This window comes from Trichosurus vulpecula, chromosome X, assembly GCF_011100635.1.
Source record: "Trichosurus vulpecula isolate mTriVul1 chromosome X, mTriVul1.pri, whole genome shotgun sequence".
Classification (NCBI taxonomy): Eukaryota; Metazoa; Chordata; class Mammalia; order Diprotodontia; family Phalangeridae; genus Trichosurus; species Trichosurus vulpecula.
Window position 1 is genome coordinate 60,218,821 of NC_050582.1, and position 144,179 is coordinate 60,362,999.

General features: G+C 38.8%; 1 protein-coding gene and 1 long non-coding RNA gene across 4 annotated transcripts; both read right to left on the reverse strand.

The window, feature by feature from the left end:
- Nucleotides 1-70,957: 70,957 nt before the first annotated feature.
- On the reverse strand, nt 70,958-78,984 carry LOC118832657. Of its 2 annotated transcripts, XR_005009229.1 has the most exons (5): nt 77,706-78,984; nt 77,222-77,301; nt 75,975-76,029; nt 74,789-74,871; nt 70,958-71,351 (listed from the first exon to the last, which is right to left on the reverse strand). It is a non-coding gene; the product is annotated as an uncharacterized LOC118832657 (long non-coding RNA). The 2 variants fall into 2 exon arrangements; XR_005009228.1 differs by lacking the exon at nt 75,975-76,029.
- A 2,510-nt stretch (nt 78,985-81,494) lies between these two features.
- Nucleotides 81,495-115,455, reverse strand: LOC118832655 (E3 ubiquitin-protein ligase DTX3L-like). Of its 2 annotated transcripts, none has more exons than XR_005009227.1 (2): nt 115,320-115,455; nt 81,495-81,615 (listed from the first exon to the last, which is right to left on the reverse strand). XR_005009227.1 is itself a non-coding variant. In XM_036739988.1 (2 exons), exon 2 carries the CDS (start codon nt 92,814-92,816, stop codon nt 90,363-90,365), a length of 2,454 nt encoding a protein of 817 aa, XP_036595883.1. In that variant the 5' UTR covers nt 92,817-92,854; nt 115,320-115,455; the 3' UTR covers nt 88,391-90,362. The 2 variants fall into 2 exon arrangements, 1 of the variants encoding a protein (XP_036595883.1); XM_036739988.1 differs by lacking the exon at nt 81,495-81,615 and adding an exon at nt 88,391-92,854.
- Nucleotides 115,456-144,179: the final 28,724 nt, after the last annotated feature.

Consider the following 144,179-nt stretch of genomic DNA (forward strand, 5'->3'; position numbering starts at 1 on the left):
CTAGGCCAGCTTCCCTAGCATTTCTTTTCATTAATTCCCTAGATATTCTAGACCTCTCATTCTTCCAGATGAATTTTGTCTTATTTTATCCAGCTCTGTAAAATAATTTTTTGGTACATCGATTGGTATGGCACTGAATAAGTAAATTAATTTAGGTAAAATTGTCATTTTTATCATATTAGCTCAGCTTAACTATGAGCAACTGATGTTTTTCCATTTATGTAAGATGTGACTTTATTTGTGTGAAAAGTGTTTCATAATTATATTCATATAGGCCCTGGGTTCGTCTTGGCAGGTAGACTCCCAAATATTTTATAGCATCTACAGTAACTTTAAATGGAATTTCTCTTTCTGTCTTTTGTTGTGGGACTTTGTTAGCAATGTATAGGAATGCCAAGGATTTATGTGGGTTTATTTTATATCCTGCAACTTTGCTAAAGTTGTTTATTATTTCAAGTAGTTTTTTGTTTGATTCTCTAGGATTCTCTGAGTAAATCATCATATCATCTGCAAAAGGTGATAATTTAGTTTCTTCTCTGCCTATTCTAATTCCTTCAATTCCTCTTTCTTTTATTGCTACAGCTAACATTTATAGTACCAAATTGAATAATAGGTGTGATAATAGAAATCCTTCTTTCACCTCTGTTCTTATTGGAAATGCATCTAGCATATCCCCATTACATATAATGCTTGCTCATGGTTTTAGGTAGATGCTATTTATAATTTTAAGGAAGGCTCCATTTATTCCTATGCTTTCTAGTGTTTTGAATAGCAATGGGTGTTGTATTTTGTCAAAGGCTTTTTCTGCATCTATTGAGATGAACATATGGTTTCTGCTGGTTTTGTTGTTGATATGATCAATTATGCTGACAATTTTCTTAATATTTTACCAGCCTTGCATTCCTGGAATAAATCCTACTGGTCACAGTGCATTATTCTCATGATAAGTTGTTGCAATCTTTCTGCTAATATTTTATTCAAAATTTTTGCATCAATATTCATTAGGGAAATCGGTTAGTAATTTTCTTTCTCTGTTTTGACTCTTCCTGGTTTGGCTATTAGCACTATATTTGTGTCATAAAAAGAATTTGGTAGGACTCCTTCTTCACCTATTTTCCCTCATAGTCTATAAAGAATAGGAATTAATTGTTCTTTAAATGTTTGACAGAATTCACATGTAAAACCACCTGGCACTGGAGATTTTTTCCTAGGGAGTTCATTGATGGCTTGCTCAATTTTTTTTTCTGATATGGGTATATTTAGGTATTTTATTTCCTCTTCCGTTAACCTGGGCACTTTATATTTTTGTAAATATTCATCCATTTCCCTAAGATTGTCAAATTGATGGGTATACAATTCGGCAAAATAATTCCTAATTGTTGTTTTAATTTCCTCTTCACTGGAGGTGAATTCACCCTTTTCATTTTTGATACTGGTAACTTGGTTTTCTTCTTTCTTTTTTAAATCAAATTGCCGAACAGTTTATCAATTTTATTGGTTTTTTCATAAAACCAGCTCTTAGTTTTATTTATTAATTTTATAGTTTTCTTGATTTCAATTTTATTAATCTCTCCTTTGATTTTTCAGTATTTATAATTTGATATTTAATAGGGGATTTTGAATTTGTTCCTTTTATAACTTTTTCAGTTTCATGCCCAATTCATTGATCTCCTTTTCATCTATTTTTTCATGTAAGCATTTAGAGATATAACACTTCCCTTGATAATTGCTTTTGCTGCATCCCACAAGTTTTGGCATGTTGTCTCATGACTGTCATTCTCTTGAATGAAGTTATTGATTTTTTCTATGATTTGTTGTTTGACCCACTCATTCTTTACTATTACATTATTATTACAATCTAGACGCGATAAATCTACCCAGGGATAATGGCAAGGAACAAACAGTATGGTTATTTTTACAAACAGGAGACAGTCACAAACTTCCCACCATCCTTGTTTCATTCTACTATCAATCTCAAGGTAGTAAATCTGTCTTAAATGACAATGACGATTAAACAAACAGTTCGGTTATCGGTGACAGGCAGGAATTAGTTGTTAGTTACCTAATCTTGCACATCTATATTGCACCTGGCTTTTCGGCTTTCCATCCATTCTTCCCCAAACAGAGGTTCTCTTATCTTGGGGTCAATGTACAGGGGGTGAGTATCCTGTGTCTTATCCTTATCCTCAGAGAATTTTATGGTTGCTGACTTATTCACCTCAACCCTTCTTTCTTTCAGGCCTCTCGCCATTAGGTAAATACACAGGACCTGTTCTTAACCTCGGGGGCCTACGGTCACTAGCTAAGCTTGTGGAGGGGAAAATATCTAAGTAGAGAAATGGGACTCACTATCCTACTTATTTCTATTTATCTAATTTGTTCCCTTTTATGAGAGGTCTTCACTCATCCCACACAGACCCTCCTCTTTTATTTGCTCAATGAAGACCTCTCACGCCAATCTTGATGTATTTTCTCCTAAAGCCTAATTAGCCTATTGAGGATATAAATTGGGGTTCTACACCCCTGGCTCCCGTCTTGAGCCCAAGTAGCTGGTCTATAAGTTTGAATGATCCTTTCTGGGGTTCACTCATTACCCCTTTAAGTAAGTATGGGAAGGACTGATTGACACATTGATAAATCAAAGGGGCAGTCCCCTTTATCAATACAGATACAGACACCCAAAAGAAAATAATGATGCAATTGTCCCTTTAAGATTCAAAAAGTCTTTTCCTATACAGCTGTCTGGCATCATCAATGAAGTCCTCTGGCCCTTGGTATTTGTTCCACCCGTCTCCTGTCAGCATCTTCTTCTTCTTCTTCTTGTCTTCTTGTAGGAACCAGCTTCTTCCATTCACCTACAAAAGTTACCTCAACACAACTTTGAGTTATCATTTCTATAACCTTTTAGTCATGCCATGTTTCCTTGATGACATTTACAAAATAAACCACAAACCATTCCTTTAACATGACTAATTGTAACAAAACTTTAGACAAGCTTGATGTTAACCAAATAATATTCTCACAAGCACTTGATCTACTCGTTCTTTCTTCCAAGAATTAAAAGACCCCAACTTCTACAAGACCTTATACAAGGCCCTTATAAACTACCCTTAATTTATATGGGACCACACACAGGAACACTAGTCCCAGTCCTATAGTAACCTAAGATGTTCCTTAATCAATTATTTTAATAAATCTGTTACTATACTTAAAAAAACTTTCTGATTATAGAAATTTGCCACCAAGAGATTAGGAACTTATAGTCTAGTTTCCTGTCAACTCCAGGTAGAAGTTATGTCAAACTGCAAGCTGCATTGAGCCAGGCTTAAAGTCTGCCAAGCTTCAGCTAAGGGATCAAGTCAAGAGGGTCCCACCTCAGCATAGGCTGAACAGTTGCCCTCTTAACTTTACCATGAAATCATACCTGCAGTCCACGCCTGTCCTTCACAGGGCTGCTGCTGCATCATAGATCAGTGGCTCAGACAGCCTTCCTTGATATTCACACCTGGAGTTAGACTCAGAAAAACAGTCAGTTAACAGTCCCATTAAGTCTCTGAATGGCAAGTTTCAAAAATCAGTTTCTTAAGGAACATCTTTAAAGTGAACCTTAAGTAGCTTGCATGCATTTTCTCCCTTGTTCATAAAATCTTCCCATTAAGGTCATAAGTTATTGTTCTAACACATTTGCATCAGTTTCCCAGACTCTTCTATTCTCCTCTAACTGTGCCTGATCTGAAAGAATGAGATATTCTTCAAGAACTGAATCATATAAATATGATAGGTTCAAATATTAACTTCATCTTTACATTTTGGATCATGGAATGAATTCAAATTCAAACAACCACATTTAACTTATTCATCAATGCAAAAATATTCTCTTAAAGAGACTTACTCATTGAAATTCTTTCTCCCAAACTGGAAATGTCTCTGATTTAATTCCAGTAATTAATTACACCATTTGTCTTAATATCCAATTGCTTTTACATTTAAGGGCCTTACTCCACATAGATACAGAGTAACTTTAAATCCCAGCCTTAATCTATGGAATAATGATTCAACCTTACATTTGTATCTTTATTTTACAAACTTCTAAATTATTCCCATTAATATTTTCAAAGAATATTATCTTTCATATGACTATACAAGAGCACCAATTTACCCAATCATTTGATTATTACTGGATAATTCTTACTTAATATAACTTAGTACAATCACTCAAATTTGGTTTTCCATTTTTGAAACTTCAGAGAATTTCAGTTTATATATATATCATCTGTTGTTTTCTATCCCTACCTAAACCTTGTACCTGGTATAAGAATCTTTAGAAATGAGCTCATCTATCCTTTTTAAACTATCAGACAAATACCTTAATAAAGGAGAAATAATCTTGCTTTTACCATTATCTTATACAATTTGTGCAAAAATCCAAATTTAAAATCTATTTATCAAAGCATAAACCAATAATATACATCTGTATATAATTCTTAGAGAAATCAATCTGATCCTGTTAATTTTCTCAAATTTTTCTTTCCTATTTAATTAGACATCTATCACATTACATCTTTGTCTAATCATCTCCTCCTTTTGTAGGATGTTATCTCTATATGATATTTATTTGGGGAAATATAGGTCAAAATTGTAAGCTATTCATTCTTGCATCCCATTGTAGTGACTCAGAGATATTCCAGTATCTATCTATTATCTAACAGATATAGCATTGTTTACAAAACTTCTTGACAACATACATTTGCTATGAAAGAAAAGAGGGACAATATCATATATCTTAACAGAAGGAAAGAACTTCCTTAGCTCTGTTTGATTCCAGGCATAAGTCACACCTGACAGACGATCACATAGTCACTAGATGCTGAAAGCAAGGCTTAGGAGTAGTTCTCAACCTGTAGTGCATGTCATTCTACTATTGGCTTTATGGCACCTATCCCTGTAATCAGAGCTTAAAATAATAGTAAATCGAAGTCCCGTAGAATCTTAAATAGCAAATGAATGTCCTTCAGATAGTACTGTCCCAAATTTCATTGAGCTAATAATTATCAAATCAATGTACATATCTTTTCTGTCTTCTAAAATACTTCCTCATATTTTCTCAACATAACAACTATGTAGGGGACAGGAAGGGCTTGGATAACTCCCATTTGTCCCCAAACTTTCTTACATGCCTTTTGTATTTTCAATCAAACCTTTATTTATCTTTTCCAAATCTCTCAAACCCATTATTCAGCTTTCCTTTATGTTTCAACCATAAGACAAAATAGCTCATAAATTAGTACTTCTTACTGACATAACTGTCTATACTAGAATCCCATTCCAGCTTCCTAAACAAAACAAAGAGGTTAATGACCAACCTCACAGGCTGATGGATTTATGTCCCTGCTTACTCATTCTGGAGGAAAGGGACACTTTTAGGAATTAAATCTTATACACACTGGTAAGCTCTAACTTGCTTAAAATCACAAAAATACTTTTCATCCTGATGTTAAAAAGAATACTCACTAAACTTTTCTGAAGAAAATTATTTGGAAAGTTTTAAAATGATAACATCTCTTTTTTTCTTTCCTTAAAGCAAATTAACCCTTAAACATTAGAATTCATTAACTAAGTTGGTGGAAGATGTCCTCATTCTCAAATATTTATACAGAATTCCTAGATATTATAAAGTTCCTTAGTTAAAAAGATGTTGCAATGTGGAGGACACTTAGTTTCTTAAGTTAAGAACATACCCAATTAAATTAGCCTTATCTTTGTTTCAGTTAAACCTCAATTTCAATTCTTAATATAACAACATCCAGATTATAAGAGGAATTGTTTTTTTTTTCTAACAACATAGGTCAAATCAAATCTGGAGTCATAATCACTAGGGGTAACATTTTAATTTCTAAGGCCCAATACTCTTAGCATTGTAAAGATTATAAAATCACATTTCTTAACAGTTTATAATGTATCCTGAATTGACTGAAATTGCAAGAGGAGATTCTTGTTTAAACAGGGCCTGTATAAATACTTGACTTATAGCAAAAACAATTTTAGCTGAACTTCCTTTTAGATAAAGACAAAACTTGGATTTCTTAGGTTATAGCAATTGTCCAGCTTCTTAACCTAATACAATTCTAACAAATTCCAGATTATAGAAACATCAATCTCATTACCAACACATGGAGATTTAAAAGTAATATTACTTGCTCATAACCAGATATAACAGTTTCAAACTATCACATTTTTATCATACCCTTTTTAAAGACCAATTCATATACATGACAAAATTTAGACCTCACAAGGGTTTCTCAAATTTACAGCTTAAGAGAACTATAAAAATACAATTTAGAAATAAGATGACTTCAATTACGTTTTCAGATTATCACATATAGAAATTATTAATCCTATTACTTCTGGTATTTATATATATTAATACGTTAATATATATATAAATACATATATTAATACATCAATACCTTAAATATTAGCTTTAGCCAAATTAAAATGCCCCATGAATTTGAGAGAGGTGTGGCCACGTCCCTTTGTGTGGCGGCAAGAACTTGGGGGCTTGAGAGGAGAGGTTCCTCTGCTTGCCTCCCCCCTTTTCCCAATCAGAGGAGGATAATCTCAAATTCCTTACCATTACTTTCTTCCCTTATCTGATCCAGGATGGGAATCTGCTAAAAGGTTTTAGCTGCTCTAACTTTTATCGCAGCCCTGGCTCGGTCAGAGACAGGACAACTAACTTTCACCTGGGTGAGTTTCACTCCTGTGTTCACTCCTTAAAAACTTTCTTTATCCAATCAGGAGTAACACATTTCCCTTAAATCTGAGGGAAAAGTTTCCCACTCTCTCTTATTTCTCTCCACCCCAAATTTGGCCAGAACTTGGAATGGAGGGAAAAAGAAAGAGCACTTTTCCTACAACTTCCCAAAAGTTTCCAAAACTTTTACTCTCAAAACCTCTATTTACACTGTCCATGCAAATAGATTATATCTTCCTGACACTTCTCTTACTCTCTTTAATGAGTGACTGTTCAGTCTCTCAACCTGTTTCCTTTTCTCCCCAGCCTTCCAGGGACCTTTCTTTTGTTAATTACTTCCTTTCAACTTCCCTTTTCCACCTAAAAATACTTTTCTCTCTCTTTCTCCCCCTCCCGCTCTCTGATGCTGCCGGCTACCACAGTCAGAGAGGAAGGGGAAAGAAAGGGCTGCACTCTTAGAGATAACACACTCTCTTCACACAGAAACACAGACAGATACAGAGAGAAATCCACAGAAAGAATCCAAAAGCTCAGGGGGGATTGCCAGACATCCCCAGATTCCTTTCTTTTCTCTTTTTCTATCCCAGCATCTCTAAGCCTACTCCCAGAGAGCTACCTTCAGGGATATTAGCTGTCTTACACTGTTCCTTTCTCAAGACTTCCCAAAGTCTTATCCGGGGGGACAGGGACCCTACAGACACCAACTGTCTAGGTGTTCCCTCTCTCGTCCACCCCACTCCAGGGGACAGGGACTCTACAGACACCAACTGTCTAGTTTCTCCCTCTCTCATCCCCTCCCGGTCACCCAAGGCCCCATTGCCCTGGGCCGTGTGCACACCACTTACGGACCGATCAGCAACCCAGCTTCCTCAGCTGTCTCTGCAGTCTCTGCAATCTTCGCTAGCGCAATCAGGAGCTCCGTTCTATTTCGTCTCTACTTTCTCCGAGTTCCTCTCTTCGAGATCTTTTGTCCTGCCAGGAAGAGCTCTCCCCCAGCGAAACCCCAGGGCCTCCGGAAAAACGGAGTGGGTACCCTGCCCCAGAGGTCGCGACGGGACAGCTTCCTCCCAGGCGAGGACTAAATCTCGGTGGGACCTCCAACTGTGTGGGATGGATTTTACGAATCCAAAAATTAACAACAGAGGCATCTCAAGGTGAAAGTAGAAAGGAAAATTTATTACGATCCTGCAGGAAAGGGCAACCCGGACATTGAAAGGACTGGGGGTCCTCTCAGTGTCAGAGCGCACTGGACACAGAAAATTGGGGTGTTTATATAGGTCCCTAACCGCAATTCCCCCTCCCAACCTCCTTCCTCTCAGCTTGCAGACGTAAGCTTTGAGGGTACAATCTAGACGCGATAAATCTACCCAGGGATAATGGCAAGGAACAAACAGTATGGTTATTTTTACAAGCAGGAGACAGTCACAAACTTCCCACCATCCTTGTTTCATTCTACTATCAATCTCAAGGTAGTAAATCTGTCTTAAATGACAATGACGATTAAACAAACAGTTCGGTTATCGGTGACAGGCAGGAATTAGTTGTTAGTTACCTAATCTTGCACATCTATATTGCACCTGGCTTTTCGGCTTTCCATCCATTCTTCCCCAAACAGAGGTTCTCTTATCTTGGGGTCAATGTACAGGGGGTGAGTATCCTGTGTCTTATCCTTATCCTCAGAGAATTTTATGGTTGCTGACTTATTCACCTCAACCCTTCTTTCTTTCAGGCCTCTCGCCATTAGGTAAATACACAGGACCTGTTCTTAACCTCGGGGGCCTACGGTCACTAGCTAAGCTTGTGGAGGGGAAAATATCTAAGTAGAGAAATGGGACTCACTATCCTACTTATTTCTATTTATCTAATTTGTTCCCTTTTATGAGAGGTCTTCACTCGTCCCACACAACTGTACTTACAAAATCTTCTGATTATAGAAATTTTGCCACCAAGAGAGTAGGGACTTAGAGTAAGGGGACTATATTTTCCCCAGCTTACTGTCAACTCCAGGCAGAGGCCATGTTAAACTGCAAGCTGCATTGAGTCAGGCCTAGACTGCCAGGTTTCAATTAAGGAATCAAGTCAAGACGGTCCTACCTCAGCACAGGCTGAACAGTTGCCCTCTCAACCCTGCCAAGAAATCATACCTGCAGCTCATGCTTGCTTTCTCACAGGGCTGCTGGCATCTTGGGTCAGCCTTACTTGATACTCACACCTGGAGTTAGACTCAGAAAGACAGTCAGTTAACAATCCCATAAAGTCTGTGAATGGCAAGATTGAATGAATATAATCTCACATTGCTTCAGGAACATCCTTAAAACTATCTCTAAATAGCTTGTATGCATTTTCTCCCTTGTACATAAAATCTTCCCCTTAAGATCATAAATTACTGCTCTAACACATTTGCATCAGTTTCTCTTCAATCTTCCTATTCTTCTCTAATTAAGCCTGATCTGAAAGAATTGAGCCATATAATTTTATCTTTATGTTTTGGATGATGGAATGAATTCAAATCCACATTTAACTTTTTCCCATTAATACAGAAATATTCTACAACTTCTCTTTTGTCACTACCTGCTTATTTCTGATTACAGAGATCTGCCATAAAAAAGCATCATATCATCTCACCCAGAACTTGGATAACTCACAGAAAACTGCAACCAATTAGCTTACAGGTGGAAATTCAGCAGGCCTTCTGAAAATCATACAAAAAGAGTTTACAAAGCATTTTAAAAACAATTTAAAATTTGTCGTGATATACACAGGGATGATCACTAAACTTTCATAAGAAAAATTATTTGGAGAGCTTTAAAATGAGATGTGTCTCCTTCTTAAAGCAAAATAACCTTTAAACATTTGGATTCATTCACAAATTAGACCATAAACCTCCAGATTAACATAAATACAGCTTTAAATGATACAGGCTTGAAAATCACACTTCTATATTTTCAAAGTATTATAACAACTGAATTCTTTGTTATTACGGAATTTCTAGATATCACCTATAGGAATTGTTGATCCTGTGACTTCTGGTATTTCTATATTAATACATTAATATATAAATACATGCATAACATATATTAATACATTAATATCTTAAATACACTTTATTAGGAATATTTGCCTGGCCATGAATGAACTTATAAGAGAAAAGAAAAAAAATTTTTATTTGCACCCAGCTTTCTCCAAGCTTCATTTTAAGCATTCCAATCCCTGATTCTAATTCTTCTGCTTTTACAAAAAAGGGTTTGATTTAACAAAAAGCCTAAGGAATTTGAAAGAGGTGAGCCACTTCCTTTCAAGTAAAAGGAGCAAGCTGAAACAATTTCAGTTGCTGAGCAGAACTGACAAAGGTGAGTTAAAGATGAACTCGGGATTATCCATGATAAAAATCTCAGCCACAGGTAAATTACCTTGGGCCTGGAAGTCCCATAGAGAACAAAAGAGCCTGCTTATGTTAATTTCCCAGGCGGGGAGCTTCCTTGACCAAAAGTAAAATTTTTAACATTTTGAACACAGTCGTACCTTACATAGGCAGAGCTTAATGAATCAAAATCTTTCTGATAGTAAATACCCAGAGATACAATAAAATCTTTCATTAATTACAGGTTACAAGTTTCCTTTAGTTTCAGCTCCCAAGGTGGAGTGGGGGGAGGGGGTGGCCCCCGAGCACATGGACCCCAAGCCACGTGGACAGCCTCTACCCCCACAATCAAACTCCTCCATACCAGTCTCTCTCTCCTTCCCAAACTTTTACCTTAACTTTTTTCTTTTCTTTTTACCCTCTGTATCTCCAATTTCAATCTTTCTTTCCCAAACTACCTTAAACATTTCAAGTAAATAAATTACATATTCACCCAGCTTTTCCCTTCCCCAGCTGGCTTACTTTTCACCTTAAAACTTAAAGATCACAATGAGCAACAGCTTAAAACTTTTGGAAGAGAGAACTTTGAACTTGCCAGTCAAAGGTGAGTAGGACTCTGGAAAAAAGAGAATCCAGTGGTACCTTGTCCCCTCTCCTTGTACTGGAAGACTCAGAGTGTCTCTTTATTAGAGATTCACGCATTTTCCGAATTTGCCTTAGTGCCAAATGGTATAAAAAATTCTGATTTTATCTTAAGCCAAATTAGAACACATTTTCACTTAAATTTTAAGGGAAAAGTTCCCGCTTTCTTTCTTTTCTCTCTTCAGATCCTTCAAACTGGCCACATTTGAAGAAATGAAGTGAAAAAGAAAAAGCATTATTTTCCAGCAATTTTCCAAAACTACATTTTTCTCTCTCTTTCTCTCTCCCCCGAGGATGGAGAGAAAAAGATAAGGAGATTACAGGGTGTCAGATTACACACTCACACAGAAGACACAGAGACACAGAGACACGGACACAGAGGGGATTTTTTGAATCCTATACACAAAGTGCTTGGCCCTCTGATGTAACAGAGGCCAGGTGCCATGCTTCACTGGGGTCGTGGAGACCCTGCTCTTAAGATAATCTGGGGCAAATCCCCGTTGGTCTCTTCCAGTTGTTTAGGAGATATTTTTCCCTTACTAGCTTCTTCCAAACTTTCCTGTAATGTATTTTAAGTTCCCAAATGCACGGATTGAAATTATAATGAGGAGTTGAGGGAGGGGCCAAAGGAGACTTCATTCTTTCCTCTGGATCACAGTCTAAGTTGCCTTTTTCTGGTATCTTGTCCTTTAAGTCTGCCAAGTTTGCAAGTTCCTCCTCTTGCTCTGTTCCAATAACCCCAAAAGTCTGTAAAACTTTTGTTTTGAGGAACTTCAGTGTATATCATGTTTGCTGCAGCTGCTGCTGTGATGTGATGCCCCTAACTTTTCTCAAATAAATCATGCATCCTTGCTTCTTGCTAAGCTTGTGAAGTATTCTACGGAATGTCTCTAAGTCCTTAGAGTCTGTGAAGGATGCACACTGCCCCATGATAAAAAGATAGACCTCCTACCTCATCAGCTTTGCTGAGTTGTGGTTATGAAACTGAGTTGTCCGCGGAGATGAGAAGATAAAGCGTTTCTCACCGAGTGTGTTGAACCTGGCCCAAGGCTGTGCGCGCACGTAGTCTTTTCTCCTGCTCGTCTCCTTCTTGTTCCCCGAAGGAGGCACCTTGGGTGCCGCGGGTGCACACGGGAGTGGCTGAACCGTGTAATTGCCCCACGTTTTGGGTGCCACTTGTTACGGGCTACCGAAGCCTCGCAACTATGCTCGGGGTTCCCCCCAAGCCCCAGGCCTTTGCCTAGCAAAGGACCTGATCTCACGGACAATGAATGGGGCAGGAGCCGAAAGATGGTGAGTGACTCCGATTTTATTTCAGCAAGCAGCACCTTTATATCTTTAGTGACGCAGGTACATTCTTTGGTTACGTGGGTGAAGGACAGGTAAAAATCAATACACCTGGATACTAGGCCCACCCCGACTCCACCTACTCTCCTCCCCTTCTCTTCCCGGGCTAACCCAAAGCTCCCTGAGGTCAGGCAGGTCCGGGCAAAGACCTGGAATTGCCAGGGAGGCAACAAAGGCGAGATCCCTCCTCATGGCTCCACCCATATCTCAAAGCCCTGAGTTTATCTCAGCAGGCCCCTGGGCCTGGAGGTCCGAGGAGGACAGGGCTCAGCTCTAACTCGGCCCGCAACAGCCATACAGGATTATTCCATTGAGTGGTTGTAGGTACTATCTGCTTCAACATATTCCTTTATAGTATTGGCGATTTCATCTTGCCAACCTGGCACAGGATACTGCTTCAAAGTAATTACCTTAGAAGGTTCAGGTAAAATGATTGGGTCCATCTTTACTTTTCCCACCCAAACTGTATTAATTCCTATCTTCCTTACTGCAAATTGATATCTCCCCTCAGGCAAATTCAATATATCTATTCCAATGATATATTCAGGAATGGGTACAATGACCACTGTATATTCTTTCTTAGGCAATTGTCCAATTTTCATCATCAGTTTCACTTGTTTGGCTGATGTTTCAGCTCCTCCTAGTCCTGTGATGGTAACAGGAGTTCCTTGCTTAAATTTGTCAGGGTTTCCATAAATCAAGCTGGCCTCAGCCCCAGTGTCAATCAATGCCCTAGTTATAGTATTTGATCCTTTCTTCCAATATATAGTTAGATTAATATGGGGTCTGTAATCCCGTCTGTGCATTTCTTTAATCTGAGCTTGGGCTAGGCCTATTCCCTAGTCTACTTGAAGGTGCAACTCACTTGGATACAAGGGTCCAAGATCTGTAGGATTTGTAGGGGCAGTTCTTACTTCATTATTCCATTTGCTATTAAGCCCCTTATCTAGGTACATTTTGTATAGCTCATTAGTTGGAATACCATCTATTCTTCTAAAATCTACCCATGCTTTCAATAGAGCAGTAAACATCTCTTTCCTTGTCACTCTATTCATTGGACATTGAATCCATTGGCTATGTACCCTTCTTTCCCAAGGAAACTTATTTCTTCCCCAGTCTCCTAAGTTACTTAACTGGGAAATCTTATCCAGCACCTCTGAAAGAGGGTTCCTTACTTCTGTAATCAGCAGAGTCAGAATCACATGTTTATAATGATCAAATTCCTATGAAAGACACCCGAGGGAGTTTCATAATAAACTTTGGCATTCCCCAACATAATAGCAGTCTTTATCACTTCCTCCTTTAACTTTCTCGTACTGTCCCTAATTGAATACCAGTGTCTATTTGGAGTAGGCCACATGGTATCAGCAGGATATTTCTCTTTACAGCCTGTTGCAGCCAAAGCCAACAAATTTTGCAAATGATAATCCCCAAAATCTTGCTGTACAAAAGATTGCTGACTAATACTTATGAATCTCATACAATCCACAGAACCTACAGACACTCCTGCGGCTCCTTTGTCACTGATTCTCACCATCCAGAATATTAACAATTCTCCCATTCTCTGGGTGAACCTACTCAAGATATCTGTGATTTCCTCGTGTGTAAAGTCCTTTAAAACCAGCCTAAACCAGGTATTACCACCTTCTGTTATCTGCCTCCTCAGCTCTATGGAGCTCACTTCTCTTTTAGAAGTCTGGTGGGACACTATCTTACTGTCTCTATGACAAGTAGCTTGCAACAAAGTATTTTTTCTTCCCAGAGGTTCTAACATTGTAACCTCTTGTCTAGATTATCTGCACCTGTTACCATGGTAACCAGACTGACTGCTAGGCTCAACCTCGGCTGAACTAAGGTGCACACTCAACCTCCTTGGCTCCCTCTGCCTTTTAGCTGAATTTACAACAAGGCTGTTAGCTTCCTCCTGTTCTGCCACCTGAGTTTCTCCATCTTGCTGTGGTATAGGCTATTTTCAGACATTTCAGCAACTGTCTAAGCCTGAGCTCTCTCTTAATAATCTGTCTCTGTGTTCACATTCTATATGATAGGCTATGAGTAAAATCCAGCCTCATCTAGACATTGCTCTTGGCACTTCTATTCCTGGCTCAACAGTAACCTCTCTGAGGCATTGTTCCAAATCTCTGGTCCTCCACCCTGTAGCTTCTGCTTCTAGTCTTCACAGAGACCAGTGCCTTTAGATAATTCCTTTGCTAGGGAGCAATGAGTTACATCCTCCCATCCTGGGACAGCCGTTTCTTCTTCTAAAGCCCTTCTACCTCTAAATAGAGATCATATACCTTGCAATCCTATCCTCGTCACCAAATGAAACAGTAAGGCAATAAACACAACACACAACAACATCAAAAATAATCGTGAATATGCCTATGTAGTTCTGTATTGCAAAGTATGAGAGACTACATAAAGAAGGCAAAAGAAGTATAACATTTATTCAGACACCAGAAAATCATATCCCATAACCAAATGTTCAGCTCCCACAGCCAGTCAGCCCACTTTATCAAAACAGAAAGGAGCTTAAAACACTATATCACAGCCTGGAAACTCACTATCCCAAAACCTCTCTGACCCCCTGCTGGGGTCTTCCCCAAAACAAACTCACAGTACAGCCAAGTCAGCCTTTTCAGTTCTAACAATCATGGGGGTAGCCCCAGCCACCAGTAGCCACAACATCTCTCTCTCTCTCTCTCTCTCTCTCTCTCTCTCTCTCTCTCTCTCTCTCCCTGCATTTCCTGTCAGAGAGCTCCTCCCACCATGTAATTTGGGCTTCCTGTGATGTAAGCAGGTCATATGGCCTACTAATGGGTGGGAAAGATCTTCAAATCAAAATTGCTAATACACTGGCTTAACTGATGATTGGAGAAGCAAAATTTAAGCTGTCCTAAAGTGTATTGAGCTCTGTTTTATAAAAGATCTTAGCAACAACATCGAAGAATCTACAAGGATTTAGAACCAAAAAAAGAAAATCTTGTGGAAAGGAGCCTTCTTCAGAGGTGTGATCCATTCCAGAATGTCTGAGAGAAGATAATTCTAGAGGACCAGATGGCTACAAAAGACATCTGAGATTCAAGATGAAATGTGTTGATTAAATGGACATTAGTACTGGGTTACTGAGCTACTAGGTCACTTGATGTTAGTTAATATTGATGATCATTATTATATTACTTTGTCTTTTGTTAAACTGTCTATGTTTGCTGAATTTTCTCATCATTACTATGTTAAAGACTGTTTTGAATTTACAATAGAAAAGCTTCTGTTAGTGTACCCTACTGGTAATGACTATGTTAGAGATCTTATAGGATTAGCTTATAGATAAATGCTCTATGAGAGACATCAGTCTCCTATTGATCAAAGGGGGAAATTGAAATGGGTTAAGTTTAGAAATCCTGTTCTCTTTCTAATCACTGTGTGCCAGGAAAGCTGGTTCAGCTTCTGAGAAACTCCAAGGCATGTGAATATTATACTTCAGAAGGGGACTAACTGGCCTTGTACCATCTTTAGCCTCATCTTTGCCAATTAAAAAGGTGGTCTTATATAATCCCCAGGTGCCAGTGAGTCTACATCTCTAGGTCCCTATCAATGATTTCAAGATACAGCTGGGACCCATAAATTCACAAAAGCATTCCTTAGAGATAAGTGATTTTTTTTATCCCATATGTGTATAAGCCCACTGTCTTTAATGTAACTAATTGACCAATCCATTAACCCCATGATATTGCCAGTTCGATAATGTATGATTTCTGTTCTCTTCTTTGTCCTATGCTTATAAAAATGAGTTGCATTTTGGCATAAACTGAGGCAAGCCATTAACACTTTTGTTGACATCTCTACATGTTAGCATTAATACATGTTATCTTGCTTAGAAAGAACAAGCCTTTATCTACCTTTTAAATTTTGCTCATAACATAGTTATCCCAGCAATTTTTATCAAATAGGGATTTCATTCCAAAGTAAGTTATGCTTTCAGGTTTATCACACATGGGATAAGAAAATAAATTGTTTCTGGTTCTCCCTCATCTGGTCTATTCCATTGATCTACTAATCTATTTTTAAACTAATGCTGCTTTATAATAGAATTTGAGTTCCAAACATGTAATTCCCCCTTCCTTCTTAACTGTTTTCATTATTTCTGGATTTTTTTTATCTTTTCTCATTCCAGATTTATTTTTTAAAGTGTTCTGTAAAGTAGCCCATTGATCATGTCATTGCTACAGATTTCAATTTGATAATTAACTCTGGGAGTACCTTTTTTATTATGTTGGCTTTGCCTAGCCATGAGCACCAAATAACCTTTCAGTTACTAAAGTCATTTTTTATTTCTTTAAGGGCAATTTTGTAATGGAATCTATACACTATGTTGCGGTATTGACAGACTGATAGCCATATTTTTATATACGTTTTAAAAATTCTGCATGGGGTGAGGACTATCAGCTTTAAATCATATCTTCTTTATGTTTTCCAGGTCCCATTTATGTAGTCTCTTTCTCCACAAGAATGTCAGCTCATTGAAGACAATAACTATCTTGCTTGCTTGCAGTTCCTAGATCTTAGCAAGGAATTTTTAAAATCCTCTCCCTCTCCCTCTCCCTCTCCCTCTCCCTTTCCCTCTCTTCTTCTCTCCCCATGGACTCTTTGATCAGTAAAACTAACCTCTTTGATGTCCATGGACTAGAAACTCCATCTCCCAACTTCAAGCATTTTCACTTGCTGTCCCTTATGCCTGGAACTCTCTCCTTCCTCATCTCCACCTCCTAGCTTTCCTGGCTTCTTTCAAGTCCCAGTTAAAATCCTTTCTCTATAAGGAACCATTTCTTATCCACCTAAATGTTAGGGCTTTTTACTCTTAATTAGCAGCAAGTTTACTTTGTTAATCCTGAAAGTTTGGTTGAAGGAGGCAAACAAGCTAGGTGCTAGAAAAATCCATGTTGTTTATTATTTTCCCTTAAAGCATAGCTAAGCTAGCTTACTTGTACATACAAGGAGTCAGAGTATAAGCTCTGGCTGTTTGAACAAAGAAATGAGAAAACTTATATACACCACTTTTATGATCCCTATGTATGTTTAACCATGATACAAGAAGATGATTTTCCTTAATGGAATAGGTTAGTAAAGACAAGAGTATTGACAAAGGTCAGTTAAAGTATATACCTGTAGAATATTAAGCAAGGTAGTCTCTCTCTGGATTAGGGTCTCATCCTTTAATGGTTAACAGGCGAAAGAATGTTCTTAGGTCAACCAGAGCTGGCCTTCTTGACAGAGGAAAGATATTCTCTAACCAAACTTTAAAGAACAAAGAAGCCCAGCTCCAACTGATCATTAATTCAGGCCCTGGCCCTTGATTGAAAGTACAAAAATGATATAACATGGTATACAATGTTCCATAACTTGTAAATATCTTGCTTGTGCATAGTTTTTGTATGTTGTCTCTGAAATTAGACTGTAAGGTACTTGGAATCCGGGACTGTCTTTTGCCTTTGTACATCAAGCACTTAACCAGTGCCTGGCACATAGTTGGTGCTTTGATGAATGCTTGTCAAGTATTGACTGTTTCTCTGCCCCCATATTTAATCAATTGCCCAGTCTTCTCTTCACTCTAGATTTCTTCTACTTAATATTTTAACTCTTCATCCTGAAGTTTCACTCCAGTCCTGGAATGCCTACCTGGGAAGTACCCTTACCCTCTGCAGTCTCTCCCTCTGATTGAATGGGTCTTCCCAGAACCTACATTGAAGAAGGGGCTCAGGGCAGCCATGGATCATTCCTCTCCAAATTTCCTCTCCTATGACAACCCAGCCCTGCCTCCCTCCAACCTTTATATCTTTTCAACTTCCTTTTATGTGCTGTCTTCTCCCATTAGAAGGTAAGCAGCTGGAGGACAGGGACCATCTTTCTTTCTACTTGTATTTATATTCCCCATGCTCAGCACAGTGTTTGGCACATAGGAAGTGCTTGTTGACTGACTGACTTACTGACTCATACAATTGCAATAGACTCCCAGCTGGTCTCGCTGCCTCATGTGTCTCCCCTCTGCAATCCCTCCTCCACTCACCTTTACAAACCATCCTAGATTCCATGTCTGCTCAGGTCAATCCCACGTCTAATGAACCCCAGTCCCCTCTGTTCCCCAGTGCCTTTGGGATCAAACACTCCTCTCTTTGCTTTGAATGTCATTCATAACTTGGCCAAAATCTACCTTTCTAACCTTATCACGTATGATTCCCTTTCATGCATGCTGTGGTCCAAACAAGTTTGTCTTCTTGTTCTTTACCCATGACTCTTTATTTCCCACTTCCATGCCTTTGCAAAGGGTGTTTCCTATGCCTGGAATGAATCACCTCCTCAGCTCTGCAGTTAAGAACCCCTCCTTTCCTTCAGCTCAGATAATATACCAGCTCTTCCTATATCTAGATCCCTCCCTGCTTATTAGAAACCATCCCCTATTACCTATATTTTATTGATGTTTTGTATATACAAATACAGATAGATAGATCATGCAACGTAGTATAATATTGTATGTGTGCATGAGTGTATGCACACATGCATGCATATGTGTGTGCATGCGTGTGTGTGTAACATTAGAATGCAAGTTCAAATTCTATCAGAGTTTTAATTTTTGTCCTTGTATTGTTGTACCAGAAGCGAGCGAGACACACCACAGAGTATAAGTTTTAAGTGGAGAATTTATTAGCCGGCGGCCATCGGGGTACGGCACCACAAATCAATGGCAAATGTGTTGGGGTGATGGCTTGGTTTATATAGGATATGGGGGTACAGAGTAGGGGGGAAGAGGAACAAAGGTCCTGGCTGATCAAAAGATTCAGTCAAGTTATCGTACTAGTGGGATAATCTCATTTACATTCCTTGGTGGAGTCACAGAGTCCCAGGGATATCTCCCAGGAAGGGTCTATCAAGTTATCTCTCAGTGGGATGGTCCTATCTATTGACATTCCAGGAAGGAGCCAAGGAGTCTCAGGGATATCTGCTAGACAGGATCTGCCAGGTTATCTCTCAGTGGGATGGTCCTATCTATTGACATTTCAGGAAGGAGCCATGGAGTCCCAGGAGGTTTGCTAAATACCAAAGATATCTGAATCCATTCTTTCTGGGGGGGCTTGTCAGTAGCTAGGGGTTACTCAGGGGTTCCTAATTTTCCTTGTATTACAGTATCCCCAGCACCTTGGACAAATTCTGGAACATAGTAGATGTTTAAAAAATGCCTATCAAATAGTAAAGTGTCTTCAATGATAATAGCACAGTTATTCACTGTCATCTGGTGTCCAAGATGGGCATTGCAGGTCATTAATAATTTCAAGACAAATTAGTCCTCTTGTGGTCAACCCAACTATTGCAGTTTTAGTCTGTCATCACACATGCAAATCCTTCTATTTCATTCTGGCCCTTTCCAAAACCTATCTGTATTAGATCTTGGCACATGACAACTTACTTTCTTTTAAGGGAGAGACAACGTCCTGAAAAGAAGTCTTCCATTTAACAAGTGAAGAACATTATTCTGATTTATTGGAACCACATAATTGGCCTTATGAAGAACTAACCTCACTCCAGGTAGACGGTGAACAAAATTTGTAATGAAACCCTTCAGCATAAATAGCAATTTAGACTAAATCAACATGATTAAAATAATTTCTTATGCTCTTAATCCTGTGAGAAACGCAGTTTTGGGGATCACTGGACTTCCTAGTCAGGGCCAAAGTCCTGAGGAAGAACCCCATGATAATCCCTAAGGAAGGCTGTGCAGACCACAGGACTCCCAGAGGAAGACCAAGTGGTAGCCCCCCTTAATCTGTGGGGATCACAAGGCTCCTAGGGGTCAGACCCTAAGGAAAACTCAAGTGATGGCCCCTTAGAATGGTGGTAAGATCGCGAGGTTCCTGATTCAGGGCCGGAAATCCCAAGTGATGTCCACTTAAGGAGGCTGTGCAGACCACAGGGTTCCCCAGGGAAATTCAGAGTGGTAGCCCTCTTAACACCACAGTAGGATCACACGACTTCCCAAGGCAGGGTCAGAAAGTTAGCCTGACACGTGCTTCCACAGCTCATTGCTTTCCTGGTAGCATGACCTTGGGAAGATCCATGTGATTTGCCCATTCTCACCCAAAGAACTCAGGACAACAGTGGGCAGAGGAAGGCATTTATTACATTCCTTGAGAGAGTGGATGTAGCGCTCACTGGGAACACTCACACTGATACAGCTGCAGGAGTGGCGGTAACCATCACCTCCACTCCTGCTAGAGTTATGGTTAGTTTGCATTCTTTACTTTTTACATAGTTTTCCTAGGTTATACAGTTTATATAGGTAGGATAATAAGGATACAGAAGCAAAAGTGAAGTTAATTAGATTTTCCTTGTCTGAGTTTAGGATTAATCTACATTCTTTATTTCCCCTACCTTCCCTCTTTAACATATGCAAATTATGCAAATCAGTAGGCCTGGACCTTTGACCAAGACCAGACCCTTGATAAGCTTGAACTGGTTCAACCTGTTTGGCCTCTCTAGTTCCCCTGACTGCCTACTCATACTCTCCTCAAATGGCTCGTTTAAGCATGCCTACAAGCCTCTGACCTTTCACCTGACTGACCTGAGGCCTGGTTTCTGCTAAAGCTGGGGTGGGGGAGGGGGGAAAGTACACCTTCAGTTCTGTGGAAACAAAACTCCTCCTCTCATTTCTTACAATCCTAACACAGGGGATATGATACAGGTTTTGACTTAACAGTGGTGGAAATATCATCAAAGGGGCCTCACCCTACAGTGTACATGGTCACCAGGTATGGATAATTTTTTTTATTCTGTAAAAGAATTGGTGACAGCAAGTAATTTGATATAGGCTATGCATGTGCAGTCATGCAAAACACATTTCAATATTAGTGATGTTGTGAAAGAAAACATAATTGTTATGAAGATCAAATGAGGTGATGAAGATGCATCCACACCCTCCCCCTCCCCCACTATCCCATTTCTTTCCTCCATTTTTTGGCTAATCTACCCGGGAAGGCTGCTTTAAATAGGTGCCTCTATTTCTTTTCTTTTCACTGTCTTCTTAAATCTCTATAGTCAGGCTTCTGCCCTCATCATTCAATGGAAAATACTTTCTCCAAGGTTACTAATGATCCATTAATGGCCAAATCTAATGGCTTTTTCTAAGTCCTCATCCTCTTCAGCTCTCTGCAGCCTTTGGCACTTTCAGTAGACCCATTCTGTTGACACTGCTCTCCCCTGGGTCTCCTCCTACCCAGTCCACTCCTTCTCAAAATCTTTTGCAGAATCTTCATCCATGTCAGGTCCAGTAACCAGGAGTGTCCCAGAGGGCTTTGTCCTGGGCCTTCTTCTCTTCTCCCTCTATATTATTCCATTTACCGATCTTCTCTGCTCCCATGAATTCAATGATCACCTCTATACTGGTGATTCTTGAATGGACTTATGCAGGCCTAATCTCTCTGCTGACCTCCAGTGTCATATTTCCAACTGCCTATTGGATATCTCAAACTGGATGTCCTGTAGACAGCTAGGTGACAGTGCATCTAGAGTCAGAAAGACTTGAGTTCAAATCTAGCCTCAGATACTTACTAGCAGGGTGCCTCAGGGTAAGTTACTTAACCTCTGCCTCAGTTTCTTCAGCTTTACAATGGGAATAATAATAGAACCTATCTCACATAACTGTTATGAAGATCAAATGAGGTGATATTTGTAAGATACTTAGCACAATGCTTGGTATATAGTAGGTACTTAATAAATGCCCTTTCTGCTCCCCCCCTGACATTTTAAACTTAACATGCTCAAAACTGAACTCATTATCTTTCCCTCTAAACCTTCCCTTCTTCCTACCTACCCCATTACACTAGATAGTACCACCATCCTTCCAGCGTTCCAGCCTGGGAACCAAGGTGTCATGCGTTTCTCTTATGCCACTTCCCCCACCCCAGATCCACGCTCTTGCCAAGGCCTGTCGAATATACCTTAGAGACATCTCTCATATATGCCCTCTTCTCTCCTCTGACAGTGCCACCAAGCTGATGCAAGCCCTTATCATTTGTAGCCTGCACTATTGCAATAGCTTGCTGGTTGGTTTCCCTGCCTCAAGTGTCTGCCATCTCCAGTCCATCCTCCACTTAGCTGCCAAGGTAATCTTCCTATAGTGCAGATCTGACCAACTCCTCCTTCTTCCCCCAAATGCTCAATAAACTCCAGTAGCTCCCTATCGCTACCAGGATCAAATAGAAAATTCTTTGTTTGGCTTTCAGAGACCTTAATAAGCTACCCCCTCCAACCTCCTCTCCAATCTTCTTATACCTTACAGCCTCTGCCTGCCCTACTTCCCCCACCTCTTCTGGAGCTCTTTGATCCACTGAAGTGTGTTCCCAAAGGAAGACGCTCTATCTTTCACCTCTGACCATTTTCACTGACTTTCCCCATGCCTGAAATTCTCTCCCTCATCCCTGACTCCTGGCTTTCTTAGCTTCCTTTAAGATCCACATGAAATCCTAGCTTCTACAGACTTTCTCATTTCCCCTTAATTCTAGTGCCTTACCACATTAGATAATGTTTTTTCTCCTTCATAGATCTTGTTTGAACATAGTTATTTGCATATTGTCTCCCCCATTAGATTGTGATCTCTTGGAGGGCAGGAATTGTCTTTTACCTTTCATTGTATTCCCAGAACCTAACACAATGCTTAGGATGTAGTAAGTACTTCATAAATGCTTATTGACTGCCTGGAGGTGGAGGAGGAAGATTTGCATCCCAGCTCCATCACTTACTATAATGACTACAAGAGGAGCCTCACTTACTTTTTGTTTGTTTATAATCCAAGCTTAATTTTTTTCAATAACCTTTAAATTAACTGCTAACTTAGTCCATTACTGTGCTAATATTTAACAACCAACTCTCTGAAAACGTGCATAGGTGCACATATATACATACATATACATATATATATATATATATATATACATACACAGTTTCATAATTCACAAATAATAACAAAATATACAGTACTCTTTATTTGAGATTCCAGATAGCCAAATTATTTTCACAAAATTATTTCCTTGATTTTCACAGAACTCTTCTATCTAAGGATCTATAGTTGGAATTCCTGCATGAAGTGGTAATGGAATCACATCTCAGTCCCCTAATTCAAGTCTCAATAAATTTATTGTCATTAAATCTGACAGAAATTATACTCTTTAAACAGAAACCTCTTTAATACTTGAGCTCAACAAAATGACTCTCTTTTTAGCCTTTTGCAGAGATTGTAAAGGATTGCAATATTATGTAATTTTACATTGTTATCTACAAATTCCAGAAAATTCTTTCAATCAATTTTATGTTTGAACATTTCACTTGAATGAATAAAATACTTCCTATTGTGCCAGAAGCTATGCTGAGCATGGGGAATATAAATAAAGTAGAAAGAAAAACAGTCTCTTCTAATGTGAGAAGACAGCACATGAAAGGATGTTGAAAAATCATAGAGGTGGGGGAGAGAGGCAGGAATAGGTTGTCGTAGGAGAGGAAATTTGAAGAGGAATGACCCATGGCTGATCCGAGTCTCTCCTTCAATGTAAGTTCTGAGAGGACCCATCAAACAGTGGGGGATGTCGACCTGAAAGTTTGGTTAAAGAAGGCAAACAGACTAGGTGATACGTAAATTCATGATGTTTATTCCCTTAAAGCTAGTGGAGCTAGTTTACTTGTACATACAAGGACCCAGAGCTTGAATTCTGACAGAACAAAAGAATGAGAAGGTTTAAATACATTTTTAGTCCCAACTCAGCATGCCTGCATTACTTCAATTTTATGATCCCCATGTAAGTTTAAGCATGACACAAGAAAAGGATTTTCCTTAATTGAATAGGTTGTAAATACAATAAGATAAGAGAGCTGACAAAGTGTCAATTGAAATTACAACCTAGCATCTGTGTGTTTAATTTACCATTAACATGCTATAACATAGTATATGCCCATAAAATATTAAGACAAGAAAAAGTCACATTATCCAAGATAGTTTCTCGTGTTAAAGATCTCATCTTTAATGGCCACAGACAGGAGGAAAGAATGCTCTTAAGGAGGCCTGATCTGGCCTTGTTGACATAGGAAGAGGTATTTTTTGAGTTTGCTCGGAGGACAAAGAAGCTGTTAGGTACAGGCTCTTCTTCTGGTTGATTAGTTCAGGCTCTGGCCCTTATTGAAGTTACTAATTTGATATGAAATGATTACCAGGGAGAATACTTTTAAGGTAGGAATTCACGATGAAAAGCTGAATGAAGCGTTGTAAACAAATTCCAGAGTGAAGAGAAGACTGAGCAACTTACTGAATTACATATGGGGGTCTGAGAGAGAGAGAGGAACATTAGATAGACAGTCCACAGTCATTCAGCATTCATTAAGCACCAACTATGTGCCAAGCACAAATTAAGTGATTGGAGTACAGAGAAAGGTAAAAGACAATCCCACTTCTCAAATATCTCACAGTCTAATTTCAGAGACAACATACAAAAAACTGTGCACAAAAAATATATTAGCAAGAAAATTTGATAAATAAGAGAGTAAAAGGCAGTAACAATGGAGGTGGATCAGGAATGGTTCCTTGCAGGAGATAGGATTTTAATTGGGACTTGAAAGAAACCAGAAATGCTAGGAGGTGGAGATGATAGAGAGAGTTCCAGGCAGAAGGGACAGCAAGTGATAATGCCTGGAATTGGGAGATGGAGTGTCTAGTCCATGGATATCAAAGAGGATAGTTTTACTGGTCAAAGAGTCCATAGGGAGAGGAGAGGAGAGGAAGGGAGAGGGAGAGAGAGAGAGAGAGAGAGAGACAGAAAGACAGAGAGATTACTTGTAAATTCATTTTTTTAATCTATGGCACTTCATTTTTTGTTGTTGTTGTTGATTTATTTAATTTATTTAATATTTTTAGTTTTCAGCATTGATTTTCAAAAGAGTTTGAATTACAAATTTTCTCCCCATTTCTACCCTCCCCCCCACTCCAAGATGGCGTATATTCAGGTTGCCCCATTCCCCAGTTAGCCCTCCCTTCTGTCACCCCACTCCCCTCCCATCCCCTTTTCCCTTACTTTCTTGTAGGGCAAGATAAATGTCTATGCCCCATTGCCTGTAAATCTTGTTTCCTAGTTGTACACAAAAACTTTTTTTTGAACATCTGTTTTTAAAAATTTGAGTTCTAAATTCTCTTCCCTCTTCCCCCCCATCCACCCTCCCTAAGAAGGCAAGCAATTCAACATAGGCCACATGCGTATCATTATGTAAAACCCTTCTACAATACTCATGTTGTGAAAGATTAGCTATATTTTGCTCCTTCCTGTCCTATCCCCCTTTATTCAATTTTCTCCCTTGACACTGTCCCTTTTCAAAAGTGTTTGCTTTTGATTACATCCTCCCCCTATCTGCTCTCCCTTCTATCTTCTCCCCTTTTTATCTCTTTCCTCTTTCTTTCCTGTGGGGTACAATACCCAATTGAGTGTGTATGGTATTCCCTCCTCAGGTCAAATCTGATGAGAGCAAGATTCACTCATTCCCCCTCACCCACCCCCTCTTCCCTTCCCACAGAACTGCTTTTTCTTTCCACTTTTATGTGAGTTAATATATCCCATTCTATCTCTCTCTTTCTCCCTCTCTCAATATATTCATCTCTCATCCTTTAATTTAATTTTATTTTCTTAGGTATCATCCCTTCATATTTAACTCACCCAGTGCCCTCTCTCTCTGTCTCTGTGTCTCTCTCTGTCTCTGTCTCTCAGTCTCTCTCTGTCTCTTTCTCTCTCTCTCTCTCTCTCTCTCTCTCTCTCTCTATATATATATATATAATATATATTACATATATATATTATATATATATGTAGATGTATATTCCCTTCAGCTACACTAATACTGAGGTCTTATGAATTATACACATCATCTTTCCATGTAGGAATGTAAACAAAACAGTTCAACTTTAGTAAGTCCCCTATGATTTCTCTTTCTTGCTTACCTCTTCATGCTTCTCTTGATTCTTGTGTTTGAAAGTCAAATTTTCTATTCAGCTCTGATCTTTTCATTGAGAAAGCTTGAAAGTCCTCTATTTTATTGAAAATCCATATTTTGCCTTAGAGCATGATACTCAGTTTTGCTGGGTAGGTGATTCTTGGTTTTAATCCTAGCTCCATTGACTTCTGGAATATCATATTCCAAGCCATTTGATCCCTTAATGTAGAAGCTGCTAGATCTTGGATTATTCTGATTATGTTTCCACAATACTCAAATTGTTTCTTTCTGGCTGCTTGCAATATTTTCTCCTTGACCTCGGAGCTCTGGAATTTGTTGACAATATTTCTAGGAGTTTTCTTTTTGGGATCTTTTCAGGAGGTGATTGGTGGATTCTTTCAATTTCTATTTTACCCTCTGGTTCTAGAATATCAGGGCAGTTTTCCTTCATAATTTCTTGAAAGATGATGTCTAGGCTCTTTATTTGATTATGGCTTTCAGGTAGTCCAATAATTTTTAAATAATCTCTCCTGGATCTATTTTCTAGGTCAGTGGTTTTTCCAATGAGATATTTCACATTGTCTTCCATTTTATAATATCTTGATTTCTCATAAAGTCACTAGTTTCCACTTTCTCCAATCTAATTTTTAAGGTGGTATTTTCTTCAGTGGTCTTTTGGACCTCCTTTTCCATTTGGCTAATTATGCCGTTCAAGGCATTCTTCTCCTCACTGGCTTTTTGGAGCTCTTTTGCCATTTGGATTAGTCTATTCTTTAAGGTGTTATTTTCTTCAGTTTTTTTTTTTGGGTCTCCTTTAGGAAGTCATTGACTTGTTTTTCATGGTTTTCTTGCATCACTCTCATTTCTCTTCCCAATTTTTCCTCTACTTCTCTAACTTGCTTTTCCAAATCCTTTTTGAGCTCTTCAATGGCTTGAGACCAATTCATATTTTTTCTTGGAGGTTTTTGATGTAGGCTCTTTGACTTTGTTGACTTCTTCTTGCTGTATGTTTTGATCTTCTTTGTCACCAAAAAAGGAATCTAGAGTTTGAGTTGGAGTTGGAGTTTGAGTCTGAATTGGTTTTCGTTGCCTGTTCATGTTCCCAGCCAACTACTTGACCCTTGAGCTTTTTGTCAGGGTATGTATGACTGCTTGTACAGTAGAGAGTACTTTGTCCCAAGCTTTAGGGTCCAAGTGCTGCTGTTTCCTGAGGTACTTCTACTGCACAGTCACCGCAGGCTCTATCACAGGAGCACTCCACCTCCCCCAAGAACTGCCAACCAGGACTGCAGTCCAGATCCAAGTAGTGCACAGCAAGAGAACCTGCCTCTGTGCCCACAAAGCGTTCCTTGCACTCCAGCTCTGATCTGCTGATAGATTCCTCCCACTGTGTGAGCCAGTGACTCGGCAAGCAGCTGATGCTGGAGCTCTGGAAGCAGCCTCAGGAGCTTCGTGCTGCTGCCACCACCATCACCACTGCACCACCTCTGCCACCCCCAGGGATGGGGCCAGACTACTCTCATCTCCATCCCACAGTTTCCCACTAACCCGCTCTTTGGGTTTTATGGGTTGAGAAGTCTGGTAACTGCCACAGCTCAATGATTCATGGCCCTAAGGCCTGTTCTGGCTGGCTGACTCCCCAGTCTGGTCTCTCCTGGCATGGCCCATGCTGGGCTGCGCTCTCCTCCTAGCACTGTGTGGTAGATGCTTCCCAGGGACCATCCAAGCTCTCCTGGGCTGGAGACCTGTTTCCCTCTGCTATTTTGTGGGTTCCACAACTCTAGAATTTGTTCAGAGCCATTTTTTACAGGTGTTTGGAGGGATTTGGGGGAGAGCTTAAGCAACTCCCCGCTTTCCAGCTGCCATCTTGGCTCCGCCCCCCTATACTTTCTTTTAAAAAATAAATTTGATATTTTTCTCTTGAAGCCCAGTGTGGTTCCAAAGATCTCAAATTTTATAACCTGTCCTCTTTGGAAATCAGATAACTGTAGACTGGTAAGATTGTATGCCCTGTTTTTTAAATATTTCTTATTATTCGTTTCCCTGGTTGATGGTGCTTCTGCAGTCTCGGTTACAAATGTCTGAAGGTGCATCCAAAGTAATGGATTGTCAAGACTGAAAACTAATGATCAAAATGTCACAGAGGTTATACAACCACTGTTCACTCTAAAAATACAAAAGAGCTTACCCAAGTTATCAAAGCCACAGGTAACTCTGAAATTTATCAAAGCTCACACAGGTCATCACAACCAAGCTTAGTGCTAAGAAATAAAATAAAACCAAAATAAAACAATACAGCCAACAGCAGTCACAAGCAAAAAGCTTTCTTTATTCTCTTGGAGGAGGGAAACTAGTCATGTGCTGGGGCCTCCTATAAAAAGAGAACCACATTAGTGTTGCCAAATCTCAACACATATAGCAGTGGTTACTCAATGAATTGTAGCCCTAACAATGAGGGATAACAGAAACAATGAGGCGAATTTGATTCATGGCAGGGGCTCATGACCAGAACATGGGTCCTTCAGGTGCTTGTAAGCTTAGGGACCACCTAAGGTTGGTGTGGAAACAATTCTGGGATTTTGCTGCCACAGAGTTCATTTAGAGAGTGAGCACAAAGGATTATACTTATGCCAAGCTCAGGGGTACAGTTTGCTTTCTGGGCCTTAGTTCTGGAAAACTGGTTGTAAGAATCCTTCTACCTCTGAAATTCTGGGGTTTAACAATACTCCTAGGTCTTCCCTTACTCACCTATGTCTCTTATCCCTTCTCAGTGACCTCCCACATCTAACATTCTCTTCGCTATGGCATCTCCCAGCCCTGTCATTTCACTTAAACATTACATGTTTAAATGTCCCACCTAATTCTAACAGCCTAGGCTTTGGTTTCTCTGAGTCATTTTCTTTGAATTTGCTTTACATTTGTGTTAACAATCTGATGGAATCCTAATAAAGCTGTCCCCAGCCCCAACATTCTAACTTCCTTATGGCCCCACTGAATAACAGGCATGTCCTCATTTAACCACACAATCTGCCTTTAACCACACCTCAGGCCCTCAGACTCAATATAGCCACTGCCCCTAGTTAGCCACTGCCCCTAGATCAAATTCACATATTTGAACAGGTGTGTTCTTATACTCAACCACAATCACATCATCTATTTAGCCCAAGACAGGATGAAAATATCTAACTATCCATCTTGACCAGAGAGGACCACAATAGGTAGCCAATTAGAAAGCAGTACAAGAATATTATAAAGGACCACGGAAAAATAAACTAAAAATTAATTGGAAACTAAATAATCTAATACTAAAGAATGAGTGGGCAAAAGAACAAATCACAAAAACAATTAATAACTTCATTCAAGAAAATGACAATGATGAGACAAAATTATTATTATCCCAAAACTTATGGGATGCAGCAAAAACAGTTTATAGGGGAAGTTTTATATTTCTCAATGCTTATATGAATAAAATAGAGAAGGAGATCAATGAATTGGGCACTCAACTGAAAAAGCTAGAAAAAGAATAAATTGAAAATGGAGCCTTCCTTAAAATTATAAATAGTATCTACCTAAAACCATGAGCAAGCATCATATGTAATGGTGATAAGCTGGATGCATTCCCAATAAGATCGGGGTGAAATGAGGATGTCCATTATCACCATTATTATTCAATTTGGTACTAGAAATGTTAGCTATACCAAGAAGAGAAGAAAAAGAAATTGAAGGAATTAGAATAGGCAAAGAAGAAACTAAATTATCACTTTTTGCAGACTATATGATTATTTACTTAGAGAATCCTAGAGAATCAAGTAAAAAACTACTTGAAATAATAAACAACTTTAGCAAAGTTGTAGGATATAAAATAAACCTACATAAATCCTTGGTATTCCCATACATGACTAACAAATCTGAACAGCAAGAGATAGAAAGAGAAATTGCATTTAAAGTTACTGTAGACACTATAAAATATTTGGGAGTCTACTTGCCAAGACAAACCCAGGGCCTATACGAACACAATTATGAAACACTTTTCACGCGAATAAAGTCAGATCTAAATAAATGGAAAAACATCAGTTGCTCGTGGTTAGGCCAAGTTAATATAATAAAAATGACAATTTGACCTAAATAAATTTATTTATTCAGTGCCATATCAATCAAACTACCAAAAATTATTTTCCAGAGCTGGATAAAATAATAACAAAATTCATCTGGAAGAACAAGATGTCCTGTATATCAAGGGTATGAATGAAAAGAAATGCCAGGGAAGGTGGCCTAGCCATACCAGATAGTAAACTGTACTATAAAGCAGCAGTCATCAAAACTACTTGGTACTAAGAAACAGAGCCGTGGATCAGTGGGATAGGTTAGGTACACAGTAGGCAATGACTATAGCAATCTACTCTTTGAGAAACCCAAAGAGGCCAGCTTCTGGGCTAAGAATTCACTATTTCACAAAAACTGTTGGGAAAGTTGGAAAATGGTAGGGCAGAAACTGGGCATAGACCAATATCTTACACCGTATACCAAAATAAAGTCAAAATGGGTTCGTGATTTAGAGATAAAAGCTGATATTATAAGCAATTTGGGAGAGCAAGGGATAGTTTACCTATCAGATTTATGGGAAAGGAAAGAATTTATGATACAACAAGAGATAGAGAGCATTACAAAATGCAAAACGGATAATTTTGATTATGTTAAATTGAAAGGTTTTTGTATAAAAAGGCCAATGCAACAAAGGTTGGGAGGGAAGCAGAAAATTGGGAGAAAATCTTTACAACCAGAGCCTCTGATAAAAGTCTCATCTCTAAAATATACAGGGAACTGAGCCAAGTTTATAGGAATACAATTCATTTCCCAATTGAGAATAGGTCAAAGGTTATGAACAGGCAGTTTTCAGAGGAAGAAATTAAGGATGTCTATAGGCATATGAAAAAAAAATGCTCTAAATCACTGTTGATTAGAGAAATGCAAATCAAAACAACTCTTAGGTACCACATCTCTCCTGTCAGATTGGCTAACATGATAGAATAGGAAAATGATTAATATTTTTTTTATTTATTTTTAGTTTACCACACACGGTTCTACATAATTTTGAGTTCCAGATTTTATCCCCTCCCTCCCCAAGATGGCATGGAATCTCATTTAACTACCATGTATAACTTCGCATTGAATTAATTTATACACTAGTCAAGTTTTGGAGAAGAATTATGACCAATGGAATGAATCATGAGAAAGAAGAAACAGAACCAAAAGAAAAACAAACCCAAAAACAAAAACAAAAGAGAAGCAAAAAAGGCAAGCATGTAGTACACCTCAATCTGTATTCAAACTTCACAGTTCTTTCTCTGGATGAAGATAGCATTCTCCATCGTGAGTCCCCTGGAGTTGTCCTTGCACCTTATATTGCTGAGAAGAGCAAAGTATGTCAGGGTTGGTCCTCACATAATCCATATATCTGTGGTTGCGTACAATGTTCTCCTGGCTCTGCTCTGCTCACTCAGCATTATATCGTGTAGGTTTTTCCAGGTTGTTACGAAGTCCGTATCATCCCCATTTCTTATGGCACAATAGTATTCCATCACCTTCATATACCACAGCTTGTTCAGCCATTCCCCAATTGATGGGCATCCCTTTGATTTCCAATTCTTGGCTACCACAAAAAGAGCTGCTATAAATATCCTTGTACATATGGGTCCTTTTCCCGCTTGTGTGATTTCTTTGGGATACAACCCTAGAAGTGGTATTGCTGGGTCAAAGGGTATGAATATTTTTATAGCCCTTGGGGATAGTTCCAAATTGCTCTCCAAAATGGCTGGATCATCTCACAACTCCACCAGCAATATAACAATGTTCCAATTTCCCCACATCCTTTCCAGCATTTATCATTTTCCTGTTTTGTTATTTTAGCCAATCTGACAGGAGAGATGTGGTATCTGAGACTTGTTTTGATTTGCATTTCTCTAATCAGTAGTGATCCAGAGCATTTTTTCATATGCCTATAGATACCTTTAATTTCTTCCTCTGAGAACTGCCTGTTCATATCCTTTGACCATTTCTCAATTGGGGAATGGCTTGTATTCCTATATATTTGGCTCAGTTCCCTGTATATTTTAGAAATGAGGCTTTTATCAGAGATACTAGTTGCAAAGATTTTCTCCCAATTTTCTGCTTCCCTCCTAATTTTTATTGCATTGGCTTTTTTTGTACAAAAACATTTCAATTTAACATAATCAAAATTATCCATTTTGCATTTTGTAATGCTCTCTATCTCTTGTTGGGTCATGAATTCTTTAGTTTTCCATAAATCTGATAAGTAAACTATTCCTTGCTTTCCCAAATTACTTATAGTGTCAGCTTTTACTCCTAAATCGTGAACCCATTTTGACTTTATTTTGGTATATGGTGTAAGATATTGGTCTATGTCCAGTTTCTGCCCTACCATTTTCCAATTTTCCCAACAGTTTTTGTGAAATAGTAAATTATTAGCCCAGAAGCTGGCCTCTTTGGGTTTATCAAAGAGTAGATTGCTAAACTTGTTGATTTCTCCTACTTGTGTACCTATCCTATTCCACTGATCCACACCCCTGTTTCTTAACCAGTACCAGGCAGTTTTTATGACTGCTGCTCTGTAGTACAATTTAATATCTAGTATGGCTAGGCCACCTTCTCTAGCATTTCTTTTCATTAATACCCTAGATATTCTAGACCTCTTGTTTTTCCAGATGAATTTTGTTACTCTTTTGTCCAGCTCAGTAAGATAATTTTTTGGTAGTTCGATTGGTATGGCACTGAAGAGATAGATTAATTTAGGTAAAATTGTCATTTTTATTATATTAGCTCAGCCTAACCATGAGCAACTGATATTTTTCCATTTATTTAGCTCTGATTTTATTCGCGTGAAAAGTGTGTCATAGTTATGTTCATATAGGCCCTGGGTTTGTCTTGGCAAATAGACTCCCAAATATTTTATAGTGCCTACAGTAACTTTGAATGGAATTTCTCTTTCTATCTCTTGCTGTTGGGCTTTGTCAGTAGTGTATAGGAATGCTGAGGATTTATGTGGGTTTATTTTATATCCTGCAACTTTGCTAAAGTTGTTTATTATTTCAAGTAGTTTTTTACTTGATTCTCTAGGATTCTCTAAATAAATCATCATATCATCTGCAAAAAGTGATAATTTAGTTTCTTCTTAGGAAAATGATTAATTTGGAGAGCATGTGGAAAAATTGGAACACTGTTACTTTGTTGGTGGAGCTGTGAACTGATCCAGTCATTGCGGAGAGCAATTTGGACCTATGCTCAAAGGGCTATAAACATGTGCATACCCTTTGACCCAGCAATATAACTTTTAGGGCTGTATCCCAAAGAAATCACATAAGTGGGAAAAGGATCCATATGTACAAAAGTATTTATAGCATCTCTATTTGTGGTAGCGAAGAATTGGAAATCAAAGAGATGCCCATAAATTGTGGAATGGCTAAACAAGTTGCAGTATAGGAATGTAATGGAATACTATTGCATCATAAGAAATGGGGAAGATATGGACTTCATAATAACCTGGAAAGATGTACATGCTATGATGCTGAATGAGGGGAGCAGAACCAGGAAAACATTGTACACAGCCACAGATATATTTGTTCTGTGATGACTAACTTTGATAGAGTTGGTTCTTCTCAGCAATACAAGATTCAAAGACAACTCTAAAGGACTCATGATGGAAAGAGCTATGTACATCCAGAGAAAGAACTATGGAGTCTAAATGCAGATTAAGGACAACTGTTTGCTCTCTTTTTTTCTCTTTTTTTTTTGGTTTTGTTTCTTCTTTCTCATGATTCATTCCATTGGTCATAATTCTTCTTTACAACTCGACTATTGTGTAAATAAGTTTAATGCAAAGTAATATGTAGAAGATATATTGGATTCCATGCCATTTTGGGGGGGAGCGGGGAGGGAGGGAGAGGAATAAAATCTGGAACTCAAAATCATGCAAAACTGGGTGTTGTAAACTAAAAATAAAAAATCTTGATTTAAAAAAAAAGCAACATGCCAGGCACTCTCATCTTTTTCTCTGGGCCTCAGGGTTAAGTACCTGAATATGAATTTAGAACATCACAACAGTTTTGGTTTCAATACTATGGCAATAAAAGTTGCTTTTAATATCTTAAGCATGCTTTCTGTTAATTCTTCTCAAATTATCGTGTCTGCTTATGCTTTAAATTGTTGAGTACAGAAAACATAAATGATAAAGCAAAAACTACTTCTCATCTAGTTTATTTTGTGAGTGTGGGTTGGATGGCCCCCCTCAGTTCACAAGACTGTCAGCTGGGTGACACAGGGCCTAGGTCCTTGGAAAGGGACTGAATTCAAATCCAGACTCAGATACTTATTAGGTTAGTGATCCTGGGCTCTCATTCACAGAACATCCTTTTGCCTCACTTTTATACTGAATAAAAAGGGGATGTTATCACCTAGTTCACAAGGAGGTTTTAAGGTTCAAATGAGACAGTATTTCAGGATTTTGACAGTCTTAAGAAGCCTTATAAATCTGAGCTTATATTCCGAGGGTCCTTCCATCTCTGACAATCTGGGGCCATCGGGATACTCCTAGCTCTCCCCTTCCCTATAGTAAGGGCTCTCCTATAGCTGATATTCCTGCTTCCCAATGCCTTTCCAGATCCACCATTCTCTATTGCAGCTCCCACTAATGCGGTTTGTGGTTGAGGGGTGTTCGAGACCCTAAAGTACCAACATGCTGGGTCTTGGTGAATGAATATGACTCAAGCCTTCTCAGCTGAGGAAAAACAAAGTTTATTAAAGATTCACCATATTGGGTAGACTCTTAGGGAGCCTGAGCATTTGTGACACTAATGACAGCAGGCCAGATTAATCTGAGCTGAGCTAGATTGAATCTGAGTGCCTTCATGGAGGCAAGATGAGACTTATATGCAGAAAAATTGTGGGACAGATTGAGGGGTGGTCTTGAGTAGTCTAGGATGACTAGAGGAGGGGTTTAGAGGGGACTGGAGTGACTGGGGTGAGGTCAGACTCCAGGGTAGGAAATAGCTGAAGGATCCCTGGATTTGACAGACAATAAGAGAACTAGGGTAGATATTTTGATCAGGATCAAGTGTGGGAAACAGCCAGAAGACAATTCAGAGGTAACCAGACAATGGAAGGCTAGGCTATTTGGGCATAAAAAGCCAGGTCAAGTGGGAAGATTCAGGGTGAGGTTCCAGGGGGTTCCCACAGTCTAAACCTCATCACCACTGATGGGGTACTTGGGTGCTTGTGCTTGGACCCTAATTCTAACATTTCTCCTTAGCCTCTGCTTGGGTGCCTGTGCCTGAACCCAGTTCCAAAATCATATCCAGTTCTAAAATCACATCTCTCCCTAGCTTCGAAACATTGGCCCTAGCAGTTCCTCTCCAGTTCAAGGGCAGCATGCCTTAGCAAAACACTTATCTCTCCTCCTGATACTGTGGCCAGCTGCACCTATGGAATTTATTTGTCTGACTCCTTATGTATGTGCTAATTGGCTGAGCACTGGGACATAACAATATTTACTACTTATTGACTTTACTGATATGTATCTTAGACATAGTCAAATGTATACTTCTATGGGGAGCCAGCTATATTCTGTTTAGGCCTCTTAGACCTCTGCAAGGCAGGGTCAATCGAGAATGGGTCTATTCACAGCAAGGCCAGTTTTAGGATAAGAAGACATGGCAAAGAAAACCCACCTTTGTAGCTGATTATCTACGTGGGAGATGACAGAAATGTTTCTGTCTGGTTATCTATATGGGAGAGAACATAAATGTTTCAATTTGGTTAGCCTTGAGGAAAAATAGTATCTCGCTCCCAGGAACAAGGAGATAAAAAACTTAACCGATGCTTTATTGTACTCTTCTTTGAAGTCTGAATGACTCAGCAATTAACCTGTATAAAATACTGTCAGTAACTCCATTAAAATTAGTCTAGCACCTAGTGCCATGTCTTTGTATTTTTGTGTCAATTACTTCATCATATATTCACACCACTGCTGGCACATACTCCCTTACATCTTGTCTAACAAGACATTTGATGGAAGCCATCTGGATATTTCCAGCCAGGCCTGACTTAGTGATGTTTCACAGTCAAAACCACACATCCAGGTTGTCACCCTGCCTTGGGCTATTTCCCAATGAACTCTGGGTAAGATACCTGTGCAATAGATACAAAAAGTGCATGTTCCTTTAAGAACTGACCATTCCTTAACCACTCCCTAATCACACTCCAAAACACCTAATTGACATGTTTCACCACCCAAATCTCATATATAAACTTTCCTGTGCCCCTGTAATGTTGCAGCTTCCCTAAGAACTCTTGCCCACTGTAAAGTGTAATAAATCTTAGCCACCTTGATTGAAAGAATGCTTGAGATCATGAATTCATTCCAGATGGCCCCAACCTTCTCCACTACTCAGGTCCTTGAGGAGTAATCCCACTCAATGACCCTGTCTGGGAACTCCAATCTTGGGGTTCCTGGACCTTGTATCCTTCAACCCTCAACACCATCACCTACAATCTGTCTTTGGAGAGCTCTGAAAGTCTGGTCATTGGAACATCAATATAGAGTTGATTTCAGTATTTGTGAAATAAAAGCTGTTTATCAAATCATGAGTCTATTTTGTAATTTATTTTTTAAATGACCATGCCTGTCATGAGCTTTAATATACTGAATACAGAAAAAAATACATTTAAAAATGCTTCTCCATGATTTTCTGTTTGCCTCTGTGTGATTGTATATGTGTGTGTGTGTTGAAATAAAGTCTGCTTATCACACCTTAATTATATTTAGCTGTTGTTTTACAAATGATAATATCCTTGCCTATATCTACATTGGGGTAATTAACAGAAAAAATAATTTTGTGAAAATATCAGAATTCCCTGAGTGTGTTTTTTTTTAATTTTTGAGAACACTTGTTCCCTCCCCCTTCTCCCCAGAACTGAGGACAGAGACAGTAGTGACTCAGGACTTCAAGCGCTGGGCCAAGGGGCAGAAAGGACTGTATTTACATCCACCCTCAGATACAGACTAGGTTTGGGACCCAGGGCCATCCCTGGAGCTTTATGACCCTCACTACCCTCTCCTCTAAAATGAGAAATGACATTGGCAGCCAGCTTTCTGCTTTCTGAGGAGGATAACATGAGCTAGTATTGGAAAGAGCATTTCCATCCTCTTCTGGGATGGTAGAGGTCACTCTGACTTCCCCTGTTGTACAGGCTCTTCTACCTCTGATGTCCCTCCATTAGGTGCTCTCCCAGTGGTAAGCAAGGTGGGGAGTGGGGGGGGGGGGTGAGAAGCAGTTTTGTTTCCACAGAGTTGAAAGCATTCCTCTTCCTCCCACTCCTCCCCTCCCCATCTTTAGCAAAATGTAAGTCAGGTGACTGGTTAGAACTAATTCTAATCAAAGCTCTGGGGCGAAAGGTTAGAGGCTTATACCCATTTGAGGACAGCATGACATAGGCAGTCAGAAGGTTGTATCTGACTAATGAAGAGCCTGGTGGGAGATTTGAAGTGGGAGTCAGTAAAAGGCCTGGAGTCCATCTGAGTCTTTTGTACTCTCCTATACTCTGTTCAGGGGATGTGCCCATTTATTCAGACCGAATAAATGTAAAACATAATTAAAGCACCCCCACTTGGGTGGCATCCTTTCTTGTGAGAAAACAATAAAATTCCTTTTTGCCTTCTCTCAAGAATGTCCTCTGTCTATTTTTTTTTATTTTTTTTTTTTGCCTCTGTCTCTTTTTAATGTGAGTAGTGGTCTCAGACCCACACATGGCTCTGACAGTTTCTTCCCTATGGCAACTCCTAACTGGGACATTCTCTGTGTGTTCTCAGCTCTCTAAAAGGCCTGACATTCCATGAGGCCTCACCCTCTTGTGACAGGCTAGGCTTTGGTGTCTTTTGAGTAGATGTATTTTAATGATAATTACTTGCTTATGTGTCTTAGCAATGCAGTGGTTTACAAAGACAAGGAGGCCCTTTCAAATTCTCTCCAATTAACCCTTTCATGGTATGAATAAAATACTGTGGCTGGGGTTGCTGCTGGGAGTGCTGGGGCACCTGGGGCTGCTTAGTCTGCAGAAGAGGTTTCAGGGTCTGGGTATGTGGGGGAGGTGGAGGCTGAGGTTGCTGTTGGGATTATTGGGGTACTTTGAGCTACTGCTGTGGTTAGGGCTGCTTCTGAGGCTGCTGATCGCTCTGCTGGGCTTGGTTTTCAGACCACTTGGGGCAGGTTCAGGCTCCAGGGCTAAGGGGAGGTGTAGCAGAGTTGACCACAGCATGGTTGGGGCTGAGCTGTTCTTGCTCCTTCCCGGGTAACATATCTCAGACTTGACTTGTTTATATCACACCACCACCTGGAAATGTGCATCTTGGGTCTATGGAAGGTCAGCATAGGCTCCCCTTCTTGGACTGGGGACAGGTCTGTGACCAGCTTAAGTAGGTGCTTGGCACAGGTCAGAAAGAAGCACCTGAGGCACCTCCTTCTCTGGTCTTTGGCTGCAGCACTCAGCAGCCCCGGGCTGGCTGGACCCCAAGAGAGTCACTGCCTAGATATCTGGCTCCCGTCTTCTCTTGTTTCTGGCTGGAGTACTGTAGAAGCAGTGGGGAAAATTAGTGACCAGTCTGTTTGTGATGGATTTTATGAATCCAAGAATTAAAAACAGAGGCATCTCAAGGTGAAAGTAGAAAGGAAAATTTATTACGATCCAGAGGAAAAGGGCAACTCGGACATCAGGAGCACCGGGGTTCTCTCAGTGTCAGAGCGTGCTGGACACAGAAAATTGGGGTGTTTATACAGGTCCCTAACCGCAATTCCCCCTCCCAACCTCCTTCCTCTCAGCTTTGCAAGCTTTGTAAGCTTTGAGGGTACAATCTGGACGCAATAAATCTATCCTAGGGACAATGGCAAAGAACAAACAGTATTGCTATTTTTGACAAGCAGGTGACTGACATAACCTTCCCACCATTCTTATCTCATTCTCCAATCAATCTGAAGTGATAAATCTATCTTGATGACAATAACAATGAACAAATGGTTTGGTTATCTGTGACAGGCAGAAGCCAGTTGTTGGTTACTTCATCTTCACATCTGTGGCAAACTAGCCTTTCCCCTCACCCTTACATCTGTGACGGATATCCCCAGCACCCTTACACCTTGTCTCCCATCATTCATACCTAACTGGTCTTGCACGTCTACATTGCACCTGGCTTTCTGGCTTTTCATCCATTTTTCTGCCGAGCTGAGGGTCCGTTATCCTGTGGTCAATACACAGGGGGTGAACATCCCGTGTCCTAGCCTTACTTTCAGAGGATTTTATGGTTGCTGACTTATTCACCTCAACCCTTCTTTCTTCAGGCCTCTCGCCATTAGGTAAATACACAGGATGTGAGTATCCTGTGTTCTGTTCTTAACCTCGGGGGCCTTACGGTCACTAGCTTAGCTTATGGAGGGGAAAACATCTAAGTAGAGAAATGGCTTTACAGAAAGGAAAATATCCAAGTAGAGAAATGGGACTCACTATCCTATTTATTTCTATTTATTTAATTTGTCCTCTTTTATGAGAGGTCTTCACTCGTTCCACACAAGTGGTCTAGACTCAGGATGACAGGGCAGGTTAGCTCCTGACTCCCAGCAAGAAACTGCCTCCTTGACTCTCCCCAGCTGCATGGCTGGGTTTGCAGGGGCACCTGGTAGAGATATATCTCTTAATTAAACTAAGGAACTCCCCTAACAGCCCAGGGCCTGTGACCAACCAGGGGGAAAGTGCAAGAAAGATTTGACCCCCAAATCAAGGCTAATTTATTAATAGAGTGTAATGGAAAGACCTGGATGTTGATTCTAATATCAGAACTGCCCTGTTTTGTCCCTTACCTAAGCCTCAGTTACCCTACTGTCTGCAAAATGGAAGGGTTGGTTAGTAACACTGTGAAAAATACTGGAGGTGATGTGGAAAAACAGGTACACTCATGCATTGTTGGTAGAGCCATCTAGACATTCTGGAGAACATTTAGGACTGTAAGAAATGGGAGGAGGAGTTTTGTTTCCACAGAACTGAAGGTGTATGTGTGGGACGAGTGAAGACCTCTCATAAAAGGGAACAAATTAAATAAAATAAAATAAGTAGAATAGACTTAGATATTTTCCTTTCCACAAGCTTAGCTAGTGACCGTAAGGCCCCCCCCCCCGAGGTTAAGAACAGGTCCTGTGTATTTACCTAATGGCGAGAGGCCTGGAAGAAAGAAGGGTTGAGGTGAATAAGTCAGCAACCATAAAATTCTCTGAGGATAAGCATAAGACACAGGATACTCACCCCTGTACGTTGACCCCAAGATAAGAGAACCTCTGTTTGGGGAAGAATGGATGGAAAGCCGAAAAGCCAGGTGCAATATAGATGTGCAAGATTAGGTAACTAACAACTAATTCCTGCCTGTCACCGATAACCGAACTGTTTGTTTAATCGTCATTGTCGTTTAAGACAGATTTACTACCTTGAGATTGATAGTAGAATGAAGCAAGGATGGTGGGAAGTTTATGACTGTCTCCTGCTTGTAAAAATAACCATACTGTTTGTTCCTTGCCATTATCCCTGGGTAGATTTATCGCGTCTAGATTGTACCCTCAAAGCTTACGTCTGCAAGCTGAGAGGAAGGAGGTTGGGAGGGGGAATTGCGGTTAGGGATCTATATAAACACCCCAATTTTCTGTGTCCAGTGCGCTCTGACACTGAGAGACCTTCGGTGTCCGAGTGGCCCTTTCCCGGGATCGTAATAAATTTTCCTTTCTACTTTCACCTTGAGACGCCTCTGTTGTTAATTTTTGGATTCGTAAAATCCATCCCACACATGTACTTCCCCCCCTCCCCCACCCCAGCTTTAGCAGAAACCAGGCCTCAGGTCAGTCAGGTGAAAGGTCAGAGGTTTGTATGCATGCTTAAACGAGCCATTTGAGGAGAGCATGACTACGCCGTCAGCTGTATCAGTGTGAGTGTTCCTAGTGAGCACTACACCAGCTCTCTCGAGGAGTGTAATAAATGCCTTCCTCTGCCCACTCTGGTCCTGAGTTCTTTGGGTGAGAATGGGTAAATTACAAGGATCTTCCCAAGGTCATGGGAAAAGAAAAGCAACGAGTTGTGGAGTTACATCTTGGGCTAACATCCTGACCCAGCCTTGGGGAGTCCTGTGATCCCCACTGCAGTGTTAAGAGGGATTTCCCTGGGGAACCCTGTAGTCTGCACAGCCTTCTTAAGGGGACATCACTTGGGACTTCCGGCCCTGTCTCGGAAGCCTTGTGATCTAGCTGCTGTTCTAAGGGGCCATCACTTGGGTCCTCCTTAGGGTCTGACCTTTAGGAGGCCTGTGATCCCCAAAGATTAGGGGGGCTACCACTTGGTCTTCCTCTGGGAGTCCTGTGGTCTGCACAGCCTTCCTTAGGGATTATCACAGGGTTCTTCCTCAGGACTTCCTCAGTGATCCCCAAAACTGTTTCTCACAATTTGGGGAAGTCCAGTGATCCCTAAAACCGCGTTTCTCATAGGACCTATTGGCAAAGGGCTATAAAACTGCATACACTTTGACCCAGCAATAACACTACTAGGTCTGAATCCCAAAGAGATCAAAGAAAAAGGAAAAGGATCTATGTACAAAATTATTTATAGCAGCTTTTTTTGTGGTGGCAAAGCACTGGAAATTGAGGGGATGCCAGTCAATTGGGGAATGGATGAACAAGTTATTGTATATAACTGTGATGGAAAACTATTGTACTATAAGAAATGATGAACAGTCTGCTTTTATAGAGACCTGTGAAGACTTTTATGAACTGATTCAAAGTAAACATTGTACACAGTAACAGCAAGATTGTAACTGCGGCCAGCTGTGAAAGACTTAGCTACTCTGATGGATGCAATGATCCACAACAATTCCAAAGAACTCTTGATGAAGAATTCTATCTACATTCAGAGAGAAAACTGATGAACCGTGAGTGCAGATCAAAGCACATTTTTCTAATTTATTTTTGAAACATGCTTCATATGAAAATCTAATTTGCATCACTTCACATGTATAATTGGTATAATATCGCTTTCCTTCTCAGTGATTGAGGGAGAAATCCGAGGGAAGGAGAAAATTTGGTACTGAAAGTAAAAAAAAATCAATGAATTTCTTTTTAGTCCTAGCTTCTCTAATTTGGTTATGATGTGATCTTTTATACCTATGTCGTGTATCCACTTGGAGTTTATCATGGTATTTAGCATTACGTTTTTGAAAGACTAGTGTCCAGTTTTCTTAGAAGGTTTTGTCAAATACTGAGTCCTTTTCCCAGTAACTAGGTATATGTAGCGTTAGGTATATGTAATGTTAATCATGGCATGATTTTTTGCTGTTCTTCTCTTAAGTGCCTTTAGTAAATCTGGCCTTTGTTTGAACGGGGCAGGTAAAGTGGGATTTTTTTTTGTCTTGGAATGTTTTTCAGCACTAAGACAATCGAGAATCGTTGAATTGTATATGATGTGGTGCTGGTGGTTGGAGCTTTCCAACACTGGTTTCAGACACTCTGGATGGTGACTCTTGAGCCCTCAGGGCCCTGAACACTGTATATGTACTGGAAGGTTAGTGTTTCACTTTTGGGGATACACTCATTGAAAGAATGTGGGTGACAAGACTTTGGTTAAGGTGTTGAACCCACCCCCTAGCTTTGTAACCCAGATGTTGGTGCTTCTCTGGTAACTACGAATTGTGATTTGATCAGACAAGGTCTGTGATGTTTGTAATTTCTGTTTGTATTTGCCCTGAAGTTCAGGGGGATGATTTTTCCCCCTGAAGTAAGTGAATGATATATGTATCTTTGATTAAACTGAGAATGTTATTCCCTTAAAGTTGCTTTCCTTAGAAAAGCAGATCAAAGAATTTGCATTGGCAGCCCTTCCTGTGTGCTATTGTTGTTGGTCTTACACAGCTAGCAACATTGTTGTTACAGTATATCAATCCCTTTGCTACTCTGATTGCTTTCTGCTGTGTAATATATAGTTGATGTTTCACCGACCAACCTCTGAATTGTTTTTTTTTGGGGGGGGGCAGAGAAAGGTGTTTTATTACGCTCCTTGAGAGAGCAGGCGTAGTGCTCACGGGGAACACTCACACTGATACAGCTGCAGGAGCAGGGGTAACCATTCCCTCCACTCCTGCTAGAGTCATGGTTAGTTTACAATCTTTTGTTTTTTACATAGTTTTCCTAGGTTATACAGTTTATATAAATAGGATAATAAGGATACAGAAGCAAAAGTGAAGTTAATTAGATTTTCCTTGTCTTAGTTTAGGATTAAACTATATTCTTTTACTTCCCCTACTTTTCCTCTTTAACATATGCAAATTATGCAAATCAGTAGGCCTAGATTCTTGACCAAGACCAGACCCTAGATAAGCTTGAACTGTTTCAAGTGGGTTTGGTCTCTTTAATTCCCTAGACTGCCTTCTCAAAAAGTATGCACATGCGTACAAGCCTTTGACCTCACCTGACCGACCTTGAGGCCTGGTCTCTGCTAAAGCTGGGGTGGGGGAGGGTGGGGAAGCATACCTTTAGTTCTGTGGAAACAAAACTCCTCCCATTTAGTACAATTTCCCCCTCTTCTTTTATTCAAATTTTTGTTTCCACATTTTTAATATTCCCTCACTCTCTTTCTCTTCTGAATCTTTCTCCTTAATCACCCCCTTAAATATGGGAAGGATTGATCAATGCATTGACAAATCAAAGGGGGCAGTCCCCTTTGTAAATACAGATACAGAGACCCAAAAGAAAATGATAATGCAATTGTCCCTTTAAGATTCAAAAGTCTCTTCCCATAAGCTGTCTGGCAGGGGAACAACATCAGTGAAGTCCTCTGGTCCTTGGTATTTGTTCCAGCCATCTCCAGCATCTTCTTCTTGACTTCTTGTAGGAATCAGCTTTCTTTCCATTCTCCTACAAAAGTTACCTTGGCACAATTTTCTAATCCTTATACCCTGATCATTTTTACAAATTCAAAATTGGAACTTTGGCCAATTGCCATGTTTAAGAAATTTACGTCAGAGCCCAGTTCCTCATACTTTACATTAACTCTTTACATACTTTACTTAACATACTTTACGTTAACATTCTCACCAGGAGGATGACATTTCACTAAGGAATTAACAGCAGACTCCAGCACATACATAAATACATTAGATAACCAATTCTTAACACAGTACATATAACATCATAAACTTTTAGTCATGCCATGTTTCTTTGATGGCATTTACAAAATAAACCACAAGCCATTCTTCTTTTAACATTACTAATTGTAAGAAAGCTTTAGACAAGCATGATATTAACCAAATAACAAAATATTCTCACAAGCCCTTGACCTAATTGTCTCCATACCATTTCCAAGAAAAAAAACCTAACTTAACACTAGTCCCAGTCCTAGAGTAATCTAAGATGTTCCATAATCAATTATTTTAATAGATTTACGAAACCTTCTGATTATAGAAATTTGCCACCGAGAGAGTAGGGACTTAGAGTAAGGGGACCATATTTTCCCCAGCTTCCTGTCAACTCCAGGCAGAGGCTGTGTCAAACTGCAAGCTGCATTGAGCCAGGCCTAGTCTGCCAGGTTTCAGTTGAGGCATCAGGTCAAGACGGTCCCACCTCAGCGCATGCTGAACAGTTGCCCCCTCAACTTTGCCAAGAAATCATACCTGCGGCTCATGCCTGCCCTCCCACAGGGCTGCTGCCATCTTGGGTCAGCCTTCCTTGATACTCACACCTGGAGTTAGACTCAGAAAAACAGTCGGTTAACAGTCCCATTAAGGCAAGTTCCAATGATCAGTGACTATAAAGTCACATTGCTTCAGGAACATCCTTAAAGCTAGCTCTAAATAGCTTGCCTGCATTTCCTCCCTTGTTCATAAAATCTTCCCATTAAGATCATAAGTTACTTCTCTAACACATTTGCATCAGTTTCTCCTCTATTTCTCTATTCTTCTCTAATTATACCTGATCTGAAAGAATTGAACCATATAATTTTTATCTTTATGTTTTAGATGATGGAATGAATTCAAATCCACATTTAACTTTTCCCATCAATACGTAACTATTCTACAACTTCTCTCCTAAAGAGACTTACTTTGAAATTCCTTTCCCTAAACTAAAGATGTCTCTGATTTGGTTCCACTGATTAATTACACTATTTGTATCAATACCTAATTGCTCTTATATTACTTTAAAACATCTAAGGACCCTATCCCACAAAGATACAATATAACTTTATATCCCAGCCTTAGTCTATGGGATAATGATTCAATAATATTATCTCATAAAACTTGTTCCACCCCCCCCTTTTTGGATTTTTGCTCCCACACTTCTTATTCACTCCTATTCTCAATTTGTTTGAACATTAATTCACATTCTTCATCATCTTTCCCATCATCTGTTTTTACAATCAACATTTTTACCCTCCCTCCTTCATTAAAATATACCACCCCCATACCCTGAATGGCAGTTTCGGTAACCAATTGTATAATACAGGGTATACATAAGAGGTAACAAGAATAGGCCACATAATGCTAGCAGGAAGACTCCAATAATTTGTTTCCACCAGGAACCCTTGAACCAATCAAACCAAGAAGGATTGGATGGACTGGTCCATGTCTGAACTGGGACATGTGCTAGTTTCCTGATACTATTAGTAATTTCTTTTACATCCTGTCCATTATCATCTATTTTTATGCAACAACTAGAGAGGTTGAGTTTCCCACAAACACCTCCCTCTTCTGCTAGCAAATAATAAGACAGCCTCTCTGGTTTGGGTGGCCTGATCAGCCAGTAGGTCCAATGCCTTGGCTGTCTGGTTGGTGATAATCTCTACCACAGATTTTGAACAATTCTTTGTGGGGGCCACCCATCTCCCCACCCATTGGCATCCCCGGTGACTGTTAGGGAAGTATCTATCCCCAACTTGAACCTCTCACTTGGGGGCATTAGATCGTCATATAGCTGTATTCCCAATTTGTTCCCTTCTTGTCCTGCTAAAAAGAAAAATTTTGGTCTAACCAACCCCACATGGCACACCCTTGTCCAATTTAAAGGGAGATGGGTATAGGCCGTATGGCCACAAATCCAATAATGTCCTTTTAGGGCTGGTTGCTCTGTCTTGTGTATTTTGGAAGCATTCCAAAGAAAGGGATAATATTGCTTATCTTGGAACCCCAAGGGCCCTCCTTGGTTAAGATCGGGTTCCATTCCTTCGATATTGGCACCTCCACAGCTGCTCTGTCCTTCTCCACTCACACTTTTCTACCTGGGGGCTACTTATTTTGTTACTTTTACTCCAAAAAGTATCAAAATGTCCAAAATAAGAACCATTATCCCATCCCCACTGTCTATAAGGATCCAGGAGTATTCCACTAGTTTTTCTTTCTGCTTGACACCTTGCTATAGCTACCAAGTGCCAGAAATTCCGACCTATATTACCCTTACTCATAAGCCTTATACCACAAGAGGTCATTAGGTCTGGTATGGAAGAGACCGATTATTAAGGATCCAAGCCGGACTCAGAGGTACAGGTACCCAGGGCCAATTTTCAAATTGTTGTGGACCCCCACAGATCCAACAATTGGTTACATTAAAAGTTCTGGCAATGACTTCTATCAGTTGAGTAAACTTATTCTCCTCCTTCCATGGAGGGAAGATAGGGGCTCCGATAGTCAGAGCCATCCAAGTAACCAGGAGAACAGGAGTCTATCTGGATCTCATTTTCTTGCCTAATTTTTACCTTAAGTTACCTAACTTTACTAATTTTTAGCTCTCTTTTACCTTTTCCAGAAGAAATAAGCCTGTGCTTTCCCTTATGCCTCCCCCCTTACTCTGATGGAAGGGAAAAAAATGCCACTGTTCCTGTTATCCCCACTATTCCTAATTTTCAACTAGTGGAATAATCCCTCCATCCTTCATTGCAGCTGGTATATACTGAATGATTAACAAGATAATGGAAACAATAATACAAAGGTTATTAGTCTGTTCTCTCCTGGTGTCCCTCTCCCTTCTGGTGTAGAATAATCTTCAAGGGGTAGGAATTGTCCTTAATAGTCCATTCTTGGGATTCCCCCACAGGTCCTTTTACCTTGGTGTAATGAGTCCACCCTTTCTCAGCAGTTCGTATAGCAATCTCTGTAGTGAGAAGTACCTGGAACGGTCCCTCCCAGCTGGGCTGAAGCTTAGTTTCTTTCCAGGATTTAATCAGCACCCAATCTCAATAGGTTTGAACTGCAACCAATTAGCTTACAGGTAGAAATTCAGCAGGCCTTCTAAAAATTATACAAAAAGATTTTACAGAACATTTTTCAAAAGTATTTTACAGCTCTAAATGAGATGTGTCTCCTTCTTAAAGCAAAATAACCTTTAAACATTGGGATTAATTCAAATTCCCAAAGTGCCATCACCAATTAGTCCATAAACCTCCAGATTAACATACATAAATATATCTTTAGATGATACAGGCTTGAAATTCATACCCCTGTATTTTTTAAAGTATTATAACAATTCAATTCTTTATTATTACAGAATTTCCAGATATCACAAAATTCTTTAGTCAAAAAGGTGTTGTAATGGGGATAACACTTAGTTTCTATACATTACATACCCTTTGTCCATAGGAATCCCTCTACCCTGAAAACTTTACACAAGAATGAATATCCAAAAATCCTTGGTTCACTTAACAACATCAATTTCTTAACTAAGTACAATTCTTAATCTAACCTCTAGGTTACAAGAGAAATTATTTTAATCACTAATGGTAACATTTTTCATTTCTAAGGCCCAATACTCTTAGCATTGTAAGAAAATTTATAAAACCACATTTCTAACTGCTCACAATGTATCCTGAATTGACAGGAGGACCCAACAAGGCCTTTGTATAAATACTTGATTTATAGCAAAAACAATTTCAATTGAACTTCCAGACAAAACTTGGAAGTTATAATTTCTTAGGTTAATAGCAATTGTCCAACTTCTTAACCTAATGCAGCTCTAACATAATGTAATAATGCCCTAAACATTATTATGTATGTAAAATTTGAACTACCCATTTCAGTCTAGGTAAATACATTTCTAAACCAAATATGACAGTGTAAAATTACCAAATTTTCATCACATCCTTTAAAAGCACCCAATTCACATATATTAAACTCAGATTAAAATCACAATGGTCTCCTCAAACTTCATAATCTAAGAGAATTTTAGAAATACAGAAACAATAAATTTCAGATGACATCAATTGCATTTCCAGGTCACTACCTATAGGAATTGTTGGTCCTATTACTTCTGATATATATAAAAATTGAGCGAAAACCTGTTGACCCTTCCAATAGATAGGGGTCCAGTCTAACATCAGTACCTGGAAATCCTCATCCTTAACTCCCATAACCTTTAGGATTTTTCTCCCAATTTTTACCCCAATGGAGAGTGTACAAAAGAAAAACCTCTCTGTCCCTGTGTCTACCAAGAATATTATGTCTTCTTTATGATCCCCAACCTTTAGGTTTACTAGGGGTTCTCAGCTGGGTCTAGAGACAGAACCCCAGACCACAATAGTCTTCTTCCTCAAAAGTGAGGAGGGGAGCTCCCTGTTCTTCCTTTCTTAAGTCAGGACACTCTCTCTTAAAATGTCCTTTATTACAATAGTAACAGACTGTCCTACCTGCCCATTTACCCACATCTCTCCTATATCCTGAAGCCCTGTGCCCTTTGAGATTCTCCCTTAAGGATTGTTTATGATCCCCACTTCCTTCTTGTTTCCTCATAATTTCCCTCATAGTATTGGCCATGACCTGAGCTTTCTGTTTCTGTCTTTCATCCTCCCGCCTTACATATAGTTTCTGAGCCTCTCTCAATAATTTGCCTATTGATCTCTCACTCCATCTCTCTCAATTTGTGCAATTTCTTATTTATATCTGGCCATACCCTAGTGACAAAGTTTACTTTTAGCATCCCTTGGGCCACAGTGATGAGGGCACAGTCTCTGGGAACCCCCTTCAATCTGGAATACAGTCTCTAGGAGCCCCCTTGAACTGTCCTTGAATCTTCCAACTAGATCTGGCCTTTCCCTAAGGCCACAAGCCTTACATTATCATTAGGCCCAAATCTCTACCTAGCCTTGCTCTTTATTGTCCAGCTACTTCCCACCCTTGATACTATCATTATCCATGCCTTCAGCTACTTCCAACCCTTAATTCCATTCTCTTGGTTGCTGGAGTCTGACCTCATCTCATCCTCTTTAAACTCCTCCTCAAGACCCTTCCTAAAACCCTCCACGCCAGACCACCCCTCAATGCCTCCTACAATCTTTGTGTATATAATCTCCATTTTGCCTCCATGAAAGTGCTCAGATTCAATCTACCTCAGCCCAGACTAAATCTGGCCCGCCTGACAGGCGTCACAAAGGGGTGGGACCTCCCAAAACAACCCGTCACTTCACGGTGAACCTCCAACAAATCCTGTCCCCTCCCTTGGCCGAGAAGGCCCAAGCCGAATTCCTTCGGCAGGACCCAGCGTGTGGGCACCTTGGGGTGTGAGCACCCCCAGAAATCAATGGTTCACTAACAACCTTCATTTTGATTTAACCTCTTTAACAGGATCCTGAATATCTCCTAATTCTTTCTAGGAACTGAGAAGGAGATTCATTTTTTTCTTTTCTGATTTCAAAAGCCTTATATTCTGTGATATTGGCACAGCTTCCCTTATCCCTTCTATTACCAATTGTCTAAGATCCTGCATATTCCTATGATGTTCTTTAATATTGTTATCCCAGCTTGGATCTTCATTTGGGAATTTTCTATCCACAGCTACCACTCCTGGTCCTGGAGGGTGTCCCCTTTTTCATCCCTCCATGGCTGCCTTTCTAATCATACCCTTTTCTTCTCCCATAAACAGGAGGTTGAGTATGGACATTAATTCTGCCTAGTATTAGGAATATTTGCCTGGTCAAACTTATAAAAAAAAGGAAACTTTATTTCATATCATTATTTGCTTTAAGAACCATCCAGTTTTGCTCAAGTCTAATTTTAAATGAGTTAGTGTTTACATTTTGCTTTTGAGCCTCCATTTTCAATTGGTTGATTTCACCTCTCAGGGTGTCATTTTCTCTCTTTAGATTCTGTATCTCCGTAGCCATTTCGCCAATCTTATTCTTTAGGGACTTTTCCATTTTTTCCATGTTTTCTTTTACCTCCCTAATTTCGTTTTTAAAATCCTCCTTTAGCTCTTCCAGCAGTGCTTTTTGGGCTGGAGACCAGTTCATATTAGCTTTTGAGGTATCTGATGTATCTACTGTGTCAATGCCGTCCTCCTCCATATCGATATTTTGATCCTGCCTGTCTCCATAAAAAGAATCTATTGTCCTCGGTTTTTTTGTATTCTTCTTCATGTTTGTTGTTTTCCCTTTTCCTGGCGTTAAAATAAATTTCTATCTTTGGGTTCTCTGTCCCAGCTTTCTTATTCTGGGGGTTGTGAGTCTAGAATTAAAACCTTCAGTTTCCTGAGGTGTGGGGGAGGGGTCTGGCTCCCTGGCGTCTCACTCCCTGTGGGTGCTCTCCAGCACTTGCTTTTCAGCAATGGTCTCAGCTGTTTGTTGTTTGAGCTGATGTCTGGCACTTCCCCTGGGGGAGCAAGGTTACATCTGGGCTCCTGGCGTTGACCCCTGCTTCTAGTATTTGTCCTGTGAGGCCCCACTACTCTCTCCTCTGTTTCAGTTCTCTTTTTTTTTTTTCCCGAGGAATTCTCTGGGTGAGGGGGGGAGGGATTAGAGCCTTTTACCTGGCCATTGAGTCTTCCGGAAGTTCAAGAAGCCGAGTTCCTGGGTTTTGCAAGTGTCAGGAGTGGGTGTTTTCACGGCTGGTGGGGTTGCGCTGCCTCTCGTTGCTCCCACAGACTGCCGTCCTGTGTTGGGAGTCCTGGGGATCTCTGCCGGTTTCGGGCGCCCAGCTTTCTCCCAGCCCGTCTCCCACGTGGATTTCTCGGCCAGCCGCTTCCGCCTTGGTCTGGAGCTGCTCCGCACCGAGCACTCTCCGAGCCTGCAGGTTCGTTCCTCCGGCCTTTCAGACTCTCCCGGCTCGGAAATTTGCCCCACGCCGACTGCTCGCGGTTTCTGACTCTCTCAAATCTGCTCAAATTAACTTTTTTATAGGAATCTGACAGACCTTGTGAGAGAGCTCCGGTAAGATGCTGCCTTCATGCGGCCATCTTGGCTCCACCCCCCAACCATCCAGTTTTGAATTTGGCACCCTGCTTTCTCCAAGCTTCGTCTTATGCATACTGGCAATTAACAAAATGCCTAAGGATTCTAAGGATTTTTGAGGGGGAAGGGGGCGGGCATTTCTCTTAAAAAAATAAAAACACAACCTTTTGGAGTGGTCCTTAAGAGCACGTGGCTTTGCAACTCCCCCACTCATTCTTTATACCAAGCTAAAATATTTCCCAGTTTCCCCTTCAGCCTGCTGCCTCTGATAAAGGGAAAAATCCCTTTCAGTTTTCTAAGGGCTCCTCCCTAGGTGGGGCCTGGCAGCCCCTTGAGAGCAAAGGAGCCTACCTTTCTAAGCACTAACTAATCCTAATTGACACACCCAGTCTTCTAAGATGGAGTGGGGGGGGGGAGGGGGTGGCCTAGAGCACATGGCAGCTAAGAGGAGCACGTGGACTGAATACCAGGTGGTCTCAAGCCGCCATTCTACACCCCCTAAATTCCTTTTCTGTCTCCCTTTCTTTCCCAATCTTTACTGAAACTTTTTACTCTCCGTATTTCCAATTTCAATCTTTCTTTTCCTAATCTTGACCCAAATTTCAAATAAATAAATTACATACCCACCTGTTACAGGCCGTGTTAGAGTTGAGCCCTGTCCTCCTCGGACCTCCAGGCCCAGGGGCCTGCTGAGATAGACTCAGGGCTTTGGGATGTGGGTGGAGCCAGGAGGAGGGGTCTTGCCTTTGTTGCCTCCCTAGCCATTCCAGGTCGGACCTGCCTGACCACGTGGAACTTCCGGCTCTCTGGCAGAGCATGTGGAACTTCTGGTTCTTTACCTGGACTGCCTGCCCGCAGGGAGCTTCGGGTAGTGCGGGAAGAGAAGGGGAGGAGAGTAGGCGGAGTTGGGGCGGTCCTAGGACCCAGGGGTATTAGCTTTACCTGTCTTTCACCCACGTAACCAAACTGTACCTACGTCACTAAAGGTGTAAATGTGCTGCTTGCTGAAATAATAAACGGAGTCATTTCACCATCTTGTTCACCACCATTGTCCGCGAGATCAGGTCCTTTGCTTAGGCAGAGGCCTGGGGCTTGAGGGGAACCCCGAGCATAGTTACGAGGCTTCGGAAGCTCGTAACACCCACCTAGCTTTCCTTTTTCCCAGTGGCATTCTTTTTACCTTAAAACTTAAAAATGACCAACAATTTTTAATCACATTCTAAGAGGACCTTAGTGGTCATCCAATTTTTCATACAGACCCCTTTTATTTCCACAGTTTTTAAAACACTTTGCTTGATGTTAGACTGACTCAGTAGAAAATACAGATTTTTTTTTCTTTGAATCTAACCAACCCTTAATTCAGAGCCCCCAGTCCTCCCGACTGGCAGCTTCAGCTCTGATTCCTTATCTAACTATTTTAATACCAAAGGAGCCCATTTCAATCCCCTAGAGTTAAACATTTTTACCTGAACATAGAACAAAAAAAAAGCACAGACAAAACATTAGTTAGACATTTCACATGAACAATTTTGAATTTGAATTCAGACTCCCTTCCAATATTAAACCAAATCACTTTTCCTTGGGTCGACCCACGAGTGCTTTTCTTCCAAGCACTAGGAGAAATCCATTCTCCCCATCTAGGTGCACTTTCCCTGGGTTGACTTATTGTCTTCCCAGCTAGCCAACGTTCTTCCTAACGGGAGGAGGAATGTTAGGAGGATCCTTTCCATCCTCCCCAGGTACCTTTTCTTAGAGCTCTTATTTCCCGTTCTAGGCAAACCTTACTTCTCAACCTAGAACCCCCAGACTTGACAAGGCAGTACTACCCGTTTGTTCCTACCTTGCTCAGGTGACCTGACTTGCGCAGTCTCCAGCCGTTCCCTTTGCGTTCATCTGCACACTCTTCTTGTTCAAACAAGGTCTCGGGTCCTTCAGAGCCTCCAGGGGGTTTTCAGCTTGGACAGTGGGACCACTCGGAGCGCTCTTTCCTCTGCCCTATCTTACCCTTCCTGGGGTCTTCGGAATCCCACAACGAGCCCCCAAATTGTGAGAAACGTGGTTTTGGGGATCACTGGACTTCCTAGGCAGGGCCAAAGTCCTGAGGAAGAACCCTATGATAATCCTTAGGGAAGGCTGTACAGACCACAGGACTCCCAGAGGAAGACCAAGTGGCAGCCATCCCTTAATCTGTGGGGATCACAGGACACCCCAAGACAAGATCCAGGAGTAATCCCAGCAAGCTTCCTCTGCCTGTTGCTTCCCTTCACTTGACCTTAGGAAAATCCATGTGATTTGCCCATTCTCACCCAAAGAACTCAAGACCAGAGTGGGCAGAGGAAGGCATTTTATTACGCTCCTTGAGAGAGCGGGTGTAGTACTCACGGGGAACACTCACCAACCTCTCAATTGTTTAACCAGTACCAAGTCATTTTAATGATTACTACTTTGCACAACAGTACAAATAGACTTACCTTCCTTGCCACATTCTTTTCATTAACCTTTTTGACGTTCATATGAAATTGGCTATTATTTTCTCACTCTGGTGAGAATGAGAAACTTTGGTACTTAGAAACTTTGCACTTTATTATAGCACTGAATAAGTCAATTTAATTCATTATTTTTTATTACTTTTATTATTTATTATTGCCCCTTTCATTATATTGACTAGGTAAAGAGGCCATTCTCTGCCTCATTTCTTATTACGCCATAATCACTGAATGGGTGTTGCCTCAGTCAAACTGAGACCTGTTAAAGACCTTAGCTTGAAAAGGCCAAGGTCCTCCATTGCATCCTGGACCATCTCCAGTTGTCCTGATTTATATCTTGCCACTGGACCAAGATGGCTCTGGAGGAGAAAGTGAGATTGGTGACTTTGCACAGCCCCCCTTCTTCCACTTAAATCCAATTCATTTGTATATCATGGCATCACCTACCTGATGTCGTGGTCCTCTTCCAGATTGGAGGACAAACAACAACAACAACAACAATTGGATCTACCTACCTATTAGCAAATAATGTTTCTCCCATTATTCAAGACTCTATTTCTGCAAAGATGGCTTTATACTTGGATTCATAGAGTTCTGGTTGCATCTTGGAAGCTACATTCCCAAATATTTTATATCTCTTGGAATAATTTTCAATGCAGTTTCTCTTTCTAGCTATTCCTACTGGGTTTTGTTGGTATCATATAAAGATGCTGATGACTCAGGTTAATTTATTTTATATCACAACTCTGCAAAATTTTTAATTGCTTCAATTAATTCTTTGTTTGACTCTAGGGTTTTCTAAGTAAATCATTATGTCATCTACAAAAAAGTTATTCTTTTCTCTTTGCCTATACTTGTTTTCTTTATTTGTCTTTATTGTTTTATTGCAACAGCTAGCCTTTCTAGCACTATATTAAGTAATAATGATGATAATCAGCATGCTTATTTTACACATTTTTTGGAAAGATTTCTCCACTATGTATAATTTTTGCCCTTGGATTTAGATAGATATTGTTGACTATGTGAAAGAAAGGTCAATTGATTTCTGTGCTTTCCAGAGTAATAAAAATGAATGTTGAAGTTTGTCAAAAGCTTTTTTTGTGAACTATTGACAGTCACATGGCTTTAATTATTTATATGATTAAAATTATTTATAATACTCATAGTCTTCCCTATATTGAACTAACCCTACATTCCTAGCATAAACACAATGTTATCATGATAATCATTTGTTGTTATAACTTGCTAACATTTTGTTTAAAAGTTTTTGGCCAGTGTTCATTAGGAATAGTGTTCTATTATTTACTTTCTCTAGATTATCTCCCCCTGACATAGTAATATTTTTATGATACATATATATATATATGTATATGTATATACATACATACATACATATACATATACATATATATATATATATATATATATATATATATATATCATAGGAAGATCTGAAGGATGCCTGTTTTTAATATTATGGAAAATAGCATATATAATATCAAAATGTCTGGAATATCCTTATACCTTCTTGTAATGATAATATAAATTCGAAGATCTTTCCCACCCATTAATAGGCCCATATGACCTGCTTATGTCACAGGCAGCCTAAATCACATATGATGGGAGGAGCTTGCTGAAAGACTGGAACCGGAAGGATAGAGTAGAAAATGTTCAGAGAGAGTTAGAACTGTGGGAGGAGAAGGACACAGGCAAGGAATGAGCTAGGATTTGTGAGTGTTTGTTGGAAGACCCCAGGCGGGGGGAGGCTAATGGGAGGGTGAGGCTCCATGCTCAAGTTACTTGCTATTATGATGAAGTGGGCTTACTGGTTTTGGGATTTGGTTGCTGTTTGGATGGATTGGACTTATTGGTTTTGGGATTTGGTTCTCTGGTGTCTGAATAAATGTTTTACTTCTTCTACCTTCTATATGGAGAGTCTCATATTTTGCAATACAGAACTACACAGGCATATTCACAATTATCGTTGATGTGGTGATTATTGCCTTGCTGATACATTTCTGTATCTTTCTTTCCCTGGCTTTCTTCAGGCCTCAGATCAATTCTCGTCTTCTAGAGTCCTTGCTCATTCCACCTAACTGAGCCTTCTCCTTTCTTCTATTCTTTATGTGTCATGTATATACCTATTTAATTACATGTTGTCTCCACTATTAGATTTTAAGCTCCTTGAAAGCAATGACTGTTTTTGTACTTTTGCTTTGCTTTGACAGATATAAAGAAAAAGAGACAGACAGACAAACAGACAGACAGACACACAGACACACATACACACACACAAAGAGAATTATTCAAAGGGGTGTCAGTAGAGATAATTGAAACAATTGCTATTTACAATACATTTATTCCTCAGTTATTTAGTTGAGAAGGGAGACCATCATTAAAGTATAACTCTTCTTCCTAGGTTACCTGTTTGTGAAAATGGTGGGAGCAGTTTTGTTTCCACAGAGTTGAAAGTATCCCTCTCTCCTCCCTCCTCCCAGCTTTAGCAGAATGTAAGTCAGGTGACTGATTAGAACTAGTTCTAATCAGAGCTGTGATCTAGCAGAGACCAAGCTTCTGGTTGGGTGAAAGGTAAGAGTCTTGTATGAATGCTTAAATAAGCCATTTGAGGAGGGCATGATGTAGGCAGTCGGGAGTTGTATCTGGCCAGTGAAGAGCCTGGCAGGAGATTCGAAGTGGGAGTCAATAAAAAGACTGGCGTCCATCTGAGTCCTTGTACTCTCCCTTACTCTGTTCAGGGGACTTACCCATTTATTTAGACCAAATAAATGTAAAATATAATTAGAACCTTCCTGGCTTCCCAACTATTATTGTTTATTCCTAGACAACGTGAGTATATTTACAACAATAATTTGGGGTCTCTTCACCGGGATAAATACAGCTTCAGAGGAAAGAAATTTTCCCCTGGAGAATGGGAAGGCACCCCTGCTGGTTTCCAGTGGGGCCTAGTATCGCCTGGTGCAAATTTCCTTCTTCAGACTGCTAACTTCTCAGGAGTATTTTTCTGGAATCCTTGGGAAACCAGGAATGTGAGTAAAGGGAAAAAGTGAAGGAAAATGGCCATAGACAGCATAAGTCAGGTACTTGAGCAAGATAGGAAAGATTCAGGAACTAAAAGTACTGCTTTGTCATGTCTGGGTTCATTCTAGGTTGGGAAATAAGATTTCCTTAGAATGGGGAAAAGAGTTCTCAGAATATTTGACTGAGGTAGGAGAGAATGGATTTCTCCTAGCATTTTTCCCACATAGCCCATGAAGAAAAGGATTTGGAAGTTTGTGGGTGGTAAAAATTCTCTCTCAGGGAGAGGGAGATTGATTTGTTTAATTTAATGCTTGGGATGGTTCTGAATTCGAATTCTAAATTGTTCTTGTGCAATGTCTTATCTGTGTTTAAGAAAAGTTTTATGTTTTATCTTCCAGTAGAAGTTTTTAATTCTAGGAACAGAGAGATTAAAAGGAATTAATTAGCAAAAGAAAGCGATCTCTGGAAGGCTGTAGAGAAAGAAAACTGAAGTTGGGGGACTGAGATAAGCTCCTTTAGTATACAAATTGTTAGTCATTTAACTTAACTTCAGGTTTTAAGATTGGGAAAGAGCTCCTGTTTTTTTTAGGTTTTTAGTGGGAGATTAAGATTCTTTTTGGTTCCAACACTTGACAGGTTGGAATACCAGACTAGAAATTGAATTGTGAAAACCAGCAGCTTTTAGAACTGATAAGGAATCTGAGCCAAAGCAGCCCAGAGGAAGAGAGGGCTGATAGGGAGAACAAAGCTGAGGGCTATGAATTAAGATTTAATTAGGTCCTAAAGGTTAAAAATCTGTATGTTTGCATTAACTCAATGTATCTGACATCAAGCAAAGTGTTTTAAAATTGGAAAATAAAGGGGATCTTCTGTATGATAATTGGATGATCACTTTAGGGGTTCAGTGGTCTGTTTAGGTCTGTTTTAAGATAAAAGCAGCTGGAGAAGAAGCTTGGTGAGTATATTTTTTTCATTTATTTGAAATGTTTGAGGTAGTTTGGGTCAAGATTAGGAAAGAAAGAGATTGCAATTGGAGTGAGACTATGGAGGGTAAAATGTTGGAGTAAAGACTGGGAAAGAAAGAAAAGCTGGAGGTAAGGGATTTGGGTGGGGGTGAAATAACACCTAAGTTCACATGGCTCTGGGTCCATGTGCTCTTAGCCACCTCTCCCCCACCCCTTATTAGAAGACTGGGTGTGTCAATCTGGAACTTGAACCTAAAACATATAGCCTGATTGGAAAATAAGGCTGATTAGTTAGTATTCAAAGGTTTTATAGTAAAGATATTGATTTGTATAATTACAAAATAAGCTTTGCCTGTGTAAAGTATGATTGAATTTTGTTTCCACAGAGATTATATAAAATTATGATTTGAAACCATATACTAGTGGCTAAGGATAGGAAATTAAGCTAGCCCCCTGAAAATTGGCATATCTAAAAGGGCTAGCTCCTTTGTTCTTAGAAGGGCCTCTAGTATCTCAAAGGGCTGCCAGGCCCAAAGTAATTCACCTAAGAATGAGATCTTTATTGATACTCCTGGACTGCTAGTCCATTCTCTTTAGCAACCGAAGAGCCTGGCAGGTGATTTGAAGTGGGAGTCAATAAAAAGACTGGTGTTCATCTGAGTCCTTGTATTCTCCCTTAGTCTGTTCAGGGGAAGTACCCATTTATTCAGACTGAATAAATGTAAAATATAATTAAAACCTTCCTGGCTTCCCAACGAGTATTGTTTATTCCTAGACAACATGAGTATATTTATGATATGTTCTTACAGTATTGCCATGGAGATAGGAAGCTCCAGCAGACATTAACTCAGAATGTTTTCTTTCATATAGGTAATTGTTTCTACGATTTGTTGTTTAACCCACTCATTATTTAGGATTTCACTGTTAAGACTTCATTTGGGTCTCTGTCTTGTTTGTGGTCCCTGACCTAATGACTACTTTTATTGCATTATGCTAATTCTGTAAAGGATATATTTACTGTTTCTGCCTTTTTCCATTTCTTTCCAATATTTCTTTGCCCAAGTGTAACCAGAATGGCCTTTGTTTTCTTTGAATGACTCAGCTTACCTCATTGAGCCTCTGGACACTGTGGCTTGCTCTTCCGGGGCAGGAGGCCCGGGGAGCATGCCGGGAAGCAGACAACTTCCTGTGTGATGAGTCATGGGGCTGGCTGAGGGGAGGTGTTAATGTCTATGCTAGGGGGAGGGGCCAACTCAGGAACCAATCGGCCCTGGTCATTCGGGCGGAGCTTGATGATGTCAAAAACCCTATAAGAGGGGAGAGGACAGCTTGAAGATTCTTCTTTTCCTTTTCCGGTTGGAGCCAGCGACAGTTACATCGTCAGTTACAGCGACCGTTACATCGTCAGTTACAGTTGCAGCTTCAGTTACAGACACAGACACAGCTGAGGCAGGAGCTGCCAGTAGCAGAGCTGACCTACGGGAGGAAGCTGAACAAAGACTTCAGGCCAGTGGGTAATCTTATTACCATCGAGGGGGAAGCATGATTTTGCTTTACGCAATCATGCTTCTCTGTAGCCTCCTGGTTACTCTTGCAAGGCGTACTTATTGGGCCTGGAAGATTTTGATCAACATATCAAAATGGGGCTTTTGGTTCATGGGTTGGTTACTGTGGAGCCTAAATAAATGTTTTGATTCTTCTGCCTTCTACTTTGAGAGTTTCTTATATCCGGCGGTTCCGAACCTTTCAGACATGTTTATGATCCTCTTTGAGATTATAAACTCTGCCCTCCTGATACATTTGGCGTCACGAACAGGATCGCTAGGTATAAGATCTCTATTTAGAAGCAGAACAATTTCAGAGGAAGAGATGAATATCCCAGGATGGGAGGATCCATTTTATTCCTCCCTAGCAAAAGAATTGGCTAAAAAAGCTGGACCCTGTGAAAACTGGGAACCAAGGCTACGGAGAGGAGATCCTAGGGATTTGGAAAAGTGTTTACGAGAAGTTGGGATTCAGTCAGGGGCATCACTATCTAGGCAAAGCTGGATAGTGTTATCAGCCTACCGGCTAGTATACGAAAGATTGAGATTAAGTGAAAGACATGGGGGCACTCCTACCCCACAGGAAGAAGAGGAATCTCAGATAGCAGGAGACCAAACTGACTCAAATGAGAACTTTTCTATTAATGTGGCTAAGAGCAACAGGAGACCAAAAAAGCCCAGAGTGCATTTCAACCCAGCCCAAAAAGAGCCTGACTGCCTGCTTCGTCCTAGCCATGGTGGCAGAGGAAGTGAGTGGGGAGAGAATGAGACAATGTTAGGGGCTGAGGCACAAAACACTACTGGGGTTCAGGATGTGCCTCACACAGAGAATAGGAGATGGTTAAATGATCAGACAAGGGCTCGACCCATACAAAGGAGGAAGACAGAAACCCGAGGTGAAGATTCAGTTACAAGGGAAATTCAGGAAGATTTCTCACCGCAAGAGGTCACAGATATTTTGAGTAGATTCAGCCAAAGAATAGGAGAACCATTGATATCTTGGATGGTAAGACTCAGTGATCAAGGGGCCGGTGGAATATCAGTAGATGGGACAGACTGCATGAGATTCATAGGTATCAGCCATGATCCTCTAGTTCAACAAGCTTTTAGGGAACATCATCAGCAAGGAGATGGTGATAGCAGGACTACTCTGTTGGCATTAGCCGCTGTGGGATGCAATAAGAGATATGCTACTGATTCTATGTGGCCCACTGAGCACAGACCCTGGTATTCACTTAGAGATTGTATCATGAGACTAAAGGAGGAGGTAATGAAGACTGCCATTATGACAGGAACTGCAGACAAATATTACAATGATTCAATGGAACTGCCTCATAGGAATTTAATAATTAAGACAGCTCCCCCTGCTTCTAAACAACTAATTTTGAATTTATTACTTGGAGAAGTAGGGAGCCGTCTTACAACAGTGATAAATAAGATTTTACAGTTACATGACTTAGGTGACTGGGGAGGGGATAGATCTCCTCGAGAGAGAAGGGTGAATAACCAGCAAACTTGGCGCCAAAGGAGAGTAACAAGGAAAGAAATGTTTACTGCTTTATTGAGAGCAGGAGTAGGTTTTGAAATGATAGATGGAATTCCAACCAATGAATTATATAGAATGTACAGAGATAGAGGACTTGATAACACGAGAAATAGGGAAATAAGAACTGCTCCTGCAAATACTACAGATGTTGAACCTTCAAACCCAAGTGAATCACATGAAGGGGAATACTAGGGAACAGGCCGAGCCCCAGTCCAAATTAAGGAAATACACAGGCTGGATTGTAGACCTCACATTAACTTGACCATATATTGGAAAAATGGGTCAAGTACGGTAACTGAGGCATTAATAGATACTGGGGCCGAGGCCACCCTTATTTATGGAAATCCAGACAAGTTCAGCCATGGAACTCCTATTACCATTACAGGACTAGGAGGGACTGAAATATCAGCCAGACAAGTTAAATTGATGATGAAAATTGGACAGTTGCCCAAGAAAGAATATAGTGTGGTTATTGTGCCTATTCCCGAATACATCATTGGAATAGACATATTGAAGGGTATGACCTTAAATTTACCCGAAGGGAAATACCAATTTGCTGTGAGGAAAATGGGCATTAATGCAGTCTTAGTGGGGAAAATCAAGATGGATCCAATCACTTTGCCCGAACCTTCTGAAGTAATTACTTTGAGGCAATATCGTGTGCCAGGTGGGCAAGATGAAATTGCCAACACTATAAGAGAATGTGTTGAGGCAGGAGTGTTAGTCCCTACAACTACTCAATGGAACAACCCTGTCTGGCCAGTCCGAAAATCAGATGGAACATGGAGGATGACAGTAGATTATAGACAGCTGAACAAAGTGACTCCTCCCTTGTATGCTGCTGTCCCAGACACGGTTACTTTAATAGAGAGAATACAAAAACATGAAGGGACTTGGTATGCAGTTATTGATTTGGCCAATGCCTTCTTTACGATCCCAATAGACCCCAAGCAATGGAACCAGTTTGCTTTTACTTGGCAAGGCCGACAGTATACATTTACACGCCTGCCGCAAGGATATATTCATAGCCCAACTATTTGCCACAGGATTGTAGCTGAACATTTGGATGAATTAAAGTTACCTGGTGTACAGCTTACACATTACATAGATGACATCATGATACAGGGAAAGAATATAAAGGAGGTGGAGGAGAGTTTAGTATTATTAATTGACCATATGAAAAGCAAAGGATGGGAAATCAACCCCGCAAAGGTTCAAGGGCCAGCTCAAACTGTAAAATTCTTGGGGATACAGTGGAATAGAGGACTGCGAGAAATTCTCCCACAAGCTCGACAAAAAATCCAGGATTTTCCCACCCCTACCAATAAGAAAGAGGCCCAAAAGTTCATAGGGCTGTTTGGTTATTGGAGACACCACATCCCACATTTGGGACAGATTTTAAAACCCTTGTATAAAGTCACCAGAAAGAAATATGAATTTGACTGGGGACTTGAACAAAGTAGAGCTTTTGAGGAAGCAAAGGCTGCTATTCAATTAGCTCTAGACTTATGGCCTATGCAAAATGGGCCAGTGGAGTTACAAGTGACTGTACAAGATGACTATGCAAATTGGAGTCTGTGGCAAAAACAACAAAGCCGAAGTGTACCTTTAGGCTTTTGGTCAAGGAAACTGCCCTCATCTGGAGTGCAATATACACCTTTTGAGAAGCAGCTGTTAGCTGCATATTGGGCTTTAGTAGAAACTGAGCAACTAACTCTGGGTCATGAAGTGATATTAAGGCCTGGAATTCCAATTATGACTTGGGTAATGAGTACCCCAGCTTCTCACAGAATTGGACATGCACAAGAGGCAAGCATAATCAAATGGAAGTGGTATATTCAGAATAGGTCCAGAGCAGGCAAAAATGGAGTTTCTGCTCTACATGAATCTGTGGCGAACATTGATACTGAGAGCAATGAAAAGCCCCTTGAATCTAAGCAACAGATGGTACCATCCTTAGTGAAATGGAATAATGGATATGACGGACTAAATGAAGAACAGAAGAAACATGCTTGGTTTACTGATGGGACAGCAAAATATTTAGGACAGAAGAGACATTGGAAAGCAGTAGCCTATAACCCCTGTACAAGGAGAACTCTGGAAAGTTCTGGGATAGGTGGAAGTAGCCAATATGCTGAACTGATGGCAGTGCATCAGGCCATCAGAGCAGAGAAAGGAGGACAATGTCATATATTTACTGACTCGTGGGCGGTAGCTAATGGATTAGCTACGTGGATGCCTATATGGAGGAATCAGAATTGGGAGATTCATGGCAAACAAGTTTGGGGTAAAGAGTTATGGGAAAATATATGGGACATGTCTTTGGTTACAGATCTGTCAGTTTTTCATGTTGATGCTCATGCAACCCTGACCACACCAGAACGTGAGTACAATGCACATGCGGATCGACTAGCAAAGATTGCTACTGAATGTATTGTCCCTACTCCGACTCCAACTGATGACCCAGCCTTAGCAAGATGGGTCCACCAGACTGCTGGCCATTTAGGGGTCCAGGCCACCCATCGATGGGCACAGGATCGAGGTATCAGTATTTCTCATGCGTTGTTAAAACAAATAACAGAGGAGTGTTGTATATGCCAATTAGAAAAAGAACGAACTCTTCCTAGGATAGTTACTGGAGAAATAGCAAGGGGAAAAGTTCCAGCCCAAATTTGGCAGATAGATTATATTGGCCCACTACCCCAGGATAAAGGATGTAAATATGTATGTACGTGTGTTGACACCTATTCCGGTGTACTAGTGGCTTGTCCTTATAAAGACGCAACTCAGAAAAACACCTGTAAAACTCTAGATATTGTAAGTTTATATTATGGAACCCCAATGCAGATTCAAAGTGACAATGGGTCACATTTCAAGGGCAAAGAAGTGAAAAGATATTGTGTGTTGAATAATATAGAATGGATATATCATATTCCATATTACCCACAAGCATCTGGGCTAATTGAAAGAATGAATGGATTGTTGAAAGAACAGCTGAGAAAATTAAGCTCAAATAATTCATATCGACATTGGAAGGATAATTTGTCTATTGCCTTACGTAATTTGAATAATAGGCCCTTAGGGGGGAGTACACCTCTAGCCAGAATGATGACCCCAAATCTGCAGATCAGAGAACAGCAAACATGTGAGATCCAAAACATTGAATTTTGGACTGTGAGGGAAGATGTCCCACTACCAAGTCTAGGAACACCTGGTTCAGCAGGATATGATTTACATTGTATAGAGAATTTTAGGTTAAATAGGAAAGAGATAAGAAAAACCCCTACTGGAGTATGTATGAGAATCCCCAAGAATCATCTTGGATGGATATTACCTAAACCAGGATTAGCGGCTCAAGGAATACATGTATTGGCTGGAGTGATAGATTCTAATTATCAAAAAGAAATTGTTGTGACACTCCAGAATATGGGTAAAAAACCTGTACAATTTTGTAGAAATGATAGGATGGTTCAAGTCATTATTATCCCCTGTGAAAAAATACCCTTTGTGAAAACTGACCCTCCTCCCAAAATAACTACTAGAGGGGCAAAAGGGTCTTGCTCCATTGATAGAATAAAGTCAGGAGCTAAGGTATGGGTAAAACGGAAGCCAGATGATATTCCAAAGGCTGAAGAAGTTATAGCCCATGGGAAGGACAACACTGTAACAGTTGTCTATTCAGGGGAAAATAATTACCAAATCGTACCCCTGAACCATATATTTTACCGTGAATAGGTTATAATAATAGATTCACAGACTATTCTTTTTGTCCTTTGTTTTGGCTAACCTTGTTGCTAGTTTTGTTTCCTTCAGGCTTAAGCACCCTGCACTTTCCGGTGACTGCCTAAGCATGTAGCATTCTTGGAATTCCTGCCAGCTTGTTAAAGAAATGACCTCTGGAATGGGACTTTTTGGGGGCAGGGCCATCTCTACATCCAATTTCAGCATGAAGAAGCTATGGAAAATGAGACCTTCACCCCTCACCCCAAGATTTTGAGCCCCAATCGTTCAAGGGGGGTGGAAATGATGATAGTGTTCTGTTTACTTATTTTGTGTTATCCTTGCTGTGTTGTTTTATTGTTATGATATTATTGATCCTATGTAGTGGATACAAGGATTTAGGGGTGGACATTTGAATTATTAATAATTATTTTGGGGATGATTGATTGAAGAGATTATTTTGCTGGGATCTAGGGGTGGATCGCATTTGAATCGTTAACCAATGTTTGGGAATGTCACTGAATGATATGTTTTGCTTTATAATGAATGATATGTTTTAGTTTCCTTTGTAATTGGATCACAATGTATGTTCTAGGATACATGGCTGATTAGATTATGTATCCTATAACAAGGGGTGGAGTGTAACCAGAATGGCCTTTGTTTTCTTTGAATGACTCAGCTTACCTCATTGAGCCTCTGGACACTGTGGCTTGCTCTTCCGGGGCAGGAGGCCCGGGGAGCATGCCGGGAAGCAGACAACTTCCTGTGTGATGAGTCATGGGGCTGGCTGAGGGGAGGTGTTAATGTCTATGCTAGGGGGAGGGGCCAACTCAGGAACCAATCGGCCCTGGTCATTCGGGCGGAGCTTGATGATGTCAAAAACCCTATAAGAGGGGAGAGGACAGCTTGAAGATTCTTCTTTTCCTTTTCCGGTTGGAGCCAGCGACAGTTACATCGTCAGTTACAGCGACCGTTACATCGTCAGTTACAGTTGCAGCTTCAGTTACAGACACAGACACAGCTGAGGCAGGAGCTGCCAGTAGCAGAGCTGACCTACGGGAGGAAGCTGAACAAAGACTTCAGGCCAGTGGGTAATCTTATTACCATCGAGGGGGAAGCATGATTTTGCTTTACGCAATCATGCTTCTCTGTAGCCTCCTGGTTACTCTTGCAAGGCGTACTTATTGGGCCTGGAAGATTTTGATCAACATATCAAAATGGGGCTTTTGGTTCATGGGTTGGTTACTGTGGAGCCTAAATAAATGTTTTGATTCTTCTGCCTTCTACTTTGAGAGTTTCTTATATCCGGCGGTTCCGAACCTTTCAGACATGTTTATGATCCTCTTTGAGATTATAAACTCGGCACTCCTGATACACCAAGTACATGGTTAGTTTTTCTAAAAGGACCACGAGATGCTGAGATATATGTGTAATCTTTGTTGTCCCATTCAGAAAACATCATGTCTTTTAGCTCTAAATTGTCCAGCAATTTGTTCAGTTCTGTATTTCCTACTTTGTTTACTTTCTAGTAGACTCATCCATAAATGAGAAGGATATTGAAGTGTCCTGTAACTATTGTGTTACCATCTCTGTGATCTTGTAGCTCAGTTAATGTTTGCTCTGTGAATTTGTATGCTGAGGTATCTGAAGCACACAATTTTATTCCTGATAATAGTTTGTCTATGGTGCCTTTAAGCATAATATAGTATTCTTATTATTTACTCAAGCTCTCATTGATTGGCCAACAATAGGTCCCAGGCCAAGCCCTACTTGGTCATTGTTTGGGCCCTGATTGACTCAGAATGAATGTAAATAGCAATTTGTTTCTAATTTGACCAGAAACCCTGAGGGTGTTCCCCTCCCATATCCATTTTTTAACCAGGTAAAGAGGCCATTCTCTGCCTCATTTCTTATTAACTCTTAATCACTGAATGGGCTTTGCCTTGATTAAACTGAGACATGTTAAAGATCTTAGCTTGAAAAGGCCAAGGTTCCCCACTGCATCCTGGGCCATCTCCAGTTGTCTTGATCTATATCAGGCCACTGGACCCAGGTGGCTCTTGAGGAGAAAGTGAGGCTGGTGACTTTGCATAGCCCTCCCTCACTTAAATCCAATTCACTTGCGTGTCCTGGCATCACCTCACTGATGTCATGGTCCTCTTTGAGAAGGACAAAGAACAGTATTTTTATTTATCCTTTTTAATTTTTGAATCTGTTTTAGTTTTGTCAGATAATATGATTGCAACTTTTGCTTTTTTGGGTTCACTTGATGTATAGTAAATTTTTTTCCATCCCATCAATTTCATTTTGTGTATATCTTTGTTTCTTAAATGTGTTTCTTTTAAGTCACTGACTGTAGGGTCTTGTTTTCTTATCCACTCTGTCCTTTTTTTCTTTTATTGGATAGTTTAATCTATTCACATGTAAAACTATGAAAGTTAGGTGCATATTTTTTCCCATTTGCCTCTGATTTTTTTTTAAGTTGAGATTTTATCCCTCTTCTGCTGTAAAAAAAAAAAAAAACAAAAAAAAACAAAAAAAATCCTATGTGTCTTCAGTTACTTTAGCTTAATCTTTTTTTTAAAGTGGCTCTTTTCTTACTGGTAATCTGCGCATCTTTCATTTGGTACCCATTTCTCTTTGTATTTTTAATTATAAATTCAATTTTCTTTCCTGCTTTTATATAATTAATTCTTTCCCCTTTCTCCCCTCTTAGTCAAATCAATTTCCCCTTCCTCTTTTCTCCTTCAATTAATCCTGTTCATTAGGTTATTTTTTTCAATTTTTTGCACCCTTTTCCAGGGAGAATTTCTCTCACTCTCTTATGCATTCTTTCTCTGTATTCTAATCCTCCATTCTCTGGTTCATGAACCCTATACTTATCTAGTCTCTTTCTATTCTCTCTATTCCTCAAGGAATGAAAATTTCTGAGGCATCTAATCTAGGCTCTCCCATCCTAGGCAGTTTCTGCACCTGCCTTGTAGAGCTTGCTCTGAGGATTCTCCTTTTCTAATTGCCTCACTCTCAAAACAATAACAATTCCTACAGGTAACAGAGAAGACAGTGTCCTATTCAAATAAAAATTATTTTTTTGGGCTTTTACCCTAATTAATGAGGCAAAACTCAGGAAAAAGAGAATTAAACAGAGTTTCTTAAAATTGCATCTAGGTAGTAACATGTTGACTAGCTGATCACTAAGACATCAGCCAAGGATTCAAGATAACTTTCATATCAAGATAAAGACATTTCAGATAAGTCCACATCAGTAAAAGGGTATGGGACATTGCATCTCAGCTCCTACCCAATTGCTAGTACACGCAGGCAAACAGGTAGTAGGTGACCTCTTATATTAGAGACAGCAGAAAATAATACAAAAGATACAACTGTTTGGGTGATGCCTCCCCTAATAGTGATTGATAACTAGGACTGGGAACAATGAGTCACTGAGTCAGAATAACTTTCTATAATTCCCCAATTTGGTGCTAACCATATATATGGTACAGCACCACAACTAGTTTCATACCACCTCTTTATCCTCAACTGCTGTCCTGCTCTCTGCTGTTCATGCCACATCAATCTGAGCTAGCATCTGTGTCTGTAAGATAGGGGACTTAAACTTACAACAGGGAACAAATGTACTGTGGTCATGAGGATCACAAATCACAGTCCCATGTTTCTATCAATGTTATAAAGTCAAATAAACTTAGGTAAAGAGTCATAATCTCACGTATCCCCTAAGGAGACCAACCTTGTTAAATAAGCCCTGTATGTCAACTAAGGCAGGTTTCACATCAGGCCACTTAGAGGGCTCAACACATACTATTTTTAGAGGGGAGATTTACATATCAGGAAGGTCACCAAGAAAACTCAGTAAACATAAATACCATTAGATCAAAGACCAAATTAATGCAATAATTATCATCAATATTAGTTAACACTAATTATCCATGTAACCCACTCCCAATGTTCAGTTAATCAACACATTTCATCTTGGGTCCCAGATGTCCCATGTAGTAGTCTGGTCTCTGGCAACATCTTCCCTCGGACATTCAGGAATAGGCTTCATTCTCAGGGCAGCTCTGAAGTGGCCTTTTTCCAGTGGATTTGCTTCTCTGGTTCCAAGTCACTTGCAGAGATTCCTAGAGAATTCTACTTAAATCTGCTAGTAACCAGGCTAGATACAATTTAGTATATGTGCTTTTTCCAAAAACTAATTCATGTGGGTAAAACCCACTCAAGTCTCATGATTTTGGTCCTATTAACAATGTAACTATGAGAATATCAAATTAGGAACACATAATTCATCTGAAAGTTCAGAAACTTTCAGTTAGTACATATCACTTGCTGTTTCTATTTTTCTTCTTTACAATTATCAATGCAATTTTATATGTAAAGTCCTGAATCCAATTTTTAGAACTTATTATTATAATATGTTCAAGGCCTGTCTGTACATATAATTGTCTGATTTTGTTGCTTTCTCAAAATTTTCCATGCCTGGTAATTCCTCTATAGCAGAAGATACTTTAAAGATCTTATCCTATATGTGAATACTTAGCTACCAGCACTCATTATAAGTAGATGCTTTAACTCCCTAGAGTCAACAGTTACACAAATGAATTTTCTAAAATGATACTTATTTAGTATCATAATGACAAACTTCCACTGTTCACCGACCCTGATAAGAGAGATTTGCTATGAGAGGAAGAAGGAGGGACATAAATATAACAGTACCAAAATTGGTCCTCCAAGCCTAAGACTAAAGGCACTTAATGACTCAAGAAAAGCATATCAGGATAAAGCACCCTTAGCTCTATTTGATTTCAGGTAAGTCATAGTTAAGTTTAAGAACAGCCAAAGTTTCACCTCATTCACATAGCTAGTCAGGCTTAGGATTAACCAGGTGGGAAATATAACTATTCAAATAAAAATGGCACCATGGGGAAACTGAGTCAAGAGAATCCTTTCTTAGGCCGTGCCAAGGTCATTCTCCTAACCTTTCCCTGGCCCGGATGTCCACCTGTAGCAATTCCTAGACCAAACTCCCTTTGGGCAGCACACGGCATCCCCCTTGACTGGGAAATGATTGGCCTCATGATAGTGCAGATGATCATCTCTCAAATCCAAACTTTGGATAATATCAGATTATTGTCCCATGAGATTTTACCTCAAATAACAAGTTTCATTAATCACAACTTAGGTCAAGTTACAGCTGTCACGGTGTTGGAATAATAAAGGCCTTCAAAAATTTACTACATCCTTTTCTTCTTTTTTCTTTTTCCGTTTAAACTCATCCTAGCATAAAAATCAATTATTAGAAATCAAGAAAATATTATATTCTGGAATTCCAGAGATGGTGAATATATGATAGTTTATTCAAAAACCCAGAAAAATACCAGCCAATTGTTGTCAATGTGTACTATTTCAGATCTAATTCCATAATCTTCACAGGTGATAGGCAAGTAAATTTAGATGTAACTCACTCTTTATCACAAGCAGACTTGGAAATTTCTCCCCAGGTTTTGCTCAGAGTAGAAGATGGGATCCCAGTTTCTCATAAATAAGTTCATTGTTTAGGAATTTCACAGCACAAGCAACCTCTTTCACATGGCTGATAAGATTTTATAACCTTGCCCAAGCAGATGATCTCAAGAAACCTCAGAAATTTACAAATAAGGAGATTTTACAAGGTCTTTTCTTTGTACCTTTTCCTATACAGTAAATAATTATCAATTTTTCCCCTTCAAAATATGCCCAATTAAATACTTGATAGGTTTTTACATTGTGACAATAACCACAAAAGACTTAATTTCGCAGTAACTGGAGCAAAATAAATTCTCAGCATGTCTCATACAAAGGTTTCCCAGCATCTACAATACAAGCAAATTTGGAAACATAATAACAACATAAACATAAACAGTATTATGGATTTTTAAAATATAAGAGAATTTAGAGGTACATTGAACTGGATGCCAAATAACATCAATTTATTTGAACGCATCTCTGAATTCTTTTACACAGAAATCCCATCTTATCTCTTTTAGCATTTTATAGTGTTCATATCTAAAACCTGGTTTAAAGTTATCAAGTATGGAGTAATTACATCTAATTAAAGAAATAATAACATTAACAATAGTTAACTTTTATATATTGTTGGCCATGTGCTAGTCACTGTGTTAAACACTTTAAAATCATGTGATCCTTACAAAAACCCTGGGAGGTGGGTGCTATTATTTAATTTTCCCCTTTACAGATCAGGAAACTAAGGTAAACAGAGGTAAAGTCACACAGGCAATAAATTTCTGAGAACAGATTTTTTGACTCAGGTTTTCTTGATCCATAAGGATTTTCTTCTTCTGCCTTAATGCCAAATAACAAATACATTTTTGCATCAAGTTCTGATTTACCACAATTATCCTGATAGCAGAACACATTTCACTATAAATGAGACCACATGATAATTTAGTTTCAGTACCAAATCAAATCTGGGTTCATAATCACTAATAGTAATGTATACATTTCAATTCATCCAAGGGCCATTTGCTGCTAGCCCTTCAAATTATAGCGCCAGCTAATTTCAGTTGGTCTACTGCTAAAGATTTAAAGCTATAGTCTTTTATCTTCGCCTCTCTTTTAGGATCCACAAAACTTTTCTGAAACATAGAAATTGCAAACATAAACTGTGTTATTCAGTAATGAAACTATCAATGCATATTATTCACATAAGGACTAAAATATACCCTCCTAATGTTTGCTATCCCCAAGTAATTCCATGCTGCAAATACATTTCTCTATTTTCTATATCATCTTGAATAACCAAATAAAGTTTCTCATATCCTTCTTATCTGAATGAGATTAAACTCTTCCTTACTCCTCTTTCCAAATTCCCACAATCCTTTACTTTCAAGCTTTCTATTCATACTATCAATGCAAAAGAGACTACAACTTTCCTTAACTTCCTAGCCATTTCCTTTTATCCCTAACTTGGTTAAACTTTATCTCCTCCTTTCTTTCAGGTTGAAATTAAAGGTCTTCACAACTGCACCTGTCTTGTTTCTTGCATATTCTGACTACAAATTTCCCTTGCCAATCATATCCCAGACTATCTATAGAAATAATCTTCACTTTGCTGAATTTTTTGTTTTTCTCTTTCTCTTGTCTGCCCCTCCAACTTGGCCATAGTCAGAAAGGGAGAGAGAGATTGTCCTTTTATATGTTCATGTTTGAAACCCTTGAAGGCTTTATTTCAGCTTTCCCAAAAGGTATTCCTAGTACCTAGTCACCTCTTCTATTTCCTGTTTCAAAGTCTCTCTCAACAGCACTGAAAATTTCTGGTTTGCCTACCCTATACATCTTTAAATTAAATTTAGAATGCACATCCAACTGAGTTCAATACCTAAGGTCCCATCCTTTATCCTGTCAATTTTTTTTCTTTTTTCCCCATAATTTCCCTAGTCCCTACCTATTTATCCTCATTGCTCAGTTGTGAACATATCTGGCAGAATATTTCTCAAGCTATTACAACTTGTCTACCCTGGGGTCCCCTGAAGGCTCACTCCTCCCACTCCTTTTATGAACCCTGGTATACCCATGCAAATGCAGGCAAGACCATTCATTAACCTGCCTCTTCCTGGTGAGTCTTTGGTCTTTTCTTCTGCCTTCCCTTCTTTGTGCACAAATGAAAAAAAAATCAAAATTTGAATTTGGGAATCTGTTTCTCCATTTTCTGTCCTCAGTTTTGGGGAGCTAAATTCTCTGCCACTTCACAGCTTAACTAACTGCTGGGGTGGGCCAACTATGAGGCAGTAGCTGATTGTTGGTTCCAGGGTTGGAACGGGCCCACCCAAAGTGATAGCCAGAGGCAAAAACCCTCAAAAGCTTCCAGTGGTTCTTCATTTGTTAAAAGGAAAATTCTTTGGGCTTTTCCCTAGATAGTCAAAGGACTTTACTAAAAGTAAATCAAGGCAGCACCACACTGACAGGATGATCACTAGAGATGGAGCCAGCTTTGATTGAGAACTTTCCTAATGATAAAGACAATTCAAATATGTCCACATCAGCAAAAAGGGATAGATGGGGCATTGCATCTTAGCTCCTCCCAAATTGCTATTAGGTGCTAGCTAACAGGTGGTAGGCGACCCAGTATTTGAGGGATAGCAGGAAATACAAAAGCTGCAGACTGAGCAATGCTTCCCTCAACAAAGCCTCCCTTAACAGAGCCTCCCCAACAGTGACTGAGAAGCAGGATTATAGACATGTGAAAAAAATCACTATTGGTTAGTGAAATGCAAATAAAAACAACTCTGAAGTACAACCTCATACCAATTGGATTGGCTAATATGACATCAAAAGAAAATGACAACTGTTGGAAGGGATATGGGAAAATAGGGACATTAAAGCACTGTTGGTAGAGTTGTAAACTGATCCAACCATCCTGGAGAACAATTTGGAGCTATGCCTAAAGGGTTATAAAACTGCACACCATTTGACACAGCAATACCACTACTACTATCCCAAAGATATTAAAAAAGGCGGGGAGGAACTATTTGTACGAAAATGTTTATAGCAGCTTTGTGGTGGCAAAGAATTGGAAACTGATGGGATGCGCATCAGCTGGGGAAGGCTGAACAAGTTGTGGTATATGATTATAATGGAATCCTATTGTGCAATAAGAAATCTAAGATAGGATGCTTTCAGAAAAACCTGGAAAGACTTACATGAACTGATGCAAAGTGAAATAATCAAAACCAGGAGAACATTGTACACAGTAACAGTAATACCATATGATGATCAACTGCAAATGTCTTAGCTACTGTCAAGGACACAATGATTCAAGACAATTCTAAAGGGCTAATGATGAAAAAATACTATCCACTCCAGAGAAAGAAGCGATGCAATAGGAATGCGGATCAAAGCAAATTATTTTTCAATTAATTTTTTTCGTGGGTTTTTGTCTGTGTTTTCTTTCAGAACATGACTAATATGGAAATCTGTTTTGTATGACTGTACATGTATAACCTATGTCAAATTGCCTGCCACCTAAAGGGAGGTAGAGGAAAGAGTGAGAAAGAGAATTAGGAACTCATTTTTTTTTTAAAAAATGAATGTTAAAAGTTATTTTTGCTTTCAATTGGGAAAAATGAAATATTATTTTTTGAAAAAGGAAAAATGAAGAGCAGAATGGTTCCAAAAAAACCTGAAAAACTTCTATGGACTAATGCAAAGTAAATTGAGTAGAACCAGGAGAATATTATACACAGTAATAGCAATACTCTATAATGACACTGTGAATGACTTAGTTATTCTGATCAATAAAATTATCCAAGAAAATTCAAGAGACTTATGATGAAATATATTATCCACCTCTAGAGGAGGAACTGACAGAGTCTGAAATGCAGATAGAAGCATTATATTTTAACTTTATTTTTCTTGCTTTATTTTTACAACATAACCCATAGAAATATGTTTTGCATGATTTCACATGTATGATTGGTACCATATTTCTTTTGATCACAATGGATAGGGAAAGAGTGGGAGAGAAGTCAGAACTTAAACTTTAAAAAATGTCTAAATTAAATAATAATTTTAAAAAAAATTAAAAAAACAAGAATTAAATGAACTACAGGAGGAAAAAATAATGATGGACAGCAAAATGTCTTAGAGATTTGGACATGGAAACAGGAAAGCCCAACCAGGAATTCCATCTAAGCCACTTATGAGATGTGTCATCCTGGCAAAATCCCATTTCATGTCTCAGCATCACTTAATTCTTCTGCCAGTTGCACTACAAAAAGCATCAAAATCAGAAGTCTTCTGCTAGGCTGAAGAGATAACATAATACACTGTACTCCATAAATGATATCTGTTGTAGTTGTTTCTGTTTTTATAGCTGAAGGTATTATTGTGGTTTTTGTTGGTATTGTTCTTGTGATTAAACTTGAACAGAAAGGAATAGTCCTGGCATGAATAGGAACGCAAGAATGGAATCTGTCTATTACATCATGGCAGAACTCTTAGATAAAGCCAAACACCACCCCTAATGGTGACCTTCATCCATTTCTCCCAAGAAAGAGGAATCGAAGAGACTTACCTTTCAAAAGGAAGAGGGATATTTACATGAGGAAATTTGTAAACAAGAGGGCGACTCCTCAAATCTTCCGGGATATTACAATCCTAGGAAGAAGAAGCACAGAAGGATGTGATGCCACCGGGGGTTAGAGGAAAAGATATGACAAGACGGACTGGGACTAAGAGGAAAAGAGTTGGAAAGACTGACTGCACATCTCCCAGCTGTCTGGCATCCCAACAATTTGTGATTTATTGTGCGGCAGATTTTGTTCAATGGAGCAAGGAGAATATAAATTAGAAGGAAGAATAGAATGTGACCAATGTGGAGGAATGGCTCTGTCCAGTGGGTTTCCCAAGCAGAGGGTTTAATGCTCATATCACTCACATTCGTTCAATTAGGCCCTATTCTCATCACTTGTCTGTTAAGGGGCTGTCAAGCAAGGGGTCCCTGAAAAATCCTGCAGTTCTAGCTATATGGACACTGGATTTTTGTTGTCGTTGTTGTTTATTCTCTGTTCTCAAAGAGGACTATGACATCAGGGTGATGCCATGACATGCATGTGAATTGGATTTAAGTGAGGGAAGGCTGCGCAAAGTCCTCCAGAGTCATCTGGTTTCCATGCCAAGATATAGATCAAGATGATTTGGAGATAGCCCTGGATGCAGTGGGTGACCTTGGCCTTTTTCAGCTAAGGTTTTTCCCAGGTCTCAGTTTGTCTGAGGCAATGCCTATTCAGTGATTCAGGTAAGAAATGAGGCAAAAAATGGCCTCTTTTACCTAGTAAAAAAATTAGCCTGTTAGTAGAAGACCCTCAGGGTTTCTTGCCAAAGAAGAAACAACTGCTATTTACATTCACTCTGAGGCAATCAGGACCAGGGGTTGGCTTGGGACCTATTCTTGGCCAATCAATGAGAGCCAGAGTGATTTGGGTTTAAGGCATGGTTCTAAGAAAGAAATCTACCCTGTAAAACCCAATATATCTTGGGAGATTTCAGCGATCAAAGTTTATATTCTTTTGGGCAAAGTACCCACAGGTAAAGGTATGATACTGGATTTTTAGGGAAGTGAAGGATAGCACGAATAAATATATATGTGGTGGGGGAGGAAAATGAATAGCTATCCAGCAAGGGCCCAAAGCACTAAGAGGCCCTATCCTGACCTACACAGTAAGGAAGCCTGGACTTCTCATCTCAACTCATCCACTTACCACTCATGTCAAGAGGGCCAAGTCATGTAACCTCACTCCTTCTCACCTCTCTGACCTAAAAAATCAGAACAAGAAAACCACCAATCTCATAATTTTCTTTGAGGCTCAAAAGTCAAACAAAATGCTTATTGTATGGAAGGGAGTGCTTCTTTTTTTTATTACGGATGTGTATCTGACAAAATTTTACATTGGATTAATATAAGGAAAAATGAGAAGTTATCATGATTTTCTAGTGTTCAACCACCCATGTTATAAAAGTATCAATTTTATATGACTCAGTTTCCATACCAATGAAAGAAATGTTAAAGTACTACAAACTTTTGGCAAACAAAGTAACACAAACATCATAATGTTATACGGAACTTAAAGCTGCAATTTAAAATTGGAATATAGTGTTGTACTGTTCCTCACAATTTTAATGGAACTTTACCTGATCTTTATTGATCTCAGATATTTGGGAAGATCCAAAAAATGCTCATATCTTATATTTGTGAATATATCTTTCATTGACCAGATATTATACTTACTTATCTGTCTATATGTTGCGCCTCTTAGTGGAAAGCCAACTACTTGAGAGTAAAGATATTTTAATTTTGTCATTGCATCCCTGAGACCTATTATGGTTCTCTGCACATGCTGCAATACTTCGATGGCTGAATGATTTCACTGATGTGGTCCAGTGGTCTGATTGCAACACATCCATGCCCTCTTCCTCTGTGTTTGTTGTCCAGGTCTACCCTTAAATCTTCTACAGTGGGGTCTATTCTGTCTTCTGAAGCCCTTTCACTAGACCTCCTCACATTATATTGGTAGAGAAACTGTCCATCTGTTAACCCTTGCTCTTTCTGCATTGTTCGCCACCTTCTTTTCTAGTCATATATCTCCTAGATTATATGGTTTGGGAAGTCATCAGTCATCTTGACTTATGTCTTGCCAATGGACTCCGATGACAGTGGAGGAGAGAGTGAGGGTAATGATTTTGTCCAGCTCTGCCTCACTTAAGTCCAATTCACCTGAAAGTCAAGACATCACTGTCTTGATATTATTGATCCTCTCAGAGAACAAAGGACAAACAACAACAAACAACAATGGATGTGTGTGAGCACTTCCAAGGAAGGATGTGTCAGGAGTGCAGGGGAACTATTTCAAAGGCCCATCAGGAGGAAAGCTCTTGGGCTTTCTCTGACTTATGACCCCAGACCTAACCTATTCAAATTTCAGAAACAAATGCAAATCTGAAAACTCACCTTTGAAAAGAAACGGTGAGCTTGTCAAAATTAAATTTGTCCAAAAGGGGAAGATTGTACAGCTCTTCTTCAGAATAATCCTAGAACCAATGGGCAGAGAAATAAGATTAACCTTACGGCATTGAGAGGCCAAAAGAAGGAGAAATTGACTTTCTTGGAGGCCTCAGAATCTGATCTGAAGATCTACGAGAACTATTTCCCTTAGAAATGTGCAGTTGTTTTGCCACCCTTGAATTAATAGGACGAAGGAAAATGGAATGGCATCAGGGAAATACAAAAAGGAGGGGAAAATATAAAAGCCCATGTTTATCACTTTGGTATCAAGAGATCAAAAGCTAGAGTCTTGGGGAGATGAACACTCAAGAAAGCCAAAGATGATCACATGGTAAAAGAAAATGAAGTATGGGAACAAAAATAGTCGTAGATAGCCAAACATCTTAGAGCCTTGGATTTGGAGCCGGGAAGACCCAAATAGCAATCCTACCTCAGCTACATATGATGTTTATCCTCCTGGTCTGAGTAACTTCCAATGTCTTAGCATCATTTAATCCTGTCAATTGGACTACAAAGAGAATCGGAATCAGAGGTCTGCTGCTGGGTCAAAGGAGATGACATACACATACTGTACTCCTTCAATGATATTTGCCGTGTTCCTTTCTGATTTGGTAGTTGAAATTATTATTACAGGTGTTTTTTGTTGCCGTTTTTATTATGATTAATCTTGAAACAGAAAGGAAACAACCTGGCACATATGGAGGGAGCAGAAGAATTGAATCTGTCCATCAGATTGTGGCAAGTTCAAATGCCCACCCCCCAAAGTGCAACCATCACCCATTTTTTTTCTCAAAAGAAAGGAACTGAGGAGACTGACATTTGGAAGGGAAGAGGGATGGTTACATGAAGACACTGGCGAAAAAGAGGACCACTTCTCAAATCTTCCAGGGTATCTCTGTCCTAGGAAGGAGAAGTGCTGAAATGAGGTGAAGTCCCAGGGGCTTAGAAGAAAAGAGATGGCAACATCGAATGCATGGGCAGTGTTCTGGCATCCCAACTACTTGCAATTTTTTTGTCCTACTGAGTCCATACGATGGAGGCAGAAGAACAGGAATGACAAGAAAGAATGAAATATAGCTGAAATAGAGGCACACTCAAGGCAGTGTCCAGTGGCCAGCATCTGGGGACGGCCAAGCAGGGGAACTGAAGCCTACATCAGACACGTTCAATTGATTAGGCCTTTGAAAACCCTGAGGGCATTACTTCCTTTATTTGTCTGATAAGGAGCTTTGGAGCAAATGGCCCCTGAAAAGGCCTACAGTTCTGACTATGTGGACCTGAATTTTTAGGGAAGTGAAGGATGGCAATAATGGATACATATGTGGCAGGGGAGGAAAAATGAATGGCTGACCAGCAGGGGCCCAGATCACTAAGAGGCTCCATTCTGACCTGTGTGGTCAGGATGCCTGGACTTCACACCTCAACTCATCCACTCACCAGACATGTCAAGAGGGCCAAGTCACATGACCTCATTCATCCTCAGCTCTCTGACACATACAATCAGAGCAAAGAAACCGTCAATCTCACAAATTGCTCTGAGGCTCAAAAAGCACACAAAATGTAGAGCTTGCTACATATAAGAGAGTTCTTTTTCTTATTACTGATGTGTGTGTGGCAATTAAAAAGGTTCATGAGACACTGCGTATATTTGGGTAATTTCGGGTAATTTAATCATTTTATTAATGTATGAGGTAAATAAAATGTGAAGACTTCACAAGGAAGATATGTATAAATATATATCTATATCTATTCATATCTATACTTAGAAATGTTTAAAAATCAAGAAATAGGGGAGTGGAAAAATTCTGCTGAGGCTGTGAGAGTCTGATTGTTCAGCCTCTGGGAAAGTTTACCCTGAAACTTTTTGTTCTTTCTTCTGGTTCTGGTCCAAAGACTTGCTCAGTAAGGATAGGGTCACTGTGACCTGCTTTCCTTTACTGTAAAAGCACTGTAGAAGAATGGAGAGGGTCTCCCCCTCCCCTTATCCTATTCTCCTTCAGATTTATAGATGTCACCTCAGTCGTAATCATTAACTAAGGGAATGGGAATTGGAGTTTCTGTGCCTTGATTTCCTTGTTCTTTGTCTAGATTTTTGTGCTCAGATTGTAAGCCCACCTCCCAGCCAATGGTGAGAAAGGTCAGAGGTGAGCAGGAATTCTCTTACTTTAGGTATAATTATTGGTGCTTTGCCCCTTGTACTCTGCCTCCCTTCCTGGTTCTATTCTGTTCTGGCAGAGGACCCCCCATTCTCGTGAGAATTGAATAAAATTCAATTTCTGTTCCTACCTTGAGATGGCTCCTTATTAGTATTGTGTGAGGTAAATAAAATGTGAAGACTTCACAGGGAAGATATGTATAAATCTATATCTATATCTATCTCTCTATCTATCTATATCTATAGATCTATATCTATCTATCTATATATATCTATATATCTATATCTATATCTAAATCTATCTATCTATCTCTCTCTCTATATATACATGTACTAAGAGATGTTTAAAAATCAAGAAATAGGGAAGCGGAAAAATTCTGAGGCCATGAGAGTCTGATGGCTCAGCTTCTGGGAAAGTTTACCCTGAAACTTTTTGTTCTTTCTTCTGGTTCTGGTCCAAAGACTTGCTCAGTAAGGATAGGGTCACTGTGACCTGCTTTCCTTTACTGTAAAAGCACTGTAGAAGAATGGAGAGGGTCTCCCCCTCCCCTTATCCTATTCTCCTTCTTTAGATTTATAGATGTCACCTCAGTCATAATCATTAACTAAGGGAATGGGAATTGGAGTTTCTGTGCCTTGATTTCCTGGTTCTTTGTCTAGCTTTCATGCTCAGATTGTAAGCCCGCCTCCCAACCAATGGCGAGAAGGGTCAGAGGTGGGCAGGAATTCCCTTGTGTTAGGTATAATTATTGGTGTTTTGCCTCTTGTAAAGCACCTCCTTTGCTGGTTCTGCTCTGTGCTAGCAGAGGATGCCCAATTCTCGAGAACTGAATAAAATTTATTTCTGCTCCCACCCTGAGATGACTCCTTATTAACTTTTAATTGGTGAGGGTCTTTCATCCCACACAGTATTATTTGGTGAAGGTCAAATATCCCACACATTAATAAACCTAACACATTTATTAATAAAAGGATGGTCATTTGGCTGTCTCTCTTAGACTAAAGACAATCATGGTGACAGCATAAAGTTTATATACCCTTCAAAGAGAGCAGGTGTTCCCCAGCATAAGAACCAACCCTGACTGGTTAATTAATGAGAGAAAGAATATTATTACAAGGAGTGACATTAAAGTTACCCTTAGAGAGAGAGACTATCTCTATAGCCAGAACTCCCCCTCCCCTAGCCTTGGGCAATTTAAACAAAAGGGTCTGTCTCTACCCAATTTAGACAAAAGGGTCTATCACCCAAGCTTGATTGAATGGAATTCACCTTAAACTGGAAATTGCTTATACAGTTGGCTGGGGAGATAGAGAAGTTTAGTTGAACCTTCAGAGACTCAGGTCTTGAAATGAGGATAGAGAAAAGGGGGAACTCTAGATCTCTCCAAATCATTAGTTATTAATAGCCATTTTTCTCATGTACAAGAGCACTTCAAAGGAAAGATGTGTCAAGAGTGCAAGGGAATTATTTCAGAGGTCCATTGGGAGGTAAACTCCCTGGCTTTCCCTGAACTAACCTATTCAAATTTCTCAAACAAATGCAAATCTGGAAACTGACCTTTGAAAAGAAACTGTGACCTTGTCAAAATGAAATTTATCCACAAAGGGAAGGTTTTGATGGGGTGTAGACTGTGGGAATCCCCTTGAACCCCACCCAGAATCTTCCCACTTGATCTGGCTTTTCATGCCCAAATAGCCTAGCCTAGCCTTCCATTGTCTGGCTACCTGTGGATTGCCTTCTGGCTGTTTCCCACCCTTGATCCTTATCAAAATATCTATACCCTAGCTCTTTTATTGTCTGTCATCTCCAGGTAGCCTTCAGCTATTTCCCACCCTGGAGTCTGACCTCTTCCCCAGTCTGCTCCAAACCCCTCCTCTAGTCATCCCAGACCACTGGAGACCACCCCTCAATCCCTCCCATAATCTTTCTGTATATAAGTCTCATCTTGCCTCCACAAAGGCACTCAGATTCAATCTAGTTTAGTGTGAGAACAGGCGTCACAAAGGGTGGGATTTCTTAAGACAACCCATTACGGCAAACCCTTAATAAACTTTGTCTTTTTCCTTGGCTGAGAAGGCTTGGGTCGAATTCTTTCAGCAGGACCCAGTGTGTTGGTATTTTGGGGTCTTGAGCACCCCTCAAACCCAATCCTCTTCAGTTCCTCAGCTCTTCCTGGGCATAATCCTAGAAACAATCAACAGAGAAAGAAGGTTAACTTTAAGGCAATGAGAGGCTGGAAGAAGGAGAAACAGACATTGTGAGGAGGCCCAGAATCTGAACCCATTCTACAAGAACTTTTCCCACTGGTAGTGTGCATTTATGCCCATATACATCATTTTGGTGTCAACCAATCAAGACCTGGGTTCTTGGGGAAGATGAACACCCGAGAAAGCCATGAATAGTGACATGGTGAAAGGAAATGAAGTACAGGAACAAAAATGATGGCAGTAACTTCCCATGATTCCTCTGTCAATTGGACTGCAAACAGCATCGGAATCAGAGGTCTGCTGCTGGGTCAAAGGAGATAATATAGACACACTGTACTCCTTAAATGATATTTGTTGTGCTTGTTTCTGATTTGGTAATTGAAAGTATTATTATGATTGTTCTTGTTGTTATTCTTATTGGGATTAATCCTGAACAGAATGGAAAAGACCTGGCATATCTGGAATGGGAATGATAAAAAAGAATAAAATGTGATCAAAGTAGAGTCACAGTTATGGCAGTGTCCAATGGCCAGCACCTGGAGCCAGCCAAGGAGGGGACCTAATGCGTACATCAGACACATTCTTTCAATTAGGCCTTGGAAAACCCTGTTGGCCTCGTTTTTCTCAGTTGTCTGACAAGGGGCTTCAAAACTGAAGATCTTTAGAAAGGCCTGTTCTTCTAGCTATGTGGACCACGAATTTTTAGGGAAGCCAAGCATGGCAAGAATGAATACGTATGTGGCAGGGGAGGAAAAATGATGCTTGACAAGCAGTGTTCTAAAATGCTTGGGGGTCACAATCAGACCTGCAGGGTCAGAAAACCTGGACTTTACCTCCCAAATCATCCACTTACCAGACCTGTCAAGGTAACCAACTTACTTATCCTGTATTATCCTCTGGTCTCTTCCCTGCAACATTGGGATAAGAAAATTACTAATCTGACAGTTTGCTCAGAGTCCCAAAAGTGACCCAAAATATACAGCTTCCTTTATACAAGGGAATTATTCTTTTTACTGGTACAGTTGCATAGGAGGACTTGGAAAGAAAGATGTCTCAGGAATGCAGTGGAACCATTTCATTGGCCCATCAGAAGGCACTGGCCCAAGGTTGTCCTCACTCATGCCCCCACCTCCAATCTCTATATACTTCTTAAGCAAATTAAATTCTGGAAATTCACCTTTCTGAAATAACTGAGCTTTTCAAAATGAAATTTTTCCACAAAAGGGAGATTGTACAGCTCTTCATGGGCATATTACTAGGACCCACAAATGGAGAAATCATGTTAACTTTAAAGGACTCATAGACAAAAAGATGGAGAACCTGAAGGAAACTCACTTTTCAAAGGTAACAGTGCTGGTTGTAATAAGAAATTTGTGCACAGGAGTTAGATAGCTAAGCTCTTCCTAGGAGTACTCCTAAGGATGAAGAAGTACAGGCATAAAATTAACCTTAAGGGATTCATAGGTGAAAAGATAAGAGAAATTGATTTCCTGGTTGACTCTTGACTCCAATTCAGACCTAGTACATCCTTTCCCATTTGCAACATCTATTTTTCCTCCTTACATTCAACACATGCAGGAATGAGGGAAATGAAAAGACACAAAGAACAAGAAAGACAAGTTGGAGGAAAGTTAAATATATTGGTCATAGTGCTCTTTGAGGGAAGGTGGCAAAGGACCAGGTTTCCATCTATCCCAAAGGACTTCCCCCTCCATGGGAGTCTACCATTTCCTACTACCCACTCTTCACAAGCTTCTTCAGTTGAGAAAAGGAGCCTTAATGTTCTTCTATTCCCATGCCTTGTGCCTTTCATCCCATGCTTAGCACAGCATGTCCCTGGAGGGAAGGTGGCAAGAGGCCAGGTCAGGAGTCTTCCATCTGCCCCAAACCAACAACTTCCATCTGTACAAGCACAATGCAACTTCTACCTCCTACTGCCAGCCCAATCTCTTAACTAAGATCTGGAGAATCTCTGAGACAAACAGGAGCAACCTACCTTTTCACGTCAGGCCTTCTATCTCCTGCTGTGCCTGTCTCTTGAGGGAAGAGAAAAGTTGGTGGTGAATGGGACTTCTGACTCTGTCTATTATTGCACAGGTGTGACTTTCACCTCTTGCTGTACCCTTTTTCTGTCTAATCTCCACCCTTCCAGAGGGATGAGGACTAGGGAAGCAGGGTTTCCCATCTGACCATCTGAATGTATGCTTCTCATCTCATACTGCACTTCCTTCAGCCTTATCTCCAGTCTCCATTGGGAAGAGGAGTGGTACCCTCCATGCAATGATGAATATTCCCATACCTCCTCATACCCTTCTCATTGCAGTGATTCTGAACCCCTGAAGACCATTATCCAAATCACATTCCACATCTCCTACCAGTCAATTATTTATTCCCATTCCTCTAAATACTCTTACCACCTAACCCTTACACTGTGCCTTGTAGAATACTCATTCAATAGGCAATACATTTCCCTTCATCCTAAATTATTTTATATCCCACTCCTTCCATATATAAGTATTACTGAAACCTGGCTACCCCTAGGTGACACCCTCCCTGTTCACCCTTTCCAGCACTTGCTGCACCTTCTCTCATTCTCAGTTCACTGGTCGAGGTGGAGTTAAAATATTCCTTGCTCTCCATTGTCACTTCCAGATTCTCCCCCTACCACCATGACTTAGCAACCCCACTTCCCTTGAGGTTCATCCTATTCATATCTGCCACCCAATCAAAATCCTCGTAGCTGTGACTCCCGGGTCACTCCTCTTCCATCCTCAATCAGGTTGGTACATGACTCACAATCATTCTTTCCTCTTCAACTCCTGTCCTTATGCTAAGGGACTTCAACACAAATGTTGACTCTCCCTCTATCATCCTAACCACTCAGTTCCTCAGCCTACTCACTTCACACTCCACCACACCTCAGACACAAACAAGCATGGTCATATCCTTGATCTTGCCATCAGTCACAAATGTACCACTTCCAAGTTTAACAATTCCAAAATTCCCTTATCCAACCACAACCTATTGGTTTTTCACCACTTCCTCTGACTTTGCTTACAGAATCCTACTCTTTGTCCACACCATTATCTCCAGTCCCTTGACCCCTTTTCTGGGCCATCACCCCTAAACTAGCTACTCTTTCCCCCCATCTTGACCCTTTGTTGAGCCAATCCTACTCTACGCTGTCTGCCACACATAAATCTCTATATCTCTTCCATTGCCAAATATATCCTATCCAAGTCTCAGCCTTGGAATACTCACAAAAGGATTACCTTACCTCCTTCACATATACTGCTGAATAAAGGTAGAGAAAATCCTGCAACTATCATGACTCAGTCCAGAAATTACACAATCTCAAGTGGGCCTTCTCTGCTGCTGGGCAATCCTGTCATGGCTCCTATCAACTTATTATCCCACTCTCCCTGACAGGTCTTCCCAACCTTTTCATCTCTCCTCAAACCTCTCACGGCACCCCTGTCTACCACCCTCTCAGCTGAGACCCCTCTTTCTCATCTGTGATCCCTCAGATTCCTTCCTCCTTCACTCTTCTCACAGGATTACATGGCTTTACTCCTTAACAAGAATAACTAACCCTTTACCTGTTCTAGCAATGCCGTTCCATCCCATGTCCTCCAACAGAATTCCCTGCCATCCCGGCTCTATCATTTATTTTCAATCTCTCCCCATTTACTGCCTACAAGTAGGCCCATGTCTCCCCCATCCTCAAAAACTTTCACTTGACTCTTTCATCTCCACTAACTATTGTCTTTATCTCTTCTGGATTTTGTAGCTAAACTCCTCAAAAAGACCTTCTACTATGAGTGCCTCTGTTTTCTCTCCTCTGACTCTCTTCTTAACCCCTTATATTCTGGCTTACAAACTTATCATTCCATTGAAACTGCCCTCTCCAATACTACCAATGATCTCTTAATTGCAAAATTTGATGGCTTTTTCTCAATTCTTATTCTCCTCCACTTCTCTTCAGCCTTTGACATTGGTGATCTCCCTCTGCTCTTTGATACTTCTCTTCTCACTAGATTTTTCAGCCACCATTCTCTCCTGATTCCCATCCTACCACTTTGACCATTTCTTAGTATCCTTTCCTGGATCCTTCTCCAGATCATAACCTCTAACTATAGGGGTCCCTCAGGGCTTTCTCCTACACCCTCTACTCTTTGCCCTTTTTACTATGATCACATCAGCTCCCATGGATTTATCATCTCTATGCTAATGATTCTAAAATTTACCTTTCTGCCCAAAACTCTGCTGACCTCCAATCTTACATCTGTCTTTCAGACATCTTGAACTGGATGTCCTCTAGATATTTTAAATTTAATATGTTCAAAACAGAACTCATTATTTTCCCTGTGAAACCATGGCCCCTCCCTCCTACCCTCCCTATATACTGTAGAAGGCAACACAAACCTTCCAGTTCCTCAGGCCCCCAACGTAGGAGACATGGTCGACCCCTCAGTATCTCTTGCTCCTTGTAGCCAATCTGTTGCCAAGGAGCATCGACTTCACCTCTGTAATGCTTCTTGATTATGCCCCCTTCTCTTTGATGCTGCCAGCACTCTGGTGCAGGTCCTCATTACCCCATGCCTGGATTAGTGCAGTAGCTTGCTGGTGAGTCTGCCTATTTCAGATCTCTCTCCACAACAATTCATCCTCCATTCATCCACTAAAGTGATTTTTTGAAAGAGTAGGTCATATCATGTCACTCCCCAAGCCACAACTACCCCCACAGGCTCCGTATTGCCTTCAGAAGCAAATACAAAATGTTCCATTTCTCATTCAAAGCCCTTCATATCCTAGCAACCTTCTACCTTTCCAGTCTTCTTGTACTTTACTCCCCACCATATACTATTTGATCCAGTCCCACTGGTCTCCTTAATGTTCCACAAATGCGATAAGGCATCTGTCATCATTTTCTCTGGCTACCCCCCATGACAGGACATCCTGAACTTTACCTACTGACTTTCCTGACTGGCTTTTGATCTCATCTAAAATCCCATCTTTTACAGGAAAACTTTCCCCATCCCTCTTAATTTTAGTGCCTTCAGTCTTAGTTACTATTTCTTCAGTATAGTTTATTTTTGTTTTCCACGTTGTCTCCCCCATTAGACTGTAAGCTCCTTGAGAGCAAGGATTGGTTTCCCTTTTTGTATCTCCAGTGCTTAGCACAGTGCTTGGCACACAGTAGGTGCATAATTTTGATTGACTGATAGCAGACTGCCTATGTGTATATACTTTGGATGATACTGTTTTCCTCTTTTTAAACATTTTATTTTCTTTCAATGACTGACTCCACATAAGTTTATCAAAACCTAAACATTTGGCTGACTGGGCCAGATTCGCAGGCCTTGAAGGAGTGGTGAGTGAACTCCCTGTGGGTATTCATGGCCACTTTTTATCAGGTGAGGGACCCTGACTTTCTAATAAATATCCATTCCAGGACTCCACCAACCACTGCATTGGGAAGTAAAGAGCTTTGAAGAAATTGGAGACTTGTTATTGTAAATTAGAAAAGGGTGGTGCAAGTTCTGAAAAGATCCTGTCTGGATCTCCACTGGCTAAAATGGTGGAGAAATCTGGGAAGCTCTGTGTGTTGCAGGCAGGTCTCTACCTTAAGAGGTTAATATCTTTATGTTATGAATGGAATGTTCCTGTTTATGAAAAGCCAGATTTTCAGTGGCTGCAAGAAGGTTCATTTGAAGTATGTAAGTTAACATACTCAGTGGGATTTTGAGAAACACTGTAGGCAAAGCAAATGAATTACTGGTATCTTTGAAGTGGGAATTTGGTCTCTAACAAACTTGGGAAGGATTTGAAAGAAAGAAAGAAAGAAAGAAAGAAAGAAAGAAAGAAAGAAAGAAAGAAAGAAAGAAAGAAAATAATGGAAGAAAATGGAAGAAGAGGTAAGACAGTTAAAAGTTCTCTCACTCTCTCCAAACCCACTGTTTAGAATAGAATAGAAGCTTTAATTGAATATCATCCTTTTTTGCTATCATTTGCTTGGCCTGTTGATCTGGTGGGAAGAGACCATCTGTGTAAATTATGATATATATTCTGTATATTCCGTACCCCAGAGGGGTTGTTTTTGGAACTTCAGTAGGAACATACTGATTTAGGTACTATGTGGCTTCAGGCTCAGGAAGAGGATGAGGGAAAGCAGCAGTTTCACCCCAGGCTGGAAAAGCACTCTTAAATGATGGAAACTTAGACTGTATCGTGGGCCTAGTTTAGGAATGATTCTGGACTGATAAAAGGAATTGAACCCCTTACAATCAGTTATTCCAAGCATAGGCCGTGGCCATGCATTAAGCAACACCCTTTCTCTAAAATTCAAATTGAAGGACTCCAGTCACTAACTGAAGACTTAGAGAAATAAGAACTTACCAAAAAGAGGCAGTGCCTATGTGGTACCTGATTTTACTGGTAAGAAAAGAAGGAAAATTAGATAAAGTTAAGCTGTATATTGGTTTTATCCAAATTTAAGCATTCCTATGATTCACCTACTATCTTTTCTAGACAACTGAAGGAAATTTAAAGTTGTTTATTCCACCAAAGGGTCAACCTTAATTCATTATGCCTTTCCAGCCTTCAGCCTGTACTTGGGTCCTCAGTAACTTTGGCTTCTGTTTTCTTCACACTTGAGACTCAAGCATCCTCCTGGCTCACAAGAGGGAAATGCTGATTTGTACCTCATAAAAAGGTAAGAGTATAGATGAATTTGTTTACATACTAAATCATCAGTCTCTCTCAGTTTGGAATGACTTTAATAAACATTTAAGAAACATAAACAAAAAGAAAAATAAGGAACTGAACAAATTGCTGGGATACTAAACCAGAAAGACTTCCAGTATCTTCTAAATGGGACTAGAAAATAGTATACACATTTCACAGTAGCACGTGGAACTTTTACAAAAATTGACCATGTAAATTTAGAGCACATTACAAACAAATGTAAAAACACAGAAATAGTTAATAAATTCTTTACAGACAATAATATTTTTTTCTGATCATGACACAGTATTGACTTTATTAGAAGCATCTGATACAGCCATTCAATTATTTTTCCCCTAACATAAGCATAGAGCCAGAATGAAATGATTTAATTATTTGAAGGATCAACTAAAGATCATTTGAGCTACAATACTTAATCTTCTGCCCTGGGGCAATAGGGTGTTGCATTATCACCCATAAGCTATTTGTAACTGGGAGAGGTACCTCTCTGTATCAGAGGTTCTCTTTCATTTTCCAAACAATGCTACAGGATCCAGTATGTAAGCTCCTAATAAATATTTCTGCTTAGTTTTTGTAGGAAATACCAATAGTGGACTCATCCAGAGAAGAATGGGCATTTCATCTGTTGCCCTAGAACTACACTTTTGAGGGGGGCACCTAGAATAATAGCAAATTGAGCAGACAATTTTTTTGGAAGTTAAAAGTCAGAAAATATTTGGGTATGAATGTGGTCTCACTTAGGCTAGACAAACAGAGGAAATGCCACTAGGTGCACCCCAAAAGGTGAGCTAAGAAGGCAGAGAAATAGGGCAGAACACAAGCTAATGCCAGTTGCCTGTTAATCTGGAAACTCATTCTTAGCCAGGTTAATGAGCCTGCCCAAAGTTAGACAGTTAGTCAACAAGTATTAAGTGCCTTCTATATTCTAGGCACTATGCTAAGTGCTGGGGATACAAAAGAAGGCAAAATACAGTCTCTGTTCTCAAGTAGCTCACAGTCTAATGGAGAAGACAATATTCAAACAACTATGTACAAACAAGCCACACACAAGATAAATTGGAGATAACCCACAGAGTAAAGTCACTAGTATTAAGGGGATTTGGGGGAAGCTTCATGTAGAAGGTGAGATTTTAGGTAGAATTGAAAGAAGTCAGGGAAGCTGGTCAGTGGAAGTGTGGAGGAAAAGAATTCCAGGTACGGTGAAAATGCACAATCTGGAGAGATGGAGTTTCTTGTGCAAGGAACATCAAGGAGGCCAATAACACTGAATCACAGAGTACACAGTCAAGAAGCAAAGGGAGGGGCAAGGTTATAAAGAGCTTTGAATGCTAAACAAGCTTTTCTACTTGTTCCTGAAAGTGAATGGACTTCAATGGATTTTACTGAAGACAAATATCTTTCCTCATTACTCAATTCATATTAAATTTGCCAGAGCCCCTGGGATGGATAGTTTCTTTCTGAAATGAAGGACTTATGTAAGTATTTAGAGACTAATTTTCTTCAAGATGTCTTTCAATCTTTTTAATGTTCCTGGTAACCAGTCCATTTCGAATGGAGCAAGCTCTGGTGAATTCCAAGGCCACCAACAGCTTATGACAAATAATGTGAATGGAGCTGAGGGTCCGTCATCACCTTGTGAAAGTGGTACAATGGAAGCATCCTTAACTCGAGCATCCCTGGTAACAGCAAAATGGAAACAGGCAGGAAAACTTTTGGATCTCACTAGAGCAACTTATACATTACTACCAGTCTCTCAGTTTGTCTAATCAAAACTAAAATCTCCAATAAATTAAGACAGGTTAGCATGTAGCAGTTTATCCCACTCACCCCTAAACAAACTGATTTCTTCTCAAGGCCTTTTATTTTTCTCTAAATGGTGCCTACCAACACAAATATTTTAGACTGTTTTGATTCCTTTCCACACCTACAGCTTTTGCAAGCCCAGCTTTCAAGGAATCCTTGAAGCTTTCAGCACTCTTACTCAATTCCTTTTGCCTTCAGCTCCAGCTTGACTCGCTGTAGATAGTTGGGATCAGGGTAACCAAAGTTTTCTGGCCCGCCGAATTGGAGAGTTTTGTGGTGAATATCATTCCAAGTGATCACATCCTTGACTCCTGATGTTCGAGACTGTCCTACTGTGAAAATCAGCCTTTGTTCAAAAGCTCTTCGGAGGAGATTCAAAACCTGCCGTCCTTCTTCATTATTTGGCAAGTATGCCACCCGTCTTGTTCCTTCATAGCGCTTTCCTGGGTTGGGATGATCTTCTGTCTGTATGCCTCCCCGCATGTCATAATGAATCACAATAGTGCCATAGGAATTATAACCCGGAAGTGAAGATGTTCTGTAAGAGGTTGTCATTGTTCCATCTGGCTGATTCCCTTTCACGATACCATAGGAAGCCTGGCACACAGGGCACACTGGCTTATGTTTCATGGCCTCTTTGATACAAGGGCCACAGAATGCATGCTTGCACTTTGGGAGGACTTCTTTGTGTTGAATGCTTTCCATACAGATAACACACTCCTCCTTCTCCTCCTCCTCCTCCTCCTCCTCCTCCTCTTCCTCCTCCTCCTCTTCCTCCTCCCCTTCCTCCTCTTCCTCCTCTTCATCCTCCTCCTCCTCCCCCTCTCCTTCCTCTGCCTCCTCTTCTTCTTCTTCCTCCTCCTCCTCCTCCTCTTCATCTTCCTCTTTTCCTAAGTCTCCATAGTTAGACAATCCCTTGGATACAGGTAAAGCTGTCTTGAAATCATCACCAAGTTTGTCCAAGGGGGATCTGGAGTCTCTATTCCAATTCCCTCCAAAGGAGAGAGGTGGCCCTTGTCTCTTCTGGGCAGGAACGTCAATACTAAGATATCTCTTAACATATTGCCTTGCTTCTGCAACGTACTTGGGCAAACCAGTCAGTGTCAGTTCTTGTACATTGCACTCCAAGTTTACATTGGGGTGCTTTCTTTCAAAATCTTGAAAGAATGTCTTTTCTGGCCAACTATTTCTATTTTGTTCTAATGGTTTCAGGATAACTACTTCTTTGACAATCTGAGGTAAGAGCATCTGAAGGACATCAACGAAATCTTCATAAGCTTGTGCAGAGAGGTCTAAGCCTTTGTCTTTTGGTTTAAATGCAATAAGGGTTTTCTGAGTTTGGGGTATATTCATCAATTCCACTGCAGTGCCATATTTTTTCTCTATTTCTCTGATTTCTTGGTACAGAAGATGCAAGTGAGCTGTATCAACCTCAATTTCATTTCTCATCATGTTTTGGGGAGCCGTCATTTCCACAGGTTGTTTGCGAGAGAAGTTTGCTTCAATGAAACGTTGAGCTCCTAAGATATCCTGTGGACTTCCCCAGAGGATTAAGACTTTTCCTTCAGCTTTAATATGGAGGTTTTGAAACATGTCAGTCAGTGTTTTTTGGACATCAAGTGCCAGCTTATTATCTGTGAAATGAACATCATGACGGGTCACATTCTGGATTTCCCTCTGAAATGCTCTGATAAAAGCTTCTTGGGCCGCTTTCCTGTCCTCTGGCTTACTTGTCTCGAAGTCTAGACACACATTGCCCGTAGGATATGCCAAATTACTTGTGATACGTACTTGATGCTTACTTTCTATTCTGTCCAGAGTTTCAGCAAAGAAATATTTGAAATATTCATACAAATGTGAAGGAACAGAGATGAGGTCCGACTCTTCTTCTGTCATGTGTTTGGGGTTTGCTTGAAAAATAGGATTGTCACAGTAATTTGGCATAATTTGCTTGATTTCTCTTGCTGAGGCTGAGTGGGAAAAATCTTCTTTCTGGTCATTTCCCAGGGTGGTGTCACTTAAGAATCGATAAGTTTTTTCAATGTCTTCGTAGTCACCAATCATTTTCTCAGGCCCATCCTTGCCTCCCTCTATTTTGAGATTTGGGCAGAGGCTGATAATTTTCTCCCTTTGCTCTTTGGAAAGCTTGAAGTTCAGCTGGGCTTCCACATAGAGAAATATCTTTTGAATGAAGGAATTAGAGGAGCTAGCAGCACCTCCTTCATCTGGGTTCTTCTCACCTGGAGATTCCTTTGGGAGTGCCTGAGCCTGAGAGGAAAGCTGGCTTATCTCCAAAGTGTTGTTCTCTCCTGGGTCTTCATTTCCTTCTATGTAGACATTCACATGTAATGTATCACTGACTGCTACAATGTGATCTCCCCTTGCTATCACACCTTCCTTGGCTTGTCTTTTATAAAACTCTACCCAGAAAGTGTCTTCACGGGGACCAGGTTTGACCTTGCATTTCCCTCCTCCGGATCTCCATGGGTTCTGGAAATACTTTTGTAGCTTCCTCTCTATTCTAGGGTAGTTCTCAGACACTCGGATTAGTACCCGGTACAGTGGGCTGTGGAGAGTACTGCCAGTCGCCATTAGGGAAGGGTAGGGACTCGTGAGTTGCACATCCATGGCTGTGATGTTTTTTCACTGGGCTCTGGAGAGGAAAACTGGGAAACAGAGAGAGGAGATGAAAGGGTGCTGTCAGCTCCCTATCCCCACTTCTCTGCCCAGACCATAAGTTAATAAAAATAAGAATTGATTCAGACAACACAAATACAAGACAGAGAGCCAAATGACAACTTTAAAATGAAATTCTAAATAATGACAAATTGAAAGAATATATTTTTAAAAATACAAGTAAATATTTGAAAGAATGACGATGATGAGGATGATGATGAAACAATACACAAAAATACCAGGATGCAGATAAAGCAGTCTTAAGGAGGGGAAAAACATGTATCCGTACAAACGTATAATAACAACATAGAAAATAAGAGGAATAAGCAATTGAATAGTCATTGAAAAAATTAGAAAGCCAACAAAGAAGTTTAAAATAAGCACAAAGTTGTTAAAAATAGATGAGAAACAGATAAAAATAAGACAGAAATACTCCAAAGAAATGATATCTAAAACTAAACGCTGGTTCTTTGAATAAACTAATGAAACTGATAAAACTTTACCTAATCTTATTAAAAAGAAGGGAGAAAATCAAATCAATAAAATAGCAAGTGAATAAAGTGAAATATAAATAATACCAGAAAAAATAATCAGTATATTGCATACAACATGAACCAAAAACAACATCACAAGTCCACAAGACATGCCTTCTGACTGGATTTATTAAAGAGGAAGGCACATGCATATGGAAAGTCCTTATACTAAGAAACCTAGAAGTACAGGGAAATCCTTGATATTTAAGTTATAGGGAAAGGGGAAGTAACAGGGAAGGAGAAAAGGACTAATCCCTTCCCAAAGAGAAGAAAAGTACAAATCATTAATAAGTAAAATGTCAAAAGCAGTATTCTTTTCCCTTGGAAACTGCTAGACTATGAAGATACGATGGTCTACGTATTTATAATGGTCCCTGCTGCAGAAAGTTTCTCAGTCTGGTGCAGACTGCCTGGTGTCTGTCTTGATTCCCAAGGACACACCAGGAGTCCAGCTTGGGGTGCAAGCAATAAATTGTGTCAGCTAAGTGTGAGATTCATCCTTGAAATGTTCAAGGCCTCTTACACACTCCAGGTCCAGTGTTTCTGCAAAATATGGCAACTCAAAAAGACAAGTTCAGGGGACCCCTTAACATTCCCCCTCCTGCCAGCATAGGTCAAAGGTAACCCTGGATATGCCAAAGACCACAGAGAGTACACCTGGTAAAACATTCCTATGGATACTTCTCAGAAAGGGTCTTTGAAGCAAGAGAAAAAACATTTCACAAGGAGAATGGTCAACATACAGAAAGCTAACAAGAGACCTTGGGAACTTCTATGTCTTGCAGCCAATACAGGATAGTTCCAATTAGAAAGTGAGATTAGAACCATAAACAAAACACAGTTCAAGCCATAGTAAGAATGTGCAAAATCAAGGATTAATCCAGAGGGGAAAAATCATACAACATCAAGAAAACTGAGGAAACAGTATACAGATACAGAAAATAAAATCCAAAGGGGTAAAATAATGGATATCAATATTAAAAAAGCATTAAGTCATCCTGCAATTTAGTAACCATCACTAATATCCATTCAACACATTTCATCTCGGATCTCAGACATCCCACACAGTTATCCTATCCTTGGCACATCTCTTTTTCAGGCAATCTGGAAAATATCATATCTTCAGAGGAACCACTTCAGTGAATTTCCTTTCTGGTTACAAGTTAATTATAAAGACTCCTTAGACATTTTTGCTAATTTTTTTGACAAAACATGCCTCAATACAAGATTTCCATACTAGTCACAAAGTTTACTTCTCTAATACCTAGTACATGTGGTAGAAACCAGTGAACTCTCATGATTCTGATATAATCGATAAAAGAGCTATAAGGGGAACATCAAATTAGGAGCCCATGGTTTACCTGAAACTTCAGAGAATTTAGGTTATAAATAGCCCATGCTGTTTCTATCTTTATCTAAACTCTGTATGTGACATAAACATGGTTAACAATAAGCTAAAGGGTTACTATTAAATTGAAAAAAGTAAAACATGACATAAAATATTTTAAATACTGCAGAAGGCAGAACTCTTAAAACCTTCCAATTTACATATACACTCATTTGATCATGTTGTTTTCTCAACATTTTACTCAATTTTTTTTATTTTTCAATTTTAATTTTAACTGTTACTCATTATAGAACTCCAAATTTAAATACTACTTAATTTAATTCCAAATCAATTCAATTCAATTATTCAATTCCTTCTCTCCCTTCCTCCCCCCACTTAGGAGGAACAGAGACAGATAAGGATTTACTCTCCAGGTAAAAACATATATTAAAGAATGCTTTTTGTAAGAAGATGACCTATGATACAAAAATGAATTTATATAAAAGTTACCAAGTTAACTTCAATTGTACCAAAAGCCTTGAGATGGGATGTAGAGATACACTTAAATAATCAGTTTCAAAACAGTGTATATCAAATAAGTTGTTGATAATAAAACATGTTTGTACCACAGGAAACAACAAGTGTTATTTCCACATTAAATAAGAATTTTAAATAAAATTGATGTTTCCATTAGTGTAACACAAATTATTTTATAAGTTACTCTCCTCTAAGAGAACTGATTGCACTAAAATTCATTTCTTCAAACCAAACTTAAGGTGTTTCTGATTTTGTTTTAATTATTAATAAAATAACAGCATGGTGCCATAAACTGTTGCATTTATACCCAATTATTATTACAACATTTGGAAACATTTAAGGACTTGATTTTATACAGAAATATATATCCAGTAACAGGCAGATGACTAGGCCAAATACTAAGTTGTTCAGGATATATAATTCTAGGCTGAATAGCTCAGATCTTGCACACATGCATTTTATTATAGTAGCAAATATGTGTTCCCACCTTAGTCTATGGCATAATGATTTAACATTGTGCTTGTATCTTTGTTTCATGAGCTTCTTTTACCTTTGTGTAATTATTGCAATAGCATTCAGAAAGAAGGAGCTACTCCATGGACTTAATCTTATACATGGCAAAGTAAGTATTAGCAGGCAGATGACAAGCCCAAGTACTAAGTTACTTAGTTCTTTGGGATATAGAATGACTACATATTCAGACTGAAAATAGTAAGATCTTAGATACTTGCATTGTGCTCATACCTTCTACTGACCACTTGCTCTGATTATAGAAATTTTCTATAAAAAGAAAAAAAACAGGGACATGATCCTAACAGCATTGCAAGTGGTCCTTAATGATTTGACACTTACATGACAGGATAAAGCACCCTTAGCTCTGTTAGGCATTAGGTAAGAGTAAGAGTTGATAACCAATCATACAGTAACAATTCCACCTAATAGCCAGACTCAGGAATAGCCAGGTAGGAAACATTCCTGTTCAAAAGGATGTAACACAATGGGGAAACCGAGTCATAAGGATCCTACCTTAGGCTACGCCATGCTTGTCCTTTTGACTTTTTCCCAGATACAGTTCTCCACTTATAAAAGTTCAGGATCACATTCCCTCTGAATAGGTTGGGGCATTTCTCTCAATTGCTGGATTAGTGACTTAATGACCCATCAGACAATTACACATGAATTCAAAACTCAAAACAATATCACTTACCATCTCAAGAGCTTTTTTCTCAAATGACAAGTCTCACTAATCACAGATTTGGGCTAGATACAGTTATATTCACTCTCATGGAGTTGCCATAAGCAATAAAAGTTTACCAGGACTCACACATTCATGACAAGTTTCACTTAAAATTCTTCACTTGTTTTTCTTTTTTCTTTTCTTCTTGAGCTTACACACATGCTAGTGTAAGGATCAATCACTAGAAATCATTTCTATATTATACACAGACTTGTAAATTCTCAGTAAGCCAATATCATTCTTTATGAACTCCATAACCCATAATAAGCTCTTTTCCCAGAGTTGATGACCTTGCCCACACAGATGGTTTACAGGAGCATGGCAAGTTTACAATATAAGAGTAGTCTACAAGGTCTTTTCTTTGCACCATTTCTCACACAGTAATCAATTACCAAATTTCCCTTTTATGATAACTAGGTAAATACTTGATAGGTTTTAACATTACGACAATAATCCCAAATAACAATTTTACAACTTTGAGAAGTGATAGCCAAATAGTTTTAGCTGTCACTTCCTCTTAATTACAGGCAAAGATGGAAATTTCCTGTTTCCTAACTTGCAGTTACAAAACATTATAAAACAGGGGTAAGCAGGGCTAATAAAATAACATAACAGTTTTCAAACAATTTTTCTACTTTCTTTTAGTTGTTCAGTACATACTCTAACGACATCCAAGTTATGAAAAATTGTTCTTCTAATAACACAATTGATACAACAGGTTACCAATTTTATAATATAAGAAAATTTAGAAACATAACAATGCCATAAGCAATAATATGTATTTAGACTTGAAACAAATCCACTAACAATCAGGTGACCTCAATTCAGTTGCATGCATTTACAAATTACCTTACATAGAAAATCATTTTATCAATATTGGCACTATATGCTGATCACATCTAAAACCTGTATAAAGTCACCATTTATGAAACACTTACATCTAATTAAATAAATAATAGTAATAGTTAGCATTCACATAATACTTGCCTATGCCGGGCATTGTTAAATGCTTTATAATCCTGTGATTCTCACAACAATTCTAGGAAGTAGGTGCTGTTATTATCCCTGTACAGAATAGTAAACTGAAGTAAACAGGCATCAAGTAACTTTCTTCAAGTCACCCAGTTAACAAAATTTTGAATCCATGCATTTTTCCCATTTGTCTTAATGTCAAATATAATAAATTCTAATGCATCATAAACATATTAGAAGACACACATTTCACTTAAGACTAGAATAAATTAAATTATACCTGTATCTACTTTCCAAATGATAATGAATCTCAATTCATAATTTTAATTATGTATTATTGTATTTTCCACAAGGGCTAGTTATTCCAGGCATTTCATTTTATGAGTCCACTATTTTTACCCAATCCACTGCCAAAGACCATAAAAGTGGCAGTGTGATATTAAGTTTTCATCTACCAATGATCACATTTAAGAGCACATTTCAATTTAGGACCAATCTGGGTTCTACAATCTCAAAAAGAACACACTGCTTATAAATTTACTCCTAGCTCTCCATAACTGTTTCTCTATACACTTCCAAATAAAATGGCAACTGTTTATTACTACAGTTCCCAGTAAGATAAGCACCTGAAATTTCACGCAACCTTCCCTCTTAAAGCCAAAACTTTTTCAACCCTTTTCTGTCAACATACTAAATCTTGTTAACATGCTTAAACATTCTGAAGCTTGCATGAAGGCACTCAGAGCAACTGTCCAGGGACAGGATGTATCCCCAAACTTTCTTATCTATCTTCCACATTTTCCCTCCAGCCCTTATTTCTCTTTCCAAATCTTCTAAAGCAATTACTCAGTCTACACAACCAACTTTCCTTTACTCAAATCCTACATTTCAACCATATTCCAAACTATACTCATTCCACTGAATATTTCCTTTTATAATTTTAGCATGTGACTTATTAAATCCTTACTTTCCCAGCTGTATAGCTGTAGAAGGTGGTGGAAAGAACTTGGCCACAGTTCATAAATGTGAAGGGAGAAAACACAATCTTGCTAGAAACCTAGATTAGCTAACAAGACCCAAAGAGAGAGCTTTACCAGCAAAGTTTTTCCTTCTAAGCTCTGTGAACACAATTTCTAATTCTGAGAGACACACAAACGTAGATGCAGAAAATACAAACAGAAAGGCACAAAATGTTACTTCTTGTCTGCCTTGCTATTTATCTCCAGAGGGGCCATGCTATTTATCACATATTATATTATTATATTTATCATATGTAGTCTAAGAAATTATTACCTTTTTAAAATTGTACCTGTCTTACTTCTTGCATATTCTGATTTGACACTTCCTTTATCAACCATATCCCAAATAATTTTTGCTTTGCTGAGTTTTTCCTCCTCTGCCTCTCTCCTGTCCCCCTGGTAAGTGCAGTCAGAAAAGGAGGGAGGGAGAAAGAAAGAATAACTTTCTCTGTTCTTTGATACAGAGGGCAATTGCCATTCTGAGGTCTCCCTTAACAGCACTGAAAGTTTTCATCTTTGCCTAGGCTATAAATCTAGGAATTAAGTTTAAAATGTGCATTTGTCTAGAATTCTGAGTATTTTAAGCTTTTTGATAACTACCTTCAGGTTTTCAGGGCCATATAGCTGTATCATTTGGCCCATGGCAGTCCCTTTGAGGGAAGGGATAAAGCCATCTTTGGACACTCTATTACCCATGGGGAACACACACACACAGACAAAAACAACAAAAAAGCCAAACATTTTATATTCCTAATTCATACTCATATATTCTATTCATTATTTTTCAGTAAGTTAATCAAAAATACCAGGGCTCACGAGAGCCCTCTTTGACTGTACCTTGGTCGGGCCACCTATCCCTCCTCAGCCACTCAGGCTAGCAATACCTGGAAACAGAGAAAGAGCCCTCTTCAGCCAAATCTTCTAGCTAGCAACAACCAAAATGTAGAGTGCAATAGTCTAACCCTGTCCTAGCAAAAATTACCATTATCATCAGCCAGCCAAATTATTAAGATTGGACATTTAAATCTGCTTCAGCTGGAATACTCTTCAAAAAGCAAAAGGCCTTACCCTTCACACCTTAACCATGGACAACCTGATTTCTCTTGTGATAGAGAACTCAACCGAAAGAGACAGGAGTCTAAGATATGAGTGCAGAAGTGAAATTCTCCAAACCAGAGATATGATATAGGTAGGGCACAAAAGGGCCCCATGCTGGTACCTAGCCTTGCGTCTGAAGCCTCTGGTCAGTCTGAGTAACTTGGTCTTGTGTCCCAGTACCGCATCATTTACTGTTAACCCAAAACAATACCACAAGACCATAAAACATGCTGTGCAACTGGGTTTATTACAAGAGAAAAGGCACATGCATGTGGAATCCAAGAAAATTCTGAAGAACCTATGATAAGAAATGCTATTTAACTGCAGAGAAAGAACTGAGGAATCTGAACGCAGACTGAAGCATATTGTTTTTTTTTACTATATTTTTTTGTGTTTTTTTGGTCTGTGCTTTCTTTCATAACATGACTAATGTGGAAATATGTTTTACATGACTGCACACACACACACACATATATATATATATAACCTTTATCAAATTACTTGCCTACTCAATGATGTGTCAGGTGAAGGAAGGTAGCAAACAACTTGGAATTCAAAATTGTAAAAATATAAAGGTTAAAGTTGTTTTTACATGCAGTTGAGAAAAGAGAAAATATTAAAAGAAAAAAGAAAACCTATATCACCCCTTACATGATAACTAACAGCTTCTTAAAGGGGAAAAATGCCATCAGATGATTTAAATCCATTTAAAGATCAGTCAATTAATTCATTCTACAAATACCAATAGTCTGTTTTGGTTTTTATCTGCTAAGACTATATTTAAATCTTTCAGCTTATGATAATTCAATTAACCAGCTATGTTATTCTCTGCTTTAAACCAGATAGTACCAGATATTTTTTGTGTCTGAGTCATTCCTGCCTCAGTTGGGAGTTCTTCCTTATCCCATACTTTGAGGTGCTTCTCCCCAAAGGAGTTTCCTTTGGTGCATTATTTTGATGCTCTCTCTCTCTCCCCATATATATGTTATATATATTAAATAAATATGACCAATGAAATATATAAACATATTAATATATATTATAAATATAAGCACACACACACACACACATATAAAACCAAGGAAAATCTGTGAGACACACACACAAAGATAAAGAATGTGAGGTCTTCCCACTAGCTTTTAGTTTGAGGCTTCAGGAACAACTTCTGTATTTTACTTCTCCTTATTGGGTATTTACTTCTCCTTCTGGTTGGAGAAGTTAAAAAGATTTTTTACTGGCCCTATTTGCAATCTGGGGTAGGGGTGGGGGTATATTTGTAGAGACAGTCTTCAAAAATGCCCTGGCTAAAGTTTTAATCATTTCAGGAAACCCTCCTGAGGGACCACACAGCTTAGCTAAACAACCTTGACACAGTTCTGTTGCTAAGTTCAGGGTTCAGAAATCCCACTCTGACTATTTGAAATATCAAAAAACTGGATGCCAGTTTTTTAGCACTAGAACTGGGGGTCAGTTAATGGCCAAGGAGAAACCCATGGGTTATGTCAGTGCTTTTGATACAAAATGAAACCTCCTTGGAGGACACGGAATTCCCCATTGAGCCTTGCTTTCTACAATTGAGTTCACAGTGCCATACTTACCCAGTGTAGGTGTGGCTGCCAAAACGTTCAGTATTTTGTCTGGGGACCCAGTTTATAAGTTAATAGAGGAAACTATTAGGGATAAAACCTGGAGACCATCTCTGTCTCTTTGTCTCTGTCTCTGTCTCCCCCTAAACGAGTTCAAGAAGCATTCTCACTAAGTGCCACTGACGAGAACAAAAATGAGCATGCTGCTATTACCACATCCCTCAGGCTGATCAGACCAGGAGGGGAAAAAGCAGCTTGCTTTACATTCACACATACACATACAAATAACAATCCCTTTTATTACAATAGTGGTGACACATAGTGACACATGATGCTACACCCTGGCTAGAAAGATAGGACTTTTGTCAATCCTTCAGTTTTGGGAGAATGACAAAAATGGGGGGGGGTGGCATGCTCTGGTTACTCCTGATTTAGGGGGTGGGATTTGCATAAAAACCAAATTATAAAATTCCTTCAAGGGGATGATAGATTATCTTCTCAATCCTATTTGGGAAGATGTTCCTTGAAGAGAACAGAATTCCCTTCAAAGGATTGTCCACAGGGAATATACTCAGGTTTTCATTGCCAATTATTTCCAAATGTACACACAAAGTGGTGACTTTTAATACAATATTATTCCTAGGGGTGAGTGAGTGTGGTAAGGAGCTATGATGACAGAAGAAGCCAGGAAGCTGCCTGAGCAAACTGAATTTCCCTCATAAACAAAGTTAAATCAAGCTTCTAAAAGAATTCTGGAGTGACAGAATTCAAAAAAAGACAGAGTGAAACAATTTTCCAGCCCAAGAGAACTTAGAAGGACTTCAGGAAAGGTCTGTCTCACTTGGGTAAAAGAGTAGCAGAGTCCAGTGTAGATGGAATCTGAGCAGGCCAGCAGAAGGCTTTTAGCCACAGCACAGAAGGCAAATTGCCAGCCCTGGAAACCAGGCAACAACAGGCATGACTAGACCAGGCCACCCCAGCACAGTGGGCAAGCTTTCAGCACCCCAGGCCCTGGAGCAGAAAGCCAGTGAGCAGGGAAGCTTGGGACAGTGTCCTCTGTGCCCCAGGAGGAGAGCTCAACTTTTAAAAATGAGCAAAAAAACCCCCAGAAAAAAAGTCCTAAGCATAGAAAACTACTATGGTGACCAGGAAGAACCAAACAGAAACTCAGAAGAGGACAACAATGTCTAAATGCCTTCATACGAAACCTCAAAGGGGAGTATGAATTGATCTCAAGCCCAAAAAGCCTTCTTGAAAGAGCTCAAAGACGATTTTAAAAATAAAAAAGAGACGTTGGAGAAAAATTGGGAAAGGAAATGAGAGGTATTCAAGACAGACAGTCAATGGGTAGAAAAGAAAGGACAAAAATTGACTGGAGAAAACAATTCCTTAAAAAATACAATTGTCCAAATGGAAAACAAAGTCTCCTGAGGAAAACAACTCCTTTAAATGTAGAATTGGCTGAATGGAAAGGGAGGTACAAAAGCTAACTGACGAAAAATATTCCTTAAAAATTAGAATTGCTTAAGTGGAAGCTAATGACTCTATGAGACATTAGGAATCAGTTAAATAAAGTAAACACAGTTGTACACAGTAACATCAACATTATGTGATGATCAACTATGATAGACTTAGCTCTTCTCCAGCAATACAATGATCCAAGACAATTTCAAAAGACTCATGAGGGAAAATGCTATTCACATCCAGAGAAAGAACTATGGATTCTGAATGCAGATCACAGCATACTATTTTCTCTTTTTTTGTTATTTTGTTTTTTTTTTCATTCTAGTAGTTTTCCCTTTTGTTCTGATTCTTTTTTCACAACATGACTAATGTGGAAATATGATTAATACGATTGTACATGTATAACCTATATCAGATTACTTGCTGTCTTAGGAAGGAGGGGGGCAGGGAAGGAGAAAAATTTGGAACTTGAAATCTTATAAAACTGAATGTTGAGAATTATCTTTACCTGTAATTGGAAAAAATAAAATACTATTAAGTGGGGAAAAAAAGAGAACCCAAAACAACAATAACAAAAAATACAATATTATTCCCATCAGAGTTCTTACCTCCTTACCTGGAGAACATCTTTGGTTTTCAGGGGAAGAGTCGGTTCATAGACACAAATCTGTAGCAGAAAACTCTCCCTTTGTGGAAAATTATGCAAAGGCCCAAAGAAGGGAAGGGTTCTGCTAAGGAGCCTGGGCACCTGGCCTTCACTCCAAAACCCCGGATGAGCCCCCAAAACCATGGTGAAGTGAGTGAAATTGCAAGAAGAGCCTGCTTAGACAGTTTTCTCCAGTGCAAGATAACATTTTATTAACAGTAACACATAAACTGTTACCCATGCTGGCCATCTCAGCCAAAAGGCCAGGGATTAGACACAGAGGTTCCCAGACTTATTTAGCCTACCACCTCCTTTTCAAAAAAAAATTACTCAATACCCCCCTGGATTGCCCCCTAATTTTATTCAAGGCCTCCTAATTGCACCTGAGGCTACTACCAGCCCCTGGATCTTTCAGTTTCAGCATCCTCCAGTGGGTGGTATTGCCCACTTTGGGAACCTCTGGACTAGAGCATGATTAAGTCAATTAGTTAAGCTAGCAACAACCAATAAATTGGATCAATGGCCTCTCTCACTGACCAAAGACCGCAAGTGAAGGCCCACAGGGTCTTTTAAACCTCGGTGTGTTTTCCTTCTGATTGACCTGACAGTACATCATTGGGACCTTCCCTGGCAAAGGTAAGACAATTCAGAATGGTAAACATTTTAATATGGAAGTGGGTTAAGAGTCACCTCAGCTCCTACCTATTACTTCTTCTTTGGGAGACTGGAATAATGCTGAGCTGATTGGATTAGTCTGCAGCTGGGGAAAATGGATTGGCCTTCTGGTATGGCTGATTATGTCCCTCTCTGGCAATTAAATGATAATTGCTTGATGGGCATCAGCTGTCTACAGTGATCTTGGCTAGAAAATCAGAAGCATGCAAATACTGGTTCTCCATACCCAAATTATTTCCCCACCCTCACTCTCCCCCAGTGGCCCAGCTCAATCTGGTTCCTGTTTATTTGTAAATAAAAGCAAGTATCTCAAGTTAGCAAACAAGTGCTCAACCACACCTACAGTTCAGACCAAGAAAGCGTGTCTTTTCAGCTAGAGGGTTTGACAAAGTGGGGATTAGGATGGATTACAGAGTAATATTGGTTAACATGGTCTTAATTTGTTTCAATTTCATTCTTTTCCTCTCTTTGTGTAGAACAGTATTTCCCAAACTCCCATTTACCAGGCTATAGGAATAGGCCTTCCATGAAAATTGGTTAATGATGGCCATGTTTTCCCCTCCATCTTGTAAAATATTAAAGATGAAATTATGTATGAGCCATAAATACTTATTTTGTGTACCTGTCTTTTCTTTTTTTTACTTCTTTTTAAAAAATTTTAAAACATTTTCATTTAAAGTTTTGAGTTCCAAATTCTATCACTCCCTCACCTACCCCCTTCCTTAGACAGAAAGCAAGCAGATATAGGTTATACATGTGCAATTATGTAAAACATTTCCATATTAGTCATTTTGTACAAGAAGATTCGAATAAAAGGAAAAAAAATTAAAGAAAGTGAAAAATAGCATGTTTCAGTCTGTATTCAGTTAATATCAATTCTTCCTGTGGAGGTGGATAGTATGCCTCATCATTAGTCCTTTGGGATTGTCTTGGATCACCGTATTGCTGAGAACAGCAAAGTTATTTACAATTCTTCATTGAACAACATTGCTGTTACTGTGTACAACACTCTCCTGGTTCTGTTCACTCCACTATGCATCAGTTCATGTAATTCTTTCTAAGTTTTTCTGAAATCACCCTGCTTGACATTTCTTACAGAACAATACTACTCCATTACAATCATACACCACAGCTTTTTAGCCATTCCCCAATTGATGGGCATCCCTTTGATTTCCAATTCTTAGCCACCATAAAAAGAGCTGCTATAAGTATTTTTGTACAAATAGGTCACTTTCTCTTTTTTATTGTTGTCTCTGAGATATAGACCTAGTAGTGGTATTGCTAGATCAAAGGGTATGCCTACTTTTATAGCCCTTCAGGCATAGTTCCAAATTGCTCTCCAGAATGGGTGGATCAGTAACTCCACCAACAAAACAGTGCATTAGTGTTCCAGTTTTCCCACATCCCCCCCAACATCTAACATTTTCCTTTTCTGTCATATTAACACTCTAATATGTGTGAGGTGATACCTCAGAGTTGTTTTAACTTGTATTTCTCTGATCAACAGTGATTTAGAGCATTTTTCATATGACTATAAGAGATATATATATATTATATAATACATATGTAAATATGTATGTATGTATATAAGATAGCCTTGATTTCTTTGTCTGAAAACTGCCTGTTCATATCCTTTGACCATTTATCAATTGGAGAATGACTTGTATTTTTATAAATTTGACTCAGTTTTTTATGTATTTGAGAAATGAGGCCTTTATCAGGGATACTTGTTGCAAAATTTTTCCTCACTTTTCTTTCTTCCTTATAATTTTCATTGCATTGGTTTCATTTGTGGAAAAACTTTCTGATTTTATATAATCAAAATTATCTATTTTATATTTTGCAATGGTGTCTGTATCTTCTTTGGTCTTAAATTTTTCCCTTATCTATAAATCTGACAGATAAACTATTCCATGCTCTCTTAATTTGCTTATGGTATCACCCTTTATGGCAATATTGGATATTAAATAATGTAGCATAATATTAATTTTCCTCATCCTGGAGTAAGCAGTATCTTCCTTGAGTCTAAACCAAACAGAGCAACTAGTAGGAAATGGAGAGGTGGAAATTCTGAGCCCTTTAAGAATGGAGGTTTTGAAAGTTCTGTTTTTGTGTGTTTATTTGTTTTGCTTCAATTCTGATTAACAGCTGAGAAAGAAAGAGGCAATGTAGGGAACTTAAAATTTGTCAAGTACCTAAGCAGATGAAATCTCCAGGGCCTGAGATTTCTGGTCCTGATTTTCTTCTGGAAGAAGCATGATATGACTGAAATGGAAACTAATGGCTAATTTGATAGTCTAAGCCCCTGCCCTACTTTTTCATATTTTTAATAATATTTTCCCCCCAATTACATGTAAAAAGAATTTTAACATTCTTTTTTTAAACTGAGTTCCAAATTCTCTCCCTTTCTGTCTCATGAGTTTGTCCTGGGGGCACTAGGGATGTCCTGGATTCTTTGGAATCCAAACAACTGGCAGGAAAGGAAGAGCTAGAAGTTCTGAGATTTCTATAAAGCAAGGCTTTAGAACAAATTTTTAAAAGCTAAAAACAAGATTTTTTTAAGCTTTAAAAATTAATAAAAGAGTTGAAGAGAAATTATTTTGTGTTTACAGTAGAAGTGGGGGGGTAATCATAACTTAAGAATGATAGATTTGATAAGAAAACAAAACTCCCAAATCTATGCCTAATAAGAAACAACATTTAAAAATCAAAGTCATACACAGAATAAAATGGGGTCATGGGAAACACTTGTATTATGCATCAAATAAATCCAGAAATACAAAAGTGTCAACCACGATGTTGGCCAATACAAAAACAAGCATTAAAAAAAATAAAAAGGTATGAACAAGGAAAGTATATTTTGCTGAAAGGAACCATAAACAACAAACCAAAATGAATGATACAGTTATATGCTTAATTGCCTTAACATCCAAATTCATAAGGGAAAGATTAACTGAGGTACTAGAAAACAAAGACAGTGACCCAATAGAGACAGGATACTTGAATGTCCCTCTCCTGATTTTCTATAAACAAAAGAAAAATAAGGAACTGAACAAATTGCTGGGGAAACCAGAGCAAAAAGACTTATAGCATCTTCTAATTGGGACTGTGAAAGAATTGAAACATTTTTAAGGACGATATTTAATTTCCATGAAAATTGACCAAATGTTAAGGTACAGAGATACTGCAAATAAATGTAAAAATGAAGAAATAGCTAATATATCCTTTACAGACTCTGCACAATAAAAACAGTTGCTGGTTTAGGAAGCAGAAACAAAAGCACAGAGTGAAATGGAAACTTAATCATGAAATCCTAAACAATGAGTTGGTTGATTAAAAAAAATCAGAGACAAAAAAAAATCTGTAAAAAATGATAATGATTAAAACAACATGAAAATTTCTACTATGCATCTAAAGCAGTCCTTGTAGGAGGAAAAAAAACCATATCCCTATAAATATAAATTCCCAAAATAGAAAAAGAGAGGATTAATGAACTGAATACGCATTTAAAAAATTAAAAAGCCAACAAATAAGCAAAATTAAAAAGGAGGAAATATTAAAAACTAGAGGAGAAATAGACAAATTAGAAACAAAAAAAACTTTAGAAATGATAATGGCTCTTTGAAAAAGCTAAGAAAATTAAACGAATTTAATATTTATAGCAGCTCTTTTTGTGGTGGCAAAGAATTGGAAATCAAGGGAATGTCCATCAATTGGGGAATGGCTAAACAAGTTGTGGTATATGAATGTAATGGAATATTATTGTGTTGTAAGAAATGAGGAGCAGATGGACTTCATTACAACCTGGAAAGACTTATATGAACTGATGCTGAGTGAGGGGTGCAGAACCACAAGATCATTATACATGATTATAGACTCACAGTATCTGTAAGGACTAACTTTGATAGACTTGGCTCTTCTCAGCAATACAAGGTTCAAAGACAGCTTCAAAAGACTCATGATGGAAAAAGCTATCTACATTGAGAGAAAGAATTACAGAGTCTGAATGCAGATTGAGGCAAACTATTTGCTTCCTCTCTGTTTTCCTTCTTTTTTGGTTTTGTTTCTTCTTTCTCATGATTCATTCCATTGAAGGTATATGTAGAACCTATATCAGATTACATGCTGTCTTGCAGGGTGAGGGGGGAGGAGAAGTAAGGGGAGAAAATTTGGAACTCAAAAACATGAGGACCTGAGTGTTGTAAACTAAAAATAAAAAAGTAATTTAAAAAGAAAATTAAACAAATTTAATAAAAATTAATAAACCTTTATCAGTTAACTTTTTGGCATCAAATCAAATCAACAAATTAGGAAAGAATTAGAAAAATTCACAACAAAATCATAAGAAATTAAAAGATTAATCAAAACCTATTATACACTTTTATGCTAATAGAACAGAAGAAAAAAGGAATAGAGGAATACTTTAAAATATTTAATACTCATTTATCAGAAGATCAAATAAAGATCTTAAATAACCAAATCTCTGAAAAGTAAATAAAGCTAGCTCTAAAGGAAATACCAAAGGTGGGGAGGGGGAACAATTCCTGGTCCTTAGTGATTCCCAGGAGAGTTCTAGGAAACTTTCAAAGAACAATTAGTGCCCAAACTATACATATTCTCACAAATTGAGAAAGAAACCACGCTACATCAGAATCCTTTTATGAGAAAAATAGGCCCAAATATGTAAACTAGAAAAGAACAAAACACAGGCCATCTACAGACAAATGCTGTTAATGAATATTGATTCAAAAAATTTTAAATAAAAACTTGTCAAAAACTATGGCAACGTAACCAAGAAATTATTCATTATGACTAAGTTGGATTTATATCAGCAAAGCAAGGATGATTCAACTTTAGAAAAAAATCAATGTAATCATATTAAAAACAAAAACATACAAAACTACACAATTATCTCAAGAGTTTTGGGAAAAGTCTTTGACAAAGTGCAATGCCCACTGATATTAAAAACCATAGAAAGTATGGGCTTAGAGAGTTTTTTTTTTTTTTTTTGCTTTTTGGCAGGGCAGTTGGGGTTAAGTGACTTGCCCAAGGTCACACAGCTAGTACATGTGTCAAGTGTCTGAGGCCGGATTTGAACTCAGGTCCTCCTGACTCCAGGGCCGGTGCTCTACTGACTGCGCCACCTAGCTGCCCCAGAGAGTTTTTTTAAATGTCCTAAAAATACCTATCTAAAAGTAAAAGCAGGTATCATATACAACAGAGATACCCTAGAACATTTTCTGTAATGACAGGAGCAAAGCAAGGATGCTCACTTTCCCCATTATTATTTCAGAGTGAAATAACTTCAGTAAGGTTTTAGAATATAAAATTAACCCACATAAATCACCTTTATTTCTATATTTTGCACCCCCCAAAACAGTGAGTAGGAAGAGCTAGAAAGAAAAGTTACATTTAAAATAACAACTCAATATAAAATACTTGGGAGTCTATCTGAAAGATAAACCTATGAACTATATGGACACAATTACAAAACACTTTTCACATAAATAAAGATAGATCTAAACAACTGGAGAAGTACTAATTGCTCATGCATAGGCCAAGCCAATACAATAAAAATGGCAATTGTACCTAAATTTATTTAGTTATTCAGTCCCATATGAATCAAACTACCAAAGAAGTATTTTACCTAGAAAAAATATTAACAAAATTCATTTGGAAGAATAAGAGGTCAAGAATACCAAGGAAAACAATGAAAAAAAATGTGAAGGAAGGCTGCCAAGCAGTATCAAATTTCAAACTATGTTACAAAGTAGTTATCATCAAAACAATCTGGTAATAGCTAGGAAATAGAGTGGTGGATCAGCTGAATAGATTAAGTACACAAAACATAGTAGTAAATGACCATAGTGATCTAGTGTTTCAGCTATCCAAAGATATAAGCTTTGGGGGCAAAAACTCGGTATCTGAAAAAATTTGTTGGGAAAACTGGAAAGCAGTTTGGTAGAAACTAGGCAGAGACCAACATCTCACACCATATACCAAGATAACATCAAAATCGGTAAATGATTTAGACAAATTAGGGGAGCATGGAAAAATTTACCTGTCATATCTATGGATAAGGAAACTGAGCCAAACTGATAAAAATACAAACCATTTCCCAACTAATATGAACAAGTAGTATTCAGAAGAAGAAATCAAAACTACCAATAGGTATAGGAAAAAAATGCTCTAAATCACTTCCAGAGAGATAACTGATCAATTGTGAGTGGAGATTGAAGTATGTTTTTCATTTTATTTAGTTTTCTTGCTTCTTATTTTGTGACATGTATAATATGGAAATATGTTATGTATCATGGATATCATATTGCTTGTCTTCTCAATGAGTAGGGGAGAGGATGGAAAGAGGGAGTGTATTTGGAACTTAAATTAAAAAAAGAAAGTTAAATTTTTTTTAATTCAGAAAAAAGTGATTTCTCCCAAACATTTAAGCAATAATTAATTCCAATACTACATAAACTTAGAAAAAAAAGCAAAGATGAGGTCCTACAAAATCTCTTCTGTGACACAAATATGGTCCTGGTAGCTAAATATCAGGAGTCAAAAAGAGAAAGAAAGTTATAGATCAATTTTGATGATGATTATTGATAAGAAAACTTTCAATAAAATATTAGCATGGAGGCTACAGTAATATATGTTATGATCAGGCTGCATTTATGCCAGGAATGTAGGACTAATTCAATATAAGAAAAACTATAAACATAATTGACCAGATTAATAACAAAACTCACAAAATCCTATGACTATTTCAATAGATACAGAAAAATGGTTTTGATAAAATACAATGCCAATTTCTGTTAAAAAAAGCATATGAATAAATGGAGATTTCCTTAAAATGATAAGAAGTATATCTGAAACTTAGAGCAAGCCATATTTTTAATGGGGAATAGGCAGAAGCCTTTCCAATAAGATAAGGGATCAAAAAAGAATGTCCATTATCACTATTGCTATTTGATATTTTACTACAAACTCAAGGCATAGAAATAAGACAATAAAAACATTTTGAAGAAATAGTAAGCATTGGCAAAGAAAAAAAACCAAATAATCAGTTTATGTGGATATGATAGAAAAGTAACTTGATCTCTCTGGGCCCAAGTTTTCTCCTCTGTAAGATGAGAGGTTTAGGTCTGATGGCCCCTTTTTAAAAATGTATTTATTTTTAGTTTTCAACATTTGTTTCCACAAGATTTTGAGTTACAAATTTTCTCCCCATCTCTATACTCCCCCCCCCACTCCAAGATGGCATGTATTCTGATTGCCCCTTTTCCCAGTCTGCCCTCCCTTCTATCAATGCCCTCCATCCCCTTCCCCCTTACTTGCTTGTAGGGCAAGATAAATTTCTATACCCCATTGCCTCTATATCTTATTTCCCAGTTGCATGTAAAAACAATTTTTAACATTTGTTTTTAAAACATTGAGTTCCAAATTCTCTCCCTTCTTCCCTTCCCACCCACCCTCATTGAGAAGGTAAGCAATTCAATATAGCTTATACATGTGTTGTTATGCAAAATACTTCCATAGTAGTCATATTGTGAAAGGCTAACTATATTTCCCTCCATCCTATCCTGCCCCCCATTTATTTCATTTTCTCCTTTGACCCTGTCTCTTTTCAAAAGTGTTTGCTTCTGACTACCCCCTCCCCCAATCTGCCCTCCCTTCTATCATCCCCTCCCTTATGTCCTTCCCCCTTTCTTTCCTGGAGGGTAAGATACCCAACTGAGCGTGTATGCTACTCCCTCCTCAAGCCAAACCTGATGAGAGTTAAGGTTCACTCATTCCTTTTCACCTCCCCCTTCTTCCCTAACATCATAACAGCTTTTTCTTGCCTCTTTTATGTGAGATAATCTACCCCATTCTATCTCTCCCTTTCTCCTCCCAATATATTCCTCTCTCACCCCTTAATTTTATTTTTTAGATATCATCCCTTCATATTCAACTCCCCCCCCCCACACACACACTTATATATTCCCTTCAACTACCCTAAAACTGAGAAAGGTCTCAAGAGTTACAAATCTCATCTTCCCATGTAGGAATGTAAACAGTTCAACTTTAATAAGGGGCTACATCATTCTTTTTTTTTTTTTTTTGCTTTTTGGCAGGGCAATTGGGGTTAAGTGACTTGCCCAAGGTCACACAGCTAGCACAAGTGTCAAGTGTCTGAGGCAGGATTTGAACTCAGGTCCTCCTGACTCCAGGGCCAGTGCTCTACTCACTGCGCCACCTAGCTGCCCCTACATCATTCTTAAAACCAAAAGAGACACATGGTACAATAGAGGCATTCACTTCATCTAATTTTCACCAGGGTGTTAGATTCACTTTGTCCACTAGGTAAATCTGATGCTGCAATGTGTATATCATCATGGTTTGAATTTATGGTCTGGAACTCCCTAGGGATTCTGAAGTTGAGGTAAGTGTCCTCCACTGTCATTAGAGAAATTCCAAGATTTTTAATCCTGGAATGGAATGGGGAACACCATTTTTCCTATCAATGATTATATGCATTTTGTCCCATTAAAATACAGCCCTATCCTGGTGGCAACATCATTCACATTCTGTAGCATTTAAAAAAGAAAGTCTGAGGTGTCATTCACTATGGCCAAGAGCACACATTTACAGGTTATGGAGAAATTAGAGAAGCCAGGGAAAAATATTACCTTTTACATCTACAGATAAGGAAAGAGGTTGTAAACAAACAAGGTATACAGATGATCATAGAGAACAAAATAAACAATTTCAGTTGTATGAAATTGAAAAAAACTTTTGCACAAACAAATCTTGTGCAATTACAATTAGAAGGAAAACAGGTCAATGGGGGAAAATTTGGAGTAAATTTGTCTATTAAAGTCTCAATGTAACATATGTGTACATATATGTGTGTATACATATACATATATATGGTCATCTATATATACATATATGTATATATGTGCATGTATATATACATATATACATGTGCATATACATACACACACACACATATATATGGAATTGCTTCAAATTCATCAGACTAGGAGCCATTCACCAATAGATAAATGGTCAAAAGCTGTGAAGAGATAGGCTTCAAAGGAAGAAATCCCAGCAATCAGCAACCACATGATAAAATGCTCTAAGTTTAAAAATTAAAAAAAAAATATAAAAGGGGCAGCTAGGTGTCTCAGTGAGGAAAGCACCAGCCCTGGAGGCGGGGGGACTTGAGTTCAAATCCAACCTCAGACACTTGACACACTTACTAGCTGTGTGACCTTGGGCAAGTCACTTAACCCCAATTGCCCTGCCTTCCTCCCTCAAAAAAAAAATGCTCTAAGTTACTAACAATCAGAGAAATGCATATCAAAGCAACTTTGTGGTTCCACCTACCAGCCATCAGACTGGCTTGCAAAAATGAAAATGAAACCAAACCCACACCCCCACACCCATCTCGCCCACATAGTTCCCAGTTTTCTTTTGTATATTATCTTCCTCCATTAGAATTTAAACCCCTTTAGAGAGGGGCTTTTTTCTTTTTCTGGTATGTGTATCCCCAGTGTCTTAGCACAGTGGATGGCACATAGTAGGCGCTTAATAAATGTTTACTATTAATTAACAAAATGACAAATATGGCAGAGGCTGCAGGAAAATAGGCACCCAGAAAGAATTGCTAGTAGAGATGCAAATTGGTCTAGACATACTGGGAAGCAAGTGATAATTGTGCCCCAAAAGTTACTAAAATGTGTCCCATCTGTACCACCACTGGACTTAGACCACATGGGGAGCAAAGGAAAAGGACCCATACATACAAAAATATCTATAGGAGGGCTTTTTGAAGTAGCCCCAAACTGGAAACAAAAAGGGTTTCCACCTATGGTGAAATAACTAAATAAATTGTGGTCTATGCCTGTAATGGCAGCATAAAATTTTCTTGTGCCATAAGAAATGGACATGTCAGGGGAAAATGGGAGGAACTCTTAAGATCTGGTCCAGATTGAAGTGAGTAGGACTAGAACAACTTATACAATGAAAACAACATTATAGAGAGAAAAAAATTTTAAAAGCTTTTAGAGCTGTAATTAATGCAGTCCAGAGGACTGTAAGTGAATCATGCTACTGAGCTCCTGCCAGAGAGGTGATGGACTGAAAATCCACAGTGACACCTGCCTATTTGGACATGCTCGAGATGGGAATTGGTTTTGCTAGAATATACATATTTATTATGCTGGTTTCGTCATTGTCGTTGGTGCTGTTGTCGGGAAGGGGGCGCCACTGAGAGGAAGAGATAATAAATGCTTGTAAAATAAATAAATAAAAAAACCTGTAAAATAAGACAATTACTCTTCTGAGTTGAATTAAATCGGTCAGATGTCATATATACAAACCATCCTTTTGTGCATTTTTAGGTATTTAAGATGGGGAGGTATCCATGCCAGGCTGGTGTCGCAGAGCTATATTAGCTCTGCATCCAAGCCTAAATACGTGGGTTTTGCCCTTGGAAAGGCTTCAGAATTCTGATCAATGCAATCACCAATTAAGATCCTAGAAGACTGATGAAGCATGGGACCCACATCTTGACAGGTGAGGGAATCTAGATGCAGAATAAGACACATTTTCAGACACAGGCAAAATGTAGATTTGTGTTGCTTGACCATGCATATTTATTACAAAGGCTATCATTTTCTTTCTTTTTTAATGAGGTGGGGGGGGGTGTGGGAAGTAGAGAAGACAGAGATGGGGAAAAGGAAAAAAAAATGGCTGTCACTAAGACATCTTAAAAAAAAAAAACTAGACAAATGAGAACAGAAGGCCAGAAAGAAACATTGGAACCTTTGAAAAATGCGGACTGAATTTATTAAATATTAAAAAAAAATCTGAACTATAGATGACAAAGATCAACAGGTGCATGAACAACCCCCTTTTTCTGTCTTATGACGTACATGGAAATGTTTGTTTGATCGGGCGTTTTTGGAAGCCAGAATAATAATAAATGAATGAATGAAAACATAAAGGTACAAAAATAAGAGGTATTTTATAGACCAGCTCTTCTTTCCCGACCACCACCCACCCATCCCACCTTCTGGGCCGCGCTCCTCTGAGGGAGGCAGGGGAGGAAGAGAGGGGGAGGGCATGGTGGATCCGCGTTGTGTGGGGCCGCAAAGGTGGGAGGGGGATCACAGGATGCATTCCCGGAGGACCTCCATCCCTCCGGACAGAGGCTTGGGAACATTCATGGGTAATGTCCAAACGGCCCTGGACGAAGGTCTGAGAGTGTGGGCAGCCCGCACATCTACACCGCCCCACCCCCACCCCCACCCCGGGTTCTGGGGAGGGAAGGGTGGGAGTAAAGGGGACACCATGCAGGCCCTTACTTACCTCTCCCACACATGGGACTCCCACGGGGGATCAGGCAGGCCTGGGGTCCGCGCCGGGGGTCGGATGGAGCTTGTGCTGCTGGCAGCGTCTTTTCACATAATGCGCAACACCACAGCCCTGGAGAAAGCCGCAGAAAGGAGGAGACCTGTGACATCACGTCGGGAGGTGGGGATTGATTCAGCCAATGGAACGCGAGTCTTGAGAAGGGGCGGGGGGGGGTGGGTGCGGTGGTGTGTGTGTGCAGCCCCCCCACAGAACAAATCAGTCAGCCAGTCAATCAATGTTTGCTGAACATTGTCTCCCGCACAGGGCCAGAGCTGGAAGACAGAAAGGACATAATACAAACCAGAAAAAAAAAGATCATCTCATCGAATAAACTGATAAAATGACCCAACATACAGAAACTTTAAGGATTCAGGAAATGCAATCCTAATGTACAATTTATCTTTCCAAATATATTCATGAATAAAAGAAAAAACCTGGAAAAGAAACAAATAGAAAAATCCCCAACTGAACATAAAGAAAAATTCTGGAAATAAAAAAAGAAATAAATTATATCTCGGCAAAGTAAACAGCTAATTGCTTTTTAAAGGACTACCAAATTGCCAGGATTTTTTTAAATTGAAAAAAAGGATGAAGATCAGTCAGTCAATTAACATTTAATAAGCGCCTACTATATGCCAGACACTGTGCTAAGCACTGGGGATAGAAAAAGGGGAAAAAGACAGTCTCTGCCCTCAGAGCTCACAATCTAAGGGGGGAAGATAATAAGCAAACAAATATGTATAAACGAGCTACCTACAGGTAAGAAATAATGAACAGAGAGAAGACATTAGAATTCAGAAGGGTTGGGAAAAGCTTCCTGTAAAAGATGGGATTTTAGTTGGGACTTGAAGGAAGCCAGGGAAGCCAAGAAGCAGAGATGAGAGGGGAGAGCATTCCAGGCAGGGAGGACAGTCAGAGAAAATGCCCGAAGCCAGAGATGGAGGGTCTTGGTGGGGGAACAGCCAGAAGGCCAGTGTCAGTGGATTGAAGACAATATGGAAGAGAATAAAGTGTTAAACCTGAAAATTTGGTTGAAGGAAACAACAGAGCTAGGTGATAGAAAAATCCATGTTGTTTATTATTTTCCCTTAAAGCATAGCAGAGCTAGCTTACTTGTAGGTACAAGGAGTCAGACTATAAACTCTGGCTGCCTGAACAAAGCAATGAGAAAACTTATATACGTTATTTTAGCAGAGCTAGCAAGCCTGTATGACCTCATTTTTATGACCCCCATGTATGTTTAACCATGATACAACAAGAGGATTTTCCCTAATGGAATAGATTGTAAATACAACAAATTAGATAGTTGTCAAAGTGTCAATTGGATTTGCAACCCCAGGATCTCTGTGTTTAATTGGCCATTAACATTCCACAACATAGTATATGCCCATAAAATATTAAGATAAGGAAAAGTCACATAATTCAAGATAGTGTCTGGGGTCAAGGTTTTCACCCTTAATGGCCATGGACAGAGCAAGAAATGCTCCATCTGGATTTGTTGATACAAGATAGAGATATCTCTGAGCTTACTCAGAGAACAAAGAGACTGTTAGGATCAGGCTTTTCTTCTGGTTAAGTAGTTCAGGCCCTGAGTCTTATTGAAATTACAAAAATGATATAAAATAGTATAATATTTTCCACAAAGGTGTAAGAAGATTGGGAAGCTGGGAGGGGGCTAGGTTAGAAAGGGCATTGAATGCCAAACAGAGGATTTTGTGTTTGATCTTGGAGGCAATAGGGAGCCACTGGAATTTATTTATGTGTGTGTGTGGTGGGGGTGGGGGTTGTGATGCAGGGGAGGTATAGTCTGACCTGTACTTTAGGATAATCACTTTGCTGGGTGAATGGAGGATAGATTGGAATGGGGAGAGACTGGAGGCAGATGAAAGAAAGGAAAGTACTAGAAACTCTTTTGCCCAATTTTATGCCAGCAAACTGAGAAATGGATGAATATTTACAAAAACATAAAGTATTCAGATTAACATAACAAAAGAAATGAACAAACCATAAATGAACTTGCAAAGGCTGGAGATGGGAGAGAAGGAACCCAAGGAGCAAATGGATTTGCAAGTGATATCTAGAAAAAATTTTTTTTTAAAAACAACTAACTTTGGTTTTACATAAATTGTCTCAACATAAAGAAACTCCTGTGACAAAAATATGAATTCAAGTATCAAAAACCAGGGCAAGAAAAGTCAAAGAAAGAATATGATAGACCATTCTCTCTGACGAATATCAGTACAAAAATAGTGAATAAAATATTGGCAAAGAAGCTACCAGAATATATTACAAAGATTTTGCTGTGGCCTGCTTGCATTTATACTAGAAATGTCATTCTGGTTCAATATTAAGAAAAATTTTGAATAGAAGTCACATTACTAACAAAAACAAGAAAAATACATAATTATATAAATAGATACTGTGTCATCTTGATTTTAGATAGTGTTTTTAATAGTATTTTATTTTTTCCAATTACATATAAAGGCAATTTGTGACATTCATTTTTAAATAAAACTTTTAGTTCCAAATTTTCTCTCCCCTTCCCTTTCCTCCCCACTTTGATATAGCAATTTGATATAGATCATATATGTGCAGTCCTGTAAAGCATATTTCCCTATTAGGCATATTGTGAAAGAAGAAACAAAACAAAATGAAAAAAGCCGAGAAAAAAATAAAGTGAAAATACTATGCTACAATCTGCATTCAGACTCTGTCAGTTTTTCTCTGGTGTTGGATAGAATTTCACATCAGGTATCTTATGGAATCGTCTTGGATCATTGTATTGTTGAGAAGAGCTAAGTCTATCAAAGTTGGTCGTGGCACAATGTTGCTGTTACTACGTACAATTTTCTCCTGGTTCTATTCACTTCACTCAGCATCAGTTCATGTAAGTCTTTTGAGGTTTTTCTGAAATCTGCTTGCTCATCATTTCTTATAGCACAATAGTATTCCATTACATTCATATATCCCAACTTGTTCAGCCATTCACCAATTGATGGACATCTCCTCATTTGGCATCATCCTTGCCATCACAAAAAGAGCTGCTTTAAATATTTTTGTACATGTATGTCCTTTTCCCTTTTTTATGGTTCTCTTTGGAATATAGACCTAGAAGTGGTATTGCTGGATCAAAGGGTATTACAGTGTGATTGCTTTTTGGGAATGGTTCCAAATTGCTCTCCAGAATGGTTGGATCAGTTCACCACTCAACCAACAGTGCATTAGTATGCCAATTTTCCCATATCTCCTCCAACATTTTTCTGATAAGTGTGGAGTGGTACTTCAGAGTTGTTTCAATTTGCATTTCTCTAAACAATAGTGACTTAGAGCATTTTTTCATATGACTGCATCTGAAAACTGCCTTTTCATATCCTTTGATCATTTATCAATTGGGGAATGACTTGTATTCTTATAAATTTGATTCAGTTCTCTATATATTTGAGAGATGAAGCCTTTATCAGAGATACTTGCTATAAAAGTGGTTTTCCTGCTTTCTTCTTTCCTTTTAATCTTGGTTGTATTGATTTTGTTTCTGCCAAAACTTTTACATTTAATGTCATCAAAACTATGTTTTGCATATTATAATGCTTTCATATAATGTCTCTTGTTTGGTCATAAATTCTTCCCTTCTCCATAAATCTGACAGGCAAATGATTCCTTTCTCTATTAATTTTTCTTATGTCATCACCCTTTATTTCTAAATCATGTACCCATTTTGACCTTATTATATGATGTAAGGTGTTGATCTATACCTAGTTTCAAGATTTACCAGTTTTGAGATACTGTTTTTGAGATTTTCCAAGAGGTTTTGTCAAATAGTAAGTTCTTAAACAAGAAGCTGGAGTGTTTGTGTTTATCAAACAGTAGCTTACTATAGTCATTGACTACTGTGTCTTGTGTACCTAACCTATTTCACTGAAGCACCACTCTATTTCTTAGCCAGTACTAAATAAGTTTAATGATTGTCATTTTATAACTTTAGATTTGGTATGGCAAGGCTACCTTCTTTTGCATTTTATCATTAATTCTCTTGATATTCTTGACCTTGTGTTCTTCTAGACAATCTTTGTTATTTTTTTCTATCTATAAAATAATTTTTGGTAGTTTGGTATGGCACCGAAAAAGTAAACTAATTTAGGTACAATTGTCACTTTTATTATATTGGCTTAGCCTACCCATGAGTAAATAATGTCTCTAGTTGTTTAGATCTGACTATATTGGTGTGAAAAATATTTTGTAATTGTGTTCATATAGTTCCTGGGTTTGTCTTGGCAGGTAGACTGCCAAGTATTTTTTTTGTTGTCTATAGTGATTTTAAATGGAATTTCTCTATCTATCCCTTGCTGGTAGACTTTGTTGGTAATATATAGAAATGAAATTATTTATATGGCTTTATTTTGTATCCTGAAACTTTGCTAAAGTTGCTAATTATTTTAAGTAGTTTTCTATTTGATTCTCTAGGATTCTATAACTATACCATCATGTCCTCTGCAAAGAGTGATAATTTTTTTCTCCTTACCTACTCTAATTCCTTCAATTTCTTTTTCTTCTCTTATTGCTAAAGCTAGCATTTCTAATTTGAATAGAGGGGATAGTTGGCATCCTTGCTTCACCCCTGATCTTAGTGGCAAGGCTTCTAGCTTATCCCCACTACAGACAATGCTTGCTGATGATTTTAGATAGCTACTACTTATCATTTTAAGGACAGGTCCATTTATTTCTATGTGCTCTCTCTCTCCCTCCTTCTCTCTCTCTCTCTCTCTCTCTCTCTCTCTCTCTCTCTCTCTTTCTCTCTCTCTCTCTCAAAAAAAATGGGTGCTGTATTTTGTCTAAAGCTTTTTCTGCATCTATTGAGATGCTGTTAGTTTTGTTTTTGATATGGTTAATTATGCTGATAGTTTTCCTCATATTGAACCAGATCTGCAGTCCTGATCTAAATCCCACCTGGTAATAGTATATGATCTTAGTGACGTATTGCTACACTATTTTATATTTTTTACATCAATATTCATTAGTGAAATTCATACATACTTTTCTTTCTGTTTTATCTCTTCATGGTTTAGGTATAAACACTATATTTGTGTTATTAAATGAATTTAATAGGACTAAATCACCTATTTTTCCAAATAGTTCATATAGTATTGGAATGAATTATTCTTTAACTGTTTGGTAGAATTCTTTCGTATATTAATCTGGCCCTGAGGATTTTCTGTAAAGAGTTCATTGATAACTCAATCAATTTATTTTTCTAAAATGTGGTTACTTAAATATTCTATTTCCCCTTCTGTTAACCTGAGCAGTTTGTATTTTGTAAATATTCATCCATTTAACTTAAAATGTCAGATTTCTTGACAAACAATTGGACAAAATAACTCTTAATTATTGCTTTAATTTTCCCTTCATTGGTGGTGAATTCACCTTTTTCTTTTTTGATGCTGGTAATTTGATTTTCTTCTTTTTTTAAAAATCAAATTAACCAATGTTTTATCTATTTTATTGGTTTCTCCCCCCCCCCCCCCCCCCCACAAAACCAGGTCTTTGTTTTATTTCTTGGCTTAGTTGTTTTCTTACTTTCAATTTTATTAACATGTCCTTTGATTTTCAGGATTTCCAATTTGGTGTTTAACTGGGTTTTTTTAATTTGTTCTTTTTGTAGCTGTTTTAGTTGCATGTCCAATTCATTGTTCTCCTTTTTCTCTATTTTATTCATGTAAGCATTTAGAGGTATAAAATTTGCCCTAAGAACGGTGTTGGCTGCATCCCATAAATTTTGGTATGTTGTCTCATTACTGTCATTATCTTTGATGAAATTATTGATTGTTTCTATGATTTGTTCTTTAACCCACTCATTCTTTAGGATTACATTATTTAGCTTCCAATTAATTTTTAATCTATCTTTCTATAGCTCTTTATTACATGTAATTTTTATTGCATCATGATGTGAAAAGGTTGCATTTAACATTTCTGCCTTTCTGCAATGGAATGTGACATTTTTATGCCCTAATACATGGTCAGTTTTTTGTGTAGGTACCATGTAACAATGAGAAAAAGGTATATTGCTTAGTATCCCTATCAATTTTCTACAGAGGTCTATCAAATCTAACTTTTCTGAAATTCTATTCACGTCCTTAACTTCCTGTTTATTTTGTGGTTAGATTTATCTAGTTCTGAGAGGGGAATCTTGAGGTCCCCACTAGTACAGTTTTGCTGTCCCTTTCCTCTTGTAACTCCCTTAACTTTTCCTCTAAGAAATTTGAATGCTGGAGGGAGCCAGGATGGTGGCGAGAAAGCAGGGACTTTTGTGAGCTCCCCGCCAGGTTCCTCCAAAAACCTATACAAATGGCTCGGAACAAATTCTAAACCTGCAGAACACACAAAATAGCAGAGGGAAACAGGACTCCAGCCCAGGACAGCCTGGATGATCTCTGGGTGAGGTCCATCATGCATGGAGCTGGGAGCAGAGGGGAGTGGAGCCCAGTGTGGGCAGCGGCAGGACCAACCAGACCAGGAGCTGGGTGGAACAGGCCCTAACACCCTAAATCAGTGAGCTGTGGCAATTATCAGACTTCTCAACCCACTAACACAAAGACAACAGAGAAGGTTAGTGGGAAAAGCTGCGGGGAACAGAGTGAAAGAAAGAGTTCCCGGTTTGGCCACTGCCCCAGGGGCAGCAGGTGTGTTTCAGCTACAGAACTACAGCTGCAGTTGCTTCAGGCCCCAGGCCACCTGGTGGGAGGAATTAAGTGGCAGATCAGAGCAGGAGTGAAGAGCCTGCTGAAGATCTGCATCAGGTCCAGGTTGATGGTTCTTGTGGGAGGAGGAGGGCTGGTGTGGCAGAAGTGGCTGTATAGAAATAGCTCTGAAAACAACAGTGCATCTCCTCAAGCTTGGAACAAAGTACTCTTTTGTCTACAAGCAGTCATACCCCGATGAAAAACTCAAGGGTCAAGTAAGTTGACTGGGAACATGGCCAGGCAGAGAAAATGGACTCAGATTCAGTCTCAGACTTTGGAATCTTTCTTTGGTGACAAAGAAGACCAAAACACACAGCTAGAAGAAGTCAACAAAGTCAAAGAGCCTACATCAAAAGCCTCCAAGAAAAACATTCTCAGGCCACGGAAGAGCTCAAAAAGGATTTGGAAAAGCAAGTTAGAGAAGCAGAGGAAAAATTGGGAAGAGAAACGAGAATGATGTGAGAAAACCATGAAAAACAAGTCAATGACTTGCTAAAGGAGACCCAAAAAAATACTGAAAAATACACTGAAGAAAACAACACCTTAAAAAATAGACTAACTCAAATGGCAAAAGAGCTCCAAAAAGCCAATGAGGAGAAGAATGCCTTGAAAGGCAGAATTAGCCAAATGGAAAAGGAGGTCCAAAAGACCACTGAAGAAAACACTGCCTTAAAAAAAATTAGAATGGAGCAAGTAGGAGCTAGTGACTTTATGAGAAGGCAAGATATTATAAAACAGAGCCAAAGGAATGAAAAAATAGAAGACAATGTGCAATATCTCATTGGAAAAACCACTGACCTGGAAAATAGATCCAGGAAAGATAATTTAAAAATTATTGGACTACCTGAAAGTCATGATAAAAAAAGAGCCTAGATATCATCTTTCAAGAAATTATCAAGGAGAACTGTCCTGATACTCTAGAGCCAGAGGGTCAAATAGAAGTTGAAAGAATCCACTGATTGTCTCTTGAAAAAGATCCCAAAAAGTAAACTCCTAGGAATATTGTCGTCAAATTCCAGAGCTCCCAGATCAAGGAGAAAATATTGCAAGCAGCCATAAAGAAACGATTTAAGTACTGTGGAAACATAATCAGAATAACCCAAGATCTAGCAGCTTCTACATTAAGGGATCACAGGGCTTGGAATACGATATTCTGGAGGTCAATAGAGCTAGGATTAAAACGAAGAACCACTTACCCAGAAAAACTGAGTATAATGCTCCAAGGCAAAATATGGATTTTCAATAAAATAAAGGATTTCCAAGCTTTCTCAATGAAAAGATCAGAGCTGAATAGAAAATTTGACTTTCAAATACAAGAATCAAGAGAAGCATGAAAAGGTAAACAATAAAGAGAATTCATAAGGGACACTAAAGTTGAACTGTTTTGTTTCTCAGTGTTAGGGTAGTTGAGGGAATATACATATATATATATATATGCATATATATATGCATATATATATGTAGACAGAGGGCACAGGGTGAGCTAAATATGAAGGAATTATATCTAAAAAATTAAATTAAATTAAGGGGTGAGAGAGGAATATATTGAGAGAGCTAGAAAAGGAGAGATAGTATGGGGCAAATTTTCTCACATAAAAGTGGCAAGAAAAAGCAGTTCTGTAGGAAGAGCGGGCAGGTGAGGGGGAATGAGTGAATCTTGCTCTCATTAGATTTGACTTAAGGATGGAATAACATACACACTCAACTGGGTACCTTACCTCACAGGAAAGTAGGGAGGAAGATAATAAGAGAAGGGGGATGATAGAAGGGAAGGCAGATTGGGGAAGAGGTAATCAAAAGCAAACGCTTTTGAAAAAGGGAGAAAATTGAATAAAGGGGGCAGGATAGGATGGAGGGAAATATAGTTAGTCTTTCACAACATGGCTGTTGTGGAAGTGTTTTACATGATGATACATATGTGGCATATGTTTAATTGCTTGTCTTCTCAAGAAGAGTGGGTGGGGAGGGAGGGAAAAGGGGAGAGAATTTGGAACTCAGAGTCCTGAAAACAAATACTCAGAAAAAGTTGTTTTTACATGCAACTGGGAAATAAGATATACAGGCAATGGAGTATAGAAATCTGTCTTGCACAACAAGAAAGTAAGGGGAAAGGAGATAAGGGGGGGAGTGGAGTGACAGAAGGGAGGGCAGACTGGGGAAAGGGGCAATCAGACTATATGCCACCTTGGAGTGGGGGGAGGTTAGAAATGGGGAGAAAATTTGTAACTCGAAATCTTTTGAAATCAATGTTGAAAACTAAAAATATTAAATAAATAATAATAAAAATGAAATTAATAAAAAAGAGAAAGAAAAGATATTAAAGGAATTAGAATAGCAAAGAAGAAACTAAGTTAACACTCTTTGCAGATGGCATGATGATTTACTTAGAAAATCCTAGAGAATCAAGTAAAAAACTACTGGAAATAATAAAAAAAACTTTAGCAACTTGAAAGGATGTATAATAAACCCAAATAAATCCTCGGCATTGCTATACATTACTAACAAAGCCCAACAGCAAGAGACGAAAAGGGAAATTCCATTTAAAGTTACTGTAGACACTATAAAATATTTGGGACTCTACCTACCAAGACAAACCCAGAGTCTGTATGCACATAATTATGAAACACTTCTTTTTTTTATTTAATATATTTAGTTTTCAGCATTGATTATCACAAGAGTTTGAATTACAAATTTTCTCCCCATTTCTACCCTCCCCCCATTCCAAGATGGTGTATATTCTGGTTGCTCTGTTCGCCAGTCAGCCCTCCCTTCGGTCACCCCACTGCCCTCCCATCCCCTTTTCCCTTCCTTTCTTGTAGGTCAAGATAAATTTCTATGCCCCATTGCCTGTGTATCTTATTTTCTAGCTGCATGAAAAGACTTTTTTTTTTGTTTTTGAACATCTGTTTTTAAAACTTTGACTTCCAAATTCTCTCCCCTCTTCCCTTCCCACCCACCCTCCCTAAGAAGTCAAGCAATTCAACATAGGCCACATTCGTATCATTATGTATAACCCTTCCACGATACTCATGTTGTGAAAGACACTATATTTTGCTCCTTTCTAACCTATCCCACTTTATTGAATTTTCTCCCTTGACCGTGTCCTTTTTTGAAAGTGTTTGTTTTTGATTACCTCCACCACCATCTGCCCTCCCTTCTATCATCCCCCCTTTTTTAATCTTCTTCCTCCTTTTTTCCTTTGGAGTAAGATACCCAATTGAGTATGTATGGTATTCGCTCCTCAGGTCAAATCTGATGAGAGCACGATTCATGCATTCCCCCTCACCTGCCTTCTCTTCTCTTCCTGCAGAACAGCTTTTTCTTGCCACTTTTATATGAGATAATTTACCCCATTCTCTCTCTCCCTATCTCCCTCTCTCAATATATTCCTTTCTCATCCCTTAATTTGATTTTATTTCTTTTAGATATCTTCCCTTCATCTTCAACTCACCTTGTGCCCTCTCTCTCTCTCTCTCTCTCTCTCTCTCTCTCTCTCTATATATATATATATATATATATATATATATATACATATATACACACACATACATATATACATACATACACACTCACATATACATATATATATACATAAACATATATATATATATATATACACATATATATGTATATTCCCTTCAGATACCCTAATACTGAGGTCTCATGAATCATACATGTCATCTTTCCATGTAGGAATGTAAACAAAACAGTTCAAGTAAGTTCCTTGCAATTTCTTTTTCTTGTTCTTTTTCTTGATTACCTTTTCATGTTTCTCTTTATTCTTGTGTTTGAAAGTCAAATTTTCTATTCAGCTCTGGTCTTTTCACTGAGAAAGCTTGAAAGTCCTCTATTTTATTGAAGGTCTATATTTTGCATTGGAACATGATACTCAGTTTTGCTGGGTAGGTGATTCTAGGTTTTAATCCTAACTCCATTGACCTCCAGAATATCATATTCCAAGCCCTTCGATCTCTTAATGTAGAAGCTGCCAGATGTTGGGTTATTCTGATTGTGTTTCCACAATACTCAAATTGTTTCTTTCTGGCTGCTTGCAATATTTTCTCCTTGATCTGGGAGCTCTGGAATTTGGTGACAATATTCCTAGGAGATTTCTTTTTGGGATCTATTTGAAGAGGCAATCAGTGGATTCTTTCAATTTCTATTTTGCCCTGTGGTTCTAGAATATCAGGGAAGTTCTCCTCGATGATTTCTTGAAAGATGATATCTAGGCTCTTTTTTTGATCATGGCTTTCAGGGAGTTCAATAATTTTTACATTATCTCTCCTGGATCTATTTTCCAAGTCAGTGGTTTTTCCAGTGAGATATTTCACATTGTTTTCCTCTTTTTCATTCCTTTGGTTCTGTTTTATAATATCTTGATTTCTCATAAAGTCACTAGCTTCCACTTGCTCCAATCTAATTTTTAAGGTAGTATTTTCTTCAGTGGTCTTTTGGACCTCCTTTTCCATTTGGCTAATTCTGCCTTTCAAGGCATTCTTCTCCTCATTGGCTTTTTGGAGCTCTTTTGCCATTTGAGTTAGTCTATTTTTTAAGGTGTTGTTTTCTTCAGTGTATTTTTCAGTATTTTTTGGTGTCTCCTTTAGCAAGTCATTGACTTGTTTTTCATGGTTTTCTCGCATCCTTGTCATTTCTCTTCCCAATTTTTCCTCTACTTCTCTATCTTGCTTTTCCAAATCCTTTTTGAGCTCTTCCATGGCCTGAGACCAGTTCATGTTTTTTTTGAGGCTTTTGTTGTAGGCTCTTTGACTTTGTTGACTTCTTCTGGCTGTATGTTTTGGTCTTCTTTGTCACCAAAGAAAGATTCCAAAGTCTGAGACTGAATCTGGGTGCGTTTTTGCTGCCTGGCCGTATTCCCAGCCAACTAACCTGACCCTTGAGTTTTTCATCTGGGTATGACTGCTTGTAGAGTTAAGAGAACTGTCTTCCAAGCTTGGAGGGATGTGCCAGCCCTGCCATACCAGCAGTCCTCCTTCCCCAAGAACCCCCAACCCAGACTGGACTTAGATCTTCAGCAGGATGTGCACTCCTGCTCTGATCCGCCACTTAATTCCTCCCACCAGGTGGGCCTGGGGCCAGAAGCAACTGCAGCACTAGTTCTGTAGCTGCCCCACCTCCACTGCCCCCGGGGCGGTGACCAAACCCCCAAACTCCTTCTCTTCCCGCAGCTTTTCCCACCAAACCTTTCTGTTGTCTTTGGTGTTTGTGGGTTGAGAAGTCTGGTAACTGCTGCAGCTCACTGATTCAGAGCACTAGGGCATGCTCCGCCTGGCTCCTGGTCTGGTTGGTCCGTGCCATCCATGCTGGGCTCTGCTTCGCTCGGCTCTGCTCCCAGCTCTGTGTGGGATAGACCTCACCCAGAGACCATCCAGGCTGTCCTGGGCTGGAGTCCTGCTTCCCTCTGGTATTTTGTGGGTTCTGCAGTTCTAGAATTGGTTCAGAGACATTTTTTATAGGTTTTTGGGGGGACTCGGCAGGGAACTCACACTAGTCCCTGCTTTCCAGCCGCCATCTTGTCTCCACCCCCATGAAACACTTTTCACACAAATAAAGTCAGATATAAATAAATGGAAAAACATCAGTTGCTCATGGTTAGGCCAAGCTAATATAATAAAAAATAACAATTTTACCTAAATTAATTTACTTATTCAGTGGCACACCAATCAAACTACCAAAATTATTTTACAGAGCTGGATAAAATAATAACAAAATTCATCTGCAAGAACAAGAGGTCCCAAATTTCAATGGAATTTGTTGGGAGCCAGCTATATCCTGTTTAGGCCTTTTAGACCTCTGCAAGGCAGGGTCAATTGAGAATGGGTCTATGCACATGCAAGTAACAGGTAAGAGGATTAATTATAACTAGGCTTACTGGGGGATTGTAGAAATTTTAGAGATTTAGAGTGTTAGAAAAGTAGATTTAGAAAATTTAACTATGGGGCAGATACAATTTAAGGATAGGTATCTGTATCTGCAAGTATTAAGAAAAATTGTAACAGAAAGAGGTTTTTGTATAACAGAAGAGCAAAAACAAGAAGGTACAAGTAATTTAGAAAGATGGGAGATTATTGAAAAACAGATGAGTAAAAGATTAAGGGAGGATGGACTAGAACACTTTCCAATGTCAGCCTTTTCCATATGGAACGTTTTAAAAATATGTGTAACTCCAGAAGGAAAAGTTCCTATGGTACAAAGAACAATTAAGCATGATATTGGTGTTGGGAGAGATCTTGTGAGCCACAGCCCAGGGATGGATGACAATAACCCACTGCAGGGTAGACTAGCTAACTGGGAATTATCAAAGTAGAAAGGGAAAAGAAAAATGCTGGATTTCTAGAAATCCTTTTTGTGCATCCTGTCATTTTCTGTCTGTATCTGTTTTGTGTTATGTGTCTCTGTGAAGAGAGTATGTTATCTGACTCTTTGTTGTTAAAGTTGTTGAAATAAGAAAATGCCCTTTCTCTCTCCCTTCATTCCAATTCTGGCCAAATTTGGAAAGTGAAGAGAGATAAGAAAGAAAAGAGTTAAGTGAAATGTGTTACTCCTAAATTTGATGTTTAAGATAAAATTCAGAATTTATTATACTATTTGGTATTAAGGCAATTTCAAAAAATGCATAGATCTGAAAAAGAGACACTTTGAGTTTCCCAGCATGGGGGAGAAGGGACAAGGTGCCACTGGATCTTTTCCAGAGTCCCACTCACCTTGGCTGGAGGATTCAAGGTTCTCACTTTCAAAAAAGTTTTTAAGGAGTGAACAGAGAAGTAAAATTTACTCGAGTTAAAATTAGAATCGTTAAGATCTTTTCCCTGTCTTGGACTGAGCCAGAGCTGCAATGGAAGTTAGATAAGGTAAAAATTCTTTAGCAGATTCTGTTAACCATAGATAATCTGACAAAGCATATGAAACCTTTTTCAAAATACTAATACACTTATGAAAGTGAAGAAAATTCAGTTTAAAAGACAAAAGATATATATTTTTTCTATATCCCCCCTCCAATCTATCTGTAGACTCCTGGGGGGGGGGGCGCAGTTAAGAATTCCAGCTCAATGTCAGAAGTACATACAAACATGTTTTATTTCATGTGTGGTTAATAAGAATCACCATGAGACTAGTATAAATAAAAAACTGGAAAAAGGACTTTAAAAAAATCTATAACATGATTTCCCAATTTTTTGAATTAAGAACTTTAGTAATGATCCTATAAACAGAATTGGAAAATAGTTAATAACATAAAGGTATTAAATAAATAAATAGAATTAATAAATAGTTGTTTTTGTATACAACTACAGAAATATTTATGTGCAATTTAGTGAGCCTCATTCCTATTTGAGTTTGATAAAAGTGGCTTAAAGCCTCCAAAATAGAGAAATAAAAGCAGAGAATGAGAGCCAATCTGAACATATCTTACCCAAAAGACGGTTACTTACTTTATTACTGATAAACAAAAATATTTCTTAGAATAGGAATTAACTCAATAGAAATGTATATTTCTAGTTTGCTGTGATCTTCCTAAGTTTGCTACTTGGAAAGTTTAAAAGTGATTCAGCTGTGAATATACAATAGAGAGTTGGCTCCTTTTCAAAATAATTGCCCTGTTTACTAGCTGTTTTTTCTTATTTACACCCTTTATTTTGATTTTTTTTCACCTAAAGTCTCTATGTAAATTAAATTATAATCACATCGAAACTGCAAAAATTAAAATACATGTTGCAACAAAACCTCTACTCCCTGTTCTCTACTTTGCTACTTTGTGGCCCTCTCATACCCCACTGACAACAGCCCTGGACTCCTGGAGGCCCTGACACCCACACTTTTAGGCAAGCAGAGGAACCTCTCCTCTCAAGCCCTCAAGTCCTTGCTCCCACACCACCGGAACGTGGAATTTTTTCTCCAGGTCTCCCAAAGCCCAGCAACCCTTATTAGGAAGCAAAGGTTCCTCAGGGACCCTCCTCAATGACTCCTCAGACCTTTAATTCAGGCGCTGGACTCTACAGCTTCCCAGCACTCCCTGGTCCTTAGTCTCCCTCCCCTTTCCCAAATCCCTGGCTCGACCACCCCCAGTCCACAGTCAAGCTCTGCAACTGTGGGGAGAGAAGAAAAGCCTCTATGCTTGGTAAGCCCAATATATGTAATGATTTGGGAATGCAATTAATGTCATCTGAAAGTTTTCTGTTTGTATTATTATTGTACTTCTAAATTGTAGTAAAATTCTCCTATATTGTAAAACTTGAGTGAATGTTGTGAGCTAAAAATCGTGTTAGACAAGAAAATTTTTAATCTGAATTTTGTTGAAACTAAACAATGAAAACAATTGTGTAAAACTGGTTAAGTTACTTTCTCAGCCCTGATAACCCTGTCTTGTGCTTTGTAATTGCCATTTAGAAAACTAGGTATTCCTACCTTTACCTGTAGTTAACAGAAGGTCACAGCTAAAACAATTCGGCTAGCACTTAGGAAACTTGTAAGATTGTTAACTAGGTTTCTTGGGATTACTGTTTTAGTGTTAAAAACCATTAAAGCTCTAGAGAGATAGAAGGAATCATGTCCTCCCACCTTTCAGGCTAGATTCATGGGTAGGTTCTATTAAATCTAATAGGGATATTAGCTACGGTAAAGATATTGGTTATTGTGAATTATTATTATTAATATTCAACTAATTGTCAAACTCCTCTGCCTAGAGGGGAAACTGACTATACATTGTCAACAATGATTCAAATTCCTTAGACTTCCTTTTTACCTGGGCCAAAAGAAGTAGTTAGAATATTAGCCCAGCACAGTTTAAATCGAACTGCTTATAATAGGTGATTGCAAACTATTTGTAAAACTTTCCCAAGAAAAATGTTAATGGAACTTAGAAATGTATATTTGAATAATTTTTTTATAAAGTGCATATTGTTATTTGGCATTGAGAAATTTGTTGACTATATAGCCCCAAGAAAATTCTATTTACTTTAAGTTTACTGTTCAATAAGCGGATGGTGGTAGAATTCATCCTCAGGGATATTGAAAAGGTTGCATGATTATAAAGGTGCTTACCACAATGCTTGCCATAAAATAAATGTGATTTGAATATAAATTGTTTTAAGTTAAATATAATTGCTTCATATTCATTAACTTTATGTGGATTTTTCTCAATGTGAGGTTTATGTTAATGATGATGAGATAAGTGACTCTCTGTATAAGGCAATTTAAGAATCTCCTCCATGGGACCTACACATAGCCCAGGACCTTCCTGTCAGGACTCTGGAGGCTGACTTGGGTCTCCCCAGCTGTGTGATCTAGATAATTCCTCCATTGGTGCTGATTAATTGTGGTGATATTGGGTAACTATTATGATTTCCTGGTTGTAACATAACTACTGAGATTTACTGATTGTGGCATAATTATTGTGATTTACTAATTGAGACCATTACTATTATCATTAATATAAATACTAGTAATATATATATATATGTATATATATATATACACATACATATATATATATATACACAGTCTCAAATTTTACATATATATATATATATGTCAGAAAAGCAATTTCTTTTATAATCTAAATGTTGTTAGGCTAAGAATTGTACTGTTAGAAAACTTTAACATCATTCTAATTGACCATGTCTTATAATATTTTGTAGTGTTGTAATTTAAGAAATCATAAATTACCAATTTTTGTCTCTAATTGTTTTGCTGTCATTTAGGAATTTGTGAGATTGTTAACTAAACTATTGAGGTTATTGCTTCAATCTAGTATTTACAAAACTATGTTTAGTTTTCTTTTCTTTCCCCTTCAATTATGTGGAAAAGGTTTGATGATCAGATTTAAGAATTGTTTAATACTTAGGAATTAATAATAATATCAGGAAAAATTGTCAGCTGTTTTGGAAAAAGAGAAATATTTTTATGAAGAAAAGTTTTGTAAATTCCTTTGCATGATTTTTAGAAAGCCTTGACCTTGAATAAGCGTGCTCAGAGAAAAGGCAAAAGATAGCAGACAGCCCCAACATTTTTCTATTAACCCCTTCCTGGGGACCATGTTACTTCTTATTTTGTAGAATTGCCAAGACCCCTGGAAACTATCTGGACGGGCAAGGTCATCAGCCCCAGAAAAAGAATTTGTTTGAGTTATGTAAATTCTAAACAATGAACTTGGCTTGCTGAGAAATTGCAAGTTTATGTACAATAGATAAAAAGGATTCTAAGAGTGGTAGTATTTTTCCTGTGATCAGTCTCTTACTGCTACCAATGTGAGATTCTGTTACAATACCTTTTTGACTAAGAAACTTTGTGATATCTAAGAATTCTGCAATAACTGGAAACTTTGTTACAATACTCTGGAATTAGTGTTACTTAAGGACTTTTTCACCAACTTGGTAAAGTTGTATGAACAAGGGTAGAAATGCATGCAAGCCACTTAGGGCTCTCTTTGTAAATGTTCCTTAAGCAATGTGAGAATGTTATTTTGTTATTTGATTAATATCATGCTTGTCTAAAGTTTTGTTACAACTAATGATGCTAAAAAGAAAAGGGGTTTGTTGTTTACTTTGTAAATGCCATCAAAGAAACATGGCATGAATAAAAGGTTAAGATTCTATATGCATTCTGTTAAAAATTGACAATTTAATGTACTTATGTATGTACTAAAGCCTGTTATTAATTCCTTAAGTAACATCTCATCCTCCTAGTGAGGAAATTAATAATGGATGTATGTCAAGTATAAGATACTGGCTTCTGATGTGAATTTCTTATATATGACAATTGGCCATGGTTCAAATTTTGAGTTTGTAAAAATGATCAGGGTTATAAGGATTAGAAATGGTAATTTAAAATCATGCTAAGATCACCCTTGTAGGAGTATGGACAGAAAGCTGATTCCTATAAGAAGACAAGAAGAAGATGCTGTGCTGGAGAAGGTGGAACAGATACCAAGGACCAGAGGACTTCATTGATGATGTTCCTTGCCAGACAGCTGTATAAGAAAGGACTTTTTGAATCTTAAAGAGACAATTGAATTTTTTAATTTCTTTTTGAGTCTATGTATCTATATTCATAAAGGGGACTGCTCCCTTTGATTTGTCAATGCGTCGATCAATCCTTCCCATATTTACTTAAATGGGTGATGGTTAAGGGGAAGAATTCACATGTATCTATAATGGTGAAGTGCCTACAAAAGAGAAAAGGGGGGATTGATTGGAATGATAAAATAGTGAAAGGCCCCTTTGCCTGGTATTGATCCAGAGGGGGTAGCAAAAACAATTATTGATATTTTCAAAAAATGTAACCCATTTAATAATGTATTTCTGACTATTTTCCCTACACTACCCAATATTCTTTGATTGGTCATGGTAAATTTTTGTCTACCTTGTGTCCTTAGGATAATGAATTGTGTGTTTAAGCCACTTAAAATTACAGTATATGCAGATGTGTTTATGAAACATCTATGTGTGTACACACATATCTTCTGTTACAGTAATTAATGTCTGTGCCCACCTGGCTGTCCAGAGCAAAGTGGTAAAGAAGCCCACCTCTGCTCTTGGCCTAGAGATCATAACACAGGCCTTGTAAAGAATTGGCAGGAGGGTCAGCAGCTCAGGATTGAGAGTATCCTTGGAGACAGACCAGTCACCATGGCAACTAGTGGTTGGCTCAGCAAAACAATCAGGGGCAAAATGCTTCAGGCCTTAAAAGAACAAAGACTCCTACAGACAAGAGAGGTCATTGTCAAATGCAGCAGCTCAGCTGCAGGATAAAGATGCCAGTGACTGGCATTTGGTCTGGCTTGTTCAAGTGCTTTTGTGGGGGGGTGGTATGGAGGTGGGTAATATTTATACAATGTAAGTTAGCCCTGGAAGGGACAATAGAATATAAAATGTCGTAATGACAAGGGGACCTTGGAGGTCATCCAATCGTATCCTTTCATCTTACTCATGAGGAAACTGAGGTTTCAGGAGATTTCCCTTCCCGGGGTCACAGAGAGCCAGGATTTGAACTCAAACCCTCTGATTGTCGAGCCATTGCTCTGTCTGCCTCTTCCTGCTGCCCCTCTGCTTGTCTTTCCTGCTAACTTACCAAATAGCTTTTCATTGCTGAGCAGCAGCTTCTTGCCGCCGCTATTAGCCCTAGATGGAGTTGACCATCTGAACTACTTCCTCTATATTTGCCCTCTCCCACCACCATGCCTTTAACTCACACAGGCTCACAAGCTTGGCATCCTTCATCCCCCATCTGCATTGACTGAAGTCCCTTCTCTCCCTCAAGCCCCAGAGCCACTGAGGAATTCTCAAATTTCCCTTGACACTCTGCATCTCCCCTTTGCTAATTCCACAGGCTAATAGCAGTTGATTTTTCTATAGGCTTTGAAGCTTAGAGTAATTTTTTTGCATAGTCATTGGAGTTTTAGCTTGGATCATCCTGGTCCTCACTTCACTCCACTTCCACCCCCCCCCCACTTATAACCCCCATAGTCTAAGGTCATTAAAGGCAGGGAATTAAAAACAATTTAGTGTTTTATGTTTGGATTGTGAGCTTAGCAACATCCACAAACTCAAGCACACAAAGAAGAAAAAAACAGGATCATATGTGTGAAAAATATTATACTATTTTATATCATTTTTAGTTTCAACCAGACCCAGAGCCTGAATTAATGAGCAGCTGGATGAAGATCCAGGATCTGGGCTTCTTTGTTCTCTCTAAAAGTTTGCTCAGGCAATACCCTTACCTCTGTCAACGAGGCCAGATACCTGTTAGCCATTAAGGGATGAGACCCTAAACCCAAGAGAGACTACCTCACTTAGTATTAACTGACCTTTGTCAACATTCTTTACAAATCCTATTCCATTAAGGAAAATCCTCTTTTTGTATCATGGTTAAACATACATGGGGGTCATAAACGTGAGGTAATACAGGCTTGCTAGGTCTGCTAAAATAACATATATAAGTTTTCTCATTGCTTTGTTCAGACAGCCAGAGCTTATGCTCTGACTCCTTGTACGTATAAGTAAGCTAGCTTAGCTATGCTTTAAGGGAAAACAATAAACAACATGGATTTTTCTATCACCTAGCTCTGTTGTTTCCTTCAACCAAATTTTCAGGTTTAACAGTTATGGTGCTGTGACTTTCGAATGGAAATGATGGAAATGGGACAGTGCAGCCCAACCTTGTGAATGCTTTTGGGACTAATTTTTCCTGGAATTTTGGCCTTGACAAGGTGGGAGTAAGTTGTCTCTCTTCCCAGCTTCCAAAAAGGACTCCCACAAAATTGGTTGAAGTCTGAAAATTCCCTTTAAGCTAGCCCTGGGGGCAGGGATCAAATCTGTGTTCAAAAGCACATAGACCCCTGGAAAGGCTGATTGATCTAGAAAATTAGCTATGGGTCAGTCAAAAACTAGAATTAGAAGTCCAACTGTTCCTCCACTGCCTCCACCCTATTCCTCACTCCCTCCCTCCCTTCCTTCCCTTGGAGGCCCGGATTCAGGGGAGAAAAACTGCACTTTGCTTTTTCCCTCCCCCTCTGCCTCCCAAGAAAGGCTCTGATTCCCGGAGGGAGGTAACTCTGTTCTGCTTCCTCCATCTTCCCTTTCCCCCTTCCTAAGGGATAGGATATGGAGAGTCAGAAAAATCAGGAACGCCAAGGCTTCCCCAAAGACCATAGGGGTGCTAATAGCTAACTCATAAAAGCTTCTAATTCTCTGTTGTTTGAACTCTGAGCTCAGTCTGTATTTGTTCTATATTTGTTTTGTTAATTGTCTGTGAGCGTGTGCTCTATGTCTAATACCATGTAAAATCTGAAACGCAGGTAGCCAGAGAATTCTAAGGCTGCAGTTAGGGAAACAGAGACTCTTTTTTCTTTTTCAATGTCTTGTTGGGCAACTGGACTTGAAGAAAAAAGTAAAGCTGGAACATTTTAGCATATTCTGGGATTGATTATTTATTAAAAGTTTGGAAATTGGTTAGTTGGATTTTGGGACAGAACTCCCAAGACTATAGATCACTCCAGGAACTCTCACTGGTGCTAAAACACCCTCCCAATGCTGATCACTTAGGTGAAGTTTACTTGAGTTACAATCATTGAGATCTTTCACCATTGTTGTCTTGTCTCTGACCAAGCCAGGGCTGTAGTAAGAGTTAGAGCAGTTAAAACAAACCTCTCTCATCCCAAATCAGATCGGAAGAGAATGCAGGAGAACTGCAGGGAAAGCTTAAATCACCCTTCCCCACCTGGCAAAAAGGAGGAGAAGGACAGAAATTCAGAGACTGACAGTATTCTGACACTCCTGTGCCCCTGGGTACCTTTGTAGCCCATCCTTTTTGGCAAAATTTGGGAATGTCACCCAGGTCCTATGCATTCTGCCCACTCTGTCCTAGCAGCTGCAAAACTGCCCTAGGCTCAGTAACTTCTGCAGTTGTGGGGGAAGGGTGAGGTAGATGGATTTGGACTTTCTGCCTCCCAGAATTGTCACCACTGGGATACTAGCTTCTGCTCTAGGTGGCTTCACACTTCTGTGTTCCAATTGCAAAACTGTATTTTTATCTCTGTTTGACCTGTTTCCTGATTTGTAAAGGGAAAAATAATAATGATGGTTGTTACGGGATCAAAATGATAATGATTGTAAAATGCTTAACATAAAGTCTGGTATATGTTAGACACAAAATTATTATCATCTATCTTTAAATTAATGTAATTGTTAATTTGAAGTGGTTTTTAAATGCCAAAAGTAATAAGCTTAATAATTTCTATATGTGGTAATCTGGAAATGCAATTAATGTCATCTGAGAATTGTTTCTGTATTTCTAAAATTGCATTGTGTTCCCAAAAATTCTCTTAGATTGTGAAATTTGAGAAGACCATTGTGTGGTAAGAAATGATATTATGGCGATTTTAATCTGATTTTGATATATGTGAATTGGGTTTTTAAAGGGCTGTGATAGAATTTGGAGCTACTGTATTTGGTTATAACAAGAAATAATACTGATATTTAACCATGAGAACAGACTTTCTGTGTGAAAAAGTTTGCTATTATGAGAATATATGTGCTGATTTAAAGTTATAGTTTCAAATAATGATATGAAAGATTCTCTGTGCAAGGAGATTTAGGAATATGTTCACCTAACTGATAAATGGGTTGTTTCAAGTTTTAAAATGCATAATTATGTTTAGGGTGCTGTTACATTTCTAAATTGTGTAATTTTACAAACAGATGTATCAGAAATATTGAAAAATGTGGTAATCTTTTACAATGCTAAGAGTATTGGGCCTTAGAAATTAAAATGTTACCACTAGTGATTAAAATAATTCCTCTTGTAATCTAGATGTTGTTAGAGTAAGAATTGTACTTAATTAAGAAATTGAGGTTGTTAACTGAACCAAGGACATATGGATATTCAATCTTGTGTAAAGGTTTTCAGTGTAGAGGAATCACTCTGGAAAAAGTTTTTAAAGTCCTGGTAAACTTTGTTATTGTGATAAAGTTAATTTAATTGGGTATGTAATTTATAGAAATTAAGTGTCCTCCCCATTACAACACATTTTTGACTAAGGAACCTTGTAATATCTAGGAATTCTGTGCAATATTTGAGAATGAGGATGTTTGGCACCAACTTAGTTAATGAATTCCAGTGTTTAAGGGTTAAGAAGGAGATGTCTATCATTTTAAAACCTTCTAAATAGTTGTCTTCAGAAAAGTTTAGTGAGTATTCCTTTTAACAACAGGGTAAATTTTAAACTGTTTTTAAGGAAGGGAAATAATTCTAGAAATGTTTTGGAAAATATTTTTGAGATTTTAAGCAAAAGTTAGAGCTTATCAATGTGTATAAGATTTAATTCCTAAAATGTCCCTTTCCTCTAGAATGAGTAAATAGTAAATCCATCAACCTCTGAGGTTGGTCATTAACCTCTTTGCTTTGTTTACGCTGGAATGGATTCTAGTACAGACAGTTATGTCAGTAAAAAGTATTAATTCATGAGCTATCTTGTCTTATGGTTGAAATGTAAAGGAAGACTGAATAATGGGTTTGAGAGATTTGGAAAGGTAAACAAAGGTTTGATTGCAAATACAAAAGGCAGATAAGAAGGTCTGGGGACAAATGGGAGTTAGCTAAGCCTCTCCTGTCCCAAGAGAATAGTTTCATATGGTTTAAGTAAATTGAGAAAGAGTGTGAGAAAGTATTTAGAAGATGGGAAAGATATATAGCTTGATTTGATAATTATTAGCTCAATGAAATTTGGGACAGTCCTATCTGAAGGATATTTATTTGCTATTTAAGATTTTATGGGACTACAATTTAATATTGTTTTAAGCTCAGATTACAGGAATAGGTCACATGAGGCCAGTAGTGGAATGTCAGGCATTACAGGCTGAGAATTTTAAAAGTGGATGTCTGTGCCTGGGAAAAGTTTTGAAGATGACCTTGGACACAGCCTAGGTAGGATCTTCCTGACTCTATTTCCCAATTCTGCTATTTCCTTTCTGAAAAGGAAAATCCCCACCTGATTACTCCTAAGCCCTGCTTTCAGCACCTGGTGACTATAAGATTGGCTAACAGATATGACTCGTGCCTGGAATCAAACAGAGCTAAGGAAGTTCTTTCCTTCTGTTAAGATATATGACATTGTCCCTCGTTTCTTTCATAGCAAATTTATATTATCAGGAAGTTTTGTAAGCACAATGCTAAATCTATTAGGTAATAGATGAATATTGGAATATCTCTGAGTTATTATAATAGGATACAGGAATGAATAGCTTACAATTTTAACCTATGCTCATGACCAAATAAAGATCAGAAGGATATAGAGATAACATCCTCCAAAAGGAGGAAATGATTAGACAAGGTAATAAGGCAAAGATGTAATGTGATAAATGTCTAATTAAATAGGATAGCAAATTTTGAGAAAAGGCAATAGGACCAAATTGATTCCTCTAAGAATTATATACAGATGTGTATGATTGGCTCCAAAATTTATCAATCATGGAAATTCAAGCTAGTAAGTGTGTTTTGGTAATAAGATCTTAAATGTGGATTTTTGCACAAAATTTTGTAAGATAGTAGTACAAGTGAAATTATGTCTCCTTTGTAAAGCATCTGTCTGATGATTTTAAAAGGAAGATGAGTTCAATTTATGGTTGGACCTTCACACTTTGAAGGATTCTTATGCCAGGTACAAAATTTAGGTAAGGTTAGAAACAGTAGATGATATATGAACTCAAATACTCTGAAGTTAAAAAAAGGAGAGCCAAATTTAAGTGATTGTACTAACTTATATTAAGTAAGAATTGTCTGAGAATGTCTAGATCTGAACCAGAGAAGCAGAACTCTCTTTTACTATCTAGGGACCAGATAACTACAATCAGGCAACTGAAAAAATTGTTGCTTTAAATGGACATTGGAAATATGTAACTGGGATTTAAAGTTACTTTGTATACAAATTGTGCAATTAATTGCTGGAATTAAATCAGAAACATTTTAAGCTTTGTTAAGAATGGTTTGTGGTTTATTTTGTAAATGCCATCAAAGAGACATGGCATGACTAAAAGTTTATGATGGTATATGTACTGGGATACAAGGAATTTAATGTTAGTCAACATTGTTAATAATGATTGCATTACTCTGTATGGTTCATGCTTAAGTTTTCTTGGCTATCTAATATGTAAATGTAAAACATGTGACATGCAAATTTCTCCCTCTATTGTGAACCGTCTAAGTGGTTTGGTCTGAACTTAATGTAATTGTGTAGTTTTGTGAATTATGAGAAAAACTTTATTGTAATTATTTAAACTCAGCCCTGTGTGGCTGGGATACTGAACCATTTATTGTATTTGTTTGAACTTAGCCCTGTGTGGCTGGGACCTATGTTGTGCTGTTTTTCTCTCAATTATCAAATCATATGTGTTCTGGGAGCTCCTGTCAGATCTAACTACTCCTATAGCTGCCAACCTGTGGATATGAACTCTTTGATCCTTCTGTCACATCTGAGGACCATAAGATACCTTGCCCTCCAGTTTCAAAGAGCCTGAAGGGGACAGCATCAGACGCAGGCAACCTTCCCAAGAGCCCGGAGCAGAACCTGAAGGAAGAACTGCTCTTTCCCTTTCTGAGTCCCTTGCATTCCCAAGACCATTTACCTGTACTTTTGGTGTCTTTAGCTTATTTTACTTAGGTGCTCTAGTTTCCCCATTATGCTCCCTACTGATACCCCTTGCAACTTGCTCCCCCTGCTTGTTTACAATTAGTTTACAATTCCTGACCATCTCTGGGGATGTCCAACCACAGAAAGAAAAAAAAACCTGAATCCACCCAGATAAGGATTTTTAGAACTTCACCCCTGAGGAAGATAGAAGTTTTTCCATACCTTAGTTGGTCTTCAGGTGAAACTTTCAGTTTGCCTTTGACCAAAAGGAGGAAATGTGAAAAATATTATAGTATTTTATATCATTTTTAATTTCAACCAGACCCTGAGCCTGAATTAATGAGTAGCTGGATGAAGATCCAGGATCTGGACTTCTTTGTTCTCTCTAAAAGTTTGCTCAGGAAATACCCTTACCACTGTCAACAAGACCAGATTAGACTGACCTAAGGACATTCTTACCCCTGTTAGCCACTAAAGGATGAGGCCCTAACTCCAAGAAAGACTACCTTGCTTAATATTAACTGACCTTTGTCAACATTCTTTACAAACCCTATTCCATTAAGGAAAATCCTCTTCTTGTATCATGGTTAAACATACATGGGGGTCATAAAAATGAGGTCATACAGGCTTGCTAGCTCTGCTAAAATAACGTATATAAGTTTTCTCATTGCTTTGTTCAGGCAGCCAGAGTTTGTACTCTGACTCCTTGTACGTACAAGTAAGCTAGCTCCGCTATGCTTTAAGGGAAAATAATAAACAACATGGATTTTTCTATCACCTAGCTCTATTGTTTCCTTCAACCAAATTTTCAGGCTTAACATATGTGACACACAAAATTTCTGTTACATATAGGTTTAAAATATATATTAAAGAAGTTATGCCCAAATCATCAGATTTGTTTTCCTGCTCTCTTCTCAACTTTTTGGTATTTAATTGTTTTTTTAGTTTTATATTTTTCTCCTTTTTTTGCATCTCTGTCAGTTTCTACTAACTCAACTTCCACCCCATCCCAAGACTATGCTATCTTCTTCTTCATATTATCCCCATCAGGAAGCACCAAGAGCCCTGTCAGCCCCCAGTAGAGACTCAGGGAATGTTTCCTGAATTGACCTGAAAAGTCTGGGTTGGGAGTGGGGACCATAGGCCTCACAGCTGGAAGGGGTCTCAGAGATCATCTAGGACAATATCCCTCACTCCCGCATTGCATAGAGCAGAAAAGGGAGGCCTAGGAAGGGAGCCTTATTTGCCCAAGCTCACCCAGGCATCCTAGCCCATGAGGTAGGAGCCAGGTCCTTTGACTTCCAGACCAGGGCTCTTCCCATTACAACATTAGGTACCTATGCTGGCTCAGGCCCAAGAACCTGGTTCCTCTTTGCTAAGCTCACTACTGCTCTCAGTCCAGGTTATCCACCTTCTCAGCCTCTCAGCATCCCCCCAAAAATCCTCTAGGCTCCCTGTCAGACAGCTCCTCCCCATCCTGGGTGCCAGGAATCCTGCACAAGCAATCTGAAGGAAACCTTCCCCAACTGCAATGCATGGAGGGAGGAGGGGGTGCCAGGCCTTAGAATGTTTGGATATCAGAGCTGGAGAAGAACTTGGAGATTCTTGAGTACAAACCCATTATTTTCTTTCTCGTAAGTGATTTTGCAAAAATACTTATTTTTTCTGAAAACCAAGCCAAACCAAATCAAACACTTGCTCTGGAATGGTTCACTGAATGAATTTTTATATGAGGCAAATCTATACAAATGTTTTCACTTTCTGTTCTATTTTGTACATGGACATATTCTTTTTTCTGGATATGAAATTAATAATAAAACAAAGCAAAATGTAAACATTTAAAGGGAATAAACTACTTAAGTGTTTCAAATGGGGTTTTTCTGGAAACCTTGGCAATTTCAGTGAGATCATTGTGGGGATGTGCTGGAGCCAGCTCATACCAGCTGGATAGAGCCAATAGTGAAATTTTCCGTGTGAGCTTTTACACCAGAGAAATTGGCAATCAGGGCTTGATTTATTGTTTTGTTGATTGTCTAGACTTAAGAAAGTGACGGAAAGTGTTAGATTTTGATTGCATTGAATTGGAAAGTTTTTGTGCAAATAAAAAAACTGTAGCCAAGATCAGGAGGGAAACAGAAAATTTGGAAAAAATCTCTACAGTAGTTTATCAGATAAGGTCTCACATCTAAAATACGTAAAGAACTTTTTTAAATCTATAAGAATAAGAATCATTCCCCAAATTAATAAATGATCAAAAGATATGAAAAGGCAGTTTTCTGATGAAAAAATCAAAACAGTTTTTAGTCATATGAAAAAATTCTCTAAATCATTATTGATTAGAGAAATACAAATGGAAACAACCTTGAGATATCATTTTATGCCTATAAGATTGGCTAAAACGATAGAAGGGGCAAGTGACAAATGTTGGAGGGGATGTGGAAAAATTGGAACACAAATTCATTGTTGAAGGAATTGGGAAATGATCCACCCATTTTGGAGAGCAATCTGGAATTATGCCCCAACACTTATTAAACTACCCATACTCTTTGACCCAGAAATACCACTACTTGGCCTATTTCCAGAGATAATTAGGGAAAAAGGAAAAGAACCTATATATTATAAAATGTTCATAGCATATCTTTTGATGGTGGCAAAGAACTGGAAATTGCAGGGATGCCCATCAATTTGGGAATGGATGAACATGTTGTGCTATATGATTGTGATAAGGTACAACTATGCTACAAGAAATTATGAGCTCACTGATTTTAGGAACACATGTAAAGGCTTACATGAAATAATGAAGAGTGGAGTGAGCAGAAGCAGGAGAAAATTATATACAGTGACAGCAATATTGTTTTAAGAATGACTTTGACATCTCTTTTGTTTTGTTTTCTTTCTCCTGGTTTCTCCCATTCGTTATAATTCTTCTACACAACATGACTAATAGGAATGTGTATGTGGTGCCTTTATCAGATTGCATGCTGTCTTGGGGTGGGAGGGGGGAAAGAGGGGGAGAAAATTTAAAACTTATGGAAATGAATGTTGAAAACTGAAAATAAATTAAATATTAAAAAAGAATGACTTGGACAAAATAAGTTTTTTTAACTATTGTAAATACCCGAACCAACTATAAAAAGACAAATGAAGGAAAATTTTATCTGTAGCCAGACAAAGAACTGAGAAATAGATGTATAGAATAATTTTACGTACATATACACATACACGTATACAAATATGTATACATACACATACATATATATGTATGTTGTGTATATGTATATATGTGTGTATCTGTGTATATATATACATACACACATACACACGTATATATTATATATATTTGTCTAATGGTAGCCATATCTAGGTTGAGGGCTTGGGCAGAGGGAAGAAAAAAAGAAATTTACATGATAGTTTCGTTTTATTTTTCAAAGAAATAGCAAGTTGTACATAGTAGATTTACAGTTTCATGTGCAATCATCTTTTTATTGTATGTTATGTAAATGTTTATTTTACTTCATAAATTAAAAATAAAAATTTTAAAATAGTTCATATTAAATTTAAAAGTGTGTCATGCACACATTTTTGGGGGAGTTACATGTTAAACATTAAGTAGTATGGGTTAATCAGATTCCTGGAATGTCAGAGGTAGAAAGGTCCTTGGAGGTCAAAGACCTACATCATTGTCTTCCCCTGACAGATGGGGACAGGAAGACCTAGATAGGGGAAGGGGCCTGTCAAAGGTCACACAGCTAATGTATGGTAGAGGATGCACTAAACCCCAGATCTCCTGGTTCTTCATCTAGTGCTCTTTCTGGAACTTCCAAGCAGCCTTTTTTTAAAAGCTTTGAAAGGTCTTTTATTACCAGATAAAAATTCTTATTATGAGGAAAGAAGTCAATGGTCCTGGGAGAGCATTTTGTAATCTTGAGCTATACCAGCATG

Excerpts from the sequence above, each read along its gene's own strand:
- LOC118832655 (XM_036739988.1), bottom strand. The coding sequence starts at position 92,816 with ATGGATGTGCAACTCACGAGTCCCTACCCTTCCCTAATGGCGACTGGC.